The sequence below is a fragment of the Squalius cephalus genome, assembly GCF_949319135.1.
Source record: "Squalius cephalus genome assembly, chromosome: 19".
Classification (NCBI taxonomy): Eukaryota; Metazoa; Chordata; class Actinopteri; order Cypriniformes; family Leuciscidae; genus Squalius; species Squalius cephalus.
The window spans coordinates 32,352,879-32,461,355 of record NC_137140.1 but is presented as its reverse complement, the minus strand read 5'-3'; the positions used below and the strand labels follow the sequence as shown (position 1 = coordinate 32,461,355).

The 108,477-nt window shown below is 36.6% G+C and overlaps 2 protein-coding genes across 6 annotated transcripts; one reads left to right on the top strand and one right to left on the bottom strand.

The window, feature by feature from the left end:
• Positions 1-3,028: 3,028 nt before the first annotated feature.
• On the bottom strand, positions 3,029-5,152 carry clrn3 (clarin 3). Its single transcript, XM_079852130.1, has 3 exons — positions 4,917-5,152; positions 4,389-4,574; positions 3,029-4,233 (listed from the first exon to the last, which is right to left on the bottom strand). Exons 1-3 carry the CDS (start codon positions 5,146-5,148, stop codon positions 3,962-3,964), a joined length of 690 nt encoding a protein of 229 aa, XP_079708256.1. The 5' UTR covers positions 5,149-5,152; the 3' UTR covers positions 3,029-3,961.
• Positions 5,153-8,488: 3,336 nt separating this feature from the next.
• Positions 8,489-83,325, top strand: ptprea (protein tyrosine phosphatase receptor type Ea). Of its 5 annotated transcripts, none has more exons than XM_079852123.1 (21): positions 8,489-8,725; positions 46,933-47,232; positions 62,090-62,164; positions 63,895-63,985; positions 64,320-64,393; positions 67,701-67,837; positions 69,371-69,461; positions 70,320-70,396; positions 71,041-71,077; positions 71,195-71,292; positions 73,415-73,534; positions 73,738-73,901; positions 75,966-76,101; positions 76,255-76,404; positions 77,383-77,476; positions 77,765-77,841; positions 78,719-78,853; positions 78,957-79,082; positions 79,261-79,412; positions 81,207-81,342; positions 82,358-83,325. In XM_079852123.1, exons 3-21 carry the CDS (start codon positions 62,095-62,097, stop codon positions 82,430-82,432), a joined length of 2,040 nt encoding a protein of 679 aa, XP_079708249.1. In that variant the 5' UTR covers positions 8,489-8,725; positions 46,933-47,232; positions 62,090-62,094; the 3' UTR covers positions 82,433-83,325. The 5 variants fall into 5 exon arrangements, with proteins under 5 accessions (XP_079708249.1, XP_079708250.1, XP_079708248.1 ...); XM_079852126.1 differs by lacking the exons at positions 8,489-8,725; positions 46,933-47,232 and adding exons at positions 59,880-59,922; positions 66,430-66,534; XM_079852124.1 differs by lacking the exons at positions 8,489-8,725; positions 46,933-47,232 and adding an exon at positions 51,655-51,821.
• The last annotated feature ends 25,152 nt before the right edge of the window (positions 83,326-108,477 follow it).

The window sequence follows — 108,477 nt, the reverse complement described above, 5'->3', positions numbered from 1 at the left end:
TACTGAAACCTAACATGTGAATGTGTGTATGTTCAGGCGTGTGTGTGTGTGTGTGTGTGTGTGTGTGTGCTTGTTTGTGTGTCTGTGTATCCCCTGCAGGCACAGGTGTGTGTGTGTATCCCCTGCAGGTACAGGTAGGTGTGTGTGTGTGTGTGTGTGTGTGTGTGTGTGTGTGTGTGTGTGTGTGTGTCACCTCTGTGATACAGGTTTTTGGAGAATTGTGTTTCAGCACAGAGGGTCTTTCCTTAATCCCTTCACACCCTCTGAGTGACCCGGGCTCAGGAGTCTGTCCGCTGACAGAGACACACAACACACACAGAGAGAGAGAGAGAGAGAGAGAGACAGAGAGACAGAGAAAGGTATAGAATAAAGGAGAAGAGATTATCCTCCATTCCTGATGTAATTCACTGTGTGTTTGCATACCAAACGCCTCTGAGAGATTCCCATTGAAGTCAAGCATTTGAGAAACGTCACGCGTGAACGTCCACATAATCCCCACAAAGAGGGTAAAATGACACCCGGTTTGTGATCAATATCATTTTAATTCTATTTAATTCCATTTACTTTGATATATCGAAAAGCAACATTTCAAGACTAAATGCCAGAAACAATAAACAAGAGGACATTTTGAAACGTTACCGAGCTTCTAATTTACTGAGATACAATATCAATACAATAATAATAAGCATAAAATAATAATAGTAATTTTGATAGTTTCATCATTTTGAAACCTATTATTTTCCCTTCAGTTCTTTAATAAGGACCTCTTATTTGCCTCTGACTTAATGAAAACCCTATAGACAGACATTATTGAAGCTTAAACCTTTTTCTTTTAATACAAAGTAGGCATGGACATATCAGAACTGCGTATATAATATAATAATGCAATTTATATATTATATAATATAATGTATAGGCACATATAATGTTTCTATTTGAGGTTTGACCACAGGGAAAGCATTTTGTATAAAAATATAATAAAACAAATTGGCAATAAAACATCTCTACAGTCTTTACACCAAGTGGAGAATTTTAGCATATGAATTTATTGCAATCCATCACATTTATATCTAAGCAAGTCCAGTACTCAATTAGTAAAAATTAATAAAGTAATTTAGGATAATCTTCATGACATGGCTTTTTTAGCAATTAAAACACCATAAAAAATACATAAATAGCATTGTTAATGACAGCTGATATCTTCAAGCTTTAGTTCAGACCGTTTATTCGTGGACCAGGTGAATACGTGTTGAATCAGGTTGAGTTCAGAGCGAGGTTGAGTTTGACTGTCACGTCAGCTCAAATTTCTAATGATTTGGAAGAAGAGATTTAGCCAAATTCCCTGAAAAGCACTTTACATATCTCACTGTCAATATAGCCGCACATCACATGGAAGAATGATTTTACTGTCTACGCTCATACTGTATTTACATCATTCATTCAGCAGAAGCGATTCATTCACAGGATAGAGTAATGCAAGTATCATACCAAATTTCAGCTGAGCATTACTGAAGTGTAAGTGCAGAATATTGGACTCTTTGATGATTTTATTCAAAAATAATAAGTGCAATATGGTTGGCTAGATGGTTAAAATCCCCAGAACTGAAGTTTTCAACTGTTCTTTGAAAATTGCATTGGATTCCCCTGTTGGACGAAAGGCTGGAAGTTCATTCTTACACTGAGGGACAGTGAACACTGTAGTATAGCCTTGAATCTCGTTGTCTAACAATGAATGTTCTCAGAACTTTAGCTATAATGTTCTGGCAAGATTCTCTCAAAGTTATGAACCAACGTTCTTTCAGTAACATTAATCGAATGTTAAAGTTTTTAACAATGTTCTCAAAACTTGAGCACAAAAACGTAATTTAGTGTTTTTTTTTTCTCCTGAAATAATTTAGTTGTAACTTCGTCTAACATTTTTTGTTCTGAAAACATTCAAAAGTTACATTCCCATAATGTGGGAATCAAATGGGGAATGTTAAATGAACGTTCCCATAACTAAGAAAAAATGTTTTCAAAATATTTTTAAAACTGGACGTTTTTAACATTCAGAGAACATTCAGAAATAAACTTAATGGGAATGTTAGCAGAATATTTTTATAGTGTTAATATTGTGTAATATAATAGCCAACCTACTCGAGTACAATAGCATATTGTTTGTCTGAGATCTGGAATCATGAGTTTGCACCTTGCAGGGTGGCAGCAGAGAGCAGCAGGATCAACAGTGAATGGGATTTCAACAAGTATGTTCCTGGATCAACATCTTTGCGGGACAAGTTTACAGTTTCTGTCAAGTTTAGGCTTACAACAAGGCTTTTACATTAGTGTTATTCACCTGTCATTTCCCTGTGATTTTAGAGATAAGTTATGGGTAGGGTTAGGACTACATTTTCAGACAGGAATGTAGATCCAGGAACATGTCTTTCTTGGTGACCGGATAAACAACACACACTCCTGCTGCCCCCTGCTGGCTGGAACCCAGCTCACACCCCTGCATCGTGTCGCATAAAGCATAGTCCAAGGGCCAAAGGTTCATGCAGTGATTATGGAAAATTACATCATACAGGGACTCACAATGACCTGACATTCCTGTAAATGGATATAATCTCATATCATAATCTAAACCATTAGATTTATGAGTCCGTTTTTCAATGCTATTGACTTTTTATAAGACATAATGAATCTGAGTGCAATGATTTTTTTTTTTTTTTTTTTTTCTGTTGCATTACTGTGTCTCTGATTAGTAAAGTACACACTATCCCCGGTTTCACAGACAAGCCTTAAGCCTAGTCTCAGGCTAAAGCGCATGTTTGAGTTGTGTTAAATATAAAGTAACTTGCACTGACACATGTTAAAATATGCCAGTGTCATTGTTTTATCTCAAGATGCACATCACTAATGTTTTTCTCTAAGGCATGTTTATAAAAGCTACTTAAATGCCCTAATTGAAAATGTTAATCCTGGCTTAAACTAAGCCCAGTCTGTGGAACCAGGCCTATGTGTTTAAAACTGAGCACAATATCCTCATCACTCTAAAAAGATTTATTATTGTAATATGGCATTATTAAAATATGGTAATATTTACAGAATATTTGATGAAAGTATGATACAACAGAACTGTAATATTGACAGTTTAAAGCCAATAAGTCCAACAGTATATCTGATGCATAAGCAGATAAATAAGCGCTAAATATATTCACATCTATAAAATATGAAAGACAAATTGCTTAAAGTCTAAAGGAACTGATAGAAGTAAATTTGAACTGTTTTCTTAGCCAACATCATGCAAAGGTATTTTAGGTTCTTAGTAGAAAAGCTAGACAAGTAAATGACATTTATAAAAGTTTTTTGATGGCAATGTTCTTACACATAAGTGTAATAAAATATATGCAGTGGCCTATAAAAATATCTGAACACTTAAGTCAAACATGCATCAGATAAAACATGAAATCAAAAAGCATATTCCTATGAGATGCTGTTATCTAATGCAATGACATGTTTAGTGTGATTTAAGAGTACAAACACTTTGTATGTAGAGCCTATAACTAAAACAGTTTTAGTCATGGCAAACCATAAGTTTAAAGATAAGTTCAGTTCTGCAATTCACATCACAGTTAATGTGGCAGTTCCAAAATAATGGGCTCAATTCAGCTCAGGTCTGAAAATCATCTCCCGTTAAGACCCGTTCACACCAAGAATGATAACTATAACGACAACTACATTCTGTTTAATACAGCGGGTTTGTCGTCTGCCGCTTTAAATGCTCAAGCTTGTTTTTATCGTTCATCGGCTGGAATAAAAATCGCGTTTGATTGTTCCGTTATCGTTATAGTAGTGGTGTGGTGGACTCTGCTTTTAGGATGATTTTTAAAACCTCATCTTTATTGTTAGCGTTATAGTAATTGTCGTTGGTGTGAATGGGCCTTTAAACAGATTTTTGTGTTTTTTCTGTGTTTCGGCTTTAGTACATCATGATCTCTTTGGGCGCATCCTCCGTGGGTTTCTCCTGCTCTTTGCGGCGTGTGTACGCGGTGTGGACGTACAGATACACCACGAGGATGATGACCATATTGAAGCAGATGTACGGTATCAGAAGGAAAAACCCCACCTTTAGGTTAATATTTATATCTTTCAACACCGCAGTGGGTGTATCGGCTTTCACCAGCGTCTCGAACATCTGGCCAATGTAGGCGTTCGCCACATACAGAATCAGCGCCAAGCTGGCCACACACACTAGACAAGAGATAAGACACATAAAGGTCTTGAAACCACTTTTAGTATTATCTAAACATTTTAAAAGTGCTGTAACGTCAATTGAAGAGTTGATTCTGCACTATTTCTGATCAGATGCAAGCACATTTTTTGGTTTGTGACATATGTTTTCTCACCACTAAGTCCACTGCACGTGTATACCCCTATTGGTCCCATGTAGGTCTGATATGGGTTGCTGAAGCTGTTATAGAGTGAGACCAGAATACTGCCCACAGACCCCGCAAGAGCCAGAGCCAACAGGATGACAACCAGAGCGTGCAGGATAACCGGAGCTCCTGCTATTTTCCCCAGACGATTAAACACTAAGAGAAAGACAGAAAGACTATTCTATTGGAAAATAAGAATGCACAAAACATTGATTTTAAATCAAAAGACATAACCTTTGACAAACTCCAGTAAGTATAAAATTCTATTGTGATTTATATGGAATTGCAGTTCTAATTCCTGAAAATTCCAAAGGTCATCTTAGTCCATCATTTTGAATCTGCAAGCTTTTTCATTGTATTTACTGGTATCATATACATATATCAATCTATCATAATTTAGATAAACTTAATTTGTCTATTGCTTCTATCTTATATGGTATAAGTTTACACTTGAAAATGTCAAAATAGCATAATCTAGCATGCTTATTTGATGCTCACCTTGCACTTCTTCTCCAAGTTTGGAAATCCTGGGGCAGTCGATTTTGTCTTCTGTGCCGCTGAAAAGGCCGATTCTGAGACTGGAGGATCCATTGAATTCACTGTTGTTCGGTCCGCAGGCCATTTTGGCTGAGGCCCATTCTGCCGACATCCCATAACCCAGCAAACCCACTCCAGCTGCACATATTAAAGAACTTGACAAGAAATGCAGTAGTTTCTCCGTGGACGGCATTGTAACTGTGGTCCTTTTTTTCTAGGTCCTTAGCTGAGAATTTGCTTGTCAAGCAGACCCTTTTGATTCCTGACGCTTCCTGACGCTTGTGGCTGGAAAATGGGAGAACTTGGGATGAGGTGAGGTGTTGGTGGGTAATAAATTGTGCTGTATAGGTTGCACTTTGCTTCACAGATCTGAAACCAGTAGCCAGGTGTTTCCTTGTAATGGCAAAGGTTTGGACTGAGGTGGGGAGAGCTGATCACAGTTAAGCTCATAATGAAGCTCATCACAAGGAGGGCAATAAAGTCATAAAGTAATCGTCTGTACAGTCACGGACTGCTGCTCGTGTTGTCATGGCATTTATATTGCAGTTCACAACATCATAAAGAGAGTGACGTGGGTTTGATCAGAAAGAAACGATCTAGAAATCATTCTCTGACAGTACAGAAGTCCTGCTTTACTGCTGTGGTGTAACTGGCATCGTTTAGGACCCTTATAATTGATCACAGGGCACTGGGATGGTCTGAAGTGTAACATTTATGATCCCTACAGTAATAGTTAATATGACAGTAGTGATATTCATACATAGAGAGATCAACATTCTCATTGTTTTTAAATAATGTTTCATACTTTATTTAAAGATGATTTTGTTGGCTGTTAGATCTGTAGTGGTGAAAATAAAAACAGTAAAAGAAAAGGAAGAGATATGATATTAAACACTACACATCCTCATCAGGTAAGAAAACATGTTTATATTATATAAATGTCTGTATTTCCTGAATTCTATATTTAGATTTACTGTGATGCCTTGTCCAAAGTCCGTTCTCCTGTGATACCATATCACCATGGATATTAAAACACACCCACATATAAAACACGCACACACATGCAAGCAGAGATAGTAGGATCAGAAAATGTGTGGAATACAGATATATTATACCAGAACAATGAAATAAAATAAAAGTATAGAAAATAATTTTTAACCAGCAGATGGCGCATATCTTTCAGTTAATCTGAGAAAACAGCATTGATTAAAATTATGCATATATTAGATTAACCATTAGGCATATTTATAGTTTTAATCATTTTAATTAAATATTCTACTTATTTGTTTTAAATAAATTGCTTTTTTTATTTTTATTTTACTGTCCTTTGTTCAGTTTTTTTTTTTTTTTTTTTTTTTTTTGGTGCTGATAATGATGATTTAATTACATTTATTACACTTAAAATATGCTCTTTATAACTGCTTTGCTAAACAGATGCTGTAAAACTAATATAAACAAAATAATACTGTAGAATGGTAGGCGGCATGAAATAAAAGGTGCACACATCGGGCGGGGTTTATCGGATGTTGATAGATTAAAATAATAATTACTATTTCTGCTAGTTCTGCTATGCTGTGTAGTTTTTTTTTTTTTAGTGTGGGGATACCGGGTACAGTTGCAACATGTCATTTTTCTCCAATCAAAAACAAGCTAGAGTGATGACACTCATACTGAACATGCACAGTTAGACCCCCCCTCCCCCCACACCAAGAAGACAGTAGACATATTCAACATCTGCTGCTGCATTTATTGAACAAAACTTGTTTTAGAGGTATGAAAGTACATTTTTTCATGAGATATATTTTTGTCATACTGTCCTGACATTTTGTATGAATTAATCAAAACTTAGTTAGTTTGAATTATTGTTTTGTTGACTTCTAAGTGACATGGTTAGCATGTGTCAAAGTCAGTGTGTCTAGCCGGCACATGATGTTCTGTCATGGCTGATGGTTTGTGGACGGTTGCAACAAGTTATAAATTGCATGTTTAATAAAAGTTTGTTGCATTTCAAATTGTTCAATTCTTCCTGTCTGACACTGAAATATGGAGAAATTAAATATCATCTGTAACGCCTGCACACTGAATCTATGTAGGCCTATGTTAACAAACAAAACTCAATAACTGTTATTTGATAAATATGACTAAATAAATAAATTATAGGCTACAGTAATATTGAAATAAATAATACAATATTATAGTAGGCCTAAAACAGTTAATATTTTCAGAATTCTATGCTCATTGAGACAAAAAGCTTAGGTTAATTAATGAGATTTAAGGTATTTTTAACATGTTGCAACCGTCCCTGGGTCGGGGTCAGTTGCAACATCTGGCTTCTTCCATTCAAATAAATACTGTGAACGATATGTCATATATAATCATCTTTAAATGGTATGGGTAATTAGCAGACAGATGCAAGTTTAATATATACAAATTTGGTTGGTCTAGCTCAAATAGTCTCTGAGTAACTGAGAGAAATGCAAAAAGTGTTGCAACTGTCCCCGGTCTTCCTAATAATTAAAGTATCAATTACTGTCCAAACTGCTGAAGGAACGCCTGAACTCTGTTGGAAGTTCTGTTCTTTTTCTTTGTGCGGAACAGGATAGACCAATCACAGACGATTGTGATTTTTGAATAAGTTTTCCCATTTGTCTATCATACACAAATCATTTGAAATAACAGAACACAACGACCCAACAAGAAACAAACGAGCTCAACTTCACATTAACGCCAGATGTTAGAGATGCCAGAGCTAATCTGAACCAAAGCTAGAGGCTGAAGATCGAATCAAACCTTGATCTTGAACTAGAGACATAACTAAAGAGGAAACAGAGTTAAATGTGGAACTAAATTAAATAATATATGAATAATAATTTGTTTGCTTGCACATAAAGAGTTTTATTGAACTAGAACCCGAACTAAAGTTAGAGACCTTATTCACATCAGCGCCATCTTTGATTTTTGGCGGGAATGAAAGCGATGCTGTGATACATCTCTTCAGTGGGTTGCACTGCTAATTAATGTGGTTTTTTTTTATTCTAATGACGAAACACAACAAATATCTTCCCAAGAAATTTCAGTAGACAAAAAACCCAGAAAGTATGAGCTGTGAAAAATTGTAAGTGATCTAGGAGCTTTAGTAAGACTGCATCTGAAATTGTATACTGTCTTGAGTAGGTACTTATTTTAAATAAATATTACTTACTAATATTAGGCCTTCTGTTTTTCGCCTACTATATAGTAGGGAAGTATGCGATTTTGGATGCAGCCTAAGTCTATCCCTCACAGCTCCGCTTTCATACCTGTCATGGCGCTGCTCTAAATAAAGTCTATTAGATTCCAGAAGCTAGATTACACTTTTTAATGTGTATATATCCCCCCCGTTAAAATAACAATCAAACAAACAAAAACAGAACGTTACTGAGTTCAATGGAGGAATTCAGCATTTTGAGCCACTGCGCGCCCCCTAGAGGAAGAAATCATATATGCCACAGGCAACACCAGCATTTGATTGTCAGGCTGAGGCTGTGCTTTTAGACTCACGCATTTCAGAAATGGTCGCTAGGCGGCTCTGAGCACACGGAGAACTCCTGAGAAGCGGGTGAACCCCTGACAGAGGAGTAAATCTGCAGATCAACACAAATCCTCCTGTTTCTTTCCTCCAGCAGCAGCGGTCAGCTTTCACCCAGCCGCCCGGCGCGTCCTGCGCTCCCCATTCCCGGATCATAATCATCCGTGCGCTTGAAGAAACTGCCTTCGTGTTGGACTTTACGGTAAGAAGCGTATTTAATCTGAATCTAACGGCAGTGTTAAATTTGGTACATGTGTAGGAATGTTGTTTTTCAGTAGGCTACGCTGGTGCGCGTAAAGGAACTGTGCGCTCCGGTGCGTTTGATACACCCATAAATACTCGCATGAAGCCAGCACTTGAGATTGGTTTGTTTTCTCTAACGTGCTTTGCTGTTCATCTTTATTCATGCATGGTCCATGCTGCTCATGATCAACAGAGGATCTCAGGTTATGATGGAGCGCATTGGTTGTGTTGGGAACCCGAGTGATCTGTAGGTTTCTTCATAATGTGGGTTAGTGGAACAAGCTGTAGGCAAGGAATGAGACTGGAGTTTTGGGAAAGGCTCTTTGGGACTCACTATTCACTTCCACCCCTGCAGATCTGCTAAGTGAGCACGCGAAGGAGAGGAATGTCATGCAGGAGCGTAGGTGTCTTTTACAGTAAAGGCACAACCAGAGACAGAAGTAGAACTAGATTATCATCATCAGACTTTATTGCAGACTCAAGGTCCAAATTTAAAAAAGGAAGCAAAAAAAAAAAAAAAAAAAAAAAAAAAAAATCAATGTTGCAAAAATATAATAATACCAGTGTCTCCACAATTTGGGCTGATAACGTAGTACTGACCCTTATATTTCATAAGCCCACAATAATCTAATTTCTAGAAATATTTAGCCAGCAGATACATTTATGTGTAAGATTTAGTAACACAGCTTGAAAAGTGTTAACTCTTGCTCTCACAAACATTTAACTTGCAATTTGTCATCTAGGTCTCCCTAACAGAATTCTCATTGCATCTTAAAAGCTATTTGAAGCCTATGTGAACTCTCTGTTCTATAATTTGACCACAGATGCGCAGTATAAAGTGGTGTACAGTATGCTTTAAACAATGACATCTTCACTTCATCTGAACAAGAACTAAACTTGTGTAAAAGTATGTTCACAGACATATTGCCTGCTCTTTTAATGAATCACTTAAATCAATATTCAGTCTGGTAACTGCAACCATGTTAGTCATACATGAATGCATGCTTTAATTCTGGTTTTAACCAAATTTATATTGTGTTCCTGGCATGTTGCGGCGCAAAGAATGGCTAATATAATATAAAACAGAATATCAGATCAGTTTAATTTAGTACAAATCAAACCTACTCACACGCATGAGCAAAATAACAATCGCTGATGATAAACTCAAATCAAGGGACTTTCTGTCAACATGGGCCATTTTTGTGGATAGATTTATTCCTCAAGTACAAAATAGAAAGTCTTAACAGATGCTTGATTCCTCCTGAAGTAGTTCGGATCTGTTTATGTCTTCCAGTTGTTTAAAGTATTATTCTGGGTTAAATACAATTCAAACTCTATTGACAGTATCTGGAAGTCACTTACAGGTGTCTAAGGGGCAAAAGTACAATAGATTGAAGGCATTTTTGCTTGCTTTACAAACTGAATCAGAATTATTTTCAGTGGTCATCTACTGCATGCTTCAGATGATGTTCGTATACTCTCAGAAAAAAAGGTACAAAAAGCTGTCACTGTGGCGGTACCTTTTCAACACCTTTGTACCTAAAGTGCATATTAGTCCCTCAAAGGTACATATTGGTACCAAAAGTGTACATATTAGTTCCAAAAGTGTAGCCTACATATTATGGGTACTGTCCCAGTGACAGCTTTTGTACGTTTTTTTTTTTTTTTTACTTCTTTTAACCTAAAATATAAAAAGATGCACTGTACCAGCGGTTTCCTTCTTTCTGTAAGAGAAATCAAATCCCAGAATCTATTTTTGCTTCATAGTTTAAAACATTTTGTCTGTGTATGGGGTTACGGAGCATCCGTGCTTACGTCCTGCTGTGTTGTGCGTCCTCATTGGTGTTATTGCGTTTAATATTCTCTTTTAAGCAGTTTTTTTTTTTTTTTTTTTTTTTGCTTGTGGGTAACAGTGGGAGCTAATTGGTCCAAAGCCGTTGCCTTTTAGTGGGCGAAATGGATTATTTGTTGGGCGCTCATTAGATCTGTCAGGGTCAGAAGAAAGGCCTGCTGCTTTGTGTAAAGTGTGCAGAGCAAAACGATAAGGAAGAACAGAAATAAAGGCTCATTAGCAGGATTGAAGTTTGTTTGCTTTTGTAATTGAGAGAATTAAGCTGTCTAAGTGAAGTAAACGGGAATCACGTTCTCCAGCAGGATTTATGGCAATGCACTGATCAGCTGTGTCTGTTTTTCTCTTTAAAATCCTTAGTGTACAAAGTATTTAATTACATTAATGAGAGCATCTCCGACATAAAGTGCTTTGTTGGCCCTGCGTGCTCTGTGTTTGTGTCCTGACGCACAGGACGAGCTCACGGAAGATCCAGCACATTGTTTGGGCATGTATTCATTTACTGGAACGCTTGGCTATTCTCGTATGTTCAAACGCAGGAAAGTGAAGAAAGGCAGACAGGCAACATCCTGTGAGGCAAACTCAGAACCTTTTCGTACTCTCTCTTTCTTCCTCGTTCTCTGTCTCTTGTATGGTCCTGTCATTTGGCTTTATTTCTGTAAAATTATACAAATGTCCATTTCGATCTCTGTAGTTCCTTGAAGCACTGACATGATTTTACAAGCATTTTGTTACTGTAAAACACTACAGTACTTTTAAGTTTTACTCTTAAGTTTTACTGTTAAGTCATGAAGACTTATTAAAATACTTTATTTTATATAAGTTTGGAACAAATTACACAATTTGACCAAGATTTTGAATGAGCTTTTATTTGTATATTTTTAGTAGTTAGTAGTGCTGTCAAACTAACACAAAAGTTTGTGTATATATAAATGTTTATATATGTGTGCGCATATATATATATATATATATATATATATATATATATATATATATATATATATATATATATATATATATATATATATATATATATATATATATATATATACATACAGTATATGCATGCATATGTGTGCGCACACACACACACATGTATTATATAACAGAAACTTTTATGTTAGATGCGATTAATCGATTTGACAGCACTAATTTTAAGTTTTCTTAGTTACTACGGTGTTCAAGATGGTTTTTAGGTCATGGTTTGGGTACTCTGAGTGGTTGCTAGAGTGTTTGTCTGGTTGCTAAGGCGTTGCTAGGTGGTTACTATTGGGCGTTTTGAGTGTTTAATTAAAAAAACGCCCACAACCAAGTCTATGACATTCTGATCTCTAGATATAGCCCTCCTTCTATAAGTCTATGTAAAAGTAAATAATTTGAGGTATTATTAATGTCTGAAGCTCAAATGGTGCAGGAATCGTGTCAAAGTTTAATCCTTAGCGTCAATGGTTTGTTTAAATCCCTAACCCTAACTAAAAAAAACAATGAACAATAGTGATACGACAGCTAGCTAGTAATTTACTGTGAATTCACAGTGAAAGTTGAAGTACGAAGACACTCAATCAACCTCTTCTGATAGACACACGTGGTGGCTGCCCATCCACTCCTGCACACTAGAAAGAGCTTCAGGAAGTGGTTGTAATGGGTTTATGGAGGAGTGTGTGTTTGACAGGGTGTGGTAGCATCTGCTGAACGGCCCCTGGGTTGCGTTCAACACGTGCTTGAGTACGAGATTCCTGTTACTCAGCTGTGCAAACACGACCTCACGGGTCTACCTGCTGCTCGCTTGTGTTGCACACTTCCCTCACTCCGAGGCCTGCGCTATGAGCCTGTCCCGACTCGCAAGCGGATAAACGCACGCCTCCTAAGATCCTTGGAATCCAGAATCAAATTCTTGGAATATTTGAGGTGTGGAATCAGCAGTGATTTAAGCGGTTAGTGGGTTACTATGTAAATCTATGTGGACTGGTTTGTCTTTGAACTGTTATGACGGGAGGCTGCAACCTGTCTGTCTGAAGTCTTTGAGAGTTTGGCTGTGAATGCATGTGGGACGTCCCAGAGGACAAGCTTATTACTCAGAGGTTGCTTTTTCATTACTTTCTCAGCTGACTTAACAAAGGTTTGTTTATGGTTCATTCGTGGACTTTCAGTTTTGTTATTCAGTTATTCATTCAGGTTTCAGCTTTGTCTCAAATGTTTCTCCTTAAATTACTCACAAGAAGTTATTTTAATTAAAATCATATGCAAATAAGACAACTGTTGACATAAATTAAGTAGATATAAAGAGATATAAAATGAATTTGGGTAGCTCAGATCATTTGGTCTTGGAAGAATTTGATGACAAATGTTTGAGTTCATATTGATATTCTGACTTTTGATTGCAGACTGATATTTGGAGTTTGAGACATCCTTAATATCTTCTGATTCTCTGTAGGAAATAGATGTGAATGAGTACGTTTACATGCACACTCATAATGCGATTATAATGGGATTTTAGCAATATTGCGATTTAAACTTTACCTCATGTATACACAATACTTCGATCAAACTAATGCGCTTAAGCTCATAATCGTAGTAACCATAATTGCCTTAAACTGTGAGATTACTCACAATAAACAGGCATGTAAACACCTTAATCGCATCATTACCGCTCTGACCAAAGTGCACATGTGCTCGGATATACACGCCACGGATGCTGTGTGTTGTTCACACAACTTCATGAGTGAACTCAGTGACATTATTCTGAAGTTTTCCCTCCAGTCCGAATCGTTGAACTCTGTCAACACAACTCACTGCACAGTCTCTGCTCTTTATCTTCATCCAGAGACGGAAATGTGTTTTGCTTGTAACGGATATGGATTAAAACAGTGGCCAGTAACACCTACTGTGTGTGAGTTCATAATCTGTGCTATGCATTGGGTAAAAATAACCACAATTCTTAGCAAATAATCAGAATAATGAAAATTGCATGTAAATGGGAGTGAAGTCCTTGTGCCGTAGAAACATCTTATTGCGATTAAGTCCTTACTCTGATTATTGCAAAAAATCATATTATTGGTGCACATGTAAACAAGGAGTCTTTTTTCTCAAGCAGAAGTCTCCACTTACTCTCCATGCACACTCATTGATGTCTAGGAGAAACAAGTGAGATGTTAAAAAGATCTCAGTTCTCTCTTATGGCATTGTTTCAGAGTTGAACAGGAAGAGACGTGTGATTCTCTTGGGTTGTGTCTGGTGGAGAGCTGAATGGACGGGAAGCAGATCTGGATTGAATTTGAGCTGTCAGGGGAAGAGCCAATGATGTCATATCATTACCAGCTGCCCAGAAATATGAGGGGCAATATGCATTTCCCGGCACATATTTTCACCCTTTTACTACTCAATTTCTTTGTGCACCCCAACAAAAAGGCTTGAGTTGATTGTAGGGCTTTTAACAGTTAAAGGGACAGTTCACCCAAAAATGACTCGCCCTCATGTCGTTCCAAACCTGTTTATCTTCGGAACACAAATTAAGATATTTTTAATGAATTCTGAGAGCTTTCTGTCCCTCCATTCGCAGTCTACGCAACTTCCACTTTAACGCTTCAATAAGTTCAGAAAGAGATTGTCAAACTAATGAATTGAGCGGTTTAGTCCAAATTTTGACACGATTGCTTTATATGATGAACAGATTGAATTGAGGGTTTAATTAACAGCGAACATAAACAGAAGCTCAAGCGTACATACTTGACACACGAGACTAAACCTCATTGGTTCTCTTGGAAGCTCAATTGTGGTGCTTAACACGAGAGCAAACCTCATTGGTTCTCGCACATCAAGCGAACATGCTTGATCTTCCGTTTAGCATTAACTGATGCATGCATAGATGCATTATTCTATATGTGAATAAAAGCCTAAATTCAATCTGTTCATCATATAAAGCGATCGTGTAACTTCATAAAATTTGGACTTTTATGAACTTTTTTTAAACGTTAAATTGGTAGTTGCGGAGCTGTCAATGGAGGGACATAAATCTCTCAGATTTCATTAAAAATATCTTAATTTGTCTTCCGAAGATTTTGGAACCACATAAGGGTGGGTAAATGATGACAGAGTTTTCATTTTTGGGTGATCTAACCTATTAAGCACAACCTGAAAATTGACCCAAAGCTCTAATTTTGTTGAAGATCATTAAACCGTTTCACTGCCTCAGAAGTCTGTCTGAAATTAGGGCAGCGAGGCAACAAGTCAGACAAAGCCAATGTCTCTTGATCAATGCATCCTTGCTGAATGAAAGTATTCATTTTCTACACAAAAATATCTTATCGACCCAAACAAACTTCAGTTTAAATGATATAGCAAAATCTGGCGGACACATCTCTAGCATTGCGTGGGATGTACGGTAGCGTCCCCAGGTTTGATATCTTGATGAGTCCCAGCAGGAAACAGTATCTCAGGCCTGAGACATGTTACGTCTGTTTGTGAGTAGACAGAGTCTCGCTGTGAGGATGATGACCTCTCTCTGAAGCCAAAGAGAGACAGAGCTGCAGGCTAGTTCACCTTTGAAATGTGATCGCAGGATGATCTCATGGCTTTGAAGAAGCTTCTGCTTCATTTGTGTGTGTGTGTGTCTGGCTGTACATATTTGCCCCAGTTCCTCTGAGAGTAGTATTTGGATGAGGGACCGTGTGTGTGTGTTCATGCAGGGTGGAGTGCACTATGACATCTTCTCTCTGGTTATGTTTTTATATCCTGAGAACTGAAAGCAAATGTTACACTCCCCTCCCAGAGAGACTGTTGTTTTGGTGCTCACCCCCACAGTTCACACCAGCCCATATGCTCACACACAGCCCGTCTGTGTTCTAGTGTGTATGAAGATTCATGCATGAGATTCTAGAGCAACAACACAATCTGGTGACACTGCAATCAAGATGTGTAAACAACATTTTAGAGGAATAAACCTTATTCAGAGCAGCGCTTTGACAGGTATGAAAGCGAGTCTGTTAGGGATAGACTTGCTGTGTTTTCAATGGCATCTGCTGTAAAAAGTTATAAAAAGCTCCTAATACCCTTATATTTTTCCACAGCTAATGTTGTCTGGAGGTTTTTGTCTACGGAAATATCCGGAAATATATGTTTCGTCAGCAGAGAAATTCAAAACATTAAATAACAGTACAATCCACTAAAGAGATGCGTCTGTCCCTCACAGCCTCGCTTTCATTCCTGTTAAAAGTTAAAGATGGTGCTGTTGTGAATAAGGTCCATAGTTCACCAATGAACTATATGTCGTTCTAAACCTGTATGACTTTGGTACAAAAATAGAGATGTTTTGAAATGCGTCCAAATTGCTCTTTTCCCATGCTTTTTTTCCCAAGAATAAAGGTAGTCTTACACTAGCACTGATCAAAAGTTTGGAATAATTAAGATTTATTACTGTTTTTGAAAGAAGGCTGCATTTATTTGATCAAAAATACAGTAAAAACAATAAAATAGTTTAATATTATTACAATTTTAAAGAACATTTTTCTATTGAAATATATTCTAAAATATAATTTATTCCTGTGATTAAAGCTGAATTTTCAGGATCATTACTCATGATCCTTCAGAAAATCATTCTAATATGCTCATTTGTTTCTATATACTGGTGTATGTATGTGTGTGTGTGTGTGTGTGTATGTACATTTACATCTCTTTTAAATCCACCAGAGCTTCTTTGACTTGCTGCTGTCAGTAAATTCTGGATTAATCCGCTCTGTGGTGCTAAACATAAAGATTTGATGTCTTAATATAAAACATTCACATGTGGAATGTTTCTATGCCATACTTTGATGTGATTTCATTGCACTTTAACATCTAGCCTACACTAATGCATGCTGGATTCTAATGTTAGAGCTGGTCACGGCCCTGCTTTTCACAGCAAGAAAGCAGCAGCTTAAATTAGAGCATTCTTTGTCTTTTTGTAGATTAGTCATGTACGTCAAGGTGGAGAGTCACAGGCAACAAGCTGTTCGGAGTAAAGGCGCCTCTCCTGAACGGTTTAATTCCAGCCTCCTGGGTCTGAAATAATGGAGCAAGTTTTTTGGCTCTCAGAGTCAAAAGACTCTCTCAGAGGTTAGACGCGCCAGCGCTGCTTTTAGCGTATTATCACACAAGCTCTGAGCTTCTAAAGCGCTGTAGCTTTCAGAGCGATACAAAGAAGTTTTGTTCTAGAGCATTGAGTGATACACTTAACAAGGTCTTCTTGAAGACTTTTGCATCTGACTGCATGTGTGTTCAGTCAGATGTAGAGAGAATGAGACATGTATCCTTAATACTTGCCCTGAGGGGGTTTTAATGTGATGTATTACAATGACTGTGTTCATATCTACTCTAATAACTCACAGTTCAAAGGACAACTCTTTCAGTGTTTCGCCCTGTCAAAACCACTAAGAGCCAAAATGCTTCTGCACTGACCTCAGGGCAAGTAAAAGCATCTTACATTTAACTCCTTTTTGAAGTCAACATATATAAAAAATCGACCCCGTTTGCTTTCTAAATCAGTGTGTCAGGTCTTTGTGTGCGTGGTATGGTCTGTGCATGTTATTCCAAAAAAGAAATGTTTGTCTTGGAAAGCGTTCATCAAACGGTTTACTTGTGCCACCTTTGACAACTTGCCTTGTACCAGCGTGGCCTTGCTAATTCGGCAGAAAAGGGCCGTTTAATATATATATATATATATATATATATTTTTTTTTTTAAGTTTTTTACTTTATTTTTCAGTTATTCTGGCAACCACAGCTGTACTGTGTACGGTTCTGTACAAATCAAAACGCACACTGTAAACCTGAATAAGTCAGCAAAACTCAAACAATTTGAGGTAATCAGTTACATCAAAATTTTTATGTTTTGGTAAGCAGAACAGGCTAATTTTTATTATGTTCTCATACATTTTGAGTTATATTTGAGTAAGATAATTCACACATTTAACTTAAAATTACCATGTAATCTCAAATTAAAGGATTAGTTCACTTCAAAATTAATTAATTAATCACCCTCAAGTTGTTTCAAACCTGTATGAATTTTTTTCTTCTGCTGAACACAAAAGACGATATTCTGAAGAATGTTGGTAACCAAACAGTTGCTGGTCCCCATTGACTCCCATAGTATTTTTTTTCCTACTATTGAAGTCAATGGGGACCAGCAACTGTTTAGTTACTGACATTCTTCAAAATCTTTTCCTTAGAAAATAGAAAAAAGTAAAATAAGTTGTGCATGCAGTTTGATGTTGACTTAATATGCAGCATGTATCATAAATCGTAATATTATCAGCAGATTGTATTGCAATTCATTGTGTGTTGACTGTTCATGAAAATAGACGAGTAATGCTCTGATCAATAAGCTTACTTTCTCTGTCTGTCTATGAAGTCAAGCTGTGTGTGTGTTCTGGCTTACTGTTACAGCCTTTAAACACTCATCCATTTACATAGTTGTCTGATATTAGCAACTCTGTGTCCTCCCTGAAGTGCTGTTTGTCTCCTCTATTATGCTAATCATTACCATAATGGTTTCACTTTCAGAAAAACAACTCGCCGTTAACTTGTAAAACTGCAGTTTGCTGAATTGTGCCGTTAAATGGTGATCAGACCATTATGTTAATCAGTTTGGGTTCTGCTGAATAGTTAAGCAATTATTTTGGATGTAGTTAATGACTTGTATGTGTCATGAGGCTTGTGATACCCAATTGGTTGTGCAGCTTCTTGAGTCTATTCAGCTTAATCTATTTGCCAGACAGGCGATAAAATGGTCAAAATATTTTTCTAGACATATAGGGGGATCCAGCAATATCTAGTGCCCAAGAACATCCTAGAAATTACCCAGAACTCCTTGGCCATTTCCAAAAGTCGCATCTAGATATATGTATACTCACAGTGGTCGGCCTTTCTGAGGGGAACCTCGAAATGAGATCAGAAAATGGGTTAGGTATGTGTGAAAAATATAGCATGCTGCTAACCACATGTTTGCTAAGAAGACAATGGGCAATGCAGCAAAGCACAAATCCTAATGGCTTCAGGCTCAGTTCTTTTTAGTATGATATGAAAAATGTTTCTCTCGGTGATGTGCAAACTAAGTGCTAAAACAAGCCAATCCCTCACCGGTACGTCCTGCAGTGTGTGCCTTGGGGAAAATATAATCATAATAATGATAATGTGTTCAGTCTGTCTGTAGACTTGGATGGGGCGTTTGGGGTCTGTAAGATTATTTTAACGTTTTTGAAAGAAGTTTCTTATGCTCACCAAGGCTGGATTTAAAAATAAAATATAAAGTATTATTATAGTTTAATAATAACTGTTTTCTATTTTTATTCTATTTTTAAAAATGTAATTTATTTCTGTGATGCAAAGCTGTATTTTCTGCATCATTACTCCAGTCTTCAGTGTCACATGATCCTTCAGAAATCATTCTAATATGATGATTTGCTGCTCAAGTAACATTTCTGATTATTATCAATGTTGAAGCAGTTGTGCTGCTTCATATTCTTGTGGAAACCTTGATACACATTTTTAGGATTCTTTGAAGAATAGACTTTTCAAAAGAACAGCATTTATTTGAAACATAAATCTATTGTAACTTTATAAATATCATTACTGTCACTTTTTATCTATTTAATGCATCCTTGCTGGATACAAGTATTGATTTCTTTTGAAATCTAAACTTTTGAACACTGAAACTGTAGCTAGTGAGATTTCTAAGCGTTCTTCTGTTGCTCAGCCGATATCTCTAAACATCTAAATATAAACATTTGCACAGTAAACATGATCCCTCCCTTGGTATGATAATGACATGTGATTTTTCTGTGGGGATGTTTTTCCTCTTTCAGTTCTGGTTTATCCTGTGAGATTGTGTTTCAAGTTTCTGAACTATGGAAGCTGTGGGCTGCAGCATTTTTTACTAAAATGTTCATAGCATTGTGACCTTGTTCTGATTGACCTTCTACCGGCAATGGTCTATCAGTAGTGCTGATCTTCACTAGCCAGATTTGCATCCACATATTTTTATGCAACTTTCAGGGTATTGCTTTAAAATGGATGGAAATGGCAAGATGCGGATGCAATTTCTAAAATGCGCACAAACAACTTTAATTTACATAGTAAAAGTTTCCGTGGAAGTTACTACTTTCTTCTCTTGAACACAGAAATGATATTTTTCAATTTATATTTATTCTTTTGGCAGATACTTTTATCTGAAGTGACTTACATTGCATTCAAGCTTTCTTTTCACGTAATTCCTGGGAATCGAACCCTTGGCGTTTCTAGCAACATTAGCGCTATTCGCACTGGATTATTATTATCTGTTGACCTCGTGTGATTTAGAAATTACCCACCCACATCTGAATTTCGTGTGGCGCATTCGCACGGGATAAGCGAAGCCTGTGATTTTACTCGAATTTACTGACTTATCTCCGAGATATGACGTCAATAGGCTATTGCTTGGAAATGTCTTGTCGTAGGTCTAGCTGTATGGTATATCATAAACAGAAGAATGTTCCTCACCGCATGCTGCTATACATGTCATCCATCTCCATCTAATCATTCTTTTTGTTTTTGCTCTTCTGATGGTTTTCAGCTTTCTCTTTCTGCAAATTGTATAGTTGTATCGTATGGTGTATAGCGATACCCAGCACCCAAAATACTATCAAAACACTCCAACGCAGCTTCCATTTTTCCACGAAAGATGGATAAAAAAGCGCACAGGAAACAAAAACCTTGAAAAATCACAGAGATGCCGATTCGCACGGGACTAATATTATCACTGGACCTCGGTGTTCGGCGAAATATGGTAGGATATTTGCAGTTGCAGGGGATTAAGATCACAGACAACCTCCGCAATTATTACAAATGACTAGAGGTCACCAGGTACTTATCCCGTGCGAATAGGGCTATTGTCGACAGTTTGATTTACAGGAATGTAGCTGTTTGCCGGATTTTTCTAAATAAATTACATCTAAATTACGAGTTGATACCTAAAAATCAGCTGTGTTAAAGTGAGACCAGACCATCTGTAAGAGTTGAGTTGTTCCCGGAGAGCATCTGACTCAACCGTGTTACTCATGATCATGTTGAGTTCGAGTCTAGATTTAGTGAGGGTCTAGACACAACAGCTAGTCAGCAGAATGAAATACCACCGCTGTCTGCCCTGTCCAAGGCTCTCAGGAGGGGGTTACATGCTTTCAGTTGTCACATTTCCTTGAATCCGACTCATTACAGTCACATTTAGCAGGGGATCTGCTTACCATTTAGTCACACAGCCTTATGGTACAGTTCCTACTGTTTTTCTTGAGTCATTGTGTGGTCATTCTGCTATCCATACAAGGGCTTTTTTGTTGCTTTTGGCAGGGTTTGTTGTTAAACTTGACCCTGTTATGCCCGTCATTTCCTGAAGCAACACTGCTAGGAAAACCGGAGGGTGTGTCTCCTCGGGACCCCTGAAGAGCCCACCGTTACTTTTAAAAACAGTATGGGGCGTAATTTTCAGCTCGCTATATGAGCCAAACTAAATGAGCCCACACAAGCAGAGCGAGTCTTGCTTGTTGTTCCTCGACTCACTTGAACTGATTGAAGTCGTGACTGCTGTTAATTTCAGCACAATCTCGTTCCCCAGCGATTCTCTTGCAAGATGAAACGCGGGGACCCTAGGGTGCGGCTGGCAGGTCTTATTCCCATTGGGATGAAGAGGAATTTTTAGAATGACTTTCATTTGCATGGGCTTGAAACAGCATGACTCTGAAGTCGAGTGTGGAAGACTCAGTAGGGTGGCCTCGGGATTCAAGGTTGAGATTAATGATTTGGAAATACCAAAACACAAGTGTAAACTTATTTCTGTCTTTCTTATTGTTTTGATTGCCATGGAAAAATTCCCAAAACACTGACACTACGTGTTTTGAATCTCTCCGCAGAGGAATTTAAGCTCAAACTCACCACAGAAGGAATTGAACCGTCCTATCAGACGAAAGTATGATAGATAACATCAGACAATGTCCAGAAATGTATTAGAGGGATTTGTGAAATCATCAAAGACTTATATATGGACGGATTTCTCATTATATGAGATTATCACTTGTAATGTTTTGCACCTTTTAAAGGCTTTGGGAAAACAAAAGTCAAATAAGTGACCTAACAACTACAAAAGGACTCTTCACTGTCACGCTCTCACTATTAGATTAACTCAAGCGAGTGAAACTTGTTTTTGTTCAAACTTTAAGTGATCCTGTACCAGACAAGTTTAGTTAAAGGAGAACTCCGGTCAATTTTAACATTGAGCTCATTTTTTTGTACATTTGGAGTGCTGTCAATACAGAGAACAACGACAAAAATCGGTGTTGCCTACACCGAGTTATTCTATTTTTAAAATTTGCACCCTGTTGACTTCAATGGGGCAAGTACTAAACCTGCTTTTAGCCTCTTAACATCCTTGATGTGTCATTACAAGTGCACAGAAAATGTGAGTGATTCCTTCTGAGTGAATACGAGTGAGTCTGACTGCAGTAGATGTGAAAGAAATGTATAAAAATGATGTTATTTAAGCCAGCGCAAATACCTTTGTTTACATCCTGTTTTTCGGTTGAAGTCCAAAGTAGTCGATTGCCGAGTTCACGCGCGTGATCATAGGTATTAAACCTATGCGTGTGAACTCTGCAATCGACTACTTTGGACTTCAACCGAAAAACAGGATGTAAACAAAGGTATTTGCGCTGGCTTAAATAACATAATTTTTATACATTTCTTTCACATCTACTGCAGTCAGACTCACTCGTGTTCACTCAGAAGGAATCACTCACATTTTCTGTGCACTTGTAATGACACATCAAGAAGGTTAAGAGGCTAAAAGCAGGTTTAGTACTTGCCCCATTGAAGTCAACAGGGTGCAAATTTTAAAAATAGAATAACTCGGTGTAGGCAACACCGATTTTTGTCGTTGTTCTCTGTATTGACAGCACTCCAAATGTACAAAAAAATGAGCTCAATGTTAAAATTGACCGGAGTTCTCCTTTAAGCAGCTGTTTATAGAGCATATACTGATCTGGTCTAAGATACACACTCAGCATCTGAACCGACACACAAAGTTGGTGCGGAGGGAAAGAATAATATTTTATCTGTGGTTTTAGGAAAACACCTCAGTTGTAGTGATGTTTTAAAGCCTTTCTTAGTGTGCTCCAGTGAGCCAGACAGGTTCAAGATCAGTGATCCATTTAGCCTGCCTTTGCACACACCCCAACCTCAAAGCATGGGTAAACATTTTCACAACTGTAGTTTTTTGCAGGAAGTTCAGAAGTGTAATTGCTTCAGCAAGTGCGACTCCGGCAACAGTCACACATCGTCTTGCATGGAAAGTTGACTTTAAAGTTTTTTTTTGTAACTAATGGTGGGACTACATGCCCTTCTGTATTATTCCAACGTTTGAGGCAGAATGAACTAGGGATGTTAATTTTTCATTTTTATTTGACATGAGCAGGAGTACAATATCAGCATGGCTGTGATTACTATTATATATTATATATATATATATATATATATACACTATATATATATTATATATATATATTGTAATGTTATTTAAATATATTTCTCCTCTTCTTAATTTTAATTTTGTATTTTTAGAATCAGTGCTATAAAGAAAATTATTTACATGGACTATATGTCTGTCCTTCGCAGCCTCATTTTCATTTACTATAAATTAAATATTGCTTCCCTAACTGCAGGCCCTTGCTGTCACTTTCAAGTGTCCATCCTTATAATAAATGTACATAGAACATGCTGAACGATCAGAGAGTACGCCTCTGCAAAAGTGACGGTGGCCAAATGATGCATTTCATCACCTCGTCTTTTGGTTCTAATGGATGTCGAGTTAAATTAGACACGAAATCAAAGCAGGTTCACAGGTGACTCTTGACCTTAATTTGCACTGAATTTCATTACATTTCCAATATCTCTAATATTGGTTGTGATGGATTCTGCTTTAAAATTGTAATATATATAGGAGCTACGAAAAGCTTAATAGTATGAAAACTGTCCCTTTTCTGTAATGCAACAAATAATAGTGCAGAAAGTACATGCACTAACTTTTAAAAATGTAATGTTGCAACTTGCCTAAGCTTTTTCTTTCCTTTATTGTTTAATGATAGTTTTTAATCTATACTCATGAAATCTGAACGTACCGTTAACCAGTCAATGCTGAATGTGACTGGATGAATATCCACATTTATTGAACAAAACAGACTCAAAAGTGACCCTTCAGCAACAGAACTGGTATAGTATCTGCGTTTTATTCCATTGACCCTGTAGATCTCAAATTGTGTGTAAATCTTCATGAACTCCTCACAGACTCTGGATAGGGAGACGATTTTCCAGTTGCTGCTCTCAGTAGAATTCACTTACAGCAACATTCAACTATTGACCTTTTGAATCGCGATGGATTTGAAATGATTTTCTGTCATCTCAGCACAGGCCGGTAGATCAGTCTGCTCTGGGGAGCGGAAGCGGTAGACATAATTCCGGCCCCATCTTAAACATATACACACATAATAACAGCTCTGCAGTGTGTGTCACTATTTGTTTACATCCGGAATATGAAGCAGGAAAAGAGTGTGTTCCAGAAAGGGTGGTTCCATGCTTACTATCCCTTTACATCAGAGTCTGTTTCAACCCAACAACCCAAAGGGCAAGAACTCAGATAAGAGCGCCATCCGCCTCCTGCCCGGGTCATCGGAAGATAACGCTTTTCAAAAGTGATAGAGTGCTTTGTTGTTTTGTGCAATATGATACTGTATGTCTTGTTGTTTTGTCCCGTCATTCCCTGCCTTGGTAAATGACTTACAGATATTGCAATTAACCAAAATGACATTTCACTGTTGTGTGCTAAATGGATTTCCTTTAACAGGCCTTAAATTGAATTAAAGACGCTGAAGTGAAACCACTTGAACTTCATTTTTAATTAATCATGACATGGCATTATTTGACTGTGGCACAACAATGAAATGTTTGTAGAGTACTGTGGCATTGACTGCGCAAAGCTTTGGTGGATGACTGTAAAAATATGACACAATTACTCTGTTGCGAAACCTAGTGAGCTGTCTACTCTGCTTTGTAAGGCAGCATCCGTGACTGATTTGTAATGTATTGAATGTAGGCTCAATGAGAAATAATACGTTGAACCAATTGAAAAAAAAAAAAAAAGTTTACCAAACCATGTTATTGGCCCAATTATATATTTTAAATTGTATTAGCATTCTTTTTTTTGTTTTACCTAAACTAAAAATGTATATTGGTAAATTTATATTAGTAAAGCAACTTTACTGTATTGTTTATTCCCCGTTGCCCAAAAAAAAAAAAAAAAAAATGTTTTACATCATTATATATTAAACACTCAAGCCATTCTGCCAGTTTATTTAATAATATAATAGTTTATTTAATAAATTTTTATTAAATCTACAACAGTATTGTGAAAATACCTTAAAATGGTTAATACATTGAAAGTACATTCTGCACAGTAGACCTTAAAAATCATGCATTTAAATTCAAGATTCTGATAAGATATGCAAAGCTGATGAATTGCACCTTACATTAACAAAATCAAAGTTATTTGAAAAACATCAAAAAATACCATAAAATGTAAATGACTGGGGAGTGTACTCACCCAGTGTTTAGAGAAATTTCACTTAAATTTGAGTATTTAGGTACTTTGAGTTCATGAAACTGCAGCTTAACAGTTTAAACATTAAACATCTACAAATATTTGCTAAAGTGCAAAAACTTCAAAAACACCATAAAATGCAAGTAACTGGAGAGGGTTACTCCAAATGTTCAGTGTAACTTCACTTGAAGTTTTGTATTCTCACAAGAGGTACTTTGAGCTCATGAAACTGCATCTTAACAGTTTAAACATTAAACTCCTAAAACATTTACATTTAGTCATTTAGTAGACGCTTTTGTCCAAAGCGACTAGCAATTTAGGACTAAATTAAGCGAGTCATTGTGAAGAGGCAAAAATAACGCAAGAAGTGCTCAAAATACGAAGTGCAGGCATTGTTCAGAGTAGCATAAGCCAGATAAGGGAGGATTAAAGGAAAAGGAAAGAAATCTTTTAAAAAAAATTTTTTTATAGATTAAATGCTCACAGAAGAGATATGTTTTCAGTTGTCTTTTGCATGTTGTCAGGGATTCTGCATTCCGGCATTCCGGGAGAGCATTCCACCAGCATGGAACTGTGAATGAGAATGTTCTGGAAAGTGATTTTGTGTTTTCTGTGATGGAACCACGAGACGTCGCTCGTTGACCGATCGTAGGCTTCTGGTAGGGATGTAGGCTCGTAGGAGTGAGTGAAAGTAGGAGGGAGCTGACCCTGTGGTTGATCTGTAAGCAAGCGTCAATGCCTTGAACTTGATGCGAGCAGCGAGTGGTAGCCAGTGCAGAGAGATGAACAGAGTGACGTGGGCCCTTTTGGGATCATTGAAGACAAGATGAGCTGCAGCATTCTGAATCATTTGTAGAGGTTTAGTTGCACATGATGGAAGTCCAGCCAGAAGAGCATTGCAGTAGTTAAGCCTAGAAATGACCAGGGCCTGGACGAGAAGTTGTGTTGCATGCTCAGTTACGCATATACATTTACAAATATTTGAAAGACTGCAAAAGTCACACACAAAAAAGGAAAAATGGGAAGTACTTCAGGGTTACTTCACTCAGTGTTGAATTTTAGTACTCTCAGATTAAGGCAAGGTTTGGCTTTTTTTTTTTTTTTTTGTCATTTGAATGTCCTTTTTGTAATGTATTATATAATTGTGGGAACTGAGCTATAACGCGGAGCTGAAACACCATTATTAAACTCTTTTTGAATGCCCAGGATTTGCAAAAGCCACGGCAAACCCAGAGTTGCTTTTTTTCTGATTAACAAATAATGATGAAATTATGAAATCAGCACAGAGTTAATTGCATCTTGTGTTTCAGGGTGTGAGAACATAAAGGTTGATGGCTGTAACACTGTGTTCTATATAATGATCTGTTTCCTGCTCTCTGAGATTAATGCTGGGAGGAGAGAATGCAATTAAAATTCCCTACTAATGAAACCTGTTCTTGCTGAATTCAACCGATTTTAATTGGCCTTGCTCATGCAGTGCTGATAAGAAATGTAGATTTTCCTCTCACAAAATAAGCTTGAAATGAAAGCTGCACATTGTCAAGTGAATTGATGGATGGATGGATAAGCAGAGAGATAGAATGATAAACAGGAATATAGCAATATATCCATGTTTATTGAAAAAAGAAGTCCCAGTGCTTACATTTGGTTTGTTTCTGAATGGGAAATGCCATGCACAGCACCGTATGTATTTACTTTATTCTGTCTCAGAGGAATATTTGTCCTGCTGGCAATGCAAAACACTGTAACAATGGTTTAGTCAGCCTTAATTCAAATAAAGGTGAAGTTGTGGTTTGTAATGAAGAGAAATAGCATTAGACTGACTTTACCGGCCCCAGACCAAGGCAATGTGTGTTTGTCACTGTTTAGTTGGGTTTTATTGCTTTATAATTTCCCTCTTAAACATTGTAGTATTTTTTTTTTGCTCTGAGCCATATTTTACATTCTCTTTATTCTAGCCAAGCCATTTACAGAAGAAACCTTTATTTTATTTTACTTTTTCTTGAATACCCCCCTCATATCATGGTAGACCATTATGTTTACATGCTTTGCTTTTGTAAATGGCTTGCCGTTATCACAATTAACCGAATTACATTGTTGTGTGCTTTTTGGATTCCCTTTTATATCCTTAAATTGAATTAAAGAAAAGATGGCATTTTAAAACCACTTATTTAAAGGGGTCATATAATGGTACATGCACTTTTACAAGTTGATTGTACTAAAAAGTGTGTTGGCAGTGCCTGTACACAACCATCATAATGATACAAATCCATTCAGTGTTTTTTTTTTTAAATCACCTTATATGTTTTCCGCCGTCTCAAATCGAGCTGTCTGACCGTGTGACGTCACAAGATCGGACGCCCCTCCCACGATTGTTGATTGACAGCAGCGTTTCAACACAGACCCGCCCTCGCTCGTGAGCGAGCTGTCATCATAGTCCGCCATTGTTGATACGCTGGAGCAGAATGGCGTCTAAGCGATTGTGGTGTTCTGTTCTTGGGAGCAATAACGAACACAGCAGTCATTTTGATGTTCCTAAATCCGAACCGCTGAAGACGCAGTGGCTGAGTTTTGTTTTTGAAGGGAATATTCCCCACGATCAACGTCAATGCTTTCATGTTTGCGTGAATCATTTCACCAGACTGCTTTATAAACGAGGGTCAGTATAAAGCTAAAGTAAAAAGTTTTTCATGATCATTAGCTGTAACATCAATCTGTCAATGAACTAACGTATATATCAGTAAACACATAGCGTTCGTACCTCACTACTCTACCCTGCCAGTACATACAAAGATAGATCAAAGTGACATTACGTTAACCAACCATTCAGAAACGTCCTGTTCGAGCCTTAATTGTCGAACTTTTTCGGGGCCGTCATCTTGTTCCGGTTCAAATTGAGACGGTTGCACAGATGTATCCTCAGAGACTCCCACTGCCATTCTTTCTCCAAAATATACCCTCAACTGTTGTCAAGGCAACACTCCACGTGTGTTGTTGTGTCAAAACGCCCCACAGAACAGAGGGGCGGGGTGAGCAAAGCTCATTATCATTTAAAGACAAAGCGTGCTGAAAACAGAGCTGTTTTTGACCAGGTAAAATGAGTGTTTTCTTACAATACCAATGAAAATTTTTAATTAAAGTATATTACAAACTTTTCATTTAGACCCTAAAGAATCATATTAACTTGTACAAAAATGGCATTATATGACCCCTTTAAGAAGTTAATTTAAAATCCATTTCAGCATGCCTTTATTTGAGTCTCATGCATGTGTTTACAGAACATCGGAATAAAAGAGCTCAGTTACTTCACTTCCTTTGTTTACATTTTAACGGAAGACCTCCTGATTGGCTAATTGTCGATTGTGATGCCATAATCCACAGATTTCCATGTGATTTGGTAGGATTGGATGCATAAATGACCTCTCTGTGTTCAGCCCGCATCTCCTCTAATCTCTGTTGATTCTGTCGGGAATGAATGAGAGCTCTATTGTTTCTGGCCGCTCCTGTCAGAGCAGAGCAACAGAAATCATCATTGTTTCTGCCACTTTCCTGTAGCTGTCGTCAGAGCTGGCTCTGGATTTCCATAATCCCACTGCTGAATTAATGAACGCCTAATCCATTTCTGCCCCGCACATGAGAGAGAAGGAGACCACTGTGTTTTTTCTTAGCGTTCTTGATGTAGGAGAGCTGACAGTTCATTGGTAGTCAGTCACTGGGAATATAATGTGGTCTGACCTGACTTATTCCACTGGGAATCAGCCTTCCAGGCTTTCGTTTAAATTTGTATGATGTTTACATCTGTGAATTCTGCAGGCATCAGAAACATGGATTCCCTGTGTTTAGTGCACAGGGTTTAGGGGATGCCCTGTGGATTGAGAGTCTTTCTGCTGCCAGTCTCTGTTTGCAGTTATATGGCAGAGACTGAACTTCACGAGACTGAAGTGAAGTAGTGTTGAATGTTTGCACAGCATGATAAACCATGATTTTCTCTCACACACATACAGATGCACACGGCCATGTTGGCCTGCTTTTATAGCAGCCATAAATGTTTTTGTTGTTGTTGTTGCTAAGCTGTCTGGGCATGTGGTAAGGTGGATTTCTCAAAGCCTGTCAAAAATATTGGATAATTGATAACACATTGATAATAAATCAGCATATTAGAATGATCTCTGAAGGATCATGTGACACTAAAGACTGCAGTAATGGCTGATGAAAATTCAGCTTTGCATCACAGAAATAAATTAAAATTTGAAGTACATTAAAATAGAAAACCATTATATTAAATTGTAATAATATTTCACAATATTGCTGTTTTTTTCTGTATTTTTGATCAAAGAAATGCAGGCTTGATGAGCATAAGTTACTTCTTTCAAACATTAAAAATAGTAATGTTTCCAAACTTTTGACCAGCATATCTTGCATAAACTTGGTTTTTTTTTTGTTTTTGTTTTTTGTTATGCTTATTGTGCACATGCAGCACTAAATCATTATTACATAAATTAATAAATAAACAAACACATACATAAATTACTTATTGTAAAGCTTGTGTTAGGGCTTTCAATCAATTTAAACTTTAAATTAAATGTATTGCACAATATATGCTTATTTTATAAATAAACTGACTGGCCTTGTATATATATCTATTACTATATATATATATATATAGTTATATAAATTTTGGGAGAACACAATAAAAAAAAAAAAATCCATAAATATATTTGTAATATTTCTACCTTTTGATATTTTGATAGGCGACCGAAACATGTTTTTGTGAAATTCACACAAATTATATCAGTGTTTTTGCATTAATGTGTGTTTACAGCTTGCTTAAGTAAAGCTAGTTGCATCAGTACTTCGCTATATTCTTATAATCATGAAGTCTAAACCTGAGAGAGAATTCTGATCACACATGCAAATTGCTTTCTTAGGATTATCCAGTAAAACGTTCCCGCTCAAGATATCCCAGTACTTCAGTATGCTTGCAGTAGCTCTCAGGGTTTACTAGAGATGATGCAAATGTGAAATGCAATGAAATCAGCCGAACACCTCGAGCATGTAATAAACATGTAGACGAGCTGCTGAAGAATGCTATTACCTCATGTTTCGATTGACTGCGTGCATTAACATGTGGGGTTGCTTCACTGAACACAAGCTAGATTTCACATCACGCTTTATCAACAAGATCAGATAAAGTTCTTGCAGGATCCGATGGAGGAAGTGTATTTCCAGGATGAAGGAACTATGAACAAAACAAAAACAAACGGCGACTGAAGATAAACCTTTGTCCGCTTTAAGATTCAAAAATCAGGCTGATCGAGGACATAACAGAGCAAACAACAAATGTTCTGGATTAAATAGCGGCAAAATTATATCCTGATTGCAAAAACGGGCCATCAGAAGTTGGTTTTTCTTTGCTTCTCTGTGAAATGCTAAGGGAAAGCATCAATATATTTTTATTGTGTTAAGGTTTTTTTTGTGTGTGTGTTTTTTTAAGTGATTGTACTTTCAGCCTGTCAGATTCTACAAAAAACCCATTGACTGTATCGAAGGAGTACTGAAGTGGTTAAAAATAAGATATTAGAGGGCAATAATTACGGTCTGACATTTGTGTTGCTATGCTGCGAGCGAATACGTCTGGGTCAGGAGGACCCGTGTAGAGTCGGTTGTACAGGTCTGTTCCCAGGGGAAACAGTCTCCATGCCAACCAGCTGACCACGAGATTACCTCTGAATAATCACAGACCCCAGATCAGATCAGACGAGGCGATGGAGAGTTGTGAGCAAGCAGAGAGAGAGAGAGATGATAAAGAGATGCAAACATGCACAAAGATGGGGCGTGTTTGTAGAGGCATGTGTGCACATGCATACGTTGTCCTAGCGTACACCCTTGAGGAACACCTTTTTAAGGACATACGCCAAGGGAAAATGTGAGAACTCCCACACTTAAAGGAACAGCTCATCTAAAAATGAAAGTTGCCATTATTTATTGATCCTCATGCTTTTCCTTTCTTTTTCTGTTGTGCTTTTGAAGAAACCAGTGTCAGTATTATGTATACACCCCCCCCCCCCCCCCAAAAAAAAAAAAACAAAGAAAGAAAAAATGCTTACGAGTCTATGACTGGATCATTATTGCAGTGGGTATGTTTCTATGTTATATGTTTGGGGACAGTTCTTCTAACCCTAACTGATGGAGTGTGTACAAGATCTTGACCAAACATTGATGCATAACATCACAACATTTATTTCCATCAAGTGGTGCCTCAATTTTTGGTCAAGATCTTATATTGACAATGCAAGAGTCCAGCACTCTGTAAAGTCTCCTCCAGCACATCCCAAAGACTTTCAATGAAATTAAGCTCTGGACTCTGGACTCTGTGTGAAAATAATTCTTCAAGCTCCTCCCAACCATTCTTTCACAATTTCAGCCTGACGAATCTTGACTTTGTCATCCTGTGGCCATAATGTGTTTTCCTACATGGTTGTTTAAGAAATGAAAAGCTACACACTCCATCATTTAGGGTTAGAAGAACTGTTGCCAAAAAAAGAACATGCTAGAAACATAATAATAATTGCAATAATGATCCAATCGTACTTAAATCCAGTGTTGTATTTGTTAATATTTGTAATCAGTTTAAATTTAGTATTTCTTTAAAATAAATATTTCTGTATAGCTTTTCAGCAAATAACAAGTAATAATGATGAGACTGAGTAAATTATTTATTTTTTATTTTAATTTGTCCAGAATGTTTTCATTTTTGGTGAACTATTCTTTTAATAGACACTGTTCTCAGTTCTGGTAGTTCATCTTTTTGCTATGGTGAGCTTCAAGGCTGCATTGTCTCGTGTTTTTGGCAGGTTGAATTCACTCCTCTGCTCTCTTGCTCTTTTCTGGCAGATAACACTCCCAGCTGCACCGGGAAAGACAGTTTTTTTATATAAAGAAAAAAAAAAACATTCAAGCAGTTTGCCACAGCACCTTGATAGTGTTTTTTATGGTGTAACTGATTTAGATTTGTACAAATGTATATCATTTGCACACAGCTCAATTTTTTTTTATATGTTCCTTGAGGTTCACTTATAATGTAAAAAAAAATAATATATATATATATATATATATATATATATATATATATATATATATATATATGCAGTAAAACTATTTTCAACCCTCATTCTGTGGGTTTTTAAGGTGCGGCTCCTTTAAGGCTGGTCAGGGCCACTGTTATGATTGGCTAACGTCATAAATGTTATCAACACCCACTCGCTATTGCACACAAGTAAGTGTTTTGAAAACATTATCCGTCATTTACAGACAAAGCATTATGAAATCATTTACTTATGGTTTGTGATGCAGCTGCTGTCTGATCCAAGTCGCTGCTTCATCTTTCAACCAAAGATTCTTTGTGAACTCTCCATTACACTGTGCATCGTTTACAAAATAAAATGCTTCGGACAAACATATAATCCTCCGACATGATCCGGGACGCCATTAAAATAAACCCTCCACTTGTTTCCGACACTGGGATCCTTCTGAAGTCTGCACAGAGACTCAAACTAGCCGTTTAAACTGGACGCGTCAAAGCGTCTTTCACTCTTACATTTGTCCTGTTGTCGACAGACTCAAGCTTGTGGAGTATGTCAGAAACTGAACGCACATCTCTATAATGTATCCAGTGTAGACAGCATCAGTGATTATAATGGGTTATATTTGCTTTTGACTTAAGCGACTTAATGCAAGTGGGCGGGGCCTATGATGCGATGATGAATAACAGTTCATCGATGTCTTGCTCTGGAGGCAGACATATGCAAATGTATTTGCCCGTGTGATGTCACAAATCCAACAATATCAAAACGAGCTATTTTTGGAGTTTGATTAAATAAACGCTTTGTTTATAAAAAGAAGCAGGAAGTTTTAAGCTATGCAATTTTCTGGATGTTTTAATGGTTCAAAGACCTCTTATATGTCAAAAGATCAAGGCAATTTTGATTTCTTATGTCATGACCCTTTTAAATATTGACATTTTTGGAGGGATGAACTATTGTTCTAAAACTTTGCATTTACAGTTACTCATTGTAGCATGTTTTTGTATTTGTGTGTTTCATAAATGCCTTGCAGTAAATCGTCACATGGTCACAATCATCATAGGGTCCTGAAATAGTTGCGGCAACCATACAGGTTCCATGTCAAGTCTTTGACATGTGATTATGTGCAAGGCACGGCTAGTATTATCTCTGAGAGCTTTAGATGACTCGCTCTCATTTGAGGGAACCGATATTTGGAGAAGTAAAATGAATTCTAGTCCTTTTTTTGTTTTTCATCTCGATTCATTTGTTTTAGCTGCCTGAAAGTTGAATGCATGTGTCTGAGTGTTCAAATTAGAGAAGTTTTCTTAGTGCAGCTAATTTTATATTATCTTCTATTTGAACACAAATGAACACTAGCTTGCTCACAGGAAGGGGATGTCATAAGTCTCTTTTCCTTCCGTTTTTGAGCTCGGAGTATTCTGAGTCAGCTTTAAACAATGACTCAGTGTGAAAGATGGTGATCTGAGAAAAGGCTTTCACTCCTCCTGTAAGGGGTGTAGGTTGTAGTGTCGAGGACTGTTCTCTAGTCAGTGTTTGTTGGCAATTTTAACCCTCAGACCTTCCGTTACAAAACCAACTGTAGACAGCCACCTTGTGAACTGTCATATAATTCAAGTGACTTATTTGAAACTCTCTACTTAAAGTTCACTCACAAAGCTTCAAACACACACATGCTGCGTCCAAAATCAAATACTTCCCTACTGAATAGTATGCCAAAAGTAAATACAAGTAATCGAAAAACAGTAGGCGAAAAGTCCCCCCACTATTTCTGACGAGATTCTGGTGTACATGCAATGCAATACAATACATTACAATGCAACCAAGGTTGTTTTACTTTGCATTGCAAGCGTGCATTTTATGCCATACATTTGTTTAGGTCGCTCACTAGATTTTGTAAGTTATTATTCTGGGTTTGATTCTTGCAGGCTGATAAAATGCTCTACAGGGTTGCACTGTACATACAGTTGGTCATTCAGAAATCATGATAAGGAAGTGCTCTTCAGAGTGAAATCGGCTTACGGTTTGTGGTTTACAAACAGCAAGCGCTTCTGATGAGGTGTCTGAACACCAGCTGCGGGTTCCTGCTTTTATCAGGCATCATTTCTTGTTGGTTCCTGTCCCAAAAACAGTTCTTCATTATCTAACATGCTAAGGTTCTGCTATTTCTTTTATTTTCCGCACAACTATGCTGGATGTTGTCTGAGAGTCGGCAGCGCGTTGAGTTGCAGCGGCTGTTAACACTCACGTGCTTAATATGTGAAGCTTATTACTAAATGAAGCATACTGCTGAACATTGCTAGTGGCGTGCCGGCTTCTCTGTGTGTGTGTGTGTGTGTGTTTGTAATAACCACAGTCCCCAGGAGATCAGGCAGCACTACTCTAAATGCAGCAATTAAAGCATGTGTTTGCTTTTAAGCATCTCAGTGGCCGTTGGAAGGGGTTTTGAGGTGCCTTTGTGTCTCAGATCTGAGACAGTATCTGAAAATCCACGTGAAAATGTCTCTGCCACCCATTATTCCCTGCTTTCTTTTTAGTCCATCAGTCCTGTTTTTCCTTTTCAAAGACTGACTCAGTTTCCTTTATGCTATTCATTCTATTCATCATTGTTTTCATCGCTGTCAAAACAAGATCAGACTGTGAAGTGGAGGCCTGCAGATCAGGTCTTTCTCTCAAAGAAATGCAATGATGAGAGAAATAAACTGTGTGTGTCCTGCTTATGATGGCGATATGCCAGTAATGGTAAGCATTTTTTTGTGCTAGTAAAGAAACAGAAAGTGATTTATGGATAGAGAGAGACTGTATGTCACAGAATGCCTCTGTTATGAGTGCTCAGTGTCTTAAACTGACTCTCATTATCTTCAACACTTCACAATGGTTGATAAATCGACTAGTCGTTCAACAGCCAACTAGTTAATTAGCAGATATTTTATTTACTTTCCTTTAAAAATAGATATTATGTTTATTATTTACTACATTTACTATAGTTTTGTTCCTTTTATCATGGATAACCTTGACATATTAGGGAGTGAAACAATTTTATTTTACTTCTATTCTGTTTTATTTTGTTATTTTTAATTAATTTATTTATTTATTTATTTATTTATTTATTTATTTATTTATTTATTATATTCCGTCCGTCCATCCATCCATTTTTTAAATATATATATATATATATATATATATAGATTTTTTTTTTCTGCTTGGAAGGCAGACCATAAAATGGTGAGACTAATGTTAAATATATATTCACTTTGCCAGAGGTTGCTTATTATCTTGTAGTATCTGACCGAATTGGAGCAGCTCATTATTACACCTGTGCTCTTCTCCATCAGAAAGACATTTTTCATTTTTTTTCATTTTTGCATTTGTTTTTGCTCAGCCTGGTTTCCATCGCTGCAATCGTCCTGACAAGTTTTAATAAAATATCATTAAATAAAATAAAAACTGTCTCAGTCTTTTTGCAGTGCTGTCACATGTCAAGGTCAAAAGCTTCTGTTTTTAGCTTCTGCTCACCACATCAAGTTCTGTGTAGTTTGTCATAATAGAAGAATATTAGAGATTTTCCTATTACAGTAAACATGTTTCTGAATGAAATCCTTGTGTTTTAATAGCTTAGACAATGAGCTGGAAAGTGCAGTTTGCTACAGCAGTGGTTGGTTACTTGCCAGCATGCACTTTTCCGTATGCATACAGTACTTTCAACAAACTTACCTTTTGCACAGTTGCATATAGTGTATTTCTGGCCAAAGTGTTAAACTTAAGCGTTGCAAGTTTGGTACTAGTGACCGCGCAAGCATGCAAAAAAACAGTTTAACCACATAACAACACATTTAACCATCTCTAGCATTATGGCAGCAACATTTGCATGGGCAAGAACAATATTTTTTCTTTTGAAAGAAAAAATCGAGTTTTTTTATCATTATTTTGTTGACATCCATCTGGTTGACGGAGCTTTTCATGTCAGCAGAATTCCACAGCATCAGGTTTGTTCTCTAATAACAGCATCTAAAGTGTGTTATCCCCCCCCCCTCCCCCTCCCCCTCCTCCCCTCCTCACTTGATAACAGTAGATCTTCCACTTAAATTAAGCTCTGAAGAAACCCAGTCAGCAGTGGTGTGTATGTTTTTCGAGTGCAGATAAAACCCTTCAGCTGGAGCGTGTTTGACATGACTGAACACGATTGACTGAAAAGGCAGAGAATCGAGAGGAGGGTCAGAGTGTTGTGTGGAAGGAAAAGAGAAACCAGAGGTTTGTGTTGGCTTTTTGTGTTTTCCTGTTCTGTGGTTTATGACTAATACAAAAGCATTGTATCACATGCACATAAAAGTAGAATATGCTTATTCTGGTGGCCATATTAATTCACACTGTCCGTGAGAGTGGAGCTGTTCTGCGTTATAGAAACAGATATGAAGCAATATAAAATAATGGACTGAACTTAAAGTGGAGTAAATATACTTTCTATTGAATTAACAAATCCAGATGATTTACACTTCAGTTTGGGGTTTACATAGCATGTAGATGCAAATGTGGTTTCAATTCTCAAGTAAATTATATTTTGTGACAGTAAAGTTTTTCATAATTCCTTATGGTCCACTCATGATAGCTATTTTATAATTTATAGCTGTTATTAGAGGAAATGCTCAGTGTAGTAACCTAGATATTACTTTATTTTGAATATATATATATATATATATATATATATATATATATATATATATATATATATATATATATATATATATATATATATTTGTTTTATTTTAGTATTATTTATATGCTGTTATTATAATATTTATTAATAACATGAATGAGCTTTTATTTTGTATTTTCAGTTTTAATTTTAGTTTAAGTTTGAGTAATTTTGTTGTGCTTTTTATGTGATTTTAAAAAAGTTTTTTTTTTAAAAAGTTTTTTTTAAGTTTAATTTACTTTTATTTAAGTTTGTTTTACTTCAGCTTATTTATGTTTTAAATTTTTAAGTATAATAATAAGTTTAAGTTTTTAGTTTTTCATATAAAATTAACAAAATTAACAAAAATGATTTTTAGTTAATGATAACAACACTGCTGTATTTTGTTCATAAACATATCATCATCTCCTAATCGGCTGGGAAATTTTATCCCGAGTCATTGAGCTCGTCAGTAATTGATTGTTGTTATATTTGATTTTGATTTTACATCTTACATTGCAGTTTAAACCATGCGTTAGTTTAAAAAATCTGACCAGCTGGTTTCAGTTACTCACCAAGCCAATGTTATTTACATTTGCTGTTTGGCGAAGGTTCATTTTGGTCCCTGTATGTTTGTGAAAAGGAGTGTGAGTGCATTTTTGTTTGTGTGCTTCCCTTCGCAAATGAATCACAGGTGACAGGTGTGTGTGTTCTCTCACAATTTGCCAAGGATATCTATTTTTAGCTTCAGCTAAAATACAAGACTGTGCTCGGCAGAAGGCAAGAGGCAGAGCGCAGGTGATTAATGAGACCCTGTGGTTTTACCACACACACACACACACACACACACACACACACACACACACACACACACACACACACACACACACACTGCAGCAAAGCCTTGGCAAGCGTTCTGTACTATTAAAGGGACAGTTCACTCATAAATGAAAATGATCATCCTTTTACTCACTCTCATGTCATTCCAAACCTTGTATGACGATCATTCTGCTTTTCACACATTTTATTTTATTTTATTTTATTTTATTTTATTTATTTGTTTTTTATTATTTTTTATTTTATTTTATATTTTATATATATATTTATTTATTTATTTATTTATTTATTTATTTATTTATTTATTTATTTATTTATTTATTTATTTATTTATTTATTTATTATTTTTTTTAGTCTTTTTCTGGACAGAACATCTCAAGAAATGTTTTTATTCTTTTATTGTATTTTTTGTCATTTTATTTTATGGAAGGCTGACCAAAAAGATGGTGAGACTAATGTTAAAAATATATTCACTTTGCCTGAGGTTGTTTACTATCTCCCAGTGTCAGTTTCTTACAGAAAGTAAATAGGAGCATCTCATTATTACACCTGTGCTCTTCTCCATCAGAAAGACTGTTTTTGCTCAGCCTGGTTTCCATTGCTGGAATCGTCCTGACGAGTGTTAGGTTCCTAGTAAATATCATTAATCAAAATAAAACCTGTCACAGTATTTCACAGTATTCAACAGAAAAAAAAAAGAAAGTCATACAGGTTTGGAGTGACATTGGGGTGAGTAAAGGTTGACTGAATTTAAAAATTTTAGGTGAACCATTCCTTAAATCAGAAAACATCCTGGCTTTCAGAACAGATGTGGGATGCTCTCTCAGACTCAGAGATTGGGTCGTAACCAGAGTCCAAAACCCCCGCGCGGCCCGGGCTAGCCCAGGTGCAGTGGACACAATGCAGGCCTTTCTTCCACTGGAGCTGTTTATGTGCAGCACGACCAACCAGCGTCTGAGAGGAAGAAAGCAGAGGAAGAGAGCGATGGCTGGTAAACGAGGGACAGGAAGTGAGCTGAAGGAGAAGTGTTCAGGGTCTCTGAGTGGATTGCAGTATTGACCAGCTATAGATGGATGTGTCTGAAGGCTTTTCAAATCAGTGGTCTACTGACACAGAGACTTTTCTTTGATTGCAGCGATGTTGGGCCAAAACTTTTTGCCAGTGCCAGGTCAACTGAGAAAGTTTAACAGATATTGCACTTTGCAGTTTTGGATTATTCACTTTGCAATTAAAATATTAGTAATAAAACAGAAAAATATATATTTTTAATTATTTATTATAATATTGTTTAATATTTATTATAAGTTCTAGTTGGACTTTTATTAAGATTTTGTATTAGTGTTTATAGAAAATAATAAAAAAAAATATGTAAAATAAATTACACTATATATAGTGTATATACATACATATATATATATATATATATATATATATATATATATATATATATATATATATATATATATATATATATATATATATGTATATGTATATGTGTGTGTGTATACACACGTATACACACATATACATATGTTGTTGTTGTTAATATGTATGTAGTTAAGTTTAGGTATTGTGTTTCATTAAGGGATGTAGAGTAACATGCAGAATAAGGCATTCATAATATGTATATGTGTATATATATATATATTAGGGCTGTCAAACGATTAATCGCGATTAATCGCATCCAAAATAAAAGTTTGTGTTTACATAATATATGTGTGTGTATGGAGTATAATTATTTTCTATATATAAATACACACACATGCATATATATTTAAGAAAAATGTGTTATTTATATATAAAATATTTATATATAATATAAATTATATATAATATAAATATATATACACAGTATATACATGCAAATATTTCTTAAATATATACATGCATGTGTGTTTATTTATATATAGAAAATAATTATACACCGTACACACACATATATTATGTAAAAACAAACTTTTATTTTGGATGCGATTAATCGTGATTAATCATTTGACAGCCCTAATATATATTATATATATATTAAAAAAAATCTTCAGTCTTCCATAATGAAGTTGCAATTGGACTTTGATTTCTTGATTGTTTTGTTTAGTCTTAAAGGCTTTAGATCCGTGTCTCTTTCCCAGCCATCTTCTCTCACAGGGATTCAGTGTTGCCGAAGATCGTTTCTCTGTCACATAATATTCACTGATACCCTCATCTGCCTCCTGATGGCCGGCAGAATCCCGGCTTTGTCCGTCCTGCTGTCTTCCATCTATGATACACGATCAGAACACAGCCGTATATCATCAACACACGCTGTGGCCCAGAGATGTGCTTTTATAACCTGATATTTCACTGACAGGAAACAGATGCCCACTCACGGACGCAAACACACACCAGGAAAATAAAACACAGTTGAGTGGAAAGAAAACAGTGATTGGTGCTACTCACAGAGAGAGAAAGAGGATTTTCTATTGGACATTAGCTTATCTTGATTTGTGGTTCAGTGCTTGTTTATTCAGCTTGGTTTGTGGTAATTTGGTAATCAGATATGCATGTTATTCAAAGTGGGAAATCAGGTTATTAATGATTGAATTTTTGCCCTCATTTATGCCAGTTAAAATCAGGGCGCTGAATCCAGGCCGTCACTCGTTTCTGTGAGCCAGGAAATGACACGCGATTAGAAGCGATATTTCGAGCGCTCCCAGTAGGGGAGTGATAAAGCACGTGTTGGCATCTTCCTGTCTGATGCACTGGTACTGAAGACGCCACAGTGCCTCTTAGTGAAGCTGTTTTATATACTGTCCACGGACAATCATTTTGACTCGTGGTTCGGTTTCTGCAAGCAAATATCTTGTGTACAGTAATGCACAAACTAGATTAAAGGGTTAGTTCACCCAAAAATGAAAATTCTGTCAGTAATTACTCTCCCTCATGTTGTTCCAACCCCGTAAGCCTTTCGTTCATCTTCAGAACACAAATTAAGATATTTTTAATGAAATCTGAGAGCTGGATCACTCCTCCATGGGCTGCTAGGTAATTGATATCTGCCAGCCCAGAAAAGTTATTAAAGACATCGTGAAAATAGTCCAAGTGACTACAGTGGCTAATGAATACTAAGAATACTTTTTGTGCAAAAAAAAAAAAAACGACTTTATTCAACCATCTCTTCTCTTCCATGTCATTCTCCTAAGCTGTTGACGTAGTGTAACAGCGCATCGCTTCTGGATTGTACGTCAGAACGTACTGTAGGCACACTATTGGCTGACGCTGGTCATGTGTGTGATGTGTGTGTGTGATGCTGGCCAATAGTGAGCCTACGTTCTGACTATTGACTGTTGACTATTTCTGACTACGTTGGACTATTTTAACGATGTCTTTACTAACTTTTCTGGGATGGCAGATATCAATTACCTAGAAGCCTATGGAGGAGTGATCCAGCTCTCAGATTTAATCCAAAAATATCTTAATTTGTGTTCCGAAGATGAACGAAAGTCTTACGGGGTTGGAACAACATGAGGGAGAGTGATTTTTGGGTGAACTATCCCTTTACATAGGGCAAGTGTTCTGGAGCGGTTAAAAGCAGAAATGCTTTCCAAACCTTTATGACTTTCCTACATCTGTGGAGCACCTTAGGATTTTTTTTTCTTTTTTTTTTTTTTTATAGAATATTTACTGCTTTTTATGCATTATTTATTATTATTATTATTTTTTTTACATTTTATTTATTTATTTATTTTAAAGCCACTTTAAAATAGCCACTACTCCGCATCTGCCTTTGTTTCACAGAAAACAGCATCTCATTTTGGGAAAGAAAATTAAAAGCAGAAATGCAAAATGTGCAATTTGAGAACTAAAGTGCTGATGAGGGACCAATATTCGAGGTTGAGGAACTTTTGGTTATGCTGGAAATGTTTTTGCTTTTATCTGTAATGCAACATGTAAGTTCAATTAAAGTCATCTAAATATGATATTGATAATATAACATATATGTTGTGAAATGCATCTTATCATGAGGAAATTGGCCTTTATTGTTTTGAAGTTTTAGTCAAATTTTCAAGTGAACTTCTTTTCTTTGTTGGTTGATAAAAGGCAAAAGCTAAATGATCTAGTAAATAATTAGTGCATTAACCACCCAAATAGTTGATTTAATAGTTCTAATAATCATTACATTAGTTGATTATTAAGAATAGCTAGTTGAGTTCTGCAAGGGTGGATAAGATTGGATATGATTTTGCACAGGCAAGGTTAGTAAGTGATTTTATCATACTAGTCTCAACATGCAGGGCCGTTTTCAGGGAAACAGACAGGAATTGTTGAATTAAAAACATTAATAATTGGTCTTCAGCTCTTGTGAATGTGGGTGAGTCACATAAGGAGCGGCTACTGATAAATCCATCCTGAATCACTGCTAAACCCAAATGTGCGGGTCACGCACATGCGCACATTACATGACTAAACTTTCATTCAAAGAGGCTTTGTTGAGTATTTACAGGACCGTTGCTGTAATCCTGGTAAACTGTAGCTGCTCTTTGCTCAGATATATTGCATGTTAATGGAGGTTTTAAATATAAACCCTGATCTCCAGTGCTAGAGGACTGTCTACTGGCAGAACAAACGCTGCTAATTAGTGTGATTCTTGCCCAGACACACACACACACACACACACACACACACACACACACACACACACACACACACACACACACACACACACACACACACACACACACACACACACACACACACACACACACACACACACACACACACACACACACAGCGCTTTTAAAGCACACAGATCCAGATATATATAAGTGCCTTGGTTTGTGTATTTTGCAGCTTTTTCTGACAAACAGCGTTCGTTCAGGGATGTTTAGCGTCTCAGGAGAGGCTAAAGGTGATTGGATGAGCAGTGTGGGTCTCAGCAGTATTACACATTCATGGAAATGCAGCGCAAATGGCCTTTGCACATTTAATAGCTGTTCAAATCTTTCTTTTCTGACTGTATAATTTAATAGTAGTGCTTGCTAAGGAAGGAATCACTATTATTATTATTGCTCATACTTTGCTTTGGGGAGTTGAACAAACCCCTGACCCATCACATGTGGTGCATAACTCGTGTGTCATGTTGAATTGCGGTGTGCTATTGTTGTTCAGAGCTTTCCTATGTTTGTAGGATATTCACACGGCTCTTTCTTTCATGCAATTTAATGCTATTTTATTTTATTTTATTTTATTTTATTTATTTATTTATTTATTTATTTTTTTGCACTTACATTTGTGGTCTTTTTGTCATTTTAAAAGCTTGTCAGACACTATTTTTTATCCACATCTCATTTTGGAAAAATATCTCTGAAATTAAAAGCAGAAATGCAGCTTCTATTTTTGCTGACGTACTTGCATTTAATTCCACTCTGCAAAAATGTGCAATTTGAGCTTTGAATGAGGGACCACTTTTCTAGGCCCGATGAACTTTGAATGCATTAAATGCATTATTGTGCCGGGTTTATTCTATAAAACAGATGTGAATGAACCTGGCTACTGACAGACGATCAGCTCTGTTCGTTCAGGATGCTTCTGTGGTGAGTTCAGCGCTCAGGACGTAAGACCTATTTTGCTGTCATATCCAGAGAAGGAAAGCCTGTTATCATGTAACTGAAGCTGAAATCAGTCTCGCAGGACTCTCGCTGTGGAGAGCGTCAGATGTGACCTGCTGGAGGAGAGCAGGTTTTATTCTCTGCTCATCAAGCGAGTTCACGGGCAGGCCATCGCCGTCTGAGATCTGCTGCTTTCATCTGCTCTTTAAAGGTTACACAGACATTTTTCTGCTCGCCAGGGACAACAGAAACGCACAGAGAGGCACAGAGACGTGTGATTATTGATGTTACGCCTCGTACATTTCCATGGAGATTTTTTGGAAGCATTATATTAGTATTGCCTTTTTGAGTCATGATATGAAATAAAAGATGCTGATGCTGATTAATCGGCCAATAACTGCTCCCACTTACCTGGTTAACAAGGTTAATATTTGTTTTATTTTTTTTTATTTTTTTTTTATGTGTGTGAAATTTGAGTATATGTGTATATATATATATATATATATATATATATATATATATATATATATATATATATATATATATATATTGAGTAAAATTTTATATTTTTGTATTATATTAATATTACACATACAATAATATTAATATAATATGAAATTAATGCTTACTCAAAAAAAAAACTTTTAAACTTCATTTAGTGTGTGTGTGTGTGTATATATATAGGCCTATATATATATATATATATATATATATATACACACAAAAATAATGAATTACTGATTCTTTAAGCATCAAGTGTTTCAGATTAAATGTTGAATATAATGATTTTACAGTGGTAACTATTCTAATCTGAAAGTATTGAAAGTATTTGAAAGTATTTGAAATATAAATGCATGATGCATTATCCTATCATGGTAAAGTTTTTATTTTTATTTTTTTATAATAATTTATTTACCATTATCATGGTAAAGTTGGCATGGAATTTACTATTGTTTTGTGTTCCCTACTTTGATGTATATCTGAGTAAATTGGCCTTTTGAACTAGAAAAAATGTAGGGCGGCCCTTGTGCTGGGTGAGGACGTAATGTTTTTGAGGAAAGATTACGAGAATTGCCACTTTTGATTTAATGGTCAATTTAAAGGCACTTGCATTATAATGGGATGTGGCCACATCACCCACAATTCCATGCGTCTGAACAAAAAACTTGGTAATATGGTAACCCCACTCATGCCGGATGCTTAGACTAGATGTTCACCAGCTTGGAATGCACAAGCATGAAAATCCTGTATGCAGCTTTTCCCAGGTAGATAAATTGTACTTTGTCACATCTGTCTGTTCCTCCTCCTCCTCCTCCTCCTCCTCATCGTGTCTATCAATTGTCTTTCCTTTTTTCGCTCTTTATCCAAACCTTCCTCCCACTCCATTCGATCTCTCCGTCTCATTTAAATTCATGTATGGCATCCTCTGGAGGGGCAGCTGGGATTATATGACACACAGAAGCTATCTCTGCGTTCAGGCTCCGATGTGTGGCGATGCCGAGAGCTGTTTCAATTTTAAAAACGCCATCTGAGTCTGATGGACTGACGGCTGCTGAATTTGAATCAAATCCTGGGTGGTGGCTTAAGTTGGTGAAATATCTGGAGCTGGGAAATGTATTCACTCCCATTGCAAAACAGCAACAGTGAGCTCCATATAAACGAGGCGTGAAGTCGATTTCCTGTGTAACTTGTGTATTTGAAATGGTTGTGTTTAACAGGACTCGTTCATTAAGTTAAGAGGGAATGGCATTAGTGGCACTTGGTATTAGTGATGCTATTATTCAAACTTCAACAAACACGTACTTCAGCGATTAACTCGTCCTGCATTATTTGTGCTACAGACATGAATGATACCTCAAAACCTAAGTATATTTGTTGAGGAGAAGCTGGTTTTGGCCTGTTGGATGATATAATGGGTGAAAAGTATAGACTTCTGTTGAGATTTTTGTAGATGAGACAAAAGTCTGACATATCTTGTCTGAATACAGGGCATGACTTGAATCAGATTAGCAAATGGGTTGAAATTGAAACCGTGACTCACAAAGTAATGACTAATTGTGTGATTTAGTTCACGGCTGAACATTGTTTATTACCATCATGTACAGTTCAGTGTGTTTTCCCTGTGTGTCAAGGCCAGGCCACATACATGTGGAAAATCAGATCTTAAGACCCTGTGTTCATTATCCCCATTATTCTCATTGTGTCAAGATTATTATTACTGTACATAGCTCTCTGGAATACATAATTCTGATTGGTCAGTCATGCAATTCTGCAGGCGAATATTTGTATATAATATCTCTAAACTGTATAATTGGCCGTTGTTTTGTCCCTGGCAACCAATTTCCTGTAAAGCTTCTCATATTACTTTGTGGTCTCTTTCTTCAAACATAATATAATTATTTTGCCTGTTTACTGTCAGTGTCCTGGTAGTGGGACACTTGGCATGCTTTTTCGTTGCCTTTTCCCCCTATATCACATATCACACACAACTTGGTTAGAAATATGGCTTTCATTTTCTTCTTTAGACTCAAATTATTTTGTAAAATATATATTTTGCATAAAATAAAAATATGAGCCGTTCAGTTTACTTTACAGTAAACAAAAAAAATACACTTTTAATTTTCTGAAGTTGCTGTCACTTATTTATGTGAATTTATTTATTTCAATCTGTGGCCATATAATACATATATTTATTTTAATATTTAGCCATTATAGAGTGCATTATTGCCCGCCCCCTTTTACAGCGGTGCTGTTTTTTTCATTCATTTTCCCCATTTTTTTTTTCTAGTTTAAAAGATTTTAAAATAGTCTTTGTTAAAGAGTTATAAGCCATGAACCAAGTCAAGTCATGAAGTCAACAAGGTGAATCATAACAGACACTTTGATTTGAAGCAAAAAAAGTTTTTGAAAAGTCGAACAAAAATACAAAGGTACAAAACTGTGTACTTAATGGCTTTAATGAGGGAAAGAACTACGATCACATGAAGCACAATTGAATGTGTGTGTGTATATATATATATATATATATATATATATATATATATACACAAACAGGTATTTTGAGAGTGAAGGGACATAGACTCGATTACATCATTCGCAGTGCTTCATGGGAGTGGGTGGAGCTAAAAAACTGATGGCTGTAATTTTCTGTACAGCATCACAGGTAATGCAGTTTTTCACCAGGAATTCCACTGTTAAACATGATTATTTTAAAAATAAGCTGAAATAATGCGGGCTCACATCTTAAGCAGAAGCAAATACTATGGATTAACAACCTCATAGCTCACAGTTTGTCTGTCTTTAAAGGTTTGTAAGTTATTGTTAAAATCAATTTCCTTATGGAAAAATAATGTGAGTTTTTACTTCCGGAACCCGACTGTTGCAGTCTATAACAAGGGCCTGACCCTGTCAGGGTTTATTGTGCGATAACGACTGGCTTACATAATTACCAGAACAAACATCTAACCTGTGTCTCTGTCTCTCTCGTTCTCCCTCCAGGTATCGTTGAGCTCCTGGATTTCTGCTGCACCTGTTCACTTTGTGGATCTATGGAATGGATAGATAGATAGATAGATAGATAGATAGATAGATAGATAGATAGATAGATAGATAGATAGATAGATAGATAGATAGATAGATAGATAGATAGATAGATAGATAGATAGATAGATATCTCAGAGAGAGAGAGTATGAGGCAAAGCTTTAAGTCTGAAGGAGCGATGTGACGGTTGGATTCCTCCTACAGCTCGCCGGCTACAATGGACCTCCAAATCATACACTGAAACCTCACTGCTCAAGGTAGGGTCAAAACATTTCCTCAGTAAATACGTCTGGACAAAGTCTGTCAAGTTCTTGTTGCTGCTGTTGCATGTTATTTTTTTCTCTGAAGTCTGAAGGTGTCTTGCGCCAGACTCAGGCATAATAGTTTAAATGACAAATTTCCAGCCTCTCTCTCACATTTAGTATTAAACAGGCGGTTTTTTGCTACTGTACCTTTAAGACTCATCTGTAGAGGGCAGTTTTGCTGAATGCAGAATAGATGTTGATGTGAATATGGCTGGTCATATGTTAATGAGCTCATGGTTGTGGTGTCAATATGCAAGGATTTCTGAGAAAGATGTTTTTTGCATTTTCTGAATGTTAGAGTATGTTGACATTTCTCTCATTTCAAAAGAACAAGAACAATCCCATGATATGGCCACATTAAAGGACATTTTTTTGTTTTTATGTTGTTTACCACAAAACACGATGAGCTTAAATACACTCACCTCCATCTTTTTATGTTCACGCAAACACACTAATGTTTTTAAGATCCAGTTTGAGTCAAATAAGTCAAGCGTAGAAAGTCTGGCCTGTCGGGTTCATTTTCATTTCGTCTTTTCACACGTAATGAAAGCTGCATGTTCAGCACAGTCACACTCTCTGATCCTCTCAGTCTGCAGGAATATTCAAAGGATTTTTCTTGTTCTTTTTGTTTTCTCATTGTTCCTGTTATTGCTGCTTCACTGGCACAGCGTTTCTCATTATCAGAGCTGTTACCAAACGCTCCACAGAGGCCTGAAAACATGGAGATATCCCAGCGCGTTGTGTGCAAACGCGTCTGTGGATAGGCCATGCGCGCGTGCGTGTGTGTGTTTGTGAGTCTGTGCTTGTGTGTACTAGTGTTCAGGACTTGTTTGAGGAATGTGTGGAAGTGTATGTATCTTATCCAAAGGTTAAGAAGTGTTTCAGACTCGAGCAGGAAACCTGGCTGCACAGGAAAGGAAATAACTTATCAGGCGGCAGATGGAGGACAGCATGTGCCACACACACACACACACACACACTAGGGATGGATGACATTTTTCAGCTTTTTGACTATATTATCTATGTTGATGTTCATACCTACAGTTCAAAAGTTTGGGGTTGGTAAAATGTTTTTGAAAGAAGTCTCAAATGCTCACCAAGGCTGCATTTTTTTTTTTTTTATCAAAAATTCAGTAAAATCAATAATTGTATTAAATATTATTACAATTTAAAATAAATGTTTTCTATTTGACTATATTTTAAAATGTAATTTATTCCTGTGATCAAAGCTGAATTTTCAGCATCATTACTCCAGTCTTCAGTGTCACATGATCCTTCAGAAATCATTGTAATATGATGATTTGCTGCTCAAGAAAAAAAAAAAAAAAAAAAATTATCAATGATGTAAGCAGTGCTTCATATTTTTGTAAAAACACTATAACATTTTTTTCTGGATACTTTGATTAATAGAAAGATAAAAATATCAGAATTTATTTGAAATATATTTTTTTGTAACATTATAAATGTCTTTGTCACTTGTGGACAGTTTAAAGCTGAAAAAAAAAAGTATTCGTTTCTTACTGACCCTGAACTTTTTATGTGTATTTGTGTATATTTCTTCTGAAATGGTTTAAATAGATAATTGTCCCAAATTAGATTCAGGAAAAAAAAAAAGAAAGTCCACATAAAATGGTTTTAAATAATTAAAATAATCATGTTTTCTAGTTATTTTTTTTATTTATTTTTTTAATCATTTATTCATTCATTTCATTACAACAAACAGTTTAAACTGATTCAGCTGTTCAGTATTTTTGCTGCAGAATATTAAATTACAGTTCATTGGCCAAATAAAAGCACATTACAATCATTGTGATTATTTACAGTGTTGGTTGATTTTATATTGTCAGCAAAATCACTGCCAATCACCCGTACATTCATGAGCTCTATACTAACACGTTTACTCTCACAAATGCTCATCAGAAACCCTGTTTATGTGGCCTGGTCTGTCCGCTCCAAATGCCAAGCGGAAGTGTGTGAAGTGTGTTCATCTATCAGACTGGAGGCTGTCCTCCTTATTGTTATCATTCATCACACTGATATTTACAAGAGCTTTGCTGCTCTCTTCTCTCACAGCATTAACAAAAAGAACATTCATGTCGTTCCAGACCTGAATGAATTTATTTCCTCTGTAGCAAATGAAAGGAGAGTATCTTGGCTGAATCGGGACCAAAAATGACTAAAAAGCACCATAAAAGTAGTCAGTATGACCGGTGTGCTGTCATCCAAGGCTTATGAAGTCTTAATGTGAGGAATGAGCACAAATTTCGATCTTTATTCACTGCTCTGTTCTTTTGAGTCCACGTACACTCGTACATACCGTTCAAAAGTTTGAGGTCTGTGAGGTTTTTTATGCAGAAGTATCTTCTGCTCACTAAGGCTGCATTTGCTTGATCAAAAATACAGTAAATACAGTAATATTGTGAAATATTATTACAATTTGAAATCTGATGAATTGAAAGGAACATTTATTTGAAATAGAAATCTTTTGCATCATCATAATGTTTATATATATATATATATATATATATATATATATATATATATATATATATATATATATATATGTTTATCTTTATATTTGTATCAATTTAATGCATCCTTGCTGAATAAAATAATTTGTTTCAAAGAAAATAAGATGCATTGATGATTGAATTGACATGATTGAATGTCATTGCTCATTCAAAGCTATCATGTGACTTTGAAAGGCTTGGAATATAGTGCACAAGAAGCATGGACTACATTTGTAATACTTTTATGGTCCTTTGTTAATAATTTTTGCAGCTTCAATGTCTATTCTTATAATTCTAAGAGCAGCGTAAACATTCTGTGAATAAGAAGGTTTGGAATGTGGATGAAGTGTTTCTATTAACCCGATGATTCCATCCAGACGGCGTTTCAGCATCTTTAATGATGGTAAAACACTAGAGACGTCTCTCCTCCTCCGTCTGCTCAATCTCTCATCTCTCTCTCTACGATCGTTTGAGTCTTTTCATTTCCTGCGCTGTCTCGGCTCAGGACCAATCAAAGCTGGGATTGCCCTCCCCTGCTTTCCTGCATGGATTTCATGTCTCATTAATAAAATGCCAGCACACACACACACAAACATGTGCACACACACTCTTTCTCTCTCACAATGAACCATCCGATTCATCAGAGCGTGTTATAATGTCACGGCTCCCCTTGGTTTACAACTCTGTCCTGTGTAGCATCCTCAACGGAGACTGACATTCTTTTAATCCAATCAGTCATGAGTGGGTGGGGCTTATGGTGAGAGCTGGACTCTGATTGGCTGTTTATTTCACTGCAATATCTGTCAGTCAAATGTGGCGTTAAAGGTGAAGTGTGCAGTTTTATGTTATAGATTAACATAACCCTGTGGTATTTGGGATCTAGTTATTCAATTCCATTTGGTGATATTAGTGGTGCAGAAATGACACACTTCAACTTTAATAAACCAAAGGCATGATGAGAGTTTATAAATTAAATTATTTTTTGGTTTTATTGTGCAAAATTCATGAAAATTCAAACAGATCAAATTCTAACTTGCTTTGCAGTGTTATTTTAGTATTATTCACATTCTATTATATTTTATATTAATATTTGGAATTGGCTTTAATTTTAATTTAAGTGTTATGTGCTTTTGTCCTTTTATTGGTTTCTTTTGAAATCGTTATATTTAGCTTTAATAAAATTTTCTATTAATTTTAGTCATTTTAGTACTTCAATTTAAACATGTTCATTTCATTTAGTAGCCAAGACAAAACTTCTCATTTTCATAAAAATTTTTTAAGTTACAATTTTTCATCTACTGTTTATACTTCAGCTTGATATCAATAAATGAAAAGTATTTTTAATAGTTTTAATTTTAGTTTGGTGTTGCCAAACAGTGTTGCATTACAATCAATTTCAGATGTATGCAATCAAGTCCCGGCCTACGTTTTATTTTTATTTTATTCTCGTTCAATATCCTGTTTCATTCAGAAATGCGTCCGATTTTTGAAGCAAAATGGGTTGCAAATGCAACTTCATGTTGACTTTAAACTCAAAGAATATTGCGATTCAGTCTCAGATTTTGTCGCAGGTTGTTGCAGCTGTGGGTGTTTGGAAGGTATGAGTATCTTTACCATGTTTACCTCTTTATTTGCTCTGATGTGTCAGACTGGCACTGTGTTGGCAGTGGCCACGCCCCCTCTGTATGATGCCACCCCTCATGTGACCCGGCCTGCAGAGAGAGAGAAAGAGAGACACTCGGCCTGAAGGGGCTCAGATCAGTGGCCTCTTGTTGTGAGTGTGTGTTTGTGCGGGGATTGTTTACAGTATGTGTGTGTGTGTGTGATCAGGACAATAGCGCTCAGTGTAAATCCAGTGCGGCCCAGATTTTTATAGTTCTTTCTCACAAGCCAGTCCGAGCGAAAAACATCCTTATGCAACCTTAATCAACAACATGGCACTGGCAGTCTGCTCCCACACAACACGGCATGCTGTAGTCTGTCAGGTTGAGAGCCGGGCATCTGGAAACAGTCTCTGAGGAATTCTGCAGGGTGAGAATGATCTGACTGAACCTGCTGTGTTACGTCCAAATAAAAGCTTGAGCATGCTCTGAAAGCTGGTTGTGATATGGCATGGAATAAACTGTTTATTTTAAAAATGTAAGGGCATAAATCATCATAAAATAAAATGAAAGTAGTTCATATGACTTGTGCTCTATGTTCCAAGTCTTCTGATGCAATACGACAGGCTTGTGATATCACTGTACAGAAACACTGGGCTCATGAATATTAATTAGCTTGCGCTGATGCTGTGTTGTATTCTGTGGTCCCGCTAGCTTATTAATATTCATGAGCCAAAATTTCCTTTAGTAGTATTTACAATGTGTCTATCTATCTATCTATCTATCTATCTATCTATCTATCTATCTATCTATCTATCTATCTATCTATCTATCTATCTATCTATCTATCTATCTATCTTAAAAAAATAATATTTACTTTTATTTATTTTATTTATTTTTTATTTTTTTATTTTTTTACAGGACATGTAAAGTTAGTATGGTACATTTTTCTCACTTGGAGTTTCCTGGACTATTTTTATTCCAGCCAAATATCAATCTCTTAATAACGTCAAGTTCATCAGTGTAGATTTTACACAAAATGTGCATCACTCAACTAAAGTATAAACCCTAGAATTAATCTGCTAATGTTGATCTGTTCAGGATTAATTTGTGTTTGGGGAACTGGGCTTTCGTTTCATGTGAAGTCACAGGTTACCTTGGCTGTGAAGATCAGCTGTTGAATTATAGAATGTAAAAGCTCAGCTGGCACGGCCTGTGACGTACATCTGTCCTCACACACTCATCTTCAAAGAAACATTTGCCAGATGCACATAAAACTCTAGTTGGGTGTTTAATAGGGTGTCTGTTTGAAATTTACTTGTGGTCATGGAACAGTTAAATATTGTTCCATTTTATTGGCCTGACCAGGTGTCGGCCTCTTTCAGTAAACCGTGGGGTGTTTTACTGGAAAATAAAGTGTTCTGGAAAACTTAACAATAGGGGACATAAATATATATATGTTTACAACAGTGTACCTTTTATATTCATTTATAATTTGTACTGCAATATTCAATAAAAAAAACAAGAATAGTCCATTTTGATTTCATGGTGACTTTAGTATATTTTTATTTCAGTTTTATTTTTTAGAAATGTTAGTACTTTAGCTTATTTGCAACTTAATTTATTTGCAATTTTCTTTTTTAAAAAGAAAATTTAAAATGTCCAGAAAAGGTTTTACAGGTCAATTTCCAACCCTATAAATTGGCCCTAGAATGAAATGGTCTGTTTTTACCTTATTTGGAAGGGTCATGAATAGTAATGAGGAGTTCTGCTCTGATTGGCTCTTTCACTGCGGGCTCATTACAAAAGCTCAGAGAGTCACAGCAAACAGGTCCGACGTGCAAATGGAGAGACTCGGTGTACAACCGTATATGTTTGAGCCGGTTTCAGACGACGATGCAGAGTTTGAGGAACAAGCGGTTGTTTGTAGAATGCATAGAATCCCATAGAGAGAGGATGAGCTCCCATGAAAGCAGTAAAATCATACACCTGTGGGGGTCTCTAAAAATCATCAGCACCATTATTTTAAATTACAAATAAAGCACTTTTTCCTTCAGACTAGCATGACTTAAAAGATAGGACAAGATGCCAAACACATGGATCTCACGGGATCTCGGATCGTCAACACACTACATCCTTATGCTTAAATCAAGTGATCAAAGTGCTCATTGCCGCTGCGATCAGTGGCGCGGATACTGTGTTTGTTTGTGGCTCGCGCATTCTTCACTCGGACGCGCGATTCAATCCGTTGTGGAGACTCTCTATTCGTTCCAGTGAAATTACAAAACAAAATGCACACAAACGTGTCTCTGCCTGATATACAACCACTGATAAACATAATCGGATTTGATAAAAAGAAAAACCTATACGACTGTGGATTCGAACGCAGAACCTCTGACACGCTTGACAAAAGTTCTACCACTGGACCACTTAAGTACACGCTTAATTACTAAATGTCGGAGCTGTTTACTTACTCACGTGAAAATTCTCACAACTAACAACATATTAGACAAATTACGACAAATTAAACCAAATGTACTATTTAAACTGAATTGTGTTACCAACGCTTTTTTTTTTTTTTTTAATTAAATTTGTATTATATTTACAAATTTTTATATTTTTATATTACATTATTAAGCTACACCGCCCCTGCTCATAGGCTACTTTTTTTTTTTTAAAGAGACCCCCACAAATATGAAATCATAATTCGAACCCTGATTATAGATGAACATCAGCCACGCCTGTTGACATTGCTTTTCTGTGGGAAGTGTATGAAAAGTCGTCACATCCCCTGCACAGCCTGGTACATAACATCTATGTCCATGATCAGCCATTTGCCCTACGATGCTCGCTTGATTCTTCACCTGCGCAGCGCAGTTCCGTGTAGCACCGTAGCTCTGAAAGGGCTTGGCTTATGCAAATTTTGGAGGCGTACATATTAATGATCCCATCGGTTACGTCACAGTTGGTGTTATGTGGAGATTCGCCCGTTTTTCAGGAGTGTTTTTCAAAAACGAGATTTAAACAAGAAGGAGAAAATTATGGTGTTTGAAACTCACTGTATGTCATGTCCATGTACTAAACTATTGTTATTTAACTATGGCAAGTTAAATTCAATTTCACATTCTAGGGCACCTTTAAGTTTTTCTTCTAATATTCATATTTCACATTATTTCCTTTCAATTTACAAAAATGCGTTTTAACAGATTGATTTTTAGTTTTTATTAATGATAACACTTTTTCCTATGTTCTAAAATTGCTGAGCTTAAAGGAACAGGTAAATATTGACTAAATAAGTTCTATAAAGTAATAGAAAAACAATATGTTTGTTAAAACAGTGAGTTGTTCATGCCTGAAGCACCATTAGCTCTGGCACAAGATGACTCTTTCGCTCGACCCTTCGGCTTCAGCAGGTTGATTTATTTAGTCAAGATTTGGCAACAAGGTGTAGTATTATGAGACGGGTCTTTGACAAATGCAATATACTTGTTTAAATCCACATTACTGCATAACCAGCATTAGCTTCTCGTTCAATCTGCGGATGGCTGTAGCAGAATTGATTTGCGTGTCGGTTTGTGTTTCTCCAGGGAATATTTCAGCAAACACCAGAGTGAAATGAGCGACGAGAAATGTTCCTGGACTAAAAATACACGTTTTAAACCAGCAGAAAATGAATTTTGTGGTCAATATGTTCTACGTAGTCACATTATGATCAAATATACCGGTCCTAAAAATACGAGTTTTGACGTTGGATCTTTTTAGTGGTTTAGGAGGTTCTCTATATTGATGCATTTTTCCGTGATCATATATGTGTGTGTGTTTCTCATGCAGAGCCCAAGGCCGCAATCTTCGTTTCTCAAACCACATCGGTTGTCACGTTTCCATGGCAACCCTCAGGAAGATGATGCGACTGCTGTCTGGCATCATTCGGGTCTCTGTATATCTGATGTGACCTCTCTGTGCAGGCCTGCATTAATGCATGTGTCTTCGCACTGAAGGCAAATATGATGTTATTGGAAGTTGGGTGGAGGGTTAACTTGACGGTCGAGACTCGTTTTGAACGTTTAATGCGGTGTTGTTGTTGTTTGGTGGTCGCTGTGGGTTTGTGTGTTGGGTGAGTCTCTTTCTCTTAAATGGGTCAGTGTGTAAAAACCCACATGGCAGATGGACCATCTCGAGAAAGAGATAAAGAGCATAAAGACCTCCTCTTATAAGACAGGATATTAATGAAAACTGAAAGAACTTAAATGCGATCTAAAAGGATTATTAAAAGATAGAATGAGAAAATAAAAAGGCCTTTGCTCTCTGTTGGTTGAACTCGTTTTAATGGCGTCTCCCAGGGTTGACTTTGCTTTGAGGTTTCTCTGAATTAGACCAAATGTGCCTGGCTTAGTTTCCTACAGATCCGTCCGTCTGATTCACAGAGAACGCGGAGAACAACGCTCAGTAGGTCCAGCAAAGATCAAAATCAGTTTAGCTGAAAACCTGTCTAGAACACTTCTGAGTCATATTTCATACATGAGCAACAAATTATATTTTGCCTAAAAAAAATGAAGCCTGTTTTCAGGACCAGATTTTTTGCATTATGACAATTAAAAAATAATAATAATAATTATAAACTGCACAAAAAACTGTGACTCGTGTCTATGTTCTGTCTTATTCTGCTTTTTTAAAGCGATATGTTCTTTAACACTTTAACACTTGTCGTATTTTAATGCAAACGAGCTCTTCACGTGTCAGAATTGCTAAGTGAGATGAAATGAGAACGACAGAGTGTAAAAGTCACACTGTCATTCTGTGAAGATCTTGGTCAAATAACATTTACAGATAGAACAGAATGATGTGAGGGGAGAAACGTGCCAAAATCATCTTTAACAGCAGCAAGCAGCGTTCAGAAGAGGCTTTCTGTCAGACCTGCCAGGAATTTGGAGAATGAAAATGAAAAAACTGTAACGGGGGTTTACGAACGTTGCAATTATTTTCAGGGAAACGCACGGCTGAAGTAGATCCAGCCAGACTGAGGTAATTCACACACACTAAATATCTCTGATCTGAATATCTGCATAATTTTGGGGTGTGGTAACCTCAGAATAAGTGGAATAATTGACTGTGGGCCGTTGAATTAATGCACACTCGAGGTGCTAATAATTCAACGGGCCGTTGCCAATTGTTCCTCACACATTCTGTATGTATGGCTGTTTTTAGAGGAGTTTTTGGTGTTTTTCTGCTGGTCAGGCTGGGTGAACTGCTTGATGCCCAGATAAACCACCCAAAAACTGATAACATTTCCTGACACTTGCGGTGCAGAAATTGCTCACATCAGCTTTAACTTAACAATTGTGTTTTTTCTCTTTAAGTAAAGTATTTTTCTGTCGTGGCTGTTGCATGTGTGCTGGCATGTTGTGCATGGCATCGAGTGTTTGAGACATTTTGTTGTCTTTCCCTCTGCATTTATTTTCGGTTGTATCTCTACTATAAGACAGACACGCGTCACCTGATTATAAGCTGATGATGACAGCCGAGTGATGTCGTGGGTTGGTAATGCTGTGTTTTGTGTAAGCAGCTCCTGCAATCTGTAAAATTACTGTTTAGTCAACACAGTCTACATGGAGAAGGAAGGAGTTTACTATATTTTACTTTATAAATACTAATAAGCTATGAATCTCATCCTTTTTTTATTTATTATATATTTAAAGGGGTGGTTGAATATGATTTCACTTTTCTAACTTTAGTTAGTGTGTAATGTTGCTGTTTGAGCATAAACAACATCTGCAAAGTTACAACAGTCAAAGTTCAAAGCAAAGGGAGATATTTGCTTTTAAAGAAATTGCTTTTTAAGGACTACAACAAACGGCTGGTAGGGACTACACGACATTCCTCTAGGGTTAGTGACATCACAAACCCTAGAATTTACATAAACTCCGCCCACGATTTATAGATTATCATGACAGAATATGCTAATCAATGACTAGAAGATAACTACACATAAGCTACATAAATTCATCAACTAACCATTCAGAAATGTCCTGTTGCTTCTACATGTTGTCACTTCTTCTTGAGTCTCTCCATCATTGTCTGAATCCGGTTTGAACATAAAAGGCTAAAAGTTTTTGACATTTTCAGTGCATGTTTGTGTGAATGCAAGCTGTTGAAGCTCCGCCCTCTGTGTTGGGAGCTGCAGCTCATTTGCATTTAAAGGAACAGACACAAAAAAAAACTATGAGTTTTTGCTCACCCTCAAAAAGTGGCAATTTTAACATGCTATATAAAAATATCTGTGGGGTATTTTGAGCTAAAACTTCACACACACTCTGGGGACATCAAATACTTATTTTACATCTTGTGAAAAGGGCAATATACCACCCCTTTAATATAAATATTTTTTTAAATATTTTTCCAGATCAGATTCAGTTTGGATGCTGCCTGTGTAGATACTATAGCAAGACAGCTTAGTAGGTTTTGGAGCATATCTATACTCTACATATATGTACATTAGTTTCAGATGCATTGATAATTTGGTCAGACACATTCAACCCAAGTACGTTTACACTTCATACACAAGCATACACACATACTTTTGTTCTTCTTGCTATTGCTGATTGCATAAGGAAATGACATGTCTGTGCGAACACAGGAGCGTTCCTCATTTATAGACAGAGCAGTCGCTTGGAGTTTTCGTGTGGGCTGAAAACCCCCACAACAGAGCGTCATTAATTCATGGTTAGCAGCTTAGAGACAAACACACACACACAAACAGAGATGGTCTCACTTACCATTTAATACAGTGAGTGCATCCAGGGACGTTTCCGGCACATGTTGGGGACGGGTTAAGGCCTCACCCAAGGCTATCTGCAAATGTCTTTCGTATAAAAGGAGCCTGTCTGCTAGCTTTACCCCATGACCTATTTACAGTAATGGCTCTAAGAAGTGCCCTATATGCTGAGGGCATAGACAGCAGAACGCTCCTGACCATAGCAAACATGTCACATGTTCTCTGAAGGAGGTGGGACACAGGGACAGGCGAGGCGGGAGGAGTGTAATTATGTAAAGGTAAAAATTATTGTAAAGGCAATGTAATTATGTAAAGGTAAAAATTAGCATTAGTGTTGAGTTTGTTTAAACACTCGGAAAATCACGTTTACTTTATGCACAATATATTGTTACCATATAGGTTATTAGGTGACTTAAGTTTTTATTTTAATTCATCAATATTAAATATTTAATTGTGCATGCTCATTTCCTATAATTTTAGGGGATTTAGATTACCTTTACCATCATCTGTGTTGTGTAATCTAAATGTAATCTTCATAAAAAAAAAAATATATATATATATAAATAAATAGTGTATTCTATACACTACCAGGTTTTAATTTTTTTTAAACCCGAAAAAAAAAAAAATTATTAAAAAAAGAAAAGAAAAATGTTTTGTTTGTTTTTAAAAGAAGAACATATATTTTTTTCTATTTTAATATATTTTAAAATGTAATTTATTCTTATGATCAAAACTGAATTTTCAGCATCATTACTCCAGTCTTCAGTGTAACATGATCCTTCAGAAATCATTCGAATAATCTGATTTGCTGCTTAAGAAACATTTCTAATTATTAACAAATTTTGAAAATAGTGCAGCTTAATATTTCTGTGGAACCTGTGATACCTTTTTTTTCAGGACTCTTTGATGAATAGAAAGTACTTTTTTGTAACAATTTTGAAACATTTTTACTGTCAGTTTTGATTTAGTAATGCATCCTTGCTGAATAAAAACTTTGGAGAACTCCACACAGTCTATTAACACTCTGGAGTGTGAGAGACACAGATTTGTCAGACCCATTTGCCTGCAGTAAAGTGTGGCTACACAAGATTTATGTGTGTCACTGATTTGCCCCACTTACTTTAACAGTTTCCCACTGTGTCCTAGCAAAAACACAGCAGTGTGTGTGTGTGTGTGTGTGTGTGTGTGGGTGCACTGAACAGGAAACCTTGTCCCCACTGTGCCCTTGAACAATACCTCTTACCCCATGTATCTCCACAGAGACATACTGAAGTCCCTCTGGATAAAAAGCATATGCAATTGCAAGATTCTGTGCATTTGCATGCATTCACTCGGATGCAGTCTATATGTATGCTATGGAATATAAATATATTCATGCTTACCTGTGCAGTTGTTTGCCTGGGCTTGGCTATCAGCCCTATACCGCATGAAACGGGGAGGGTCATTTCTTCTCATTATAATTCTGCCATCAGTCTTTGTGCCACTGCAGGCAGCTCTCAGCTCTTTATTAAGTGCTGTGGGACAGTGTATCGACTCAAACACTCCGGACTCCGGCGTGCTCTGGGATACTGTCGAAAAATGCAGCATTTGATCACGGTTTATCACAGCTCCTAATGCAGAAAGCACTTTATTTCACTCCCGGCTGATGAATGATGCAGTCTGTGAGGTTACCAGGGAGAAAGTCTGGTGTACGCTGATAATGCAACAAGAAGCAGTTGAGAAAAAATATCCATGAACTTTTTCATAATCAGGATTTTAGGTAAAGTATGTGTATGCATAACGGAAAGTGCATTTTGGGTGATGTAACTCTCCATTATTTACTTATTTTACTTAAAACAAGTTTTCTTAAATTTATAATAACCTTATAAGCTGCTTTTTTGCAGTTCACATAGTTCTGTGGTGTGACCGTTTGTTATGGTGTTTTGTGTCTGGTTTTAAAGGGAACTTTTCAGGTAGTCAGACTGGGAGACCGTTTTAGCTGGTTTAAGATGTCTTTTATCATCTGGATTTAATATATTATACACTGCTGTTTAAAAGTTTGGACTCTGCAAGATTTTAATAATTAACAGAAATGAAATATACAGAAATTAATAATAAAGAATAATAAATAAAATAATGAATACATTAATGAATCATTTATTTATAAGTTGTATGATAATTATTAATGCATAATAATCAATAATTAATGAAATAATTAAAAAAAAATATAGAAATTGATCACTTTTACAGAAAGAATGGCTTAAATAGATCAAAAGTGACTATAAAAACATAATGTTACAAAATATATATTTCAAATAATTGCTGTTCTTTTGAATTTTCTATTCATCAACGAATCCTGAAAAGAAATGCATCATGGTTTCCATAAAAATATTAACCAGTACAGCTATTTTCAATTCATTGATAATAATCAGAAATGTTTCTTGAGCAGCAAATCATCAGGAGGATCATGTGACACTGAAGACTGGAGTAATGATGCTGAAAAGGAATGCATTATATTTTAAAGTATACTCAAATAGAAAACAGTTCTTTAAATTATAATAATATTTCACAATATTACTGTTTTACTGTATATTTGATCAAATAAATGCAACCATGGTGAGCATAAGAGTTAAACATTTAAAAGAGTATAGTGTATCTTTGGCATATGTACTAATGAATAATGCACGATAAGACCAGGAATGAGTGTTGAAGTCAATGTACAATCAGCTTGTTCATTTTTTTTTTTTAAAAGTACATATACAGTACTCCTTGTACTTTGTATTCAAATGTATAATCATGGAATGCAATAATTGTCTGAAATAGTTGTAGATTGACTCGGCTTGAACTTCACATGAACTACCCTACTTTTTGCTGATAGTTTGGCAGTCTTGGAGTTTGAACACCTCCAGGATTCTCTCTATGTTGAGTGGTTTGCATTGCAGGGCCACATTGATTTGTCTGTAACCGGTGTCTGTTATATATGCATTGTGCTGGTTTAGTGAATTAGCAGCAGCACCCACTTCATTTTCTCAATGAGGAGCATCAGCGGCTGTGCGTGGGTGTTTTGTGGAGTATCTTATCTCTCTCGAGCAGCGCTGATAGCAGAACTGAGACTGAATCAATTCTTGTGGCTTTGCCCAGAAGTAGCCCACGACATCTGGCCTCCAGATAGAGAAGATAGAGGCCGGCCTACATCCACAAGCACACACTAACACTCTCTCTCTCTGGCTTACTCTGCTCATCTGTGCATTTACTAGTCTTTCAAGCAGCTCTTTTACATTTACTATGGGTTAGGGATTTGAAATATACCCCTAACCAAAAGTATGAGGCATATTTGATCATGTACTGTTTGAGTAATGAGTGAGAGCAAATCATGAGGAGAGACTCAGTCTTGTCCTCTTCTGCCACTGCTAAATGTGTCAATCATGTGATATGCAGATTAAGGGGAACGGCAGACACCACTGATGGGGAACAGTAAATAATCTGCTTCCCCCCCAAAAAATACCATTTCAGATTTAATAATGAACAGATTATGAGCCCTTTAACACCTCTAAATTCAGATTCTAGAATTCTAAATTCTAGATTAATTCAGATAATGATCTTATTTTTAACCCGCTTGATAGCACATTTTGTATAGCACCTAAAATCCCCCCAAAACGAAATAATCATGTGTAATCTACGAGAAAGTGAAGTTTAAGAGTTTGCGCCAAGCCTTTAAATGTCAGTGCAGAGATGCTCTCGGATTTAAAGTGTTCGTACTGGAACTGTATTTAAATGACTCTGGTGACATCTAGTGGAAAAGGAGTGAAACATGTTTGTCTGTGTCCAGTAATACAGTGCTGTATGTCTTTCTGCTCTGTTGTTTTTGAATAGAGTCTCATATAAGTCAGGAAATTATCAGAATATTCCTAAATAATTGACTGATATGCTCTCTTCTTCTCTTGCAGACACAATGGTCCTTGTTTTTTTCATAACAGAAGCGCCACAAGACACATCCAATTCAACAGAGACCAATGACATTGGTAAGTGTTCACCATTTATAGTTGATAATAATAAAATGAGCATTACTGTTTTTTTAAATGCAGAGTATCACATTTATCATACACACAAAATACTTTATTTAGCAATTTACTGAAGATAAGTTCATTGATAAAGAAATAATACCTTTAGAATGTCTTATATAGGCTGTATATTGTATTATTTTGCAATCAAATTATCCATCCATTCATCATTTTTTTTATTGTCTGTTGTACTTTTGTTTTCCATTCATTTTGCTTGATGTGTGAAAACAGGATCCTATGATACAGCTGTTTTACTCAAGGTGGCGCTAGATGATGTCACCTTATTCATACACACTGGGAAAAAAAAGTTGCTGCATTAAATTCAGTACAATCAACTTGGATGTTTAAGTCATTTCAACTTAAATTATATTAACTGACTTAAAAAATGGGTTGAAACTTGTATAACTTAAAAAAGTTGAAAATTGCTTAACTTATTTTGATGAGTTAAAGCAATGTAAAAACATGTTGTCATAACTTATTGATCATATGTGACCCTGGATCACAAAACCAGTCACGAGTCGCACGGGTATATTTGTGGCAATAGCCAACAATACATTGTATGGGTCAAAATTATTGATTTTTCTTTTATGCCAAAAATCCTTAGGATATTAAGTAAATATCATGTTCCATGAAGATATTTCGTAAATTTCCTACCGTAAATACATAAAACGTTTATTTTTGTGAGTGAATGCAGCACAATCGTGAACATAAATGAACAACTTTAAAGGCGATTTTCTCAATGTTTCGATTTTTTTGCACCCTCAGATTCCAGATTTTCTAATAGTCGTATCTCGGCCAAATATTGTCCTATCCTGACAAACCATACATCAATGGAAAGCTTATGTATTCAGCTTTCATATAATGTATACATCTCAGTTTCTAAAAATTGACCCATGTGACTGGTTTTGTGGGTCACATATCATGTTTTTACAGTGCATAAAAACATTTAAGAAATTTGAAAATTAAAAATTTCTTTTTGCTGCAAATTCATGTCAAATTTGTTCTTGCAGCTATATAATGCCCAGAATGCATTGTTTTCTACAGTACATTACAGTTTTAATAAAAAAACACAATTTAACTGTCAGAATTATTATTATTACTATTATTTACAGCATATCTAATTTTATTTATTGAAGCCATTTTCAAACCTTTTTATTTTTTTATTTTTTTTATTGCAACCTTTGTAAAATGATGACAAAATGTAGACAGTTCTCACAAATAACTGGAAAACTGTTGTAAACGCAGTGCTCAGTGGTCAAAATGTGAACCAACCAATACCGACTGAACCAATACTGTAACATTTTTTTGTTGTTGCATAACATTTTAGCAGCGAGATGAAAGTTGAATCCTCCCTGGTCGCTGTCAGTGTTTAAGCATTACGTAAGCATCAGCGTGTATTAGTGTTAAATCTGCGGTGGATCACGCAGACTGCTGCATTAAAGTGCTCATCGCAGGATTTAGCGGGTGATTCTTGTCAAACCTGCTGTTAAATGAATGAGCGATGCTTATCCCCGCAGTCAAAACAGCTCCAGCCTCTCTATTAAATCACTAATAATGCCTGAGCTTGACTGGCTGCCATACCTCACTTAAACACTAAGTGTGTCTGTTCCGGCTCCAGCGGCTCTGTTCGCGGGCCAGTTTCCTGTTCTTTTGTTCACTGTGGGTTTGACTGCCTCTCCTTCTTCCTTTAGAGGACTCGTACAGCACACACATCCTGCCCATACTGCTGGGGCTGTCCGTCTTGCTGCTTTTTCTAGGGTTGCTGACCTGGTTTTGCCACAGGTATGGCACACTACACAAACACCGTGAGTTAAAAACTCTGAGTCTGTCATGCTCACAAGCTCCGCCCCATTCTGATAAAGGGCAGGGACAGGAACTGAGACATGCTGTCACACACACACCCATATGTATTCATACATTGAAGTAAAGCCACAGATTTTCGCATGGTTCTAGCAGTAGAGAGTGTGTTGTGTAGCGTGTTGTCCGTGGAGAAACAGCACCTCTGATGAAAAAGAGCTCGAGTTTTCGTTGGTGAGACAAACTTGAAGACTTAGGATTGTGATGTGTGTCGTCTTCACCTGATGTGTTTAAACCTCCTTTTCTTTTTGTCTTTCAGGTTGAAAAACCAGAGGAAAGCTGTCATCACAGCCGTCGACAAGAAAGTACCAAATGGCATCCTGGAAGAGCAAGGTACACGGTTTCTTTATCTCTGAGTCTGAATCGGTCAGCTATTAAAGACTGGATAAAAGTAACTGGTTGATTTTGAACTCCCTGTTGTAAAGTGAGACGTCTTGGCGAGTTTCACTTTATCAAACGTGCTATGTACGGCTTCCTGTTGCCTCAAGATGTTAATGTGCCTCTTGAAGAGAGCAGGACGTGAGCGTGTTCGTGTGCTAAACGTGTTATTCTATCCAGAACGACTCTGCAATTTGGCTGTGGATTATAGATCATATTATGCAGATTTTTGAGGAATGTTGTCATCTGCATCCGCGATGTTTACAATGAAACCATTGATAAAAATATTTTTTATTTAAGATAACATTATTTCACACTTATTTTTATTTTTTTTACTAAATCTGAACTATTTTAATAACAGATTTAAAGGTTTTAATAAAAATTAGACTTTTTAAACTCAACTTTCAGGCATGACTTTGTCAGCCAACAGTACTACGTTTTCTTTTGTAGTTTAATATTAGTGATCAAATATTTACTCTATGAATCTTTAAACGTTGTTAGCTTTGGCTAAACTCTGTGTATTGAATTATTGGTTACACTTTATCTTACAGTGTCATTGTTACATGTAGTTACTTAAGTAATAACTATAAATTACACGCAACTAACCCTTAACCAAACCCTAATCCTAACCCTATACATGTAGTTAATTAATATTACTCAGTACTTAAATGTATAATTACTCTGCAACATTGACACCTTAAAATAAAGTGTAACCAAAGGATGAATTGTTTTGTTTCATGGTTACAGCGATGTACGTGGAAACATGATGCTGTTTGTGGTTCCATTATCAATATTTCCTCAAAAATATTCAAACATGACTAAAACAATGTGAAAGAGGAAGAAGGTTCATTTTTAAACATATGTTCCTGTTTGCTTTTATTAGAGTTTGCATGTTTGACACAAAAGCTGTGGCTCATGGTTGGCCGTAGGAAAGGTAAATCACAAAAGTGGTCTCTACAAGACTAGATTGTGTTTCTTAGACAGCAATCAATGAGAATACTGCGCTCAGGTTTGCTCTTACAGGGTCAGATTGTCGCCACAGATTGTGTGTCTTGTCGAAGGTCTTGCAGATTTATGTGATAGGCTTCCTCTGCACTCTTTCTCCGATTATCCTGACGGAAATCTCTCTCAAGGAAATCTCTCTCAAGGAATTCTCCGTAAACCAAAATGCAGGATAAGTTGAGCTGTGTTCAGTCCAGTTGGCATATTAACATTTCAATCTGAGAGATTGTTTCAGTGAACGTCACACCTGTGTAAAGGAAGCGGTTTACCAACTTTCTCCAGCTCTCTGTGCCACACACACTCTGTGTGTTTGTCTCTTTGATGTACACTACCGTTCAATGGTTGGAAATAAAAAAATGCAGTAAAACCGGAAATAATGTGAAATATTTTCACAATTGAAAATAACTGTTTACTTTTTGAATAAATGTAATTTATTCCTGTGATCAAAGCTGAATTTTCAGCAGTCTTCAGTGTCACATGATCCTTCAGAAACCATTCTAATATGATGATTTGCTGCTCAAGAAACATTTTTGATTATTATCAATGTCGCTTATATTTTTGTGGAAATCGTGATACCTTTTTTTGGGTTCTTTGATAAATGTAAGAAAGTACTTATTTGAAATAGATATCTTATGTAACATTATACATTTCATCACTGTCACTTTTGATAGATTTAATGCATCGTTACTGAATAAAAGTATTAATACCTATAAAAAATTCAATCTTTCTGACCCAAAACCTTTAAACGGTAGTGTTTTATTCTGCAAACATGCTCTTTTTTCACTATTGCTCATACTCACAATTATGTTACTTGAAACCCGAACCAGAGACAGACCGGGAAACCACCCAGAACTCCATAGCAACACCTTAGATAGTTTCACCATTATTTATTAATTAATTAATTAATTAATTTATTAATAAAAGTCTAAAGGCTAATGTACACCTGAGTAACACCAGTCATTGTGTGTGTTTGTATGTGTGTTGTATAGAGGAATATATAGATATGGATGATGAGGATAAGGATGAGGATGATGAGGATAAGGATGATGATGATGATGATGAGGATGAGGATGATCTTGGCTGGCCGTCAGAAGGTCAGGTATATGTTGTGTCTCATGAACAGGCATGGACGTCTAAACTAATATCTCACCCTCTCTAACCTTTAAACCAATGGTTGTGGGTTTCTTCTGGTGCTACAAGGGTCACTTGCATTTATGAAGCATATGCGCATAATATGCTGCTTTGAATATGCCTGTTTCTTTTACAAAGGCATGCTGATAGCTTTCCTGAACAATAGAATTATGGGGTTAAGGCTGGTTCACAGAACGTGTTTTTGCTGTTAAAAATGGTCATTGGAGCAAAAATAAATAAAAATAAAAAAGAGAAGTGATGTGGTTTTTAATGGTTGAATTTCTTGTAACTTGAGCGGCGAGTTTTAAGAATGACGTGTCATGTGGAAGATGCTGCAAAAAACGCGAGACGCGTGCACATCGGCTAAAGACGTCCGTCTAGCGTGTGTTTGCATTGGAAAACAATGGAAAAGTAGTGCAGTGGAATGGAAAACGCGTTCTGTGTGAACGGCCCCTTAGCATGTTTTCCTGGGTGACAAAACTGTTTGACATGATATTCTTTAAATAAAAAAGTATTTTAACACTGTCCTGTTATAGATTTAGGTGGGACAATTTTGTTTTTTCTGAATTATAAAATTTAAAAATAGAGATTTAAACGTAGAGAATTTTTACTGGCAGTCTACCCTAACATCATACCCAATCACGATTGATGATACTGACCAAATCTATGTACACACCTCACCTGGATGTGCACACACACACACACACACACACACACACACACACACACACACACACACACACACACACACACACACACACACACACACACACCCACCAATGAAGAAAGACAGCATAAAAAAAGGTCCGGAAATGTGCTGTCCTGAAATAGCAATCAAAGCGTTAACGTTTCTATACAGCAGCTCTATAAACAAAAAGTCACTTTCAGATACAATATAGCAAGATATTTATTTTTGCACTAATAGGTATACAAACAGTGGAACACCACCTGTCAATCAACTTGCATGTGTGTGTGTCAGTTGGTGAGGTGATTGTATTTTTTTGCACATATCGTTTAAACCGTGATTTAAATGTCTATTGAATTCACATAAAATGTTGCATCTCAGTCTAAAGACTGATTACTTTTCAAGTGATTGTCTATAACATTCATTTACCGTGTTCCTCTACAGAGCAACAGACGGTGGTCTTACTGCCAAGAACCCCTTCCACATCCAAAACTTATTTCCCCATCCCAGTAGACAACTTGGAAGAAGAGTATCGGATACGCTCGGCCGATGATGGGAAGCTCTTCCGGGAAGAGTATAATGTGAGTTTATTTGTGTGTGCATGTAAAGATTGTATTTTAAAAATATTGATCATGGTTAGAGATAAAAAATACATACATATTGACAAGAAAAACACTTTTAGCTTTAATAAGCCCTTCAAAATCAAATATGAACACATTTATGCCTAATATAATATATTCAATGCAGTGAAGACAATCCTAGTTATTTATTTTAGAAAACATTGAAGCAAAGTGCCTTTAATTATATGTCAAATTTGATTTAATATTTATTCATTTTTGTCTATTAGTACGTTTTGCAGCATATTAATTTAGCAGTGGTAACGAAACATTTAGTCAGAAAACATTTTACAGGCCTGAATCTCAACAGCATCAATCAGTTTTAATATATTATTTAATAATGATGCAGTGAAGACAATGCTAGTTATTTAATTGAGAAATCATTGAAAACTGAATGTCATTTAATATTTCATTTAATATTTATTCTTTTATTATAATAGTATGTTTCTGAGCATTTTAGTTTTGAGATTTGTGAAATTTCATTTTATTGGTAACTTGGTATCAATTATTTCGACACCAATCATGGTGATCTGAAAATTGCGACACTAAATAGAAAACTAGACCCCGTCTGCAAGTGCTGCAGCTCATTATTGTTGTTTACACTGATTACATCACTCATGTTGCTGCAAGTTCAGCATTGGTGTTTGTGTGTGTTATTTCGCTCGTGGCTCGTAAAGAAGCTGATGGTGCATTACCGTGCTGTTATTAAAAGAAACACTCCAGCGCATTCATGCGGATCAGCAAATATCCTTCCACATTTGCTGATGGCTCAACTGCTCTCATTTCCCGCTGAGAATTACCGGAATTAAGACGTTCAGGAGTCACCAGGCATTGACTCATTCGAGAATGTCCCTCACTCCTGCTTTTAGACGCATGATTCAAGATTCACTCCTCTCACAGGCCCATGATTCAGCAACACACTGAATGATCCATGTGAATTTTCTGTCCCATGGAAACGATGTTCATGCTCAACAATCTTAATGGCCACTTAAACTATTTAAGTCGGAATGGAAGTGGCTCTGCCGGTCGAACAATGGCCTATACATACAGGAACAAAGCGTCAGTAATATCATTCATTTTCAGCAATAACAAAATGACAAGTTTGGTGGGAATTTGAACAGCATGATCAGGTTAACTCAAATGCACAATTCTGTAAGAATGAATGTGTTAGGTAACAATTCAAGTGCAATTTAGTTAAATGAAATCAAGTCATTTTTTTTTTTTTTAAGTTTAATGATGGGTGAATATCTCAGGTGCATGATCCACAACAATGCATTTGTGTAGAGACGAGAGAGTGCAATATACACATAAAGCATGTGCAAAGTACTTGGAGTGTCCGAATTCTTTTAATTATAATGCAGAAAGCTTACAGCATCTGTTATTCCCAGACAGTCAAAAAAAAATCTTTATTTAACACCGCATCCAAGATCAGATGCACTTAGGGTGGTATGGCCATTGGTTTAGTGTTGTGAACATGTTATTTTGTATTGTTGACAGTCAATACCAGGGGGTTCGAAGCAAGGAACATGTGATGAGGCCAATAAAGAAGAAAACAAGGAGAAGAACCGATATCCAAACATCTTACCATGTAAGAATTCTCTCTTTTTCTCTTTGTCTTTTCAGGCACATTTATTAATATAGCGCTTTACACAATACAGATTGTTTCAAAACAGCTTTACAGTGATAACTGTATGATTTAATGATGCAAACAGAGATCATCTCGGCTGTAAAAAGCAGCTCTAAAAAGAAAATAGCGTCATCGTTCAGCTGAAGTCAGTTCCGTTGTAAAGATCATCAGTTATTAAATTTAATCCATAAAGCAGTTCTGCAGAAAACACTGATGTCATCCTCCAGCTCAGTTCAGTTATCATCCAGTAGTGTCCGTGCAGTCAGATCAATGATATTGTTGAATATTGGGAAGAAACCCAAACTCCATCAGTAACAGAATAGAGAAAAAAATCTCGGGAGAAAGTTCAATCTCTCTCTCTCTCTGACTGATGAGCCAAAACATTATGACCAGTCACATCGCTGACAAGGCCACACATTACGGTCTTGGTAGATTAGATGGCAAGCAAACAATCAGTTCTCATATTCAGTGTGTTGAATGCAGGAGAAATGGACAGGAATGAAGATCTGAGCCAATATCACCCCCGTAGATTTCGATATTAGCGTGTTTGGACATCACCTCATCTCATTTCTTGTGATATTCACACTGAGGTTTTGCCACCCTCGCACGTCAAATATCAACTTCTCGAAATACAGCATTTATCACTTTCATTTCCTTATGCTCGCATCCATGTCATTCACATTTTACTATTATTTTTTAAATCTTTCGTCTTGTAAATTTGCCGTTAAATCACAAACTCACGGAGGGCCTGAGAAGGAGCAATCAAATGTGTCTGTGTTTAGAAATTAACAAAACATTTCTGTCTTTCCTGTTATCCAGATGATCATTCCAGAGTGATTTTAACACCGATCGATGGGGTCCCGTGTTCAGATTATGTCAATGCATCATATATTGACGTAAGTGATTTGCCACGCCGTAAAATGAATCAATGCACTGCGATCAAGTTGACAAAGAAATAGAGCGCTGCAGTCGCGACGTCAGAACCAGAAGACATATTTCCTATGGGTTTTTATAATGGGGGTTTTCAGTTTATGAGTAAAATAATGACTGTGGTAAACATAAGTTGAATATCTGTAATAATTAACATATACTGCACACATTCACACCCCAAGTGTTAGCAACCTGTAGAACAAAACATCCCCAATGATGATGCATTGCATCGTTTAGTAAAGAACCATTATCAAATTGTTATCAGAACAAAACATTTGGAATATAGTGCATTATAAAAGTATTTTTAATGCATTAATAATGCCTTGTAATGCACTTTATAATGCATTGTATGATCTTATGAATAATTATAACCCCAGTTATAATACATCATAATACTTATATATTCATTGTTACACCTTTAGAAAGTATAATGCATCAAACATGTCATTAACTGATTTTGGTTACAATTATTTATGACAAACATTATGAATATAATGCATTATACATAAAGGCTTCAAGTAAAGTTGTTCACCCTGATTTGCCAAAAAACAGCATGATTTCATCAGTCAAAAAAGTTTTAAAATCTTGGTTTCATATCTTGTTTCCCCAGGGCTATAAAGAGAAGAATAAGTTTATTGCAGCACAAGGTGAGTGCATCTGAATATAAAAATAAGATGTGGTGAGCAGTCGCACATTCTGTTTGTGCGGTTTCATAGCTACAGTCAGACATAATTAAACTCGATAAGATGACCTCTGTGTTTCAGGTCCGAAACAAGACACGGTTGCAGACTTCTGGAGAATGATATGGGAACAGAAATCAGCCACTATTGTAATGCTAACGAATCTGAAAGAGAGAAAAGAGGTGTGTATCCTTTTTTTGATGTCTGAAAGCTGCATAGCATTACATTTGCTGAATCGCAAGGCAATATAGCAATATATATTAGCATTATATTACATATATATGCATTTGGTTGATACTTTTAGTCAAAGCTATTTCCCTTCGATGTGTACAACATTGCACAGCCTCTCATACTTATGCCAAATTACATAAAAAAAGACATACAATCACATTTTGAATAAATCTATTTGATTTCAAATCGGTTCCTTTCTATAAACCTGATTTGCTGATCATCATTGAGTGTCTTCATTTCGATGGCCTGCGATGTCCAGGTGTCACAAGCCTCCTCTCCATCACGGCCGTGAGCGTCTCTAGAAAGACGAATCAATGAGACACAGGACGGAGAGGAGATTCAAATCAGCTTTGAGTAGGGCTTGGAATCGATGATTTTAATAATGGCTGATAAAGCTCTCTCTGGCTTTAACCTAATTAGTCTGCAAACTCTCATTAAGAGAGATTTATCCTCGGCTCTCGGGCTGGATAATGCTGATTGACAGACGGGCTGCTTTAAGAGCTCAGATTAGCATCAGGGTGTCTTAAAAGTCACCTTTACTACTCTAATGCACTTACAGCTGTTCTGTGGCAGTGTTAGACAGATTTACTCTACAGGATTGGCGTGTAATGCGTTTATGTTTATCTACAGAACTACATGTTTTGACCTTGTGACGTGCTCTCGCTTTTATATCGATTGAAAGAAAACTTTCATGGCACTGTTTTCTTGCCTTTTGTTTGTATTTTGAGTAACTTTTATTAATAGTATTAATAGACTATGTTACATTACTATATTAGTTCATGTACATTCAAGTAGTATGAATAGAAGAAATAAAGTAACCTAAGCTGTGTTAGCAGCTATATTTGTACAGGTTAGCAACATTTTTGTTAACTTTACTTATTTATTTATACATTTATTTATTATTAAATGTAATTATTTAGAATTACATTTATTTATTTTACAAGAAAAAAAATATATTTATTTTAATAATACTAAAATTAAAAAAAGAAAGCTGAAACTAAAATAATGGTAACTATATTAGCAGCTTATGTAGTATTGAGAAAATGCAGTTGAGCAGCATTTTTATTAACTTTGTTTTTATTTATTATTTATATACTTATTTAGTAAAAGGAAGAAGAATATTAAAAGAAATAAAGAAACAAACTAAAATAATGGTAACTATATTAGCAGCTATATTTGTACAGGGTAAGGAGCGTTTTTGTTAACTTATTTTTTATTTGTAAATTAATTCATTTATTAATAAATGAATTTATTTATAATTACATTTATTTAGTACAAGTAAGAAACAAGTTTTTTTTTTTTTTACTATGAAAGCAATGCAGGTTAGCAGCATTTTTTATTATTTATTAGTACATAAAATATCGAATAAAAAGAAATTAAGAAATAAAATAAAATAATGGTAACTATATTAGCAGCTATATTTTTTTTTTCTACAAAAACAACATATTTTTTAATTTATATATAATTGTCACAATTATGTCCATATTATGGACTTTTAAAGGAGCTGTATGTAAGAAATGTATTTCAATTAATCATAAAATGGCCCTGATATGTCACTAGACATTAAGAAATCATGTTCATTTCAAATACTTATATCACTGACAACAGTAGTACGGCCAGGATATTGTCATTTAAAAAGTGAAGTTGCAGCCCTCAACTGATGTTGATGTTGTCATCTTGTGTTTTGGCCTGATGCTCCACCCTCTGCCTATCTACCAATCACGAAGTCAGTAGTGTTTCGCATCTGGGTTGCCAGCTCTGCTCTAGTTACCACAGCTACAGCTCCTTGTAGCAGCCTACGTTCCTGCTGGATCCTGCAGCATATCTGGCAACCTCGAGTCAGGGGGGAGGGGGAGGGGATACAGTGATTGCAGTACCAGTTTTGGCCACAATCTTACATACAGCTCCTTTAATTTGCATTTCATCAGTTCCTGCTTTCCTTTGTTCATTTTCCCACTCCTCCTTTGTTACCATGGTCACCGTTATTATGACTTTGTTGGGTTAAATAAATGAGCTAAAAATAATGGTAACTATGATTATCTCATTGTAAATACACTGTGTTTTTTTCTGTAGGATAAGTGTTATCAGTATTGGCCCGATCAGGGATGCTGGACGTACGGTAACGTGCGTGTCGCTGTGGAAGACTTTACAGTACTGGTGGACTACACGATACGCAAATTCTGTGTGCAATATGTAAGTCTGAATACACTGAAGTCATCTTCATGCAAGCTGTAGATGAAATGATGGATAAATATTTCTGAAAGTATTATTCTGTGAGCATGTAGAGCTTCTCCCTCCGTTTATTCTTAAACTCAATGATGTGTTTGTGGCGTATGAGCAGTTTGGTTTGTTGAAGTGCGTGTATATATGTGTCTTTCCTGTGTGTGTGACCACAGCAGGCCAGCGACGGCACCAAAACTCCTCGTCTGGTCACGCAGCTTCACTTCACCAGCTGGCCTGACTTCGGCGTTCCCTTCTCTCCCATCGGCATGCTCAAGTTCCTGAAGAAGGTGAAGCAGGTTAACCCCTCGTACGCCGGGCCCATCGTGGTGCACTGCAGGTGGGTTGTCTTTCAGCGTGACTCTTGTGCTCTTAACTTCATACCAGGCGAGAACTAAAGCTGTCGAGGCACACTTCTTGTGTGAAGAATGATCATTGAGGTGTGAAGTGTGGCAAATCTCATCATGCAAAGACGCACATTTCTTTTGACTTTGTGTCGTATTCTCTGTTTTATAATGATCTGCTCAAAACTTTCATGTCACTATTTTTTGCCTTTACTTTGTATTTCAAACTTTTGAGCGATACGCAATACGTTACTATACAAGTTAATGCACATACAAAATAGCTTATTTTCAGAAATGTTTGTTTAAATGTACAATACTAATATGTTGAACAATATTTAATGTTGTATTACTTGTTAATAAATCAATATTAGTCATTAATCTTATGAAAAAGTGATATTATAATACTATATTTGTATTCAAAGCAATGGCAGGTTAGCTGCAGACAATGATTATAGAAAATAATATGAGAAATTATATAATGATTTATAACATCATTTTAATTCATTGTTTTTTAAAAAAAATATTATGAAAACTATTTAAACTATTACAATAAGTAGCAACATTTGCACGAGCAAAAACACTTACATTTACTTCAGAACATGTTATAATATAGCTAATATTTTATATTTCAAATGCCATAAAGGTCAAAACAATTACATCTGATCAAAAAGCTTTATTTTCAAGATTTGACATTTAAGTTTTATCAAGAGCCCAATCTTCCTGATCTACATTTCCAAACTTCTTACTTTTACACAGTAACAATAACTTGCGGAATGAAAGTGCTCATTTGAATTTCAGCTTTCGGAAAAAGGACAAATTTTACATAACTTCCATCCACAGTAATAATTTTTGAGAACTCTCAGACCCTTTTGCGTCAGTCATGCATGCATAATTAATTGGATCAGACAATGATAGACATTATTCAGAACGATTAGCATGTGATTTGAATTAGGTGAAGGAAGGTCCTTTCTCACTGCTGATTGGTCATATTCATAAAGTGAATTCATGGAAGTCAATGCCTGGGTTTCATGACACAATGTCCCGTCTGTCCACTCATCATCAGTGTGTGTGTGTGTGTCATAGTCTTGACCCTCTATCCTCATCCTGTGTCCTGAACAAGCAAACGCAGCGTCAGCAATAATACAGAGCACTTCAGTTTTGAGGTTTCGTGCGTTAGCTCGGTTGATCACTCATGCCCTCTGGTGTTCAGATCAGAATAAGGCCAGGGAAAATATGTGTGTTTGTCCTTGTGTTTCCAGATCATTTATTTCTCACTTGCAATTATTGTGAATTTTTTTGAAGTGAAGACTTTATGAAAGCTGTTTCATGGTGTCACACACACAAAACATTTATAACTAAAAAAATTATTATACAAAAATGAATTACAACTAATAACATGTTTGTGCATGTTTTATTTTCAACATGATAAATAAATAAAAATGTTAAATTTCTAAATATAATGTTTTTATATGTCAATATGTGCAATATATAAACATATTCTGATAGAAAATTTTATTTTTATCCCTCAAGATCATTGATATTTTGATTATTATTTATATTATATGAAATTATATTGTGAAAAACTGGTCCCTGTATGATAGGTGTTTGGAAGAGTTGAAAAAGTATTACATTTTGATAAAATATTTTAGTAACACTTTACTAATTGCATTTATGTATATTGCATTATAAATGTATTTGCATGATATTATATAATATATAATGCATTATATCCTTTCATAAATAATTGTAACCAAAGGTGAAAGGCAAATTTGGTAAATTATGCATTATATGTTTTAAAGGTGTAACATAAGTAACTGCGGTTACAATTATTCATGAGATCATACAATGCGTTATAAGGTGCAATATAAGGCGTAATTATAGCATTAAAAATACTTTTATAATGCATCATACATAAAGGCTTTACGTAAAGTGTTACCAAGGTGTTTTTTTTTTTTTTGGAATATTGTGCACTAATGAATCACTCACACTAAGACCAGCAAAGTGAGTGTTTTCTCGTTGGTTTTGTGAATAATGGCGTCTGTGCTGTGTCTCTGTGTCAGTGCTGGCGTGGGCAGGACAGGAACGTTCATCGTCATTGATGCCATGATTGACATGATGTACACAGAACAGAAGGTGGACGTCTCCGGTTTCGTGTCGCGGATACGTGAGCAGAGATCACAGCTCATTCAGACAGATGTGAGTAGTGCATGCCGTTGGTTTTTGCATAATTCTTCATCTACCTACTTCATTTTTGATTGTCATTATAGAAAAAACAGGTGACTGAAGCAGTTACCTAGAAGGCATGCATGTTTAAAGGTGTACTGAGGTGTATGTGTGTGTATGTTGTAGTTGCAGTACGCATTCATCTATCAGGCTCTGCTGGAGTACTTCCTGTACGGGGACACAGAGCTGGACGTGTCTTCTCTGGAGGGACACCTGCAGAAACTCCACAACACCAATGCTCCGCTTGACCGCGTGGGCCTGGAGGAGGAGTTTAGGGTGAGGATATTTACTGACACTAGTGGTGTGTAGACATGTGTGATGTTAACAACCCCAACATGGATGAGAAGCCTGGCGGAAGACGCTGAATGAAAGTGCACTTCCGCTCTCTGACAGTAGATGGCGCTTCTGAACAGCAGAAATGCACCCAGTAAACAAAACAGCTGCACTACTTTCTGGCCACAAACACACTGTAAAGTTTGAGGAGTGTCAACCACACATAACACAAGTTCTGGTGTCTCGCGTGTTTGGTATCCACTGATATTGACAAAAGTAATATTACAGCAATCAAAAGACTTGTTATATTCTGCACGGTTTTCTTCACACATACAGTGTTTAAATTCGTCATTAACAACTAGTTGTTCAGTTCGTTCAGAAAACACTGCATAGAACTGCATAAAAAAAGGAGTTAGTTCAGTTGTAGAACTAACTACTAGAGTAATTTACTGAAGTGTGTGTGTACAGAACGGGATTAAGCACTGAAAGGTGAACTGACAACTGCAGTGTGTACGTGACTTACAGTACAGTAAATATTTTCAAACCATTCATTTTGCATTTGCTGTGTTGTTTATCACAGCACCCAATACATAAATTCTTAATACTTAAAGATGTAATAGGCTATTTTCAAACATCTGTTTACATTTTTACGTCAATGTGGACTAAATCATTGATTGGTCTTTTATTGATTGGGAATGTTCTGATCCTTTATCTTTATAGTTCTTTTGCACTGTAATCAGTTTGAAACGTGTTTAGTTTATACATTTTATTGTATTACATTTCAGAGTTATTTTTCGTATAAGAACAAAACCATATTAAACCTGTTAGGAGGACAACACTTCAATTCAATATCGTGATGATGCAATAAAACTGTAATAAAAGCTTCATAAATTAGCGTGATATGAAAATTTGTTACCGTCGCATGCCTAGTTGTTTAGTTGTTGATTGATTTTTTTTTTATATTGATTTCTGTTTTTTCAGAAACTGACAAACATGCGTATTATGAAGGAGAACATGAGGACGGGCAACCTGCCTGCCAACATGAAGAAAAACAGGGTCCTTCAGATCATTCCATGTGAGTTTATGATCCCTGAAAACCCTGAATGAATTATGCCAGCTAATCTAAAAGACAATATGTTTGAGGAACATATTTAATGTCTCTTTCCATCTGCCAAATGCATGTTGTTGTGCTGCTCAGCTTTGTTTATGAGGAAGTTAATCAGAAATCTCTCTTCCTTTTCCTGTTCTGCTTGTGCCTGTAGTTGTAATCGTGAGTCATGCAGTTCAAAACACAGCCTTTATGCTAGAGGTCAGTCGGGCCATTTATGTTTCATTTGATGTGTTTTCTCATTCATTTTTTCAGATGATTTTAACCGAGTCATCCTATCGATGAAAAGAGGTCAGGAGTTCACCGATTATGTCAACGCATCTTTCATTGATGTAAGTGTTTAATGACTCTTTTCACGTTTCAGAGGCGCCTCATGATGAAATGAACATTATTATCTTTCAACACAAGGGATACTTGTTAAGTAAACGGGGCCAATTTTAATGCTTTCATTTAAAAATTCAGAAAGTTGTCTTAGGGCTTGAGTTGGCCATTTTTTTCCAATTTACCATCCACAAACATTTCTTACCAGCCATGAACCTGTATTTTACATTATTATATTTTTCTCCAGTAGCATTATTTAGCTATTTTCCCATTGGAAAAAAGTCAAATGGTAAAAAAAAAAACCTATGCATCCTAGATAAAGTTGTAATGGAAAAACTTCCACTGAGATAAAAGCTGTTGGAAAAGAGTCATGGGATGTTTTTCAAGTAGACATTTGAATTACATGATTAGCATTGCTGTAAGTAAAGTTGTAAAATATTATTACGAATTAAAATAACTTTTCTATTTGAATATATTGTGATCAAAGTTGAATTTTCAGCTTCTTTACTCCAGTCTTCAGGGTCACAATCACATGATCCTTCAGAAATCATTCTAATATGCTGATTTTCTGCTCAAGAAACATTTATGATTATTATCAATGTTGAAAACAGTTCTTTTGTAACATTATAAATGTCTTTACTGTCACCTTTAATCAAACGAATGCACCTTTGCTGAATAAAAGTATTATTTTCTTTTGTCTCTTACATTAGTGAGGCTCAGACTGTTATTCTTATAATTCGATTCAAATCATGCATTATGTTGCATTTCCCAATAAACTGGCAAGTTACTGTTTTATTCACATTCCAAGGCCAGTTCATATTTGTATTTTTGATCCTGGCATGTATTATTCATATATATATATATATCTCATGTGTTTATGTTTTCCAGGGGTACCGGCAGAAGGACTACTTCATCGCCACACAGGGTCCTCTGTCACACACGGTGGATGATTTCTGGAGGATGGTTTGGGAATGGAAGTGTCACTCAATCGTGATGCTGACAGAACTGCAGGAGAGAGATCAGGTACAAACACACACGTTACAAATCCAGTTGTGCAGACACTCTCGCACAACTTCCTAGAATAAATCCTGTCAGCTTTGTCATTTGGAGTGTGTGTGTGTTGCAGGACAAGTGTTTTCAGTACTGGCCTACTGAGGATTCAGTGACTTACGGGGACTTCACAGTGGAGATTAAAGGAGACACGCTGTGTGAGACGTTCAGTCTCAGAGATCTGGTGCTCACATACGGCCCGGTGAGCGCGCATTATGATCTGATTTGCATTGTAAATGCTAATATTGCATGTATTTCCATTTGCATTTTTTTTTTGTAAGTTGCTTTGGTGTACCTTTGGGGTTAATATGTGGTGGCCACTTGGATGAATTGTAATGCATGTTGGTGTGTTAATTTCAAAAAATGTGTTTTCATAACAGGAGAAACAGACACGTTTGGTTCGGCACTTTCATTTCCACGGCTGGCCAGAGATCGGAATCCCAGCCGACGGTAAAGGGATGATCGACATCATCGCATCGGTGCAGAAACAACAGCAGCAGTCGGGCAACCACCCCATCGCCGTGCACTGCAGGTAAACACACACCTTTAACTAGCAGTCTTATGCCTGGTTCAGATTACACGATTTTAGCCCGATTTTGGCACGATCCGTTTGACGTAGGGTGTCGTGGGGATTCGTAAACGACAACGGGCGCTGGGACGCAAGATTCGATCGTTTAATCCCGTATAGTGTGTCATAGTGGCGGGTGACAACCTACGTTGTGTCTGCTATGCTTTACGACATCACGATAATAAGACTAGTTTAATTTTTTTTTTCGGTCCTCCACGATGGTTCCGTCAAGAGTGAGTGAGTGTGTGTGTGCACGAGTGAGTGAGTGTGTGTGAGCGAGAGTGAGTGAGAGTGTGTGTGTGAGTGAGTGCGTGTATGTATGTATGTGAGTGAGTGTGTGTGTATGTGTGCGAGTGAATGTGTGTGTGTGTGAGACGGCACGTGATGACTGGTCGGAAAGCAACGTGTAGTCTGATATGTTTCTTGTCCACGACACTGACACAGTGACTATCGTAACACAAAAAAATCGTGTAATCTGAACCAGGCATTAGGGTGTATTCATACTTGTAGTTCAGTCCACTTGGTTCGTTTGGTCCGGACCAAAGAAAAAAAAAAAACATTTAGTCCTGGTCTGCTTAGTGTTCACATTGGCATTTTGATACCAAACCTAAGGCATAGGGATATGTTCACAACCTGATTGGTCGTATTTTATTACATACATTTTGCGACAGAACTTACTGAACATTGAAAACAATGGTGTTCTGGGCTAAATGTGCACGTTGTATGTTCGTAGCCTAGATATGATGATATTTTGACCAGCTGAGAACTCATGAAGAGCTTATAAAGTGTGTAAAGGAGTCAAAACAGCGGCAGGAATCCCTCCGTCACACACACAAACACAGATCTGCAGCGACGAGACGCAGTTCTGACGCCTGTACTCAACTGTAATCGGCAACATCACGACTATGATGAGAAAAAACAGGTTTGCTTGAGCATTCTGTGCTTTTTAGGGTCACATCTGGTGACATGTCCTGTTTTTGGTTCGTTTACATGTCTTTGGTCCAGGTTGTGTTCATATTTCAGTCGAACCGCACCAGAGTTCGTTTGGAAGTGTATCGAGACTCATCTTTTCAGCGTCTTGGTCCGCTTGTTTGGTGTCACCAGGGTTCAGATGGCAGCGTTCACACTTATTCATATGAACCGCACTAACAGAGCAATCGCACCAGAGATCCTTTTAATCCAACCAAACATGCCAAGTGTGAACATATCCTAAATGAAGTCATACCATAGACCAGGGTTTTCCAAACTGTTTTGTCATCCGAACCCTTTTGACGTAAAATATTTTCTTGAAATACCCCCTGAGATTATTCAGCAACATGTTCTCATGTTTAAAGTTCACTAATGTCAGATTATGTCACAGAGATGCGATTTCTGTGTTTTCCAGCCATAAAAGTATGACCAGCGTAAATCTGAGAAATCTTTATGAACTTTGACAATGCATGTGACTCGTGAAGTAAGTGCGTTGTGAAGTTCGCGTGAGAAGTACTGTGTAACCAAACCTGTCTGTTTCTCCTGTGAGCAAAGCCATGCGGTCCACCGTGCTTCTACGCTAGGCTACTACTCGCGCGAACATCACACTGCACTTACGTCACGTCACAACGTCCTCCTGTGAACGCTCGTATGACAGGAGACCTATTTTACAGTGCGTGTACTTGCATGTTCTTACAGTGTACTTAAGAAAATACTGGGTAATATAAGGTATATCTTTCCTAACTTGACTATGTCATGTCTTTTTGTTTTTGTGTGTGTGTTCTGCAGTGCCGGAGCGGGTCGGACCGGTACGTTTATCGCTCTCAGTAATATTCTGGAGCGAGTGAAAGCCGAGGGTTTGCTGGATGTGTTTCAGACTGTGAAAAGTTTACGAATGCAGCGGCCACACATGGTGCAGACAGTGGTCAGTTCAAACCTTCACACACTTCATATCCACTACCCGTTTACATGCATAATAAACATAGTAATCATCATTTCTGCTATAATACTACAATAAAAGTGTGGTAACATGCTATTGCACCCTGGTTATCCCAAGGAAAAAGTGACAAAATGACAGAAGGATTCTGAAAGTGTCTGAATTTTAATTCATTAATTTTATTATGTTTAAATCAAGTAATATATACTAATGAAATAATAATAATATAATTAGTAATATTGAAAAAATATTTTAATGTCAATCTTATATTAATTTAATATATATATATATATATATATATATATATATATATATATATATATATAATTATGATTCCAAGTAATATAAATCAGTTAAATAATATATAAAATATTAGTATAAATTAAATTTTAATATTGATTAAATAATATTATTAATATCACAACCATGACACCATAATTAAAATAATCATTTTAATGTCAATTCCAAATTAATATAATTTTAATAAATTTATTGTGATTATTCAAGTAAAATAAATTAATTAAATATCAATTAGTAATATTGTAAAAAAAAAAAAAATAATGTCAATTTTATATTAATTGAATAATGAATAAAATTGTATTATGATTTAATACAAGTAAAATAAATCAGCTAAATAATATACATTATTAGTATAAATGAATTGGTAACATTGATTAAATTAACATTATTAATATCACAACCATGATTAAAATAGTTGTTTTAATGTCAATTCCAAATGAATTTAACATTAATTCAAGTAATATAAATGAATGAAAAAATGATATAAATGATTAGTAATCGATTAAATTATGATTCATATTCAAATATATATAAAAAGATTTACAAAACAGTAAAAAAAAAAATTACAAACACAACTGTCCTAACTATCATATTTGATAACTATCATAGTTAAAATATCTGTATAAAAACATTTTGTCAAGATTTCTGAATAACCTGCTTATTATAAAGCGATTTGCTCATTGTTGGTTCTTTCTGCCCGCAGGAACAGTATGACTTCTGCTACAGAGTGGTACAGGACTTTGTCGACATTTTCTCAGACTATGCCAATTTCAAATGATCTGATCTGCCTTAAATGTTTGAGTTTGATGCTTTTTTACACGTCAGTCGATCAGGATTTTACACCGCGACTGGAAGATAATTGCGCTCTATTTTGCTATGCACTTCTCCTCAATGTTACTAAATGACCATATCTATCTGTAATATACTAAGGCTACTAAAGTTTTAAAAACTGTACATTGTTTTGTCTCCTTTATAATATATTTAAATGGGTTCTTTTATTTTGGTCTTAAAATCATCTCTCTGATGATGGATCCATTCCAGTCGGGCTTCTGTTGTTATTGTAAAATAGTGTTTTGTCTGTTTGTTTGTTCGACTAATTAATTTTATTTTTTATTAAGCGATTCGTGTAGAATTTGTAAAGCTGTAGGTGGTATGTATTTATGCACTGTTGCAGACAGGACATCCTGCGGGGTAAAGCATGTATGTGAATGTTCCATGCCATTTTATTTATTAGATGCAGAGTTGTCGTCTTACATTTTATGAAAGATATCATTGTCAAAAAAGTTGTTTTATTCCTGTCTTTAACATTGTGCTCATCAGCCATTGCAAATGTGAACCTTTTTTAAAATTTTAGTTTCAAAGCAGCAAATATACCCATCACACAAAGAGAGCGAGTTTTACAGGATACGGCTAAAGTATTATTGGTGAGAAAGGCACAAACACATTTTCATGGTTTAACATCAGCAAGAATTTATATTAGATATGATCATGCACAGAAACAACAACTGTATGAGACTCGTGACCTCTGACCTTAAACGTCCTGCCTCTGTTTCCCTGAGAATGATGCTGAGAAAAACTGCACAGGTTTTTAAAGCACACACATCACCGATTGTTTGCCTTGCAGAAGGCCAAGGATTTACAAATACATGAACAAATGCATTATGAAATCACATCGTTGTCCTGTGTCTTATTTCTGTCGGGTTTGTTTGCTAAATTAGGGTTTAATCAGCTTTACAAATGCCTAATCATAAGATATATGATCAATATAATGCATAAAATAATAAAATAAATGCATATCCAATAATATAAATGGCTCAATAAAGGTTAAAAAAATTACAAATATTTAATAATAAATATATAAATAAAAGGGCAAAATTTTATTTGCTTAAAATTGTTTTAAAAAATATATAATAAAATAATTCTTTGAAAAATGAAACATGGATAAATAAAGGTTTAACCATTTTAAAAATTAGTAATAAAATATTACAATAAATTAATAATGTAATCATTAAAATCATCTACATTTATAATGTATTTAATAAAGTAATACAGTTTAAACATGTCTAAATATTAAGTTTAGACTAAGTTTAGTCAGCTTCAAAATGTTTAATATATATTAAAATAAACAAACCAATAAAAAAATGCTAAGAAGGTTTGGTCAACTTGAAAATGGTTAAATTAAATGATTAAAATATGAATATATAAAGGTTTAATAAGCACAGATACATTTAAAGAATTTCTCAAATTTCAGTTTCACAGCAAAGAAACAGAAACCCTGAAACTCTTGAAATGTAACAGAACCGTTTACTGCAAGAAATGATTCAACGATGTAAATAAGTTCCAGTGAAATTACAGAGCAAATATCTAATGACCGCAATGCTTATTTCTGGGTAAGAATGGGGTCGTAAGTTAAATAACAATTTACTCTCATGGATTCATGAACTTAACTGATTCACTCAAATCATTCAATCACTTTTTATTCTTTCAATTAACTTAATACAGGAGTGTGGGCTATCTAAGGCAGTAATGTTTTAATGAAAGACCCTCAGTAGACAGGATGGTGTCATGCAGAACATTGAGTTTGCATGCCTTCCTCCTTCTGAAGGCTGAATCAAAGCCACTAAATGACTAATGTAAGACCATCTCTGGCTGAATGTTCAGGTTTTAGTCCATCAAACAGCACTAGAGCAAACTTCCCATCAACAAACCACAGCTACTGCCATCTAGTGGAGATGTTTAGTTGGTTTTATTGCCATGAACACAGGACCTGTACTGTATATGAGCACATAAAACACGTCCAGTGCTATTTGTGTTTCACTTTAATATATATTTGTATTATTATTCATATATATTTTTAATATCATTAAATATTATATTTGTATGGGTCCAAACAAGTAGGGACAATTGGACATTTAACAATGTTACAATGTTTATTTAAAATTATATTATTATTACTAATATTATTATGTTTTCTATTATTTATCTTTAATGTATTTTTTTCCTTTTTCTATTAATTTTAAATATAAACTAAATGATAAATAAAGTAGATCCCTTTGGCCAAATTTGTTTTAAATGTGTTTATAAATATCCAATATGTTATAGAGATATAGAATGAAAGAAGATGTGAATATAGCTATGGCAAATGAACTTGTGAAAGATTGGTCCCTCATGAAGACTCTGCCTTTCTGTCGTTCAGTCGGTAGGTGTCGCTGTTGTGTTTATCAATCTGCGCGCGGTTGAGGCCTAATGACACTTGCTTGAAGAAATGGCTCCTCTCTGGTAAATAATGTTACACTCGATTGGTTTAGCAGAGTTTTATTTTACAAAAACGTGCAGATGCAACAAAGTGACATGACATTGGATGATTGTTTTGACATCCTGAAACATTTCTGGTAAGTTATGCTTCCTGTTTGTTTTGTTCAGGCTGTTGGGTAAAAGTGTAGGGAAGAGACTAACTTTGACTTTCTTATTTAATGTTATGGGTATACTAATGAAATTAGCACTTTTTTCTTTATTTACCGCGAGAGAATGGCGAAATGTGACAACATGCACCTTAATATGACAGCTTAAAATGTTATCTGATCTAATCCATACAAATATTCAAGGCAAACTAAAATATTTTGTCAATAAAATACATTAACTTTTTCATAACGTCAATTATTTTAATAACAATTTTTGACAAATGAACACCGCAAAACACAGCTATACACACAGCATACTTCAAACCATAATAATAATTAATAATTTCTGAATATTTACTCTGAATCTATATTCACCTGTTTCTCGTGGTTTCTCAATAAAATTCATAAAAAGTCATCACTAACGGGCGGTGCACATTGTAAGATTGGTGATTATAATAGAAAAGAAGCAGATTTGTATCATTTTAAATAAACACTAAAAACAGAACTTAAATTTACTTTTGCTATGGTTAAATAAATGTTCAGCGAACACAGATTTTTTTTTTAATTTTGGCACAATGTTTTCTTTATATAGTGTCATGCTAGCATACTATTAAACCATGATGCTACAATTAGCCCCGTTCACCCCTACATGTCAATTGTGTTTATTCATCTGCTCATTTCTGTCTCGCTGTCCACTCCCTGTGCAAGCTAACATCATAAGTGTAGAGTTTAGAGATTGTTATGCAGTGAAAACCTCAGACTGACTGAAGAACTAAGACCTTCCCAATGAGATACTGAGCACTTCAGTCCCTCCAGAGGCGTGGGCTCTTCACTTCCAATCCGGCTAAAGATACCAACTTTGGCTCTTACTTTTCTCAGCATGCCTTTGTCCAAAGTGCTTTAATAAATTCTAATTTCATACAAAAGAATAAGAAACTACAGGAGGTTAGAATGAAAATGTGGAATGGTTTCTGGCAAAGCCCAGTAGAGAGACTGTGCCCTAATAGAGCTGGGCATTAGGGGCCGAGCTCTGCCAACACGGCTCGCGGATGGGGCCGTGTGTTTAAACGCAGTTCAAAACAAATGAAGCCGTCTCTTAAGATGAGAGCGGATTTAATTTGCTAACAGAGCCAGGTAGTCGCCTGGAATGAATGTATTCTATTATTAAGGGAGGATTTATTGTTCATGTGTGTGTGATTATGCATATATATTGTGTCTAAATACATGCAGTGTTGTTTCATGACAAGCTCTCAAAAATGTTAAGATATTGAACTAGCTGGCTCGTGCAAAAACCTTTATTCCCATTTGAGACAAAACAACCAACAAACTAAATTAAATCAATATAATGAATAGCAAGCTAAAATAGAAATTGCATGTAGGATTTTATTGCAAGAAAGGAAATGTCAGTGAACAAATTTGATTAATCATTCTGTTTTATTTATGCAATACAAGCACATCACAGATGTACAGTATGTTATTAACCTGTATAGTTCCTGATTATATCATGCATGCTGTCGTTACTCTCCTTTATCATATCATAATTCAGTTGCAAATTGTGGTACTTTGCTGTTATTTTCCCAAATGTGAACGGGGCTGTTGAACTCCAAAAAGTTCATATGATTTTTGCAATATATTCTACAGTATACAGTACATCCTGTACCGTACAAGCCTGTGCTTTGGCCTCTGAAAAGTTGGAACTATAATGCATGAATCAATGCAAGTTTTATGATAATTTCTGTCCTTTTTAGAGCATGACAGTATGGAAAAAAAGCAAAATATGCCATGTTCACTTCTTTTAAGATCCAATGGGAGTTATGCGCAAAAAACTTCTGTATTTTTAGTCGTTTTACTCGAGATATCTTCAAAGGTGCGAGCAAAGATGAGCATAACCGTTGTCCATCGCATATGCAGATTGATATGTTTTTTTTTCTTCTTCTCACTAACATTTAGATATTTAAATAGAGTAAGATGCCAACAATAAAAATAAACTAGCTAAGATATCATTGTCCGTTTGTTCTGCCGTTATTACTTTCACTGACAAAAGAGGATGCGATGCAATGAGACAGTGTTCTCCTGTTTGTTCATGTGATTCGGCATAAAGCCTATTGTGTGTTTATTTATTCTTTTGAGCCAACCAAGTATCTTATGATTTTAGAATCTGGTTAACTTGTGTGGATTGCACACAAGTTAAATGGTTGCATGCATGCTTTAGTTCTTGGTCTCTGGACTAGTGAGTCTATGTTTTCTTGTTGTCCCAACTTCTTGTAGAGGTGTGGAATCACTTTGCGATTCATCATCTTAACAGTTACTTTTTATTGTTAGGTGTTTTTACATTGATGGTGTAAAAACAACACACTTTATGGTTGCATAATTCTACTTTTAAACACGCTCGCAAACTTCCCTAAGCACTTCCCCGCTGCCAAGTGAACGAAGGCCGCAGACCCTCGACCCCTCGATTTTGACCGAGGGAGTGAATCTACTTCACTTTGGGCAGATCCATAGACCACAATGCAACACGATTGTGACTCGCACTTAATTTAGTGATTCAGGGCTCAGGACGTTCCGTTTAAAGTCATTGCAAGGGTTCCCCCAGTAATGGACACTCGTGCAACTTAAGCAATGACGGACATCCGAGTGAACAAGACGGAGGGAAGTTATATTAAACGCAGCCTATGTTTACGCACTTGATATGTGTCAGGTGGACAGTGACCGCAAACATGCATGCGTAATTATACAGAGATAAGTAGTCGTTCAGACGACGCACGACTACTCGGCTTTAAACGTTTTGCACATCACTAGCATTCATGCATGCGTGTCTTTTCTTCCTCTCTCTGTGAAGTTCTTGCTCTAAAGTGCTCCTCAGAAGTGTGACTGGTTGTAGGTCGTCTGAAGTCGGAACGGCTCCCCTGATGCCAGACCTTGCTTCATTAAACCGCTTCTATAATTGCTCGACTCCAACACAAAACGCCTTGTATCTGTACATTTGCAAATTTCATTTAACCTTAGCCTCTCCTTCCGTACCCCCGGTGGATAATCACTTTGTTTACCACAAATTAAACTCGGCCTGATTGTTTACCAGCCGCAAAGTCCCACCACATTTCTAGAAGCCTCGTTTATTTATTTCAATAATCGCAGAGCAGGGAGTCATGTATATGCCGTGCTCATCTACATGAAAATTGTACAATTAACTTTTGATTAACCAGCTTGTTCGTTTTTTTCGCGCAGTTTCTCCCTGCGCTCTGCCGTGTAATGGCTAGTCTGAATTTTAATAAACGCCTTTAAATTGGGAGCGGCCCTTCCTTTGAGTCGCATGAATGCGAGCGAGCCGCTGCAGCGTTGAATAAACGCTTGCTAGAACAATAGCGCAGGCTGCCAGTTTGTGGTGTCATCTTTAAGTATGCAAGGATGAAAGCCTTGCGATTTGTCCATCAAAACAAATAAGAAAGGAAGCCGCTAATTCAGATGGCAGGAAGTCAAGTGCTTTTGAGTGCCCGCACCACGCGCTCCCCCCGCGCACATTGCTAATGACTGCGCGCGTGTGTGTGTGTGTGTGTGCGCGCTACTGAGGGAGGTGGGGGTCCTCTCTGAAATTCTCTGTCACGTAGTGTACTTATCTCAAGTCTTGAGAACAATTAGGGCGGACAATAACTATAGAATGAGTTTTTGTTGTGCGCCGGCTGGCTGTAGCAGCAGCGCAGTGTGATAACGCTGTCGAGAGACCGCTGGAAACTCTCTCCAGACTCCGGCCGGGGCTGCAGACCCTCGATTTCTCTCTCCTCGGCCTCCGGTGCAACGAGCTCCGAAAGGTTGCACTTTTATCCTGCTGAATGGACGGCATCTTGACACGTTTCTTCTGGGAAACCATAAATCCCTTTGAGGGGATTGAACAATAGGAGTTGATTTGGAATACTTTTGTAAACAGGGTGGTAAACAACTGATGCAAAATCTTTTTTTTTTTTTTTTTATCAGGCTCTTAAAGAAAATCTAAAGGTCACAATTACAAATGCTACAGTTGACAATTGCGCTAATGTCATTCAGCTATGAAAGGGATAGTTCACCCAAAAATGAAAATTCTGTCTCAAGTTTTTCTTCTTCTGCTGAACACAAAAGAAGATATTTTGAAGAATGTTGGTAACCAAATGGTTGATGGTCCCCATTGACTTCCATAGTAGGAAAAATGAATGGAAGTCAACGGGGTACATCAACTGTTTAATAACCAACATTCATTAAAACATCTTCTTTTGTGTTCAGCAGAAGAAAGGAAATCATACAGGTTTGGAACAACTTGAGGGTGAGTAAATGATGACAGAATTTTTTTTTTTTTTGTGAACTATCCTTTTAATGAACTTACAGATTTCAATCAGAATGACAGTTCTTTGATCTAAAGTCTTGTTGTAAATGTCAACAATAATTTTGATGAATAGCTGTACGTTTTCTTTTTATTATTTACTTTTTTTGCACTTTTAATCATTTAAAATGTCTTAACGTGGCATTTTTTTTCCGGTTTATCTCGCAAACAGCATTGTATCATACAGTACTACTCCATTTAGTGTGCTCCCTTGTATACTGATCATTTTTAGGGTATTATATGCTGAAAATCTGCATACTGCGCACATTATCGTTATTATATATTGCAAAACTGTATTATGGTAGTATGCCTTTCCTGATATATCCAATAATTTTTTATGCAATACCAGCAAATTGTTTACTGTGCAGTATCCACTGATAGCCACTACTTTATTAATTATTTTTAATAGTTAATAATGATGATGAAGTGGAACAGTTTGCACAATCTTATCTTTTCAATCAGTAGTAATGCTACGTGATATGACATGTATGTTTATAGGCTAAATATAAATGGTTATTTGAACATTTTAATCAGATTTTATGTAAAACATTCTATTGGACATAGGTCAAGTTGACTGCATTGCATTATGGGATGCATTATTCTCTGCAGAAAGTGCTGTTGTATAGATGCTGCATTGTTTTTTAAAATTTACTTGAAGTTGTCCGGGTATTCAATTGTATGCAGACAGAAAATCTGCATTCGTGCTGTACACTGTAAATAGTATGCATAGTATGGTCTGTTATGTGTGAGAGAGTTTTGGACCAATTGCTGTGTTGATGTGTTGATGTTATGACATCCAGTGATCATGTGAATATGCTTTAAAATCTTCCCAACTGGATTTTTGTTACATATTAAACATGTTGTGAATTCTGCTGATTTAAATATGTCACCAAGTCATATTTGAGAGTGGCGTTTGATTGTATCATTTGCATCAGTTGCAATGATCAACACATCAGTTCGTGCTATAGTATGCATCAGTTTCCAGTGAAATTGTGTTACTGAACGTTTAACGGACAATGGAAATGAATGTTTTTCTGACACAAAATTTGTTGCTAAAAACAATTGTGACTTTTGTGGCAGGGCACATGAAAATGTTCCACACTGGCCCAATCCAGTTTATTTTTTAATATTTCCTTCAAAGCTTCCGATTCAAAGCCCTGATGGTAGTATACTTTACTAAATGTAGCATAGTAAATCCAGTTAGGATTGTGCTTTTTTTTTCTTGTGAAAGTCATGTCACATTGTCCACAAGTAGTGTATATTAAATAAAGTCTTGACCATATTAAATAGAGTATTAATATAATAATTTATGTTTAAAAATTCATTATATTCTGACTATTTATTTTACATGCTCCACAAGCGAGGGATGTGACACAATGCGACAAATCTAGTATGTGTAGACAGCTTGGTTGAGTATAATGGGAGCGATGTGGTTCTGTCGTGTCGTCTTTGTGTGTCTCCAACACAGCTGCTTTTGTACTGCTTCATGCAGTGTTTTCATTCGAGAGGAAAAGAAGGCAAAAAACCTCAATAAAAACGAGAAGAATTGTGAGTTCTTAAGACATCGGCCCCGCTCCATGGGGGAAAAGCACAGAAAGAGAGCAAGTGGCGTAGAGAGTATGAGAGAGGAAAACTGAGCAGTGAACGGCAGCTGAGGCGAGATAAAACGAGCTTTGTGCCTTTTTTCCCACTTACTGATGGCTGGCAACAAGGCCAGAGTGCCAGCAGAAGCAGGAATATCTGATAGGTTATGTGTTGTATAATGAAAGAAGCAGAGACAGGGGACATGTTAGAAAGCAAGGTGATTCGCGCCCTCCCGGGACGATATTTCAGGATCCAGGCAGAACCTATAGAAGGAGCCACTGGGACGTTGGGGTTGATCTATAGTTTATAACTGACCAAAATAATTAGCATTCAAATGAGATTTGAGTTGAGCTTTTGACAGAGGAGGTGACGGCGCCGAATTCCCTCGACTGTCCCACCGCATCACAGACACGCCACTCTGATGCCCCGTTTGTCTTCTCGTACCTCTCTTTTAGTCCTCCGAAAGAGAAAAAAGCACTCGGTTGACAACAGAGTCGGGCGCAGCGGAGTTGAAGAGGTGCTTTGCAAGTTTTCAGTCGCATGAATAATTCGATATCTGAGCCTGTTGTCCCGCTATTGGATGTATTTTTCAGAAATCTTAACAGCACGTCGGCTCTCTGTGTTTTAGGCTCTCTCTGTTGCAGCTCTGTTCTCGGTCCACTTTGTTCAACCAAAATACACATTCATAGACGCAAATTAGGGGCCCACCAAGTCTGCGCTTCTCTAAGCGAACGCGCCGCCGCCGTGGAACCAAAAGGCCCGCGCACACACACTGTCACAAAGGGAAAAAGAGTCCGGGTGAGAGAGAGACAGTTGCAGAGTCGGGCGTCAGTCCAAGGCCTGCTAAGAGGCCATTGTTCGAACACAAGAGCCGCGGGCCTGGGAGGGAGATATGGGGGATTTAGCGACATGACTTGAAGCGGGGCTGCGGGAACGAGAGGATTGGGGGATGACCAGATTAACGTGTCGGCCTGGAAGCTTCGCGTCAACTTTATCTCCTTGCGCATGGCAGTCGCAACAAAGAGAACAACCTCAGTGCTTAAGGCCATGAAGCAAAACCTGTAGAGTCCTCAGCCTGAAGCACGCACTTCTCTCTCTTTAACGCACACACACACACACACACACACACACACACACACACACACACGCGCGCACGCGGTGTCGCATGTAAGGCGTAGCGGCTGTCAGCGCAGACAGCTCCGCTGGGATCCGCCAGGGCAGGGATGCCGGGGAAGAGAGGAACTTTGATGTAAGCTTGTAATCGTGGCGCTACAGCCTCAAATGCAGAGTCGACGAACAGCAAACAAAGCTTGTCAGTCAGAGCGAGAAACAAACAAAATAAAAACATCTGCGGGGCGACTTCAAAAAGAATGCTGTAAAAGTTGAGGCCGGCAAAACAAGAACAAAATAATTGTTTCTTTGTTCCGCGGATTTGGAGGAGAATTCAAACAAAGGGAAATTTAGTCGCTGGGACGCATTTGAATAAGTAGAACATGAGAGCGCAGAGACGCCACTCTGGTTATATAAGCGTTTGCAGGCTTTTAGAAATGGATGAAGGAATGAATGTGAAGGTTGATGGTTTCCAAAAAGTATTTGGACATTTAACATCTGAATGTCAGTGCATTAAATATTGATCCAGGTGTAAGAAATGAATAGCTAATTCAGCAAGGATGCAGTAAATTCATCAAACGTGACAGTGAAGACTTTTACATCATTGCAAAAGAATCCTGTTTCAAATCAATGCTGTTCTTCTGAACTTTATATTCATCAAAGAATCCTGAAGAAAATGCATTACGATTTCCTCAAATATATGAAGCAATGTTTTCAATTTTGATAATAATAAGAAATGTTTCTTGAGCATCAAATCAGCATATTAGAATAATTTCTGAAGGATCATGTGACCCTGAAGACTGGAGTAATGATGCTGAAAATTCAGCTTTGATCACAGGAATAAATGACATTTTAAAATATATTCAAATATAAAACAGTTACAGATATATATCACTTCCTAGCAATTTTTTTTAAACATACTTTTTGCCATGTTTTGCTTGAAAGGTGTTTGATCTTAATTTTGTCATATGAAATTGATTGGATTGTTAAATATGTCTCTACAAGCTGAAAATTAAGAAGAGGACTGTAAGTAAGTTCGCTTAAGAGTCAAAGCAAGTTAATGCATTTTGATGAAAAATCTCAAAAACTCTTTTATTTTTTGATGCTGTGAACTGAATTGACCTGGAAGATAAGTCAATTTTGAGTTCATGTTGACTTAAAAGTGTCTGATTTCTATGCTAATTGTTTAAAATGACATTGAAACAAAATTCATCACATTTCCAATACTGAAATGGTGCCACAGATAGTAGACAAATAAATCTCAATCTGGAAGGTTCTGTCTGAATGTTTGCAAAGAGAGGCGAGATAAACCATTCCAATAAAAGAGTCAAGATTTTATCTCAACTCTAGAAATCAGAAGTTCTAATAAACTGACCGGTGAATTGGAACCATTATCAGAATTCCTAGATGTTTGCTTTGTCTCATAAATGGGTTTTTCAGGTGGTGGTCGGACAGAGTTTTTCTTCCTCTCTTCAGTCGCGAGGCCAGAGTGAGTTTGACTGAAGTCCTCCTGCTTCAGTCTTTGAATCACTTCCACGGTCTCAGAAGCGGCTCAGGTGAGCTTCGGGAATGCCAGGTGAGGTCTGTGTCTGTCAGATGTTGATTGAGGGGCGAGTTGAACATTTCTTCTCCTCGTTTCATCTTTAATTAGAGTCAGAATGTGAAATGGCCCCGTCGCTCTGAACTCCACACTGATATGTGATTATTCTCAGAGCTGACAGTCATCGGGTCCCAGACAGTGTTTCCTTTTTTACCCCCTCAGCCCTATGAATTAAAAATGAATCTGTGTAATGATTTATAACTGGCATGAAATAACTTTTAATGAACTAATAGTCCAATAAAGTATGTTATGGAGGGAACTTGAAATTAAGTTTGGGGTCAAATTCCAGAAAAGACTGATGGAATAATAACTCAACATGAAACTGAAATGTGGCATATTTCAGAGTAAAAACAGTTTTTATTGTGAAAAATTTTGATTTAGCAGCATCGTCCAAAAGAGAAATTTGCTTCAAAGATGTAACAAGTTCACAACATTTATTTTTCTTTCAAAGTCAAGTGATGAATCATTAACAATTAGACATTGAATGTGTATTTAGAAAGAGAATTAGGTACATTTTGATTTCAAGTGTCTGATTCTGCTACTACAAGTTGTAAAACAAAGTTGACTTGAGTTCGTTTTACAAGAAAATACCATTTTAGCCATTCAACGTTACTTGCCATATTTGTCTAACTATTTGTGAAATTTACTAGCAATTCCTGAGTGAAAATTGTAGTAAATCTTACACCATGTGTTTTCAGTGTAGTGTGTCAGACAGAATTGAAAAAAAAAATAGTGATTGAAAATATCATAAGTATAGGAAAGCAGTAAGAGGTCAGAGCTCGTGTCCGTCCAAGTCTTCGCTCTCTTCTCAACCTTTTGTTGAACAATCAATAAGCTTTCACTCCCCTGACGTCAACGAAGACTCTGCTAGTGAACGTATGGAGAGACAGCAGTCTGTGTGTGTGTGTGTGTGTTAAAGTGAATAACGGCATCTAGGGATGGAGGACTCTCAGAGCGAGAGAACGCAGGTGATGAAGATACATTTATATTTATATCTGTCCCCGTGTCATTTGCATCAAGCATTAGCCTAAATGTATCAGAGGCGCAGAACATTGGCGAGGAATTGCATTACCTCGGTATGAGTGATGGTAAAAGCAGCATGCTAGCTGGGTCCGTGTCAAGCCCTTAAATGGCTTGCTGTTTCGACCTTCTTAAGTAGCCAAATCTTTGAGTGTTGGACCGCTGGGACATTTTAGCCTTTGAGAAGGTTGTTCTTGTTACTATTGCTTTAGTGGATAAAACCCACAAGGACGTTCTTTTAACTTGTTTGGACTCCAACTGTTGTGTTTTATTTGATTTGAGGCCACGAGGGGGAAAGGCTAATTTAAACAGGTCTGCTGTTGCTTTCATTTTGGACTTTTTAACTTGAGAAAGGCAGGCAGGTGATCTTTAGGTGCAGCGTGTTTCGCTCAGACACTTTAGATTTGACCCAAACAAACGTTTGCTCAAGCCAACGTGTGACTTCAGACGCTGGTCTTCTCAAACGGGTCCTCCTGAGAGCCGCGCGGAGGAGAAAAACACTAAACGAATCTGGAGAGAAAACAATTGAAAGTGAGAATCGGAAAAAGTGCGGTGCTTGAACATTAGCTACCACAAAAGCAAATGGAAACAAAATCTGATAGCAAATGCATTGAAATATTTGTTGAAAATCACACATCTATCTATCTATCTATCTATCTATCTATCTATCTATCTATCTATCTATCTATCTATCTATCTATCTATCTATCTATCTATCTATCTATCTATCTATCTATCATTTGAAGGAGACACTGTTTAGAAGGTTGTGGAAATGTATTATTTCATCAAGTTTCTGTTATAAATAAATAAAATAATTTACTTGATATCATTATAATTAATAATAATTTTACTGTGCAGCTTAATAATAACAATAGTAATAATAATCCTCATCCTCATAATTATACAAATAGAATGTTTTTCATTAAAAAAAATATATTAAAATAATATAATTCTAATAATAAATATATTTAACAACAATAAAAACACCATTGTTAAACTTGTCTCATTGAGACATTTTCGCGTCTCAAGATTATTTTGCATTCAGGCTATTGGTTGATGAAACTCTGATAACACTCAATCCATCTGGTAGTCTTTTATAATTTTAAGTGTTCATTAACGGCTGAACAATAAGCAAAAACAAACAAACAAAGAAAAGAACAAACATGTCATCTGATTCATTTAAAGCAAACCACAGAGCAGCTCCGTCCACAGGGTGGCACTCTTAAGCTGTGAATTAAAAGGAAGTCTCTCTCTCTCTCTCTCTCTCTCTCTCTCTCTCTCTCTCTCTCTCTCTCTCTCTCTCTCTCTCTCTCTCTCTCTCAGTCTCTCTCTCTCTCTCTCTCTCTCTCTCTCTCTCTCTCTCTCTCTCTCTCTCTCTCTCGCTCTCTCTCTCTCTCTCTCTCTCTCTCTCTCTCTCTCTCTCATTTCAGAAAGCCAACACACAGGATTTGTTGAACAGCTTCACAATGATTATTGCCCTGGAAGTGGCCAAGAATAAATCTGGCACGTGTTAATACATAAATGCCATATGTTTGTATGAATTCCTGATAATGCTTTGACACTGTCACAGAGTGGCAGGACGGGTAGTAGGGCAAGCTCTTTCTGGTCTCATTAAGATCTGAAGCTCAGAAAAACCAACTTTGAAACTTGCGTGTGTTTCTCCCGCTGAAATGCGAGAAAGCTGCTTGATTTGCCCTGGGAGGAGCAGCGAAAGATGTCGACCTTAAACTAAACCTGATCTAAAGTATTTGAAGAGGCACTAACAGGGTTTCGAGTGCTGTTGGACGGGGAAAATGGGAGTCGATAACATGTACCAGATCTTCCAAACAGACAGAAGGTCAAGTACACTCACTTAAACACTGACAAAAACCATAAACTTCTCTCTTTCTCGTTATTTTGCTCTCTTCTCTATTTGGTTTTGTCACATGTGTTTTATCAGTATGATAGAGTCTGTAAATATGTCATGCTAACATCCTGTCACTTCTGTGTTTTTAGATATATAGCAGCTTCTGGAACTAATAATAGGCAAATTCAGTATTCTTGGCATGTTTGAGTTGAAGTTTGCTTTCAAGAGGTTTAGGAGATTTCTGCATGATAATGCTATATATTTTGTAACAGTTTATTTTAAGGTGTCATTGTTACAGTGTATTTATATATTTAAGTGCTGAGTAATACATAATTAACTACATGTACTTACTATAGGGTTATGATTTGGTTGAGGGTTAGTTGCATGCAATTATGCATAATTTACTGTTATTACTACAGTAACTGCATGTTTTCCTTACTCTGAGTAGTTCTACATATTAATTTAATACACAGCTTACAAACAACTACCACAATTCATTTTACAGTATGACAAGTCATTATATGGTATGATGTACAATACTGTAGTTCATTTTTTATGTAGTGTTGCTTTGGCATGAAACAATCAAATTCTGTATTTAGTTATATTTGTAGTAGGATTGTTGTGTCTTTATGGTTTTTCAGTATACTCTGGCCCCCAAAATTATATCTGAATGTCAACAAATTATCATACCAAGTGGAATTAATTTAGTTAGAGTTTTTTTAAAGAAATTAATACTTTTCATTCAGCAAGAAATACATGATGCATTAATTGACCAAAAGTGACAGTAAAGCTTATTTGAAATAAATGTTGTTCTACTGAACTGCATGAATGATTTCTGAAAAAAAATGTATGACAGTTTCCACAAAAATATGATGCAGCATATTGAATTATAATTCAACATCGATAATAATCAGAAATGTTTCTTGAGCATCAAATCATCATATTAGAATGATTTCTGAAGGATCATGTGACAGAAGACTGGAGTAATGATTGATCACAGGAATAAATTACATTTTTAAAATATATTCAAATAGAAAAGTTATTTTGAACTGTAATAATATACTGTTTTTACTGTATATTTGATCATGTAAATTGAGTTTTGTAGAGCATAAGAGACTTCTTTCAAAAACCCTTACAAACTCTAAACATTTGAACAGTTTATGAAGTCAGTTCCCTTAAAGTAGAGTTAGCTCCAGCATCATTTGTTTGCAGATGCCAGTTGGATGATATTTTGTTATCTAACATAGCGACATTAAGACATTTTTAAGTGTCTTCAAATGCCATTTTGGCTGCTATATGTAACCATTAAAAAAAGCATTACATTTTTTTTTCAAGCTCCCATGGTGTCCCAGTCCTACATAACTTGGGCATGTTTTAAAACGAGGTTGCGTGAGATGGACGGGGTGTTTAACCGAGACAAGACTTTAAATTTGGTTCAAATCTTTCCTCTGAGGGTTTGAAGCCCCTCACGGTGAGCGCACCTTAACTTGTCTTGCATGGATATGATGACTTTTGTCTTTAGTGATCAAAGCTTTGCGCAAAAGTACTTGAAAGTGCAAGTTAACGTGAAATATAGATGAAGCTGGCCGGTTTGATGATGACTGTGCTAAGTGTGTGAGTCAGAGGCGTTTTAGCAGAAAAGAAATGTGATTTGTTGAGGCTTTCTTTCGTCTTGTCTCTCTGGGAGTTTTTTGCAAATCTACATTGTTGTATGTTATATAACCATGTTTTAGGAGCAATTATATAAGCTCATATTCAGAAATGGGTCTTACTGAGGGTGTAAAGTAGTGCAGAGGTCTCGGACAAATTTGTTCATTGTCGTCACTCAGAAAAGGAAAACCAGTGCAGCGATCAGAGACACAACAATGGAAAGATGAAGAAAGATGGACAGAGAAGTGTGAGAGATGAGGCCTGTAAACTGGCTGATATGCTAAAAGAGCCCAAATTGTGCGTCTCTCATGTGGTGGGCCGCCTGGCTCTGGGGGGTCGGGCTGGATCGGGCGGCTTAAGAACCCGATTAAACTCATTAAAGCTGCTGAGGGGAACGCAAAGGCCGTGTACCTGGAGCTCGAGCGGCGTCTCGGTGGAGTCGTCACCCTGGATCATCCTCTTCATCCTCCCACTGTGGCCTCACCTACAGGAGACGTCTCGTCTCACACACATACTGTACAAACTTACAGTTAGACTCAGTTGATCTTTGTGCATTTGCATTATTTTGTTTTAGTACAAAAATAGTTCTCACGCTCTGCTACTTGAAGGGCTTTTATTAAATACTTTTAAATTTACTAAACGGGGCAAATTAGCGTGAGAGCGCAAAACAGCGCAGATGGGAGTGGGAAATTCTGCCCGTGATCTACTGACGACATGTAAATTAAAGAATACAGACGCGGCCGGATCATTTCCATAATGACTCACGCAATCTAAGAGCAGAGCAAATTAACATCTGGTTTAAGAAGTGCTTTTTTTCGGGCGGTAAATAATGATGCAAATACTAGTAAACTGACAATCCTTAGTAAATCACCTTGCATAATTCATTTAAATACTCTTTGTGTCTGCAAGGGAAACTCCTACAAATGCATATGTAATAAGGTCAGCCACAAAAATAACCCTGTTAACATTTTTCACTGCGTGTCTTTAGTTTAGTAAATCCTGACAGTAGTTTTTTAATGCCAAAAGGGTTTGCGCTGGCACAAGCTGATAGTAAATCTATCAATTGATGGTTTAAATTGAACAGATACCTGATTATTAAGAAAATGAAGAATATTTTTTGTCTGTGGTAATTTACAGCATGCTGTCCATAAGTGTGAATTCGGTCATCACTGGCCCTGTCCCAAATGGCACACTTCAGTCTTGTGGACTTACAATGCCCTATGTGTGCGTGTGTCCGTTAAGTCCACAAGACTGTAGGGTGTCCCATTCGTCATTTTAGGTTTCAGAAGGGCGCTTGCGAATCCCCCTTTGCGGCCGATATGTGCCCTCGATGCAGACTTCTACCCGACAGTCGAAAGTGGCATTACGTCACAAAAGTGTGCACTTACATGAGGGTGAGTAAATGACGCGATCATTCACTTCTGCGTGAACTGCATGATGCTGTAATCCAAACCATTCACTCATGACCTCACTTCCTGTCACATGTCAGGCACAACCCCAGCTCACTGTCCTTTGTAAGTCCCTCCTATCTCATCAGTGTAATCACATTGATGCTTGTTATTCCGGCCTCTCTCAGCAGGGCCGTCTCGTTCTTTGATGGAGGCCTCGGATATAGAGCTTGCACCTGCGGTTACGATCACCCCTACCGACAGCCCTGGCTGTGACCATCAGAGACCGACCGCGGTCAGGAACCGTGGGGCGCCAGCGCTCTCCCGCCCGGCCTGTTATCCCCCTCCTGCCCGTCGCGAACACCCTCTCGCCCGCTTTTGATCAGCCTCGCCTCGGACTGCTCCCGCCAAGCAGCGGGCTTGAGGCTGGGTAACAGCGCAGGCCGTTTGCCGGGATGTGTTGCAGTGGAGGGGGGTGGGATGGTCTACATTTGGTCATTTGGACTTCAAGGCTGGACGTACCACTGACTGTAAGCTTTAATTAGAGGCTGGCATAATAATTGTTTGCACAAGACTGTAAAAGAGCCCGTTGAGAGGTGGGCCAATGTTGCCTGTGTGTATCCTGTTTTAAAATGCCCCGCATATAGTCTGGGAGGTCTCTAACTGCTTTATATTTATTAAAATTCAGAATAATCTAAGCAATAAGGCATAATGTACAGTCAGACGTTCATTATCTTGAAATAAACCCCGCATGGAGCAACCTGAAGGAGATTTTGCAATAATGACCGACCGGTTGACTGTACATTACCTGGCTTATTACACGGTTGCTTAGCAAAAATAAATAAATAAATGGACATGAAATATTGATTTCGGTTGAAATTATTTTATTATGTGAGAGACTGTGAGAAATATGAAACTAGCACAGCTATTTAGCATTTCAGTTTTTACAAATTCGGACTATTTTGACTGGTTTTCAGGTGTTGAAAGTGGGTTCTGTCAGTGATAGTTTCCTGATGGATTAATGGATAGAGACATAACAGGAAGTGGTTGTATACTTACTAAGGAGTTGCTTGTGCTGATGGTTTTAAAGGAATAAACCAGGCACAAGAAAACACTATATGAAATAAAATAATTTTGACTGACTCTTTCAATATAAAACAAAAATGCAGTGAATTACAGTGAATCATTTATATTGGAAGTTTATTGGGCAACCTAGTTCAATGTTGAAATGCACACTTTTCAGCATTAAGTCAACATTCTGAACCATATAGATTTTGAATGCAACTTTAATTTGATGCATGCATATATGTGTATATATATATATTTTTTTTTTTCTAATGCAACTTGAATGGCTATAGATGCACACATGTAAAGTTGTTTAACATATACATAAACCAGAATATTCCTTTTAAATTGCATTTTACTTCAATTTTGTGTTCATGTGATTTCCAATTTTTTTTTCATTCAGTAAGAATTTTTATTTGCTTCATCACAACCAAAAGAGCATAATAGGAAAACAATCGTAGTTGCGTCTCTGTCTGTCTCTCTCTCTCTCTCTCTCTGTCTCTCAACCCTAGAGAAAGTGTTGGATGGTTCAGAGGAGGTCAGGCTAATATCTGTGTGTTGTAATGAAATATTGATAATCAATGATGTGGCTGACAAATGGAGGGTTACCGGGACGACCACGCAATGACACCAGCCCCGTGGCCTAGACGATCAACACAGCTCAGTTTAATCTGGATACAGCCAATGAAAATGGTGTGAAATGCTCTTAAAGGTGGCCTCTTAATGTGGGATTATCCCATCACAGGAGTGACAGAGATTAGAAATAATTACAGACATAATCCTAGCAGCTCTGCTTTCCGAGAGAGAGAGGGAATCGGATAGGCATGTGTGTGCGTGTGTAGATCTTGAATAGGTCAAGGATGGTAACTCGCCAGAAGCCCAAACACGGGCCGTTTGACCCTGGACAGAAAGCGGAGAGATGACCCGAGCCTCATGAAAGGCTGAAGAGGAGCACACATGCTCCTTGAGCCGCTGAAGGTGATTGAAGATGAGTGTGACACAGATAAGGAGTTAAACGCTCTGTGTGTGCGAGTGTGTCCTCAGTAATAGTCCTGATAAGTGGATGTGTACTGTGTCGGCTCTCTAGGGAGTAAACTCACTCAGATATACATCCATTAAAGAAACACAACAGTGAGAGGCGGTCGAGACTATTGCTTCAAACTGGATTTCCATAAACAACCTCATGCGTTGTAGTGCTGTTAATGGGATTTACAGCTCTCTACCTATCTATCTATGATGTAATTAATCGATTAATATTGTAGTCACGCTGTCTGTTGATTTTAACAATCTTTGGATGGTATTCAAATTCAACAAATTAAAAATTTTAAAGAAATGTATTTAATGTATGGTTTTAGCGACCAAGCACTGAAGATATCTGACTTAAAGGCTGCATATGAAATTGCATACTTCTGCTATATAGTAGGTGAAAAAGAAGTGTGACTGAATTCACAGTACTCGTAAAAGAGTAGGCAAAAAGAGGAAAAAATGACCTACTACTTCCAGTGATATTCTGAAGTGTGCATATACGATGGACACTTTACTATCCCATGAGGCCACAGGAGAGGATTTATGAATGGTAGTGAAGCGACGTAACTGATGCTGGTAGGTCACATGATAATGACCACATTCATACTACACACATTCATACTATATAGAATGTAATTTTTTTTAGCGGCCGTGAAGTAGCCTAATTACTTATTCAAAATACACCTCAAGAGATTATGCGATTTTGGACACTGCCATTGTTTTTGTTCTTAAAATTTTTCTATTTCTTCTTAGCCTTGAGTCACAAATTTGGGATTCTCCCACTTAAACCCTCCGGCGCTGAACAAACTGTTCAAATTTAACCTTATATTAAGTATATATATATATATAATATATATATATATATATTATTTTACAGAAACTAGGAGTAGCAATAAATTAAAATAATTAGGCCTAACTAAAACTATTATTAGTAATAACTCAAAATATTACAAAAAAATAAAACTATTATTAATTATCCATAATTCCAGTCATTTTAAGAACTGAATGAATTTCAGGGTTCACAGATTTTATGACCAGTGAATTTACATGTTTCCATTGATTTGTGATGATAGGATAAGGTTATATAAGGTGATTATTTTCTTTTATTGTAATTCAGCAATTTCTGCCTAATAAAATATTTTAGAGCATTATAGAAAAATTTCCATTATTTTTCTATTTTTCAAAATCACACTTTTAATATTCCCTCAGTCTCCAGGATTTCCAAGACCCTGGCTCTTAAATAAAAATTACAATTGTTGAGGGATTGAAGTCAAATAATATCATGATTCATTATCTGTTTTAGCTCATTTTAAAGCTTGTTTTGTCTTATTTGATCATTTTAGGGCATTTTGAGGCCCCCTAGTGGGTCCCGGTCCCCTGGTTGAAAACAATTTATGTGATGTTAATTAATGAACTGCATAAAAGTTTTTTAAAAGAAAGACAGCAACAGCAAAGCCACCTATTTGATCCCCATCTGCTAAGTCAATTGGCCACCACGACTGAAGATCAGTGATTCTATATAGGTTGAGCTTATGATCTGAAGGATGCAAAACTTTTTTTTTTTTTTTTGCCATAGTTTAGTTATAATACTTTTTTGAGATTAAGGAGGCTTCTGTTAAAACTTTGGAACACTGGGATATTTTTGTTCAATATTGTTAAAAGTTCTCCTTTACCAAACGGTCCCTGCAGTTGTGATTAAACTTTTTTTTTTTTTTTTTGTCCTTTGTAGAGGCGTCTTCTGCATGCAGGATCTGACTGATAAAGCTCTGTGGCGTTTATTTCTAATGGAGACCAATTCCCCAAAGTCAGATCCACACTTCTAATCTGCTAGTCCCATAAACCTGCGTTTATCCAAAATAAACGTTTTGCTTTCCTCAAGTTCGACTCTTCTCCAAACAAACTCGTAAAATAGATTCATTCCACACATTTATAAAAGTATTTCCTCAGTGCTGCTACTTCAAGATTGTACTTAAAATCGGGATTTATGGGTCATTTTGATGTTCCTCTTAACAAGTTTCACGCTCTGTTCTCTCCTGAGGACCATCTTCAATGTCTGTAACCCTGCAAAATACCCCAATTTGATTCTGTTAAGTACAATGTCCTCCATGTATCAGAACTTTTAAATACCATATGTCCGCCTTTTTTGCCTTGAGATGTGAATGTGGTCAGAGAGATCTGGTCAATCAGTTGCGCTCCTCTCAGGAGAGCCGGAAAATGACTAGGAAAAAAAATCTTAGCTCAGCCAAGACATTGGGCGAAAAAAGATGGACCGAGGGTCAGTAAAGTGCTAAATGCTGTTTCCGAGTCTCCTGACGTTCCCAGGGCACCTGTGCCGAGGATTTCCCCCACCTCTTTCCCGTCTTTCAGCCCCCTCCTGTTCTGAAGCAACGAGGCGAACTTGAATACTTTTAAGAGTAGTTTCAGAGGGGCTCCAGCGAGCCTGTTAACCTTCGAAAAATATACACGTCTGGCAAAGTGAGAGCAAATTTCTCTGCTCTTTCTCCTGGAGAACAGAAATGTCCGATATTTGTTCAAGAGGCCGGCCGGCGTGCCGTCCCACTCAAACGCTAAACGTTGTCAAATGAGACTGAGCGGAAAATCTGCATCCCAGAGGTCCTCTCTGCTCGCTGTTACATCTCAGAGCAAACCAAATCAGAGTCCAGTAAATGCTGAACATACCTACATTTAAGTGATGTATTGCAGCGTTTTGCCATTTTGAGGGTTTTACTGGAAATCACCAGGAGAATACTCACTTTTCTTTTCTCCTGACTGCTCTTTTCCCCTCGTCACCTCTTATCTTTTTTTCTTCAGATCTTTTGTTTGCACAAATGCAAGAGTTTAGAAGCCAGTTAAAAATTAGGGAATGGAAACTTGCCTCAGTTAACTAAGAATCAATTTTTTAGTTCAAATGAACAGTGGGTTTCTCATAAAATGTATAAAGAGGATATTTCAGACTAAAGTCTGATTTGATGAGCTGCATATGCACACCTGATAAACATGCTAACGTTTTGCTAACGTTCCCATTAAAGGAGAACTCCGGTCAATTTTAACATTGAGCTCATTTTTTTATAAATTTGGAGTGCTGTCAGTACAGAGAACAACGACAAAAATTGGTGTTGCCTACACCGTGTTATCCTCTTTTTAAAATTTGCACCCTGTTGACTTAGTAGATGTGAAAGATATGAATAAAAATGAAGTTAATTCAGCCAGCGCTCATAGCTGTATTTATTTCCTGTTTTCGGTCGAAGTCCACAGTAGTCGATTGTCGAGTTCGCGCAGTTAGTTAGTTACCTATGATCACGCATGGTAACTCGACAATCGACTATTGTGTAATCGACTACTTCGACCGAAAACAGGAAATAAATACAGTTATGAGCGCTGGCTGAATTAACTTCATTTTTATTCATATCTTTCACATCTACTGCAGTCAGATTCACCCGTGTTCACTCTGAAAGGAATCACTCACATGACCTGTGCACTTGTAATGACACATCAAGGATGTTAAGAGGCTAAAAGCAGGTTTAAATATTGCCCCATTGAAGTCAACAGGGTGCAAATTTTAAAAAGAGGATAACACGGTGTAGGCAACACCGATTTTTGTCGTTGTTCTCTGTATTGACAGCACTCCAAATGTACAAAAAAATGAGCTCAATGTTAAAATTGACCGGAGTTCTCCTTTAAGTTATGAAAACGTTATTTCTGAACATTCTCGGAATGTTTTAAACTTTCCAGTTTGTTGGTTAAGAAAACATTCATTTTATCATTCTTCAAACATTAAGGATGCTACTTTTCAATGTCCACTGAACGTTCTGAAACAAGTTACATTTAATAAAAAAAAAGTTAGACACGTCCAATTAAAACATGTCAGAAAAAAACGCTCCATTACCATGAATGATGTATAATGTTTTTGTGCCAAAGTTTTGAGAACATTAAACACGAGATAACTTTGAACGAATGTTCTGTAAACGTTACTAGAAGAACGTTTGTTCAGAACTTTGAGAGAACGTTACCAGAACGCTAGTGGATTTCAGCAGTTGCGTGTAACGCAGTTCGGCGGGTTGAATTTTATATAATATACATTTTTCAATTCTTTTAAAAAGGCATCTGAAATAAAAAACTAAGTGCAATATAGTTTTGTCAAAAATATAGATTTTTCGATACATATCGATACTGAACTATCTGAAAGAGATACCAGCTGCGCTTTCTCGTAAACACAGTCAGTTATGTTTTAAGTGAACGTAAACAGTTGAGAAAGAAAACGCATGTGTAACAGTATAATGGATCTGTGTCAGGTCTTAAAGTGACAGCAGCCTAATATAGGGACGAATTCTGGTTGATTGGGACAATTTTTCCAAGTCATCTCAATGGCAAACAGTGTCCCACTTGCCCTAAATTCAACTTACCTGCTGCCAAATTATTTATATAGCAGTTTGCCCCCATCGTATGGATGCCAAAACTGTGGCCAGTGAAAATGCTGAGTGGCTAGTAACTTTGGAAAACCACTAGCCACAGTCGCTGGTGAGTAAAAAAGTTAATGTCAAGCCCTGCACATAGCGGCTAATAAATCAGAAGTCTCGCACATTCAAAGTAAATAGCTTAGTTCTGTCTTGCAAAATAAGGTGGATAAAAGCTATACCGGTAAAGGCTGAGTTTGCAACAACATCAGTAAATTGATATGCTACATCAGCATTGTTCCACGCTTCATTGCAGTTCTGTGTTATTGGCCGCACGGAAAATAGAATTGTCTTCAAGCACACGCTTTTGCCACGCGCTTCTGTTGATTGATTTGATTTGGAAAATGAAGTTCTCCTGATGCTAAATTGTCTCCGTGTCTGTGAGTGACAGTATACCTTGTTTCTAGCGCTGCGCTAATCTTACCAGCTGTAATCTGGTTTCCGATGTGAAGATTTGTGCTCACTTTGATGTGCTCAATCCTCTTTGCTATTGCCTTCAGCATTCACACACACTTCTCTGTGTGGTCTATGTGTCTTTGAACTCAATATTTCATTAAAAAAAGATCTCTTGAGACCAGAAACCACTGTGCTTAGAAATCTATAGATCTAAATAAAACAATTAAAGTCTGAATGAGGCCCACGTGGCTTGTGTTTGATTTCTGTAAATTTCACTGAGTCTTTCATCAAGTGCCAGTCGACTAGCAGGGATATGATTCCAAGACGCTTTTAATAAGATCTTTAAGTGGATTTCATCTATGAAGTCATGACCCCATCAACCTTCACAAGTATGTTTATGAGTCTATTTTGGCTTTGTTAAAAGCTAATTGTTTATTTTACTAAACGTTATGTGGCACTCTTCAGGAATAGGGACAAAATAGCCAGAATCATCTTTTTAAGCGAATAATCGGTTAAAGGAGACATATCATGCTTTTAAATTGTTCCTTTTTACATATAAATCATACATTTGTAGTCTATATAAAGCGGAACTGCAATGCTTGGGTCTGAATTCCTCATTATTATAGCTCCACAGGCCCCTTTTCTACCCCTTTTCTGATGGGCGTCTGACAGCAACTCGTTTTGGTGCGGTCTCTTTAAATACAATTGAGACACTTCATACCCCGCCCCCTCTCCAGGTTGCAGAGGTGACACTCGGTTCAACTCCACCCCGTTCGGCCACTTTTGTAGTTTGATAGCAGAGATAGGATTATCTAGCGGCACATAAACTTTTTATGCACACGTTATTAACAAAATGTCAACAACGGAAGACTTGTCCAGCCAGCCTTACATGTTCGAGCCAGAGTCGGAGCCGGAGCAAGATGAAAATGAAGACGACGAACCTGCAGAACAACGTCTTCATATGGATGTATCGCAATGGTGTGTTACTGTATTTATACATGAAACTTTGGTCTTCCGACCTTTTACCACCATGTCGATTTATTTTGATTAACATGTGCGAGGGAGAGAGAGCAAGACAGCGTCTAGTTTGGAGACGGTGTCTTGTTTACACTTTCGCCGGGCTCCGAGAGAGAGAGAGAGTGCGAGCGCGACCGGGTCTCTGGTCTCTGCTCGTTCTTTCAGTTAAACATGTGGATATGGCAGTTCATCTACATTAGACTGTGTAATGAAGCGTGTGGGTTACTACATCCAACAACCGAACATTTTAACTTACCCTCTCGTAACTTCTGCAACCTTTAGCTTGGACTACAAAATTGCAGCGAGAAATAATAATGGCGGATTGCTCGAAGTGTTGGGCTGGAAGTCAATGTCCTTATTTGGCAGTTCCGCTGCAAATACTGTGACGTGATAGTTCACAAAACGTCATAGATAACAGAAAAATCTGAACCGGTTGAAAAATAAGACCAAAACAGAATATAAAGATATCAACGAAGCACCTGAAGAGAATAATTTAATCTTTTCTGTACTTCTAAACACTCCAAATATACAACAAAATGCATTTAAGGGCTAAAAAAGTGCACTTAGCATGATATGTCCCCTTTAAAGGATGTGCTTAACCGTTAGAAAAAGTTGATCATCAACTCTTTGAGTTCATTTAAATATTAAATGAGCTATTTTATTTTACAGGAAATATTTTTTTTTGCTATTCTTCCAACACTGTTACCAGACCATAGGACATGTCTAAAAGTTGGACTGATTTATTTATTTTTTTTATTTTTAATAAATATGAAATTTCCAAGTAGAAAGACTGAAACACTATTTTCTTGCAAAACATGGTTAGGCTGATTTGTATGATTTTGCCATTTCCTAGAATATATATACATACATACATATATATGTATATGTATATGTATATATATATATATATGTATATGT

Excerpts from the sequence above, each read along its gene's own strand:
- clrn3 (XM_079852130.1), bottom strand. The coding sequence starts at position 5,148 with ATGCCGTCCACGGAGAAACTACTGCATTTCTTGTCAAGTTCTTTAATA. Across the intron at positions 4,575-4,916 it reads ACTTGGAGAAGAAGTGCAAG|TGTTTAATCGTCTGGGGAAA; the intron begins GTGAGCATCAAA and ends TCTTTCTCTTAG. Across the intron at positions 4,234-4,388 it reads CACGTGCAGTGGACTTAGTG|TGTGTGTGGCCAGCTTGGCG; the intron begins GTGAGAAAACAT and ends TCTCTTGTCTAG.
- ptprea (XM_079852126.1), top strand. The coding sequence starts at position 59,895 with ATGAACTTTTTCATAATCAGGATTTTAG. Across the intron at positions 76,405-77,382 it reads GCCTGGAGGAGGAGTTTAGG|AAACTGACAAACATGCGTAT; the intron begins GTGAGGATATTT and ends CTGTTTTTTCAG. Across the intron at positions 78,854-78,956 it reads AACTGCAGGAGAGAGATCAG|GACAAGTGTTTTCAGTACTG; the intron begins GTACAAACACAC and ends TGTGTGTTGCAG.